This window comes from Zosterops lateralis (assembly GCF_965231275.1).
Source record: "Zosterops lateralis genome assembly, chromosome: 28".
Taxonomy (NCBI): Eukaryota; Metazoa; Chordata; class Aves; order Passeriformes; family Zosteropidae; genus Zosterops; species Zosterops lateralis.
In genome coordinates, this window is record NC_139788.1 from 3,257,744 (window position 1) to 3,395,757 (window position 138,014).

Genomic DNA, 138,014 nt, shown 5'->3' on the forward strand with positions numbered 1-138,014 from the left:
AGGAAAGCAGGTGTCTGAATCCCAGCTCTCTCTAGAATGCAGCGCTTGCACCCAGGGCAGGGCAGTGTGTCCTGCGGGAGGGGACAGCCCGGTGTGGAGAGAGGCCGAGCAGTGAGTGGCTCCAGGAGGCTCAGCAGGACTGGGACTGTAAAGCTGCGAATTCCTGCAGAGTTTTGTTAGCGGGATCGGCGCACAGCCTGGTGCCCTGCTCTGAATTAATTATCCGCTGACACGATTTTGCTTCTTTCCCTTTGTGTTATTTTAATTAACAGAGATCTCCTCCAAGCAAGCCAGCTGTCATGTAAATTGTAAAACTGTCAGCATGTACAGGAACTTAACAGGGACTGGAAGAAAGCCTTGCACTAAGGGATGTGCTACTTTCCCTTTTTGGTTTTCCTTCTCTGTTTTTTTAAATCTGGCACATTTGTAAAGTTAAAAAAAAAGTGTGAAGACTAGGGTGGGGCAACAGATGGAGAAAGCCTAGCTTTTACTTTAAATCCATTTCTTGAAGCAGAGGTGCAGAACAGAGGTATTCTTAAGTACTTTGGATCAGGATTGTTTCTTTGCACATTCTTGTAGCCTGGGCTTTCCTCCCAGTTCCCCTCCTCTCCATCCACACAGGCTGCAGGTGGAATGAAATCTATCATACAAAGGACTCAGCATTAAGCTGGGCCAAAGGAGACATCCACGACTTTGATATAATTAATCTGGTCTGCGTCCATCGTGGATTTCACCCACATTCATCCTGAGCTTGATGAACCCCTGTGTGCTGACAGCCAGCAGCAGGGCTGGCTCCAGCTCTACTCCTGCATCACCTAGGCTTGAGATTTTTAACTGTGAGCTGAAACCAGCCAGTTCTTCCCAAGATCAGACTCTGCAAACAAGCAAAACCGTGTTAATGGGCCCCATATGTCTTTGGTTAAAAGGCGCTCAGCGAGAGCAGCAGATGCAGAACGGAGCGCGCGGAGCCGGAGGTACAGCGGGAGTTCATGCGAGGATACTCCGTGGACATCCCATCTCCCCTGAACATGAGCAGAAGCCTGTGGTAACCCTGCAGCGATCAATTAATAAATGTTTAGGCAAGTCAATGAAGGTTAGCAAGGCCCCAGCTCAACGGGAAGCTCAGGGAGGACAGTGGGAAGTAGAGATGCTGTGGAGCAGTGGATGGCAGCAGGACACCAAGTGCGAGATGTGCCGGGGCAGACAGGGGTCTCTGCACTTGGTGGGACCTCACAAGGCTGTGAGGCTGGAGGGATGTTCACCAAACCTGCAGAGGCACTCCCATTTTTGTAAGAAATTATATGTTTTTCCCCCTGCCTCATTCTGGGAGAAGATCAGCAGCCTGGGAAGGGCCTGGATTTCCTACAGTGTGATTTTCAGTGCATGTCTCATCCTTACAATCTAGAGACCTGGACTATGTCTGGATGAAGACTGAGCTACTTAATTCCATTTCTTCCCTTCCTCACCACAAATGGTTTTTGTTGCCCTTTAAGAACAAAGCAAAAAAGATTCCAAACCACATTCTGGTAAAGAAGGATTGATTTTCTTTCCCAGCAGCAGCCAGGGATAAAAGCCTGGAGACAGCTGAGCAAGCTACAGCATCACAGCCCAAATGCTGAGCTTATACTACGAGCACAGCCGGGCTGTGAGGGCTCCAGCCTGATGCTGAGGGTTCCACAATGAGGCCAGGGGCTGGGATATGCCAGTCGCATATGGAGGTTCCCTCTCAGCCCCGATTGCATGCCAGGCGTGCTGCTTGTCCACTGAAACAAATGACCTTGAGCAGTGCTGCGGGTCAATAAAATAATTTGCTAACTGATCCATCTTCTGTGGCAAACAGATGAATCAACTGCAGCTCCCTGGGCTGTTTTATGTACGGATGGGAGAGCCGTGAAGTTAAAATAACGTGTGCGGCCACATCCATCTCCGTGCAATGAAAGGATGGCTCCGAGTGAATAAAGTTGTGTATTTCTAGATGGGGAAAAGCCATCTCTGTGTCTCCTGACACTTGACTTGGTGAGGGTGGCTGCTGTTCCTCAGGCCCAGGCCACAATTCTCCCTTATTGGATCATTGTGTCCCCTTGTTCCTGCTTTCCACACATCTCCTCCAGCAGCTCTGCTGCCCTGATGGCCCCTCCTGGGTTTCAGCTCCCAGAAAACCCATCCTGTCCTTGTTGCCACCTCATTTCTCCACAAGGAATGGACCAAAGGCTCCAGTTCCAACCACAAAGGAGACTCACAGCCGGGAGCTGGAGTACAGGGGAGGCACACTTGGTTTTTACCAGTCTCCAGTGCAGCAAAGCACTAAGAGCAATTAGGAAATGACCATTTCCATCCTGGCAACGCAACCTCCAGCAGCATTGGCAGAGGGTGGGCAGGAGCTGGAGCCACCAGGGCTGGTGCACACGGCTGGGCTGCATCTGTCGGAGAGTGCAGCAAACTGGGGCATTCACAGGGAGCAAAAAGGCCCTGAGGCAGGCTGTGCTCACTGAGCCCCTAATCACAGCGAGGTGATTAATGCCCTTCTGCTCCCGTGAGCTGCTGCTCTGTTCCGTGCTCCCCTTGCTCAGCCCGGCTGCCTTGGCAGGTCCCACACCGGTGGGCACCAGACACTCGGCCTCGCAGGAATGGGGCTCAGCTTTCCTGGTGCTGGAAGCAGGGATGGAGCTGGCAGTGGTGGGAAAGGACAGGGCAGACCAAAACCTGGACCAAAACAAGGATTTATCTTTGGCCATGATAATCTGCCTGTTCTTGGGAGAGGGTTTTTATGACCTTTTCTCCCAGAGTTTCCCAGTGCTGTGTCTGTCAAGGGCCAGCATATTTCAGGAATCCCAGGGCTGAGACTCAGACCTGGCTCCTGCCTCATGCAGCCTCAGATAGGCTGGAACTGCCTCATACCCACCTCTTTGTAGATCAATCTGATAAGTGTTTTGCTGTTGGTTTTAGGCTGGTGCAATGAAAGCAGGGTCTGGGAGCAGGAGACAGCCCAGATTTAAGCTCAGGGCCTCCCCAGGGAGTGGCATCCCAGGTTTCAGTGCTGAGGCAAAGGTTGCTGGGGTTAGAAATTCCTTGCGACCTGCTACTCCAGATGATTATTTTCCAAATTCTTTATTAAAATTGCTGGTACAAAAAAATTTTTGTAGGCGGTTCCTGCAGTCCTTGCAAGCAGGAGGAGTGTACTGGTGAGTTCCTCATGCCAGACACAAGCCTGGTGTCCAAACTCCTCCTCTGACAGCTGGAGCACAGAGCTAGGAGCAGAAAGGGGGAGTCCTGGAGCCCAGCACTTGCTGATCTCAACCCTGCATTCTGCTGCAGGATGGACACCTTCCTGGGGGATGCAGGTGGAATGTGTCCCTGTCTGTTCTCCCAGTGTGGAATGGGTTACCTGGCCATGCTCCTCTGGCTTCTCCCCACAGGTTAACAGAGTTAGGCAGAGCTCGGCCAGGTTAGGCACAGTTCAGCCAGGTTAGGCACAGCTCAGCAGCAAATGTCAGTGAGCAGGAACAAGCAGCCGTGCTCATTCCCAGGAGGAGAGAGGTCACGGTTTGCCTGTCCCAGAGGTTAACAAACCCTGCACAGCCACCCTAAGGGCACAGGAGCTGCTTTAGCTGAACACCAGAGATAAAAGAGCTGCTCAGAGGACTCAGAAAAATGGGGTCCCTTGCACAGGGCCACAGGAAACACCTTGTGCCCCAGCAGCGTCATACCAAGCTCCTCTTCCTTGGCCAGTGCCGGGCAAAGCTCGCTCTGTGCTGTGATTGCTTCAGGGCACTTCCTGCGAGCCATTAAAGCACGTTGGGTAATTAATACCTTCCATGCATGAGGAAAAATGAAAGGCAGGTGGGAGGAGGAGGGGAGCAGGGAGGAGGCAACTCCATTTTGAAGGCTGCTGGGGTGGTGCTCCCTTGGCGAGTTGTTATAATTTGGAGGCTCCTGCACGCTGCAGTGTTCACACCTCTCAGACATTGTTCACAGTCTGATTCCAGCCAGCGCCACGACGCTGTCAGCCTGTGCAGCATCCATGCTGCCTGCTGGAGCAGCTCTCCTCCTCCTCATGCCTTGGGACCACTGCAGGATGAGCTGAGGCTGCCCCACACTCCAAGCTCAGCACCCAGCCAGCTTCTCCAAACCCCCTCCATAGCTGACAGTTACAGGAAAATCCCCTCTGTGCTAAAGAAAGCTCCATTTCAGTGCCTTAAATACAGTTTCTTAACAAACAAAATGTTTATTTTCTGAATAATAATAATAATAATAAAAGAATTCCAGCCTTGGGGCATGTGGTGGGATGGCTGCAAGCTCATTGGAGCGTGTGTCCATTACCGTCCGCGCTCCAGACCCCGGCGCTTTATTCCAGGAGAGTGACTGACAGACCCTGATCGATGCTGATTTGGGTCTTAAATAAACACACTGGCCCTGGTTTGCTGGGAAGAGAGAGGTGTCAGCATCTGGCTGACAGGCAGAGAGAGGCAAACTTTGCCAAATGGGCATTTCTTAGCAATATTTTCCTTTTTTTGCAATTTATTTCCCTTCTCTCAGCACTATGCCAGGCAGAAGCTGGGATAGGGCAATCAGGAAGGTTTCAGAACAGAGTTATTTTGCATTTTACTCCTTTAACTTATGTCTTCTGTAGACAGAAAAATAGAGTTCAAATATTCAAACAGAATTGTGCTGCTAAGAGCCACCAGATCTCACTGGTGCCTGATCAGACCATCAAGCAGGGAAAGGTGCTTCACTGCCGACAGCTGCTGTCAAGAGAAAAGCCCTTTGATAATTTGCTGAGCTGTGGCAATTCACATCTGCAAGAGCTGTAGAGCTCCAAGGAACCCCGAGCTTCTCGGAAATGTTTTTCACCAGCACCATGTAGGTCTTAAAATTACTGGAAATGGCACTTGAGAGCTGAGTGACTCAGGCTGCTACAGTTTGGAAAATATCACTCGGGTCATTTTTTTCACCCTTTGAGCATGATTTTATCAAATCCAACACTTCCCCAATGCCCATTTCTCCTTTACTGCCATGTCAGGCATCAATACTGAAACAGCAGCAGATAAAGTTTGCTGCTGCAAGACCCCAAACAGTTCTGTGCACCCATGTTCTGGTGGCTCCCTGTGGGGTGATTCTGTTATCTCCTCATCTCTGACCCTTGCGTGCCAGCAGATTCCAGCCTGGGCAGAAATGAAGGTCACAAGTTACTGAGCCAATCTGGGAAAGAAATTCCAGGAGAGCAGATTGGGATTGTTTTAATTAAAGGAAAGAGGCAGGGGAAGGGGGGCAGAGCAACACTCAAGCAATCAAACAACATTTTTCCCCCATGAAGATGGATAGTTTGAGGTAGGATTAAGGCAGCTGAAATTTTCTTTTTAAAGGAATGTAAAACTGTGGATGTTGGATGATTGACAAATAAAGGGCACTTTCTTTTAATTTAAATATGCTCCTAGTTTGTGCAGAATATGTTAATTTATACATTGCCTAAATAGCCAGTAGCTATTGTCTGTAAAACCACATCAGATCAGGGCAGCAGGGCAGTTAATGTACTGGCTGGATGTTATGGCTGGTCAGTGAAGCGATCCGAGCTTCCTTCCACTGGCTCCCAACCCCTAAATGGAATAGCTGAGCTGTAAAAAACTGCCAGGGGCATAAACTGAAGTTCATTCTGTCAGCCTTCAATAGGACAAGGCTCTCCTTCCCACAAGGACCCGTCCATACCCTCAGCCCCAGCCCAGCTCCTGCTCCTCTGTGACCCCAGAGCTGTTCCCCTTCCACTGGAGAGCCCTCCCAAGCCCCTGTGCTCTCCACAGGGATGATTTCTTGGGGAACATAGAGCCCACCCCAGGAGATGCTCACAGCTTTTCAGCACCTTCCTCTGACCCTGTGCTCCCCCATGCCTCAGTTTCCCTGGCTGCAGGCTCTCCCAGACCCTCCAGCCCAGCTCTCCTGGGGCTCTGGTCACATCCCCAGTCTCCCAAGGTCCTACAGCAGCTCTTAGCCTCTCCAAAACGTCCTGCTCTGTTCCTGCCATGCCATGACCTGCCCTGGGATCCTCATCTGGGCCTCCTGAGCAGCCTTGAGACCCCAGCTGGATTTTTAACCCTGACATTTGGCAGCCTCTGCTCCAAACAGGTCCTGAGTGTGAGCCATCCATGCCTGACCTGCCTCTTCCTCTGCCTTCATGTGTAGCCACGACTTGGTCTGGTCTCTGGAGCAATTTTTAATGCAGAGAGGCTTCTAATTAACAGGATTTTGAAGTTAATTAAAACAATCTCGTTTAGATCTCTCCATGAATGCTCACAAGGGCAATGCTGATTCCCTGGGCTCCTTGGGAGCCTTTACTCACCTCACAAATCACACCCCAGGGGCTGTTGTGTCTTCAGGAAAGGGTCTGGTGTTGATACCCTAAAAAGGCTGCCAGGTCATGGACCACTTTTGTCCAAAAGACCAAATGACCAGCAGGGAAGTCCAGACTCCACAGACTCCAGGGCCATGCTTCAACCTTCCTGAGTCCTCCATTCCCTTCTGGGACAAAGCAGCTGTCTCCATTGGTGATTCCTAAGGAGAAACTCTTGTCTCCCATGTCAGCCCCAAACCAGCAACATTACAGACCCATCTTGTTCGAGAAAGGTCCATCCTCTGCATTCCCAATGCATTCCCAAAGATCAGACTGGATTAAGTTTAGAGTGATATGATAAGTAGTAATAATACTGCAGCCTTGCCCCTAATTATTTTCAATATAATTATGTACCCTCAAGAAACCTTTTAAATAGCACACTCTCCTCAGTGCTCCGGTCCAAGGGATTCATTTGTCTCAGGAAAGAAATATTCTTGGGGCTGAATCCTTCATTAGTCTTTCCTGGAGAGACTCGTGCTGAAGTCAGCGGGGTCTGTGTGTCCCACTGGAGGATGTGGGGCTGTGCCTGCCTGGGCAGTGCCACCACAGGAAGATTTTACAAGCCTCTTGGAATTTGGTTTCTTGGCAGCAAAAAGCCTTTGGCAAGGAAAAAAAGCCTGGAAGTCTACTGGAAAGTATCAGTGAAAGACTCAGTTTCACTGTCTTTTATCAGCTTCTTACTTCCTTCTCTTGTGTTTTAATCCCACACAAGTGCTGCAGCTTCAGTGTGTGAAGGAAAAAGAGGGAAGACACTCAGAGTCTGGGATCATACTGTGTGAGCAGGTGAAAATCAAAACCTGCACATCACTGTGGTGTTCTGCCCCACCTGGAGATCAAAACTGGAAAGGAACAGCAAGGCCGGTGTGTTTGGAAGGGAGGGATTAAATGCATACATCGAATTATCCATACAACGTATTTTCAGGTGGTCCATTGCTTTTCTGAGCAAATTGACTTTTCATTCATAGGGTGCTCAGGTGGGACCTTGTCTGTGGCACCACATGGAATTTCCTGTAAATAAAGATGCCCTTGACTGGAATCTCCACTGTCCCAGTTACCTGCTGCCCTCCTGTCCCATACAGGTCTGAGATTCCTGTGCCTGCCCACAGCTGTGGGCTGATCCCAGCCCAAATCTATTCTGATCCACTTTCCACATTCAAATCCACGGAATGCTCAAAGCAGGATTCAGTTTGTGGGTTGTCAGCAATTCACAATCTTATAAAGATGAAAAACCTATATAAATGGATGCTTTCCTACAATCTTGTTTTATTTACTTGCTGGCACAGTGTCTGTGAGTCCAATTCTCATCCTGCAGAGACTCTTTTGTGCCTTATAGGGTATTCCTGGTGGATGAAGCATCTGTGTAAATCAACACCTGCTTGACCCCTAGACCACAGAACAGGACCCATGGCATCCCCAGTCTGCATCCCTGAAATCCTTTAGGGAAAGGGAGGACTCTCGCTGGAAAGTGACAGCCCAGCCCATCCCTCTCTGTGCATTCCCACACACCTGCATTCCAGACTGTCCCCTCTATGCACCAGTGGCTGAAAACCAGAGATGGCTTTCCAAGGAAATTTCCTCGCTGAAATAGTTAATGAGGACTGATCCCATCCCCCAGCTCTCTCCCCCCAGCTCGCCACCCCTCTGAAAAAAAATCAGAATAATAATTAAAAGATGCCTAGAAACGCTCTTGGAAGAGCATAAATTCTGAAGATGAAAGTAAATGATTAAAATAATTAAATACTTCAAGTTGACAAGCAGAAGCAGAATCTTGCCAACGGACATTTGTTGGTAATTAGTTAATTAATCCTAACACAAATTATAAGCCATAACAAACCAGTCAGGCTGAACGCAGCCGGCTGTTCAGAATTAAACTTAGAAAAAGAGGGAGTGAGAGAAAGAAGAAAGAAAAGTTTGGAGATTCTTGCAGATCTGAGGGAAGATGCTGTGCAGGAGCTGGTGTCCCTCTGGGAAGGGCAGCCAGGACAGGGGCAGAAGTTGAGGCAGAACAGGGCTGTGTTCCCACCTGGCAGGAGCACAGTGGGGCAGGATGTGTGGAATAGGCAGTACAGAGCAGGATTTGGGATTTTTACCCTTTTTCTGTGAGTAAATGCAGCACAAAGGCTTTCCAGCTCTGTTGTCCACTCTGCCACTGGCACCAGTGTGCACTTGAGAACATCCTTGCCATGGGAATGAGTTGGTCTGGGCAGGTCCTTCAGGTCCACTGGTGACATTAATCCAGGGATTTCTGGAAGATGCACGGACCAGTATCTGTGAAGGGCTCAATTCTGGGGTGCTGGGAGGGCAGCTGCAAACCAGCTGCCCATTAACACCCTGGAAAGTGTTTCTAGGACAGGCTGGAAGAGCAGGGTCAGTGCTTGGGAGCTGGGTCCTGCCAGGGAAACTCGGTGCAAATGACACTAGGACACGTGTGTGGTCAGCAGGGACCCGGCATGAGCCTGATGCCATCCAACTCACTGGGAAGTTGGGGAAGACAGAGCCTTTGTGCAATGGGAAGAGGTTAATGAGCTGTGGGCTGGTTTCTCACCTCCGGTCACCTTGGCTCAGGTCCAATTTTCAGCCCTAGATTAAGTGAGGTTGGTGATCCACAGGCACAACACGGTGACTGACAGCTCATCTACGGCTGCACTGCTGTGTTCACACGTCCAGCCGGGGCTGGGGAGGTACTGAAGGGCCAGGCTTTGCCCTTCTTCCAGCACAAAAACCTCTGGAGCAGCCAGAATCGGTATTCTGACAAGAGAGGACCTGCACATCCCCAGCACAGGGACACTGCCGGGTGACGGACTGGGCCAAATGACAGCTGGCAATGCAGCTTAAGTGAGAAATGGGACATACAGGTTGCAAATGGGCTTTTAACAGCGCTGTAAAGAAGGCACGAAATGTTTTGAAAGAATAAACAGATACCAGGGAAGTGTGACTATCCCACAGATCCCACATTGTCGGAGGAGTTGCCAGTTATTGATGTGCCACGTCTGGGCACGGATCATGTGAGGGGAAGTACGAACATGTGAGTACACATGACCATCTCCTGATGTGATTTACATGCAGAGGAGAAAGAGATCACTTACAAGACAATGAGAATTTACACTGAAGCCATGCAAGGCCCATCTCTTTTGGCCCAAACTCCCTGAGTTACCCACACATGGATTCCTATTTTCCATCAAACCCATTCCAGAGCTCTGCTGAAGAGAAAGTTTCATCCGCATGTGCGTGAGCATGTGTATGCGCGTGTTCTAAGTGTTTTGCATTATGTGAGCTCTGACCTTCAGAGGGGAACAGAAGGAATATTTTCCCCCCCGAGGCTAGAGTTGTCAGTGAAATGTCTGTCTTCCTTAATAATTTCAATCCGGGTGACAGGGGACAGGGCATTTTGCTCTGAACGAACGTACTGTAAAAACTGTCAGATAGAATTTGTCTCAAGAAGCAGCATTTCTATCCATTCGGGGTCATAATTACAGGCATCTTATGACCTGTGGAGCAGCACATTTTTCTCAACTGAAAAAAAAAAAAAAAAAAGGAGTCCTAAAATAGGTGGTTTGGTCTTCTGCAGAGCTTTGAATTGAACCTAAATGGAATCTAACAAACAACGGTGATCTGCAGAATGCTTTCTTCGTGTTTGCTGGCTGCTTTTTTAAATCCAGAACAAACTGTGCACTGAAGTGACGTAGCAGAAAAGAGGGATAGAAATTGCCATTCACTGGGCTGGAGTAATGGCCTGTTTCTCCTATATCCTGTCTCCTAACTGCCTGCCTCTCCGAATTTCCTCCACACTGACACTAGCCAGCGTCTTGTTAATGAACTGAATAAGTAACTAAATGGGTGATTAACCAAATGAGCATGACGATAATTTGATTGCGCTTTCCTCACTTTTAAAGCACAGGAAATAGTGAGAAAAGAAATAATTCGGTGACCAGCAGGAATTCAAACAGTAGAGAGCTAGAGGAGCTGGGGGAAGCTTTGAATAGATGTGGCTGTCAATAAATCCCCCACAGCATTGCAGAAATCTCTGGCTAAATATTTAAATTTCTTGATTTGTCCCTCCACACAGAAGAAAAAAAAAAAAAACTATTCATTGATTGGAAGCAGCTTTTACTTCTATGGTTTGATTTTATAATTAACAACAATCATGAAATGGATTGTCCTGCTGTTATGTGCAGTTATGAGTCACACACAACTCAATGCTGGACATCATTTTGGGGTCAGCAGCCTGGGTTTGTGTAGCAGAGTCTGAAGTGCCTGCTGTTCCCTCACCTCACTGAGATCTGAGTGACAAATCAGACTGGGAGAGGGAACCCAAAGTTACCACAGTAACTTTGGTCTGCAAAAGAAGATGGTCTGCACTGCTGGGGAGGGAGAAATGCGAAAACTGAGAAACAACCCCCTGTCCTTGGCCATCCCAGCTGCTCACGGTGGATAATCCTCTTCCCCACCCCAAGCAGACAATGGTGACCAGGGCAGAAGCACAGGGAAGAGCATCCAGCTGAGGAGCAGGGCCCCAGCTGGAGTCTGGAACGCTCTCACTCGCAAGATCAATGCTGCCAGAGACACAAACGTTAATCAGCTGTTGGCAGGGCAGGTTACAATCCATTTTCACCTGCACACTCCAATGGATGCCCTGTTCTTGCCATCACAGGTGGAGGGGAAACACTCTGCAGTGGGCCTGGGGGTGAGGAGCAGAGCAGCACTGGGAGGCAGAGGGATGCCTGAAGGATTCACAGAACCAGGCACTGACATTCCCTGACACGTTGGCCAAGAATGAGGACCCTTGGAAGGAGTTTTGCTGGTGGTGGGCAAAGGGGACAGTCCCTCCACACTGATGTTAGCCAGGGAAATGTCCGGAGGGGAATGGAGCATCCCAAGATCAGAGCAATCCCTCTGTAATGCTGCTGTGCCCCTGAAAGCAAGCACTGAAGGGAGATGCTGACAGCCTGCTCTGCATGCCAGGAGAGCCAGGCTCAGGATTTAAATCCCACTGACAAACACCTCCATCCAGGTAGTGTCTAACACAGTCAAAACAAACATGTGAAAGAGATTCTGTAGCTTTGCTCACTAAAAATTCAGCAAGAGCTGCTCTCCAGGGACTTTGAGGCATTGTGGTGGAAAGGACAGAGGCAGACTTGGCACCAGGGTTGCCACAGCCTGGGCATGGGAGGAACAAGGCAAGGCTTGTCCCTGCCCACCCCTGAGGGGAATCTGTTAAAAGACACTATGTTTAGTCCTATAGAAAGTCAGTTCCAGGAGCTCTATGGAGCCCAGACAGGGAGATTAGGAGCAAAGCCCTGTGTAAGCCTTTCAGGGTTCATTTTGGGGTTGGTGATCTGAACTGCTTGCTCCAGCAGCTGGAGAGAAGCTCAGTCAATCAAGACATTTCTATTCCCATCCACTCTGTTACCCTGCCCTGTGATCTCCTAAATCACTTCTCCTCTCTGCACCTTCATTTCCTGCACCTGAAACAGCAAGAACATGTGGATTCTTTTCTTCTCTGGCAAGCAGGAGCTCCTGCAGGAAACTTTGTCCAGGCATTCCAGTAATTGTAACACTATCTTTACTAATATCATATTGAGAGAAAACGAAGGACAAAAACTGGTGCAAGCACTGCTCAAATGATCCCTGGATGACATCTCTCTCCCATCCCACCATCTTGGGTCACACCACAGCCCCACACTGGTCATATGAGATGGAGACTGAACAGAAAGCTGAGCACAGATCCCTCAGGACAGCGTTTCCCAGCCCAAGGCAGCAGCAGTGCACCCTGGAGGGCTCGGTGTAGCCTTTCTGGAAGGAGAACAGGATATTTGGATCACCAGATTGGGAGACAGAGGTAGAACAGGCAGAGTGTTTCTCCTCCTCTGCCACATTCAGGGTGCTGTGTTCCCTGTAAAAGGTGTTCTCCTGCTCTCACAAGTGGGAGAGAGAGGAATGCCAGTAGCCTGTGAGGCTACTCACAGCTTTTGCGTTTGGAATATCCCCCATGAAGGTCGTGGAGCAAACAACACATAAAAACACACAATTGCAGTGTTTGTCTTAAAAATAAAATAGGCAAAAGCACATTCAATTTTAAGACATGCTGCAGCCTGGACAAATTTCCGTTAATGTAGAAAACATTTCCTGATTTCTGCTGGCAGAGCTGTCTCGCCAGTGTCATGGACCTGTGTGAGGAGGACCTTCAACCCAGGAGTAAGTGTGCACTGGGTGCACATGTGTTCCAGGGAAATCCAATCTGTCAAGAAAATTCAGTAAGAACTTTCACACTTAACTGTACCCCAGGGTCCCCAAAAAAATCAACCAGGATGGCAAGTTGCAGATTTTTCATAAACTTTCCCTTAAAAAGGTCTCAAAAAATAACACTGAGTGAGAAGGGCTGATTGTACATGTGGAATATGTGTGGAGATCTTCAGGGGAAAAATGCAAAACTTCAAGCTGGATCCACACAGAAAATCCTTCAGCAGAAGAAATCACCCTCATTTGATTTACACAAGCAGCACTCGATTGAACAAGTGTAGCTACAGGCCATTGGAAAACAGTCAAAATGGTGAATTTGCTGCTTGCACACATTTATACTGTTTGCTGGAGACAATCTGCTGTTGCTTTTTGGCATGTTTAGTATTTTTTAAACCACACCAAGGTTAAGTCTGGTTCTCCCAATGACTGGGTGTTTGCCATATGCTGGAGCATCCTGAGTTTTCTCTCCTGGGGCTGCCTCAAACCCACAGATTTTGGATGTTTTGGTGGCTCTTCTCCTCAGTGTGGGCTGGATTTGTGGAGCTGCACTCAGAAAACGTGTTAATCATAGAATCATGGAATCTTTCAGATTTGAGGTCCCCCACGTCCTTTTCCATCCTTAACCACCCTGTGATTCCAAAGGGATGGAACTGGACCCCCTCAGATTCGAGGCACCGCCGTCCTTTTCCCCCTTTAACCAAACCGCGATGGAACTGGACCCCCTCAGATTCGAGGTCCCCCTGTCCTTTTCCACCTTTAACCACCCCGTGATTCCAAAGGAATGGAACTGGACCTCCTCAGATTCGAGACCTCCCCGTCCTTTTCCACCCTTAACCATCCCATGATGGAACTCGACCCCCTCAGATTCGAGGTGTCCCATGTCCCTTTCCCCCTTTAACCGCCCCCTCGATGGAACTCGACCCCCTCACATTCCCGCCCCCCCCGCTCCCCTCAGGGCTCCCCGGCCTCGCGCGGGCGGCGGCTCTCGCGAGCCGTGACGTCATCGGCGCGCGCGGGCGCGCAGGCGCGGCGGGGCGTGCCCGGGCCGCGCTGTGTCACGGCCATGGAGTACCTGATCGGCATCCAGGGCCCCGACTATGTCCTGGTGGCCGCGGACACCGTGGCGGCCACCAGCATCATCCAGATGAAGCACGGTGAGACCCTGAGGGGCGCCGGGGCTCCGTGCTGAGCCCTGGCCCGGTAGCGTGTCCCAGGGCCCGCGGTGTGCGCGGTTGGGGTGCTGCGGGCCCGCCGCTGGGGCTGAGGGGAGGCTGTTCACAGGTTCACAGGGGAGGAGGATTCTCGGTTTGAGCCCTGCTGGGCCTTTCAGGGGAGGTGTAGTCGCTATAGGAAGCGCTGGGCGGCCTCTGGAGCGCGGAGCTAAAGTGGGGCTTAAAGCGCCCCTTGCTCCGGGTAAAGTCCCCAATCCTGACAGAGTATGATCGCTCTGTGCTGGTTTATCAGCTTAATTTACCTGTTCAGGTGAGAGTTGGCTTGTGACCCCGAGCCTCGCTCTGTACAGCAATGTAGAAGTGTTGAAAAACCGCCCAGGGATAACGATGTGTGACAGGAGGTGCTCTTGTACCGAATTCGCTGGTAAAACTTAATTCATGGAAGAAAAGGGATTATGGGGACTAAAAATATCAGTGAAATTCACAGCACAGGGCGCAGGAGCCAGACTGAAACATGGCTTTGGTTTCTTTGTGTGGTAAAACATCTAGGGTGTCACCAAGTCTCTGGAAATCTCTAAAATCAATTTTTCTTTCAGCTGTTGCAGTGGCCAGACTGAAGCTTGTTCTGTTTTAAAGACTGTGCTTTAGTAGCCTTTCTAAAAAAAAAAAGTTGTAGAATAGGCCCATACAAATGAGGATAAAGAAATGTATAAAAATGTTATAGCACTGCTTTTTCCTCAAATGTTTCACTTCAACTCTTTGATAGCCAATTGGAGCAGTGTTAGGGGCTATGAAAGCTGGTGGTATGTACAAAATTAAAATTTAATCACTTTAAATAAGTTAATCTTGGTTCCAAATACGTTTGTTCACAAGCTTTAAGGAAAATGTACTTTGAACACAGGATTTAGTTCCTTTTGCTGGGAGGGGGAACCCATAAATTTCAGATCTATATTTAGAATATTTATTTGTTAATTGAGTTCAGCCTGGAAAAGCTTTGAGGTGACCTAATTGCCCCTTCTAGTACCTGAAGGAGGCCTGCAGGAAGGATGGAGAGAGACAGTTTACAATGGCCTGGAATGACAGGACAGAGGGAATGGCCTCCCACTGCCAGAGGACAGGGTTAGATGGGATATTGGGAATGAATTATTCCCTGTGAGGGTGGGGAGGCCCTGGAACAAGTTACCCAGAGAAGCTGTGGCTTCTCCATGGCCAGGTTGGACTTTGGGGCTTGGAGCAACGTGGGATAGTGGAAGATGTCTCTGCTCATGGAAGAGGATTGGCTTTAAGCTCCTTTCCAGCCCAAACCAGTCTGGGATTGCAAGGGCTGGGCAGTGTCAGTGGCTTTCCCTGAGCTCCAGTGCTGTGGTAAGTTTTGACATCATTTCAGAGGGTTGTGACACTTTGTGCCTGTCTTGCAGCACAGATTGTTCAGCACCATTTAAAGTGAGCTGGAGGGGAAGCTCAGAGGTGGAGTCTTGGTTTGTCCAAGCCCTCAGTGGAGAGAAGGGCTTTTCCCTTCATTCCAACAGCTGCTCAGTTTCTGTTTGGGATATCCCAAGTGCCAGATACCTGCTCTGGTGAGAGGAGACTCTGTGAGCACAGGATTGTCTTCAGCACTTTTCATTGCAACAACGTGGATCCCCTCAAACATGCACAAACTTAAAACCGTTTTAAATTGTAGTTACAACTAAATTGCAGTTTCAACTAAAAATATGAATTACTGTTCCTTAATTGCCTGTTTATAAGTGGGCTTCATTATGATTTATAATTGTTACTTTAATTTTCGTTCTCTTTGATTGTTTGGTTTGCTTTTTTCCCAGAAATAATGACAAGCAAAAGAAATGTTTCTGGAAAAGCTTCATTCACATAAGCTTCTAGTTTCTGGGACTGCTGGATATGAGGAAAAGGGCATCATTTGACATTGAATTTGTTTCTGGATTTCCTAAGATTGATTTTGCTCAATGTGTTGATATTTCAGCTTTATATTGAATTATTTGCTTCTGTTGCAGAATATTTGAATAAAGTTGAATAGTCACTAAGCAAAATTCTTATTCCTGATCCCAGGAAGCAAAACCTTATGCTTTGAACACAATATTTCGTATGAAGCTTTATTCTTTCCTACCTTGTTTCTAAGGTAGGAAATACTATATATTTCTGGAATGCCTCCCTTCCTGAAGGGTTTTGTTTCTCTTTAACAACTCTTGTGTTCTGTGTCACCAGCTGTGGGACACTAAATGTCAGTGTTTGCTCAGAAAGGCTTTTTACTGGTGCTCCAGGTCATGATACAGTTAACAAAATCTCTTTCTTGCTTCTGTAAAGTCCTGATGCATCAGGTTTTTAGCAAAATGATTTATTCTTCATCACAACCACGGCACTCAGTGTTATTTTTCTTTGCCTAGACCATGACAAAATGTTCAAGATGAGTGAAAAAATCTTACTGCTGTGTGTGGGGGAGCCTGGAGACACGGTGCAGTTTGCTGAATACATCCAGAAAAATGTTCAGCTCTACAAAATGAGAAATGGTGAGTGAAGCAGGACAGGCCCTGGGGGGTGGGAGCAGAGCTAAGGGTGGTTTCCAGGTGAATGTTGGTGGAAAATGCTGTTACCAGTTCTTCTGATACATTGGACAAATAGTCAAGCTACATGTCCTTAATATTTTAAGTTTTTGAAGCCATGTGTTTCTGTGGTCCATAGAGATGTGAACTACCCAAACTCTGAGGGCCCTTTTTATGCTTGTAGCTCTCAGAATAAACCAGAATTAGACAAAAGGCACTACAATTTGTCACTAAAGAACATTTTGTTATTTCAAAACAGGAATGGGAAGATGAGAGGTGAAACATGAATGATTTTGGGCTGTTACCAAATAAATATTACATTACATCCCAAATAAATAGTCCCATTTCTTCTGCAGGTTATGAATTGTCTCCCACTGCAGCTGCAAACTTCACCCGGCGAAACCTCGCAGACTATCTGCGGAGTCGGGTGAGTAACAGCTGAGAGGTTTTGGCAGAGGCTTCCAGGGAATGTTTCCATCCTCAAATAATGGAGTCTGAAAAAGGTGGAAGCTGCTGTCTTTAATGATGAATTTGGAACTGGCTGCTCAGGGATGTAGTGGGGTCAAGGAATGACTCAGTGCTCTGGTCTGGGTAACAAGGGGTTGATGGGTCACAGGTTGGACTAAATGATCTTAAAAGTCTTCTCCAACATCAATGATTCTGGGATCCTTGGAGTTCACATTGCTGAAATAATGTCTTGGTAAAACAGAACTTGATTTGCTTATTTTAAAAACTTATCACGTCACTTATCAATAACTGATACAACCATGGAGTTAAAATTCCAGCCTTGGGCCCAGTAAACAGTTTGTCACAGGCTGCAGACGTGAAGTGAATTAAACTTCTTGAACATCGAGATAAGGTTGTGAGTTTTCATGCAAATGCACCAAATCCGCTTAATCTTCTTGGAAAATGATTTCATAGAGCAAAAGCTGTTTGATGTACTTAGGAAAACAAGCGCTTTTTGTAAACAGCAGCATGAGGCTTTTGGTAAATACCACATCCAAGTTGGGGTTGTGTTTTCAAGTTACTGAACTGCAATTATTGATGTTTCCCAGGGTGATTTTTTTCAAAGTATGAAGAGCTGCTTTGAGGGGGCAAACAAACCTTTAATGATCCAAGGTTAGAAAGCATTTCATTGAGAAGAATGTTAATGTGCTATATGAAAGAAAACAGGATGAAAGAAGATGTTGAGATTGAAGTTGATCAGTTCTGTCAGAGATAAAGGATGGGTTAAATTGTGTTGCTGTTCTTACAGTGCACTGCTCTGGCCTGAAATCAGGTTTTACAGTAACAAATAAAGGCCAGTGTTAACCTCAGAGCTGTATTGTTGAGAGCTACACATGTGAAGTGAGAGTTTTTCCAGAACTCATCCACAGGAAAAGCCAGAGATTATTGTTCTCCTTTCTGACACAGAACACAGCTGCAGGTAGCAATTTTCCCTTATGGGCCCCTTCCAACTCAGGCTATTCTGTGATTCCACACTACTTTTCTGGTTTAAACAGCTTCATCCAACTGCATGGCTGGCAGGTGATGGTTGGCAGGGATGCTGTTTGCTTTAGCTTGTGTTGAGGTGTGATTTGGAAGGTCTGTGTATGTTCTGTGTGTTCCTGTGCAATTCTCAAGGCTGATGTGAAGCAGTGATGCTGTTTGGGCCTTGCCCTGGTGCTGATGGCTCATCTCAGGGACATCTGCCCTGCACAGATGAGACTGAATGTCCTGTCCTCTTTCAGCAGAGGCAGCTATTTCTTACATATGATTTAAAGTACCTTTAACAGCTTTTTTGGTAAACCTGCCCATCAGGAGGCGGCACTGATGTGGCACCTTTTTCTTCCTCTCTACCACATCCCTTGGGGCCTGATCCTCCCTTTGGCTGTGCTCCTTCCTGAGCCCACGCCTGTCTTCCAGCTCACCTGCTCCAGATGGGCAGCAGAGTGGGGAGGACACTGGCAGAGGCAGATGTGTTTATTTACCAGAGACAAAACACTGCTCTGGTGCAGATGGCAACGCCCCAGGGCGCGCGGCGCTCTCTGACACTGCTGTCACACTACACTGATCTCCACATTGCAGGCAGAACCTTCTTTCTTTAACTGTAGCACTTAATGTTTTGTTTGTGGCATTTAGAATTTGACAATACAAGCCTTGCCATCAGAATTGGGTTTTTTCCCTGTGAATTTTGTTACATTTTCATCAAATATGGGATACCAGAAGGGTTAACACTCGTGCTTGGTATCTATTGAAACTGTGTAAGGGATTCCTGGAGGCTACTAATGTAATCATGTGGATCATGAAAATAAAATTTAAAAGGTAAAACATGCCAGCACCTCCTGTTAGGAGTGGGAAAATAGTTGAGAAGTAAAAAGTTTGGTGGGGAAAAGGTAGTTTGTTGCTTTATTGGCACTCACTGTGTGAAGCTGTTGTAGGAGGCCAGAGGATGTATGAAAGGGAAGGTTAAACTGCAGCAGGACTTTCTCAGGTATTTAAACTCTTGTTCTGGCCAAGATTAAAATAGAGCTTGTTCAGCATTGTTCATCAGCATCTGGGTTCCTCCCTGTTATCCAGTTTGATTTCATTTAGGATTCCTATGAGTCCTGTAATCCAAGTTCTTGATATCTTGGGGATGGCTCATAAATGCCTTGAAATTGTTCTTCTGGTGAAGAGTATCAAGTATGAGGACACTGGGTTTGTATCTTAAGGCCATTACATCACTGTTGCCTTTGCTTCTCCTTGATAGTCACCATGTGGTTTTTCATGACATTTCTCTTTTTAAAACACGAGATTTCTGCTTCAAAGCAGGATCTGAAAAGAATCTTTGTGATTTCTGTTTATATATTGCAATTGAGGCAAACCTGGAAGGTGCTTTGGCTTTCTGGAGGTGAGTGGTGCTGTCGTGTGTAGTGACAGGACAAGGGTGAATGGCCTTGAGAGCAGGGTTAGATTGGATATTGGGAAAAAATTGTTCCCTGTGAGGGTGGGGAGGCTCTGGCACAGGGTGCCCAGAGAAGCTGTGGCTGCCTCTGGATCCCTGGAAGTGTCCAAGGCCAGGCTGGACAGGGCTTGGAACAACCTGGGATAATGGAAGGTGTCCCTGCCCATGGCAGGGGGTGGAATGGGCTGAGCTTTAAGGTCCCTTTCAACCCAAACCATTCCAGGATTCTGTTGTTACCTATTCTAACACTTCACCTGGTTCACCTGCTGAATCCAGCGCAGGGTTTAGTGCATCGAACTCACTGCTGAGCTTGTGTGTGTGACTAGGAAAAACAACCCCCTGCCCTCCAAAGGTGATGAAGTTCAGTCTCTGGTTGTGATGCTGTTTAATTATAGGTGAGAGGGTCTGGCTGCATTCCAAAGGCAGCTTTCAGCTCCTCTCCCCATGTCCACACTTGGCAGGAAGCTTCCTTGCTCCCACCTTTCCCCCCTCGCTGTGACTTTGGCTTCCGCCAGATGTCACAGGGCTGTGTCACCACCCAGCTGGGGCTGGGCTGTTTAGCACAACTGTGCTCTTCAGCTGTAAATTCTGAACAATTTCACACATCTCCTAATTGCTGTCGTTATTTTAAATCAAACAGCACCAAGTGCAAAACTACTTGGGATGAGAAATGGTGCTTCTGTAGGAAGGGAAGTTTGGGTTAAAAATAATGTCCTGGAGGGTCAGTCATCACTCATTTAATGGCCCTTTAACCATATCAGCCTTGTAAAGAGTTGAGAATTGTTGGCATGGACCGAGTTAGAGAAGTCAAGAAAGGCTGGCTTTGGAATGGACAAGAGAGTTGGGATGTACAAGAAATTCCAGTCCCAGCATCGAGGTGTTACGCTGCAAATTTCATTTATAATCATGGAAGTAGTAAATAGATTATGTATATTTGCTAATGTTTAAATCATGCCTTTCTAGGATAATAAGGCATGGGCGATAATTATTTACATTTGAGTTTTAGGAAGTCTCAGAGACCATTAGCAGGAGAACTTAAAACTGAAAATCAGTTTACAGATGGGTTTAAGTCTGTATAACACCATTTATTTATGGTTGAGTATCTCGCATATGCCAATGTTGGTAATTCCAAGTCACACAATAATTTGAGTGATCTTGTGTCATGGCTCTTAAATATCAACTTGTGTGATGTTTCAGAATAAATAAATGATGAAACACAGCCTAATTAAACCAATACAGCTGCATGGTAACTTCTTTCCAAATATCCTTGGATGCTTTGAAGATTAAATCACACAATTTAAAGTGATGTTTTATATATAACTGTAGCCTGCTTTATTCTTTCATACTGTCTGAAAGTAAAAATATAGTGGCGTGTGATTTTTTGTGTGTGTGTGTGAGTGGAAATTTACTGTATTGAGTATCAAAATGAACTTTTCCTATGATGCAGTTAATGTTTTGGCTTTAGGGTGAAATTTTGTTTGCTTTTTAAATCTGGTAGTTGCATCATCATATTTTTTTCTTATTTTGTTGCTTTTTTGATCCAGGCTTTCCAGCAGTTTGGAGATATCCTGTTAGTACAATTAATTTAATAAGAAACATTGTGTAGATATGGAAATACTGGAAGTATATAAAAGCTGCTTTTAAAAATACATACAATGCCCAAATTTTTTCTGATCCTACATTTAAAAATAACACAGTGCACGTGTGTTTCGTGGCCTTACAAAGCACAGATCTTGGAAGGAGATGTAGGAGAAGAAGAGATGTCTGATTTATTCATGATGGTGGAACACTAAACCCAGAACGTGGAGTAAACTGCCAAACATTAAAGATTAAACTTGGTACATGCAATAAAAACCAAATTGCCAGTGAACAGGACACTGTGTGTAAGTGCACTGTGTGAGAGCTTTCATACATGCTGAGACGGGCCGTGCTCACTGGGAGGGGGATTGGGAAGAGAGCAAAGAGCAGGTTAAATGAACAAAGACTTCTTAGAAACTGCAAAATGTTCACGTTGTGCTCACGTGGCAGCAGTAAAAATCCACAAGTTTTATATTGAGATGAAAGAACCTGGTGTGAAAACTGCTTTAAAGTTTGGGTGTGGTGTGAAAGCTGTAAGGAAAACCCCGAACACAGTGATCTTCAAGAGAATAAGAGTTCTATGTTTTTATTTGCTTGTGCACTCCATGTTACCAGAAGACCTGATCTGTTTTAGCTTGAGACCCACGATGTGCTGCAGACAGGACTGGTGTAACTATTTTATGATAAAGAATTGGGTAATCAGCTCTGCTGCTGTTCCCTGGTGCACGGGGAATCAGGATTCCAAGATTTGGTGTGAGCCCTCTAACAAAAACATCCTTTCTCTTGGCAGACCCCTTACCATGTGAACCTTCTCCTAGCTGGCTATGATGACCACGAGGGCCCTGCCCTGTACTACATGGATTACCTGGCAGCTCTGGCTAAGGCTCCTTTTGCAGCACATGGATATGGAGCATTCCTTACCCTCAGCATCCTTGACCGCTATTACAAGCCAGGTGAGTGGAGCCACTGGACAGGGAAATTCTCCTGCTTCAGTTTATTAACTAGTGAGACTGACATTTGCTGAATCAGGTGGCATTGCTGTGGTGCAGCAGATTGGAACTTGACTTTTTGTTAGGTAAGTAGAGCTCAAAAGGTTGCCTTTGGTTTCACTAGCATGGTAACGGAAAACTAGTCAACTCTTTAATTTTTTTCCTGTTTGCAGCATAACAGACTGGGACTAAAGGATGTTTCAGTTATTCTAAAACATGATTATACTTTTCTGGACCATTGGGAGCTGGTACTCTGCTTTTGTCAACAGTTTGACAGCTTTATCTTCTTGCTTGTCTCTTGGCTCTGACATGTACATTTTCCCAGAGTATCAATATTCAAAGGCCAGTCCCCGATCCTATTGCTCCATATCTTGGATTGGTTTTGTGTATGATAAATTAAAAACATTCAAGTGAAAAGATATTCCTAGCAAGATCATCTCCAGCACTGTGAAGTGTCAGTGATGAATCACAGAGTGTGGAATGGTTTGGTTTGGCAGGAACCTTAAAGCTCATCTCATTTCACTCCTGCCATGGGCAGGGACACCTTCCACTAACCTGGCCATGGACACTTTCAGGGATGGGGCAGCCACAGCTTCTCTGGACAACAAAGGTTTTAGACTGATTCACAGTTCTGTGCACTTGGCAGCTGCTCATCACAACTCTTGTACATGTTTGTACCTGTCTAAACTTTCAGTTTTAGAATCATAATCCACTGCCAAGGAATAAACATGGCCCCATCCCCACTGTGCAGATAAGGAAACGTGCAAAGCACAGAATATTGTTAATCTGACATCTTTGGCTTTAGCTACAAACTATTTGACTCCTGTGTGCAAAGCTGAGTTTGAGTTATTATCTCTGCTCTGAGATTAGAAATCCTTTCATCTACCTCCTTCAAGAAATGTAGCTGTAAACTGATCATTTTCATTTAACTTGCCTGAGCAGTGGATGCAGGTCTGGAACAAAGCCTAGAAAGAAGTTTTAGACCCACAGACCCCGTTTGTTTTCTAGTCATGTCCCTTAAACAATCTATTGTTCCATTTTCACCATTCCTTGTGGAACAGAGGAAAATAATGAACTTCATTGTCATGGCTTGTCACCCCTATAGAGTGCTGGATTTTATCCTGAAGTGTGAGAATAGCAGGAGCATCCCACACGTGCCTTGCCCTTTATTGAGCTCATACCCAGCAGGAACATCTCACTAAACCCATCTCCACCTCCTGCCCTGGACTTGCAGCCGGTCAGGGCAGCTGGAGCTGATTTAGAGCTGCAATAAACTGTAAGAGAAGGGAGGTGGCTGAGCTTCTCTGAGCCAGGCCCTGGCCATGGGAGGCAGAATTCCGTCATGCTTCCCATTCCCTGTAACAAATCGATTCTCAATGGCTTGTTGCGGCGTGAGCGCTGCGGTGCAGGGCGTCCTCGGGACATCTGGAAAGTGTTTTCTGTGAGCTGGGAAGGAGAGGTTTTGGTGCTCAGCTGAAAAGTTGTTTAAATTTAATAAAAGTTTCTGTGGAGAGAGATGGCCTCTAAATGAAATCAATCTGTGGATGTTTTCCCTTTCAGGTATCACACGTGAGGAAGCTGTGGAGCTCTTAAAAAAATGTCTAGAGGAGGTGAGTCACTGAACTCAGGCCCTGATGCTCCTGAGAAAGGAATGTTTGTTTGCATTCATTCCCTGATACTTTCCTGTTCCTCTTGTCGCATTTCTTGCTGCCTTTGCCAGAAGGGTAATAAAGGCACTGGCCAGATGTGGAATAGCTACTGAGGAAAAGGATTTACGGGCAGTTGCGTTGCCTTTGCACGGTTCACATCCTCCAGAACGTAAACTTGGAGCTTAATCACTTTGCTTTCCTTCTGCTTTTTGCGTGCTTAGCATAATATTGATCCAGACTTTTTCCTCTTATGTTTCTTCTGAACATACTGCAGCATCCTTGTCTCTTATGTTACACTTAAGAACTCTCAGAAGTTCTTAAATGATTCTTTTCCAGCTTGTGAAGTGAAACTGAGGTAAAGCATTGACTTTAAAGTTCATGACCGATTTTAAACAGTAGACTCCAGACATTTCAGACACCAAGGCTTTTATTGTAGGAAAGTAATCTTTATCCTTGTCTTTAAGAGATTGATTTGAATGTGACATCAAGAAGTGCTCTGAAAAGGTCCTGTTTGAAGTATCTTTGTGATATGTACACTCTGTGTCCAAAATTTTAGCCCACTCTAGTTTTCCTGCTTAAATGTCTTCCTTGTTAACAGGCCTGGCTGTTTTACATCTCTACCTGGGGCTTGTCTAATGTGCAACATCTTACAACTAATTCCCACTAATTCACTCCTGAGCAGTGAAAAAACCCAGTGTAGTTCATAATATTTCAGGCCACTAGAACCAAGATGGAAATTTAAAGTATGTTCTCCTCTTTTATTTAAACTTTGAGTCAACCTCATTTCTTCTGTCTTTTTGTCTTTGCTGAACAGCTTCAGAAACGTTTCATCCTCAACCTGACCTCCTTCAACGCCCGGTTCATTGACAAGGAGGGCATCCACGAGGTGGACAATATACCCCTTGCCAAAGTGGAGTCCTAACCCCTGAGATCTTTCTTCAGCAGTCTTCTGGTTTTGTTTTCTCTTCTTTTTTTGTTTTTTTCTATTCATTTGAAGCACACGAGTAATGTACTGCAGTGGGAAGTCGAATAAAGCCTGACATTTATATAGCCAGTTTTATCTTTTTATTCCACTGATCCTTCCTGAGAGGATTTGAGTAAATTGTTCCACAGCGAAGGTGAAACTTGATTTACAGTTCATGTGGGCACATTCAGGTTATTTATCTTTCCTCTTCTGGGATTTTACTGCTCTCCAAATTTCTTATTTGTGGTACAACTGTATTTTCTAGATGACATTGTGCTGTCATCCCTCTCATCACTAAACCTCAGCAAACCCCAGACAAGTGGTCCATGCCAAACATATACCATTTACTTTATTCTTTTCAAAGATGTTACCACTCTTTGCTGTATAAAATAATAATCAGGTTTTCAAAGACCTAATTTGCTTTTGATAGAGTTTTTTTTTTTTTTCACTTGAATTAGATTAATACAAAGGTTTTCAAGTAGAATGGATTTTAAAATGCACTTTTAACTCACCTGGCAATGGTTCTGTTACTGGGAAAGAGCATTCTGCTGGCGCAGTGGGCTCATAACTACATTAAATAGAATTTAAATAGTATTTTAAATAGAAACTGATATATCAGCTGTGTGATTTTTCTTAATTGACGTGTCTCTACATTTAGAAGTACATGAAAGCAGTTCAGTGAGAAATTAAACTGCAGCACTCCTCATAAATCTTTGAATTACTCTCAGCTAGCTAGAGCTTTGTTTCCTTGAGAATAATCCCTGATGATCCATCTAGGCTCAAGATGCTGCTTCCCTATAAAACCCCCATTCATGGAACAGCCTCAGATAATTATCATGTGGCTGATACTTGTTGTCTGCCCAGAAGTGATTCTTTTGAGAACAGTATTTGGTGTGACTCCTTCCCTACTTGAATTGGCATTAGAATTGCTCTGGGTGCTTATTTTATGTTTGAATAAGCTGAGAAAAAGAATCTTTGAAATAGGGTAAATGTGTACAGGATTGTGTGCAGGCTGATAGTTTTGTGTTGTGGCATAACACCCAAGTTCTCAGCTGGAAAAGGTGAGTGACAGACTTAACTGTTAATTTGTCTAAGCTTTTTGGTCTTATCTCAGTGGTGTGTTTGAGAAAGTTCGTTCCTTCCCCCAAAAAAAGTTATCAGTCTTAAAGTATTCCTGTCTTTTGGAAGAGATGAGAACTGGATGAGACTGAGACTTGCTTAATGACAGAGAAGAAATTTGCAGCTCCAGTGCCTTAACTCACTCTGCCTCTTACTTAAATCTAATTCTTCCCTGGAGTCCCGTCAGGCTTTTTAGTTTAATTCTTCCCAGAATGAGTTTAATTACAGCTGGTTTTGCTGTAATGGCTGCACTGGCTTTTATTTAAGGCCAGTGACACAGAACTCTGAAACATTTTGCTAAAACTCATTTTATCTCTTGAAAACATTTTAAACTTTTACACTCAGCAGTCCCCAGCCTGATGATTTCCTCTTGGCAGGTCACATTTGACACGAGCAGAGTCGGAGCGTTGTCGTTCCGCCGCTGAAATCTCACCCCTTCGTGTTGCATTAATGTACTTGTTTAGCTTAATGCAGCATCTCTAATTTATTTTACCACTGATGTTGAATGTTTTTGCAGGTTTCTTGTCTCATTTCAAACTCATCACTGCAGAGTGGCTGAGCTGATGTGATATTTTTGTCACTGCATATCAAAGCAGCGATGCCTCTTCATTGGAGGGATTCATTGTTCAGACACCGAGCTGGGCTGTGGAGCTCGTGGATGACGTGAGCCTGGCAGAGAATCTGCCTGGAGTTTTTATTGGCACCTATTTGCATGCAGGTGATTAATAAACATAAAACAATTATTCTCTGGTTGGATCCAGGTTGGAGTGGAACATATGTTTTGCCCAAGGGCAGGGCCCAGGATCTGAATCCCCCATGGAAAGGAAGATCCAAGGGGTTGCATCCGAAGCCAATGGAGCGGCAACCTCGAGGAATGAATAAATACAGCCCTTGATCCCAACCCAGGAACAAAAGAACTGGCCCATGATGAGATTGGATTGTAGCCTCTAACAAAGGAGATTTTTTGAGGACTTTCCAGGAATTCATACTTTTTAAGGAAAAGTGTGATCCGTCTGCTGCATAATTTATTTTTTAAAATGTCTACAGTGCAGATACTCAAATTCTGAAACCAATTTTTATTTTTGATGGTATTACATGGAATCTGTTTGAAAAATCAATATTTAAATTAATGAAAGAGTAGAAGGCTTCTTACCTGCTTCAAGTCTAGCCCTAAAGCATCTGAAAACCATGTTTTGCCTAGAATTCTGGAATCCCTTTTCGAAAGAATTCACCTTTCCATTTGTATTTGTCATGACAGGCCTCTCTTTCATAAGAAATCTCTGAAATAATTGAGCACTGCAAGAAAATACTTCTTTGTACTAATTTTTGTGGTTCATATTATGAGAAATGAATGTAGTAGTCAAGGTACTGTGTTCCTGGGGCACTGTGGCCACGGTGAGCTGCTCTGCCTTGCCTTGCCTGGTAATTCTGACCATATGTTTTACTCTCAAAGCCTCAGGGCCCAAAGAGTTAACAAGGCCCTTTTTCTCGTGTTAGGTTTCCTGTTTAAGGATGGTCTTTTCCTGGGGAGCAGATCATCACCAGCTCATCTCTCCAGAGCTTGGAGTGAGCTCCAAGATCAGTTTACAGATTCTCTGTTGCCTTAGGCCACATTGGGTTGGGAGTGCTTTGCTGGAAGAGGAATGTGAGCGTAGGTGCAGCGCTCACGGGGCTTTTTCTTGGTGTTAATTACACCTTTCCATGGAAGAAAATCTGTGTTTTGGGATAGACCTCCCTGTGACCAGAAGCATTGGCCCAGAGGAGCCGTCAGAGCTGAGCTGCCTTGTGGAATTGGTCTCACACAAATTTGTAACAGTGCCAGCACAGTTCTGCTGCCTAAAAGTGACTCCGTGACTCAAAAGTCATCCTGAGTGAAGTGACAGCCAAGCAGGGTCATCAATCAAAAACTGAAATGCCTGGAAGGTGAAACTGTCTCCCACCTTGCTGTATTCACTTTTATGGGGAGCTGCAGGTGAGGGGGAGCCTCCCAGGTTCCTTTCCCCAGGATTTCTTTAAGAAATCCACGGCCCTGTTCTGTTAAACCAAGAGATGCTCGAGTTCTGGGCAGGTGAACAGCCTCAAGCAGGGACTGGGTTTCAGTGCAAACCTGAGTGTCCTCCGCAGAAATTAGAGAGACTGCCTAAAAATCATCATCATCATCATCAAATAGAAATAAAGTGTGTATGATCAGTCCTAAAGCATATTCTTGGCACACCCTGAGTTCGACTTCTGTTTGTGCTGATCAGTCACTGGCAGAAACTTTGCCACCAAATGGAGCTGTCACTTCCCAGAGTCAAGATGTGAGAGCAGAGGGGAGAAATCAGGCTGAGCTCTCCCAAGGATGTGTTTTCGTTTGCTCTTGTCTCTGGTTTTGACAGTAGGCTTCTCCAAGAGGCATTAGCCCATGCCAGGGCTGACATGAGGGATTATGCTCATAGGATTTGGTTGAGTCCATTTTCCCATCTGAAGCAGGGACAGAATATTCCTTTTGTATTAAATAACTTGGCATTTAAGGAAGAAAAAGCCTCTATTTGCTACCTGTGAAGCACTGGATATATTTAAGGAAAAAAAAAAATTATCCTACTTGTAAAAAGTTTATCCTTCAAGCCATTTTTAATTCTTTCAGGGTTTAACCTTACATGGAGTTTCCATGTGTTGTTATCAGCCATCAACAGTAATTTAGTGCAGGAAATTTTTACTGATCAAGCTAAACAGACATCAGTTGTTTTAACAGATTAAAAAAAAAAAAAAAGGCAAAATGTAAATGGTGGAATTAAAATATACATCTTGTCTATTTTCCATGCCCTTGACTCTGGTTGGTTTAGATCTCTGACTGGCTGAGGACTATGTTAAAAAATAAGTTAGTTGTCTTGAAAATGTAAAGTGACAGTTTAAGTGTTTTGTTTCTGTGCTAATGTGCAATTAGGTCGTTATCCAATAAGCTGATTCATGTAGTTTAACTCAAGACAGCTGTGGAAGGCAGAGAAAACCCTTGGCTGTTGGGGCATGGGGAGAGGGTGTCTAAAAGGATCTGTTTCAGAACTGCCAGGATGGTATTTTTCCCTGTGTAATACAGTAAAGTTAGCAAGATTTATGAAAAACTAAATTCTACTGATCAAATTTATAGACAGAAAATCAAAATATGGGTCTAGCTGAATGCCAGCAAGAGTGGTATAATTTTTGATCTATAAATCAACTCCAAGACAGCCCCACCAAGGTGGGGCCAACCTAATCACTGAATCCTCTGAAGTGATTTCTTGGTTGGGTGTGTTTTGATTTGGTTAAATTATCTTTTGCTTACTAGAGGGTTCCTTGATGTTTTTAAATATTTCTCGTGTTTATGCACAAACATGAAAATCGTGGATCTCCTCGAGTTAATTTACAGCAGACAAAGGAAACTCCATCATTTTTTGTGTCAGTATTTTGGGGATTATTGACAATATCCTGCTACTGTACCACCAAAACACCTGTAGGCTTCAGTGGTGCTTGATCTCCTCTTGCCAAATGTTTCACTGGTGCCATTCCCTGCTCCTGAGTTTTTGGTTTGTAGGGAACACCTGTGTGTCTCCCCAGCTCTGGATTCAGCAGAGGGCAGTGATCTCGCACGCTGCTGCCTTCTCCCAAACTGGTTTGTCCTCTTCCTGCCTTGCACATCAGCTGCAAGGTGGTCACAGAACTCATGGAGGGAGGACCAGAGCCTTGTGCAGCAGTGGAAGGTGGGGTGTACAGGGTTGTTTCTTTCCTTGGAAGATGTTTATTTTCACAAATGTTGGGCAGTTGTGCTGTGAAACAGATAATTATCTATATTGTCAAAGGAAAATAGCCAGTGACTTGCCAAAAACCCAAAAAGAGCAGCTGGAATCCATTCTGTCCTAGTTCATCCAAGCACTGACAAGCAGGGATGTGAAATTAAGGTAAAACTTCTGGGTTTTTTGGGTATTGCAATTGTCCCTTGCAGAGCTGCTCTGGACATTCACTGCTGTGAGGATGCTCACAGGATTTTATCAGCACCTGTGCCAGGGAGGAAAAGCCCCGACACCACCACATGGTACTGTTTTCAAAAGACTTTCTGTGATCCCACAGCAAAATTTGCTGAAGAAAAAAATCGTGAAAAAGTCTGCAATGGCTGGTTTGGAATGTGGGATATCACAAGCCATTTATTTGCTCCCTCCCAACAAGCCTGCAGTGTGCCCGGGCTGTGGCTCAAGGGTGGCATTATGGGCCTGGCTGGAGCAGAAAATGCACTTGTCTGTGGAATTAAAATGTCCCCACTTGGATTATATGGGAATCAGAAACTTTCAAGTACATAGCCAGACTCTGACATGGGAATTAGGAAAACATTTCCAAAGCTGTCAGCTCGTTTGGTGGTTTTGCTTTTTTTTTTTTTTTTGGACAGCAGTTGCTGGTATCTTTGAAATTTTTGTTACTGGGCAAGGCTGAGTTTGGGATATGAAAAGACTTCCAAGGTTTATGTATTCCTTATTTTCTCTGATTTAAAATGATGCAGTTCAAACCTGTTTCTCTTTTCTTCCTTTTTTGTAATCATCCTTAAACTCACATAGTTCTTAGTGAGCACTTTCAAGAAGAAAATAATTAAAACAAGGTTTTTATTTAATTTGTCTTACAGCCTTCACTCAATGCACATGAGAAACCTGCCCAGAGCATCACGCCAGGGGTTTTGCTTGGGAACATCTGATAATTCCAAAGTTTCTGTGTTGGTTTTTGCCTCAGGATTGATGGCCTGTGCTGTGATGAACCAGGGGAAGGCTGATTGTGTGAGCTCCATGTTCACATAAACCAGGAAAGGATTTGTGGCTGACCCCTCCCAATGTGTTTAGGAGCTGTGAAGCCACACAGTTACAGTTTTGGTTTTGGTTTCCATGTTGGCTCCAAAATTTACAGGGTACTAAAGCAAAAGGTTCTTTATGTTCAAAAGCTGTGAAAAAGCTTATTAACACATGGAATTAATAGAAAACATTTTTGCCCCAAGCTGAGCTGAACGGAGCTATTTTTCCTCACAGGATTTGCTGAATTACTCCTTGGCTCAGCAGGTTCAAAGGCACTGACAGTTTTTTTAGGAATACTTTAAGACAAGAATGTTGCTTAATTTTTTTTAGCATTTCATCTAAGTTTTCTGATTTACCAGGTAAGACCTTTGTATTCTCTAAATGGTCCATGTACCAAATGTTCTGAAAGATGATCCATAGAGTTTTCCCATCACTTGGGCCTTCCTTGCTTTCCTGGGAAGGAAAAGTTTGTCTGAAACCTCCCCTTTGCCCAGTGCCCTGAAGAGGCAGGGATGGGCTGTGGATGCCCTGTGCCTGTTTTGCCTCTGGAGAACTTTGAAGAAGTTTTTTTGGAGAAGTTTTATGCCAAACCCCATCTTCCTCACAAAGAGAACCTGAACAGGGTCGAGTCAGGGCTGTCTGTGCTACAGGACTGATCTCATCTCTCATGGTGATTACTCTGTGCTCCTGGAGGATCCCTGTGATGACCAAATTAGCAGGAAACTCCAAAAGCCATAATCTGTAATAAATAATCATGTGCTGCTGCCATATGACAGGGCTGGGAGAGGAAATGAAATGAAAGTGTGTCAGGAGTGGGAGGCCTGGGCTGAAATAATTCCCTGTGGTGCCAGGGTCCATTTAAGAGGCAAAACAGGAGCACATTACCAAGAGGGTGTAAGAAAGGTTGTTTTCATGGTCCAAACTGAGCAAACTGGCCTTTCCACCAGCTTCCTCCTCCTCCTCAGCAGTGCCTGCATCCTCTGTGTCCTGCCTCCCTGCTGGAATGCTTTTGCAGGTAGTGAAGTTGAACAGAGATTCTTAAAGGAGAGAATTTTTTATAATTTGAAATAAAATTATAAGCATACAGATTATATCTTTGAAACAGACTGTTGAAATGAATTTTGGTGATTTTTTTTTTTTTTTTGTAATTATAGTGGTTGAGTTGATTTATCTATGTTTAAATCCCAACCGTTTCCTAAACTCCCCACATCCCTTCAGCTCTTTATGTCACATTTGTTTTCAGTGAGGTGCAGGTAACTGCTTCCTATGTTAACTTATCTACTAAAATAAAAATTTACAGATGAAGCATTTCAGCACAGGGTCTAATACAATGAGGATTTGATGTTTGATGGCACAACAAGGTACTGTGGGAATATAAATGTAACCCTCCTGAAACAGGGACAGATATTTGGATTACATAAAATGTTTTCATAGGAAATGCTCCTTTTTTTGAAAATATTTGCTGCAAGCTGAGAAAAAAAATGTCTCTGGAAAAGCAACATCCCTGGAAGATCCAATCTGCACAGGAATCTGGTCAGAATTCCATGTAGCTGCCAATGAGGTCTTCAACACATGGTGAAACTCTCATAACTCCCAAATAAAGGCACTTGGCATTTCAGCCACTGATGTTCTGAATCTCACCCAGTAAAAGAATCCATGGATCCACTTTGATCAGGTCTGTGACAGAGGAAAAGTTTGACTGGAATACCTTGAGTGTCCAGTGGGAAGAACGTGATTTAGTTATTGCACGTGTTTGAGGATAAAGAAATCCAAGATGCCATTGCAGAATTATCTGAAACTTCTCTGCTCTGTGAGATAATAATTAGAATCACAGAGAACATGTGGAATTTTGGGCCAGAGGAAGATGATAGACCAGTTGTGGTGCAAATCATTCAGTTATGCCAAGAAAATGGTGCCTCTTGGTAATTTTTTGGTGAATTTAAGGCTCTAAACAGTGGAAAAACTCAAGAATAATTTGAGGCACTTCTGCACACCAGAGCCATTGTCAGGTGAGAAGCTGCAGCATCCAGACACATCTCGAGGTGCTGCAGAACTTCTTGGCTTGGAACAATAAATTGATCTTTCTCTGAACTCATTTCACACCCCAGAAAGAGCTGAGTTGTCTCCATTTAACATTTTCTTTGGCTATAATCTTTGCTACTAAAAAAAAACCATCCTGATGAGAAATCCTCCTGGATCTCAGAGATTTTAGCCTTTTCTCTGCTGAAAATAATCAGATTAGAAGAATCTGAAGGTGTCAGGATAAAAAACATGCAAAGGAACCATCCAGAACTTCACTGCTATAATTTTTTCCTGCTTTGGAAAAGTTCTGGGATGCCTCAGCACCACAATCATGGGGACGAAGCTTGGGTGGATGTTCAATGTCTGGAATTATTATGGTATCCTATTGGAAATGCTCAGGTGGCCACAGTGGGAATTCTTTTCCATATGAAGGAGCTGAGGTGGGAAGACCAAAGTAATAACTTGTGGCTCAGCATGGCCACATTCTGGGTGATGGCTGGGTCAGACTCTCTCTGCCAGCTCTGTTTGGATAATGAAGGCTCCACGTCCTGCACCTGGACAGGGAGAGCAGGGTCTACACCAATAATCTCAGGAGCATCACGTTACCCTCACAAATAACCTTTATTTTACTGCCTGACTCGAAAACGTTTCCAGTGTTGGTGGTTTTGATTCAGTTGCACCACCAGGAAAAGCTTCCCTTGCTCACAGACCATGTGGCTCCTTGGATTCTGCATGTAAAGTTGGGAATTTAATGGACTCTCCTATAGGAAGGAATGCATTAACTACAGGTCAGCAAACTCTGGTTATTGGGTTGTTTCACACCGAGAGCTGTTATTACCCTGTTGCTTTTAAGGTGCCTGTTTAAAGGTAATTATTTAGTCTGTCCAAAGCTGTGTGGAATTCCAACACAGCCTCTGCTCCCTGGCGTTAATGATGCAGCACAGCCACAGCTCCATGTTCCCCTTGGTTTGCCCTTGGCACAGCTGACTCTTGAGGATTGAAGAGTTTCTCTCCTTTTCTTTTTCACTTGCCAAGGATTGGTATGTGGTTTCCCTGGATTTGTCATTCATTCAAAATTAATTTGAAAAAGTTTTCTTCTTTTTTTTTTTTTGTTTCATTCCCCTTTAGAATTGAAATTCCAGTGTGTTCTGTAACAAGCGTAGAAACCCTGAGCCTGGATCTATTTTTGCTCTTTGACACAATCCTGTGTATTTTCCCACGATGAGATTTGTAATCAGTGTGGGAATTTATATTGGGGTTGAGCCTAGAATTGTGTAAAATGTTTTTTTTCCTCTTAGGATGGGGAGGGAGAGGACATGTCAGGGGATGGCCTTGTTTGACAGGGAGCTGGGAGGGGACTCCAGTACAGACAAGAATTGGCCTTGCATGACCCCTGACTCTTCTGAAGTGTCTCTGTGGGCCTGCACGAATGAAGGTGTCCAAAATTTTGGGAAGCCTTGATGCTTTTACAAAGTTCCTCCTATGTGATGTGTCCATTACTCATCTTGAGCATCTGTAGTGGAATCAACAAGCGAATCCAAATCATGCAACTTGCTCCCACTCACAGGTCATTGGAGGTGTCCTGGCCTTTCAGGCACCAGACTGTTCCTCATAAAACATTCCAAAGACTTGCAGGTATCCAAAAAGGAAAATGAGGAGGGAAGTATTTTCCAGCCCATGGATGTGGTGTGTAATTACTGGAGGGATCCTGATTCCCTGTCTGAGTTGCTCATCCGTGCTGTGTCTAAGAATTCCTTGATATTCAAAGTGCCCCAGCCAAGCCAGGTTTGCATAATGTGATTAAATTAGGAAATGATATTTCATGCCTGGATATTACAGTGTGCACACACACACTTTCATCCTGTGTTGGAGCGTCGCTTGCTCTGCTCTGATACTGTGCACCAGAGGACGTCTGCAAATGGAATTATTTCAGGATAGTTATCCTAAATAACCCCATGCAGGGAAACCTGTATTGTAGCACAAAAGCACCTTACTCTCCTTTATCATAATCCATTTAAATGTGGATTATGCTGATGCAGAACAGGGCGCTCCTACTTTGGAATAATTTTAAATAGGAATAGTTTTTGTGCTTTTGGCTCACACCCTGCATTATCCAAACTGACTTTGAAGTGTAAACAAGCCTCTGATGCATCTGTAATATTTCCATTCTGCTCCCTGACTCCTCCTTGTTTCTTGGCTCTTCCTTTGGGAAGGTCCAGAGCAAAACCAGACCTGCAGAGCCCGTCATTTAGGTCTCTGCTTTCACAAACCTCATACCAAGAGACGTTTCCAATCCGATTCCCAATTTAAATGCCTCCCTAAGCTTTGAAGGGAATATTTAGATGCAAGTTTCTGACGCTGAGCCATCCCCACAGATTATATTAGGACATTAAATGTTTCCTTTCACACTTTCCTGAAACAGAGGTTTGTGTTTCAAACCTCCTGTGGTCTCTTCTGGGGCTGTTTGGGGTTTTCCCTGTATTACCATCAGCCTGTTCTGCACTTCCAGAGAAACCTGTGGGGTGCAGCTCTGAGAAGGCTCCAATGCAGGGAGTGCTGCCATAGCTCAGTCCCTCCAGCTGCTCCTCTGTCAGGAGCAATGATGTGTAGGGAAGACAGCAAGGAGGCTCCCTAAACTCACTCTCTTCCATTGTGTCAAAAGCCATTTTTACATCTTTTCCCTGAAAAGTCATGAAAAGTTGCAGCTTCTTGCCCAAGGCAGGTAAGACTTACTTAGACCTGCTTCCTGACCATTTCATGGGTGTCCTGTCTCTTGGTTTGGTATCATCTTTCCCTCTTTCTGCTCCTTTATCCCATAGTTTTCCACACCTCTGCCACATCCTGCTCCTGTTCTTCCTCCTGCAGCTCCAGCCCTTGGTCCTGCCTTGTGTGTGTTCCCCGTGGATTTACCAGCTGGATTCTACCAGATCTGTGAGTGCCATCCAGGACAGAGCAATACAGGGCAAGCACATGGATGTCATCCAACATAATCTGGGTTTTGCTTTGTTAATCCTTTTTCTGACCATTCCCATCATGTTTATTTCTAAGCTCTGGGAGTTCAAGGTGCTGGTCCTGCTCGTGGTGACGCCACGAGTGCAACTAATTTGGAGCTTCATTGCCTGGAGATCAGTGAGGCTGTTTTATCTTCTGTTTTATCATTGATACCATGAGGTCCTTCTGCAGCTCCTCACAGACAGGTTTAGATTTGACTACCCTGAGTAGTTCTGAAACATCAGCAAACTCATTCATCTCCACTGGCGCCAGCTGGCTCAGCACAAGGGCTGGGGACACCAGGCAGGAACACCAGCTCCTGTCACCCCCTGAGCTCTGTTTGTGGCAGCATTCAACCCCCAGCCATGAAACTGGATAAGTCTTTCTTAAATCTATGCAATTTCATATCATTTCCATATAATAAACTATATAATTGCTTTTAAGATACGAGCACAGAGGCGAAGGATCCTTCTCACAAAGACGATGGAGGTGCTTTCTTCAAATAAAAAGAGGTTTATTAAGAGAATGAGAATGACATTGTAGTGTGGGTGTTGTACATCTATTTCAGCATTAAGAGAAACAACAGCAAGTACAAAATCCTGCAGAACTTCTAGAGTCATCGTCATCACAGCCTAGCTTGTCCATGCCACAGTTTGGTGGATCCAAAACTTCATTCCCATTTCTAATGGCAGAAAATCTGAAGATTTTCATCTTTCAAAGGGAAAAAACCCAACCCAAAACAAACAAACAAACAAACGAAAAATAGGCAAAACAAAAAACCCAACTCAATTTGATATAAATAACTTGCACTGGACATTTTTAAACTTTCAGATTTTAATTACACATAAATAAATATATACAGATTTAGAACAGTTCAGTTTGGCCTGGTTCAAGTTCTGCTCCTTGTGCTTTATTTATTATTATTATTACTAATTTTAAAAACTTGTGTGCTGCTATCTGTAGGTTGTGGAGTTTTATTTAGTCCTGGGTTTAACTTCACCTGCAGCAGCCAAGGGGACTCCCCTCAATCCTTGCCCTGGGACCCATCAGTTGTGTGGTTGTTCCTCCCTCCTGCCGTGGCTTGGGGCTCCTCAGCCCACGGGAAAATCCACAGCGAGTCTCAGTTTGAAGCTGTAAACAAAGCCTGGACCTGCTTTAAATCCACAGCAGTTCTGCCAGCAATTTCCCTTGGCCTGGCGTCAGGGCTGGGCTGTGGGTGGGGAAATGGGGAAGGTTTCCTGGTGCCTCAAAACCAGCAGATAAATCCAGGTAGAGCCAGGGCTCTGTCCCCCTGCCCTCAGCTGCTCCTGCTCTGGGTCTTGCACTGATGAGGCTTTTGCTCTTTCCTCTCAGTTCTTCAGTTGGAACAAATTCCTGGAGCACGTCAGGATTTCACTATGGGTTTTTTTTTTTTTTTAAAAGCAAAATAAAATCAAATTGCACATGACTTGTCTTCCTGCATCCACGTTACAAAAACAAAAAAAAAGGCAAAACCCCAAAGCCATCAGCCTGGCTTCTCTCAATCTCACTACGTTCTTTAGCACTGTCTTCTTCTTAAATTCTTTAAGTCTTGTCTTTTCTTCGTTTGCTTTACGAGTTTCCTCACACGTTCAAACTCAGCAGTTCAGAAAACAGTGTACTGGGTCATCTTTCCCCCTGGAGCCATCGCTGGTACCCAGGGTGGGAGAAGCTCCCACCGTGGGGAGACAGCGCTGTTATTTCCGATGCTTCACCTCTTTGTCTGACGCTTTGGAGTCCCCGGTCGTGTGCCCGTTCCCTGTGCTGTTCATGAATATTTTATCCAGCCCCTTGAGGGACTCGACCAGGTAGTTCTGGAAGGCGGTGAGGGCGGCGCAGATGGCCGGGCCCCCGAAGCCGTGGGTTATCAGGCTGAAATGAGTCAAACAGCTCTGCACTCCGGGCTCCAGGATGAGCGAGGGGCGGCTGTTCCCCAGTGGAGAGCGGTCCTGGGCGATCAGGTCTGCAAACTCCTTGCAAATTTGCCTGAAAGAGAAAGTTTTGGTCACTAGAATGCACCTGGAGAGCTGCAGAACACAGTGATAGAAATCCTAAAAGATTATCTAGTTCCAACCCCTCTAGCATGGACACCAGGCTGCTCAGAATTTTGTCCAAGCTTTCAGGTGTGGGGCATCCACAGCTTTTCTGGGTGTATTTCGGTGTTCTTTTCCTGCTCCCTGCCTGAACAGTCACCTCCCCACTGGGAGTTTTTGGCTCCAACCTAGGGAAAGCCTCTAAGTGCAGAACTGGAGCCACTGCTGCTGCTGCAGCTCTGAAAGAGCACATGAGGCAGTACCAAAATGCTCCCTGGGGCTGGGTCACCCTCTCCCATGCAGGATCAAACCCTTCAATCCATGCAGGCCATTCTCCCTGCTGGACACCTTCCTGCAGCGTGAGCCCATCTCTTCCCCACAAAAGAGCAAAGTTTGGGGGCTAATGCTGCAGGTTAGCAGTAGATGCTGAATGCACCAGTGGCTGGTTGCCTTCTGCACTCACTTGGTAGCCAGCAGCATGTTTTTCCTGGTGTGCAGCTCGGTGGGGTCGGAGTGCTGCCGGCACAGGTACTCTGCCGCCGCCTTGGCCGGGAACTCCGTCTCGCAGACGTAGCCAAAATCCCGAGCCAGGTGAATGGCCTCACCTGTGAGCAGGACAGAGGAACATTGTAGGGACATCCGTGGATGGCAGGAACAAGGAACTCTGCAGACTGAGATATTCTAGAAACATGTGGTTTTATTGCAAGGGTTGTGGGTAAAAGGGCTTTGCTTTCAGCCACCAGCCTGGGCTGGAGGGAAGCCCCAAAAGAGAAAGGGAGAGAGAGAGGGTGTGAGGTGAGGGAGGTAAAAAAGCTAAGAGGGGTAAGAGAGAGGTAGAAGAGAGAGAGAGCAGTAAGAGCGAGGGAGGTAGAAGAGGAGCTAAGAGCGAGGGCAAGGGAAGGTAAGAGTAAAGTAGAAGAGCTAAGAGAGAGGACCTTGTTACAATCCATTATATCTCCTTTTGTGTTGAATATTCTAATTTACAGTGACCAACTGGCATGAGATACAAAACCTACAAACTTTGCATGCAGCCTGTGAGAACTACTATAATACCATATCATCCTATATTCTAAACTCTAAAGACTACTTTTCTTATGTACTTTTTCCCTGATGCTTTGGCAGGATGGAGAGGGTCTTGGGTCTTTTTGTTTTCTGTCCTTCAACCCATCCCCAGCTAATCTTCCTGCCTGCCATGATCACATCTCAAAGCTGCCCTTCATTTCTATTTCACTCACAGGTTTTACATCTCCAGTATTTCTTACCAGGCAATCACATCCATAAGCCCTTCCTGTCCCATCTTTCCCAACATCACATCAGCACTGTGCCAACACCAGTGTGACTGGGAACTGGGGACTTCTGTAGACCTTCAGCCATCTCACTGCTGGGGCTCAGTTCTGGTGGGACTTTTCACAGAAAGAATAATAAAGTACTGGAATGGTCTGCCCAGGGAGGTGGTGGAGTCACCATCCCTGGATGTGTTTAAAAAAAATACTGGATGTGGCATTTGGTGCCGTAGTTTAGTTGAGGTGTTAGGGCTGAGTTGGACTTGATCTTGGAGGTCTCCTCCAACCTAGTCATGCTGTGATTCTGTGGTTCCCTGTCTCAGTGGCCACCCAAGAGTGCTCCCCACCTTCATCTCTTGCTGCAGAAACACCACTGAGTTTCTTATTCTCATCTGTAAGGCAATTAGTCTGTGTGGGCCAAAACAGCCAGTGCCAGCTCTAAACAGCACCTGGGCCCTTCCTTTACTACCTTTTATAAGAGCACCAAGACAGTGCTGGCCTTGGAGTAGAGTGAGGTGTAACTCTGGGCATCTGCTGCAAAAGGAAGAATAGCAGAGGCATTTCTTACTTGGGAACATCCCCTGCTGCATCTTTCCCTACTTCTTCCCAAATTTCCTGCTTGGCCTCTCCAAACTGAGAAGAGATTGAAAGGGAGACTGGAGGGTCAAAGAGTGGCTGATGGACAAGGTAGGGCAGGAGGAAGGGCAGGAGGAAGGGCAGGAGGAAGGGGCAGGAGAAGGGGCAGGAGGAAGGGGCAGGAGGAAGGGGGCTACATCCCCCACAGGGCCGGGGGCCCTCGGGCTGGACGTGCAGGCAGCGTATCCATCACCCTGTGGAAATGCCCACCCATTGATGGAATTGATCCATCTCCAGGCGTCCCCGTGGAAATAATCAGAGCTGATGGCAATTGATCATGCCCAACACCCGAAATCCCGGTCGGGCAGGCAGAGCTAATTTGCCTTGCCCCCCTGCTGCTCACACGTATTAGGCCATCCATTCTAATAGCATTAACCCAGATCCCATCCCAGCCTGCCCGGCTCCCGGAGCTCAGACAGTGGAGCCCTGTTACAGGGAAGTGTCTCTGCTTCCCACATAATGACAGTAGTTTCCACTTCATCTCCTCCTCCAGAGAAAGAGCAAATAAGGTAAACCTAAAGAATCAGAATTGCAGTTGTTTGTGTGTTAAAAAAAAACAGTCAGAAAGGATCAACTGCTGAAAAACTGATACTGGGACAATAAAAAAGAACTGAGTGACCTCATGGTCAGAGCCAGGGCTAGAGCCAGGATTTCTTCCATGAGTGTGTGAGTGGATGCACATTTTAATGTTTCTTAAAGGCAATTTGGATGCTGGAATAGAGAGGTGTCAGGGGGACAGGGCACTCTGGCTTTAGTGTTGAGCCAGATCTTGAGGAGGAGAGGCTGCAAGAGAGTGCAGAGGGCCATGGTGGGCAAGGGGACAGCAAAAGCCTGGCTGGAAGGAGGGCAAACCTCCTTCCAAAGGCTTAGGGATGTTTCTGGAGTGGAAATACATCCCTGCTGCTCCCCTGGGTCCAGGCTGGAGGTGCTGTCATGGAGCACTTGCCCAAGAGAGGGTGAGCTCTTGGTGTACGTGGTGAGGATTCCCAAGGGAGCTGTTTCTACCTGGTGCTCCCTGGGCTCTCCAGGAACATCCTCCCCATCTGTATGAGTAGCTGTTGGTTGGTGTGAGAAAAAATATTTCACTAGCACTCAAAACCCCATCCATTGTCTCTTTTAAATAATTAGACTTCCGGAAGACAGAGGGGAGAAAACAAATTAAACCAAGACAGAAAATGTTCAGGAAAGAGTGTGTTTGGGGCAGAGGGGCACAAGCCAGTCTGTGTGTGCTGGGTGATGGCAGTGCAGCAAAGGAACATCCCCTGGTTCCATCATGCTTACAAACAGGAGGAAATTATATCCACCAAACACATATGGCACCACTGCCATTTGCTATGAGCCGGGAAGCAGGAATCAAAACATCAGCAGCCACTTGAAATCAAACGGTACATTTCTTCCTTCCTTTCTTCCCTTCATTCTTTTCTTCCTTTTCTTTTCATGGAAATCAGCCTTTCATTCAGCACAAACCAACTGCCCTGGGTAACAACCTCCGCCTAATGAAGCGGGTCATTTAATTTGCTGGCGACAATGGAGATGATTTTCTATTCAGGATCCGAAGGCAGCTGCCTGCACCGTGCCGGGCACGGACACAATGGATTCCTGAGCTCAGAGGGAGGCAGAGCTGTCATTCCATTTGTTTGCATCCCCGTGTGCTTTTCTCCCAGGACGCAGAGGCAACATCATCATTTCCATGGTGGAGAGAAGTAGGAGGGGAGGAAGTAACCAGAGTTAGGCAGGGGCACCTCACATGTCTGGGCAGGGCTCTGCCTGCCAGGGCAGCACCTTCTCCAGAGCTCTGAGGGCGGCTGCTGCACACCTGAGCTCCACCTGTGAAACCTCAGAGCAGTTTGACATCTCCTTGGTGTCTCACTCATTTCCTGGAGGAGGGAAGGACTTGGATATGGGGCATTTCCTTCTTACAGGCAACATGACACGGACCTGAGCTTGGGATTCTGCCCAAAGATTGTGTGGTCAGAAGCACCTGAACTGTGCAGTGGGTGGGCACAAGGGGCTGCAGAGTAGCTGGGAAATTCTTGGCTGCTTTATTCAGGCTTTTTTTTTGTGTGTTTGGTCTCTGTGACACAACTATTAAAATCAGCTCAAAGAAATGAGGGATACCCTGAGCTCTACCCAGAAGGATGCTCACAGTCCTGCTTGGCATCCATGAGGAGGCCTTTTCCATCTGATCCAACAAAACTGGCTGAGTTTTGGAAAACAGACATGGTAGCATAAAGTTCTAGTATGGTTTGGGTTGGAAAAGACCTTAAAGGTCATGCAGTTCCAGCCTCCTACCACAGCCAGGGCAACCATGCTTGGACATTTGCTGTCTTGGTTTAATTTGTGCTCTTCCCACTGCCTTCCCAAGAGTCTGTTCATTTAAAAGGACACATCCTTGAATCAGTGTGGAGACTTACACAGGGACATTGCTCATTCAGTGGTGACCTCTCCATATTTTAAGCGTTCTGGTTTGTGGAAAGCTGGAAATTAAGGGGATGGGAGTTTCAGCACTCCACCCTCTACAGGAGCAGGGAGAGACTTTTACCTTCCACAAGGGATGTGAGCAGGGTGACGTTGGCAGCTTTGCGCCTTCCTGCAGGTAGATTTAGTCCAATTTTCTCTAACCTTTCCCTTAAACACCGACCCCCATTTTTTGATTTGGCTCTGAAAAGAGAAAAAAGAGAGGGAAAATAAATTTCCATGTAATTCATGTTAAAATAACCATAATCTCAGCTTAAGCTTTGAGGTTTGAAAGGAAAGAAGAGAAAACAATAAAAATACTATTCCTTGATGGACCACACATCAGAATTCCTCATCTCTTTATCTGAGGTTGAGAGCTGGTGCTGAACAGATTTTGGGGCTCTTGGGGCAGCTTACCTGCGGAGGACACCTCCGAGGAGAGAGGCATTGAGACACTCAGGGGGTGAGAGCCTCCTCTGCACCTCCCCGACTGTCACCTTGTACTTGGAGGTGGAGCTGAGCAGAGAGAGGCGCCCGGGCACGGAGCAGAAAACCTCGTTGGGATTCGTGACCCCTCCAATCAGACCGTCCTTGTTCATGGACAGGGTGGAGATGGTGGTGCCGTTGGCCTTCGAGGGGATGGGCACTGGAGACAAGGAAGAGGGAGAGAAGAGGAGACCATGGCTGAGAGACCCAGACTCTCCAGGCAGCTCTCCAGCCCCTCCCGGACAGCAGCACACCTGCTGGGATGTCTCATTAGTTCTTTATTTTCCTCAATGAGAGAAGCGAGGTGGGGTGATGAAACTAAACTAAATAAAGGTTAAAGGAAAGGAAGAAGCCTGGACGCTGCCCTTGCCTGCATTCCCACACCTCCCAGCCCAGCTGTAATTAAAGCCAAGGCTTGGGCTGGTCTTTTGGAAGACTGAGGATTGTCCTCAGTGTTGCTGGCTGGACCTGTGACCAGCTGCCCTCCCTGTCCCCTCTGGGTGCTCTGTGGAGGTGGGTGGCCAGGCAAAACGTGGCTGGTCCCGCTGGCCAGGACGCCAATCCTCTCCAGAGATTGCAGCTGCAGCCCAGCTCTGTGCCAGCACACATTGCATCCCACCAGGCAGGATCAACCACCTGAGCCAACCTCCATTCCCTGCCCCAAACCCCAGAGCTGCTGGGCTGGCCAAGAGCTGTGCCCCCATTATGTGCCCAAGGGAACCAGGGGAAAGAGTTTCTTTGCCTTCAGCTCTGGGATTAGCCCCACAAATAGCCGCAGCCCTAAACTTTCATCATCCCTGGCTTAAAGGAAGCTTGAGAAGATCAAACCAAATTAATCCAGCACAAACTTCCCTTTGCTTAATGGGTGAAAGTTAATTAACACAAGGCTAGGCAGGCACTGGTAACTGCAGCATCTTGTTGGTCCTGTGGCCTCACACCAGGGCAAAGGGGCTTGGCTTTCCCATTTGTCATCCCATAAGAAACATTCTTAGACGCAGTAAAGTTTATAAGTTAATACTGTGGCTGAGACTTGTGCCAAATCTCTTTGGCTTTTATGCTTTGAAATTAATAATCAATTTAACTCAGGGGGGAAAAAAGGCAGGTTTTGAAAGAATCCAAAGATAATTTCAGCCCTGGCATTCTTTGTCCTTCCTCAGGAACGACTGTTCCGCAGTCAGATGGTTCCTGCAAGCAACACAGCAGTGAATGCCATGGTTTATAAAGGAAATATATATGCCCAAAATGAAACAGAAGCCCCAGGATTAACCAGGGAGGGTCCATGGACTGGATCTACGAGGGGGCGCTTACAATTGGCATATTGTAAATCCAGTTCAACGCCTTTCCTGGCATGGCAATAAAAATCAGCACATGCTACATAAAAATGACTCATATTTTAAGGCTAAGGGATGAATGGAAAGGAGCTGAAGGACATAGAGTTTCCTCCCAGCACAAAACTTGCAGAAAGGGAGCAGAGGGCGGGATGCACCAGTGCCCTGCTGGAGCAGCAGCTGCGGTCAGTGTTTGCCATGACTGAGGTTGGTTCAGGGCACAATAAACACAGGAACATCCCCCTGAGATGTAGGAAAGCAGAACTATTTCCAGGAAGGAGCGACTTCAAAGCTTTCTTCCACAGTCCCAGAACAGGTTAGGTTGGTCTGTAGGGGATCCCTTAAAAAAATCAGAAGTCAGAGCTTGGTTTGCAAATATCCGTGCAGCGCTGCTGAGGTGTGAGGCCCTGCAGGGTGCCAGCCATGGGGTTCTGCTGCAGAGGGGGCCACCCCCAAACCAGACCCCCCTGGGGAGCAGGTGTTGCTTGTAGAAGAGCTGTTTGTAATTGATACACTCTGTAAGCTGGATTATATTTGGATACATCTGTGCATGCCTGCGATCATGCCGTGGCTGCGCTCAAGCCGCATGCGTGGCACACCCGGGGGACAGCAGAGCCATGCAGGGAGAGGGATCGTGCCTCACCACACATCCATGGGACACGGTGTCTGGGGAGGAGGCAAACCCAGCTGCTACCAGTGTGACTTAACACTGGAGCTTATGGAAAACTGGGCTGGAGAAGGGTTGGGTACAGCTCTGTGTTTGCCAGTCGCCCCACAGGCAGTGATAGGGAGGCATGGATAATGGTGATGTGCAGCATGGAGACACAACACTTGGGAAACACGTACTGGAGGTTTTAGGAATGATGCTACCGTCAGAAACAAAGCCCTGGAAAGCTGTGCCCTGGAGCCGACTGCTGTGAAGGGTAAAGCCCAGCACAGCTGGGTCAACCCAGCTCTGTGCCACAAGCAAACCAGGCAGGCACCAGCACTGAGCGTGGATTTTGGCATTGCTCTTCTGCCTCGAAGCCTCAGCCAAGGCCACAGCCCCGTCACTTTGGGCACGTGCAGGTGTGGGACAGGGCACCTGTGTCACGTAGAGCTTGTGCCCTCACAGGGCACACGGGATGTGAGGGAGGGACAGAGCAGGCAGCAGCACTGGGAGCTGAGCCAGGCCCCGGAGTCCTGCAGCAGTGCTTCATCCATTAGACAGCGTTGCCTCAATACAACAAGAATAAACAAAGCCACATTCGCCATTAATCACGAATTATTGTTATTGAGCCTCACCTGCTGCTGTTTGCCTGGTCTGATCTGCAGCTTGTTTGCCCATAAACATGCTGCAGGAGGGAGACAAGCTACCATTAAAGCCTGACAGCTTTGTTTCCTTGGCTTTTGGGGAACCAAAATTGTCTCTTGTCATCTGAGTAAACCAAAAGTCCCCCTCGATCTTCAGCTGCTGCTTTCCTGTTCCCGCAAGCAGCAGGTGATCGGAGCACCTGAGCCAGCCTGCAGACAAGAAGGAAGCATGAGAGCGGTGTGGGCGCCCGGCCGACAGCCCAACGCCCCGGCGCCGACCCCCTGCGCCCCGTGCTGCTCCCACAGCCTCGTGCCGAGGGCTCAGCCCAGCTTCAGTGCACAGGAAAGACCCTTTGGAGCAGGGATGGGGTGTGCACGGTGAGGTTTGAGGCGCTGAACAGCCCCAGTGTGAGTGGGGGGCCTGCAGTGTTGCTGTGCCCGAGAGAAGGAGCAGCCAAGCACAATAAGGACCCGAGAGCCACGTGGTGCTTTGCAGCTGGGGATAGAAACCTCTGAGATTGTCAAGTCCAACACGACTCTGACCTCAACTAAACCATGGCACTGAGTGCCACATCCATTCTTTTCTTAAACACATCCAGAGATGGTGAATCCACCACTTCTGTGCAATGTCACATCACGTCACTGCACTCGTCATCCCTTCCGAGGTCCTGCGGGATCAGCCATGGGAAACACCTGTTTTTGGCAGAGTAGGACATCACCTTTCCTGCAGTGACACAGCTCTCCCCCCACTCATCCCCCTGGCAGGAGCTTGGGCAGGCTCAGGTCCCACTCCTGACCGTGGAGGACAGGCTTCTCAGCAGAAACACACCCCGGAGATGCTCGTACTCACAGTGACAGACCAACACGCTACAAAGGCTGATGAGGAAGGGTTGGATGCTGGTGCCCAAACAAGTGTCCTTCCAGCCCTGCCTGGTGATGGGATGGGGTACCCCTGGGTCACACCAGCCCACCCCAGGGAGCTATAAATGGGAGGACACAAGTGGGAGTTTGGGTTGATTCAGGCAAAGAAAGGGAAAGAAGGACATCTCAGACCTTTAACAACTGCTCAGAACACTCCTGGGGAGTGCAACGTCCTCTTTGTCATCTGTTCTTATTATTTATCTATTATTTATTGATGCTTGATTGCTTCACTCTGTCCTCCTAATTATTTTTTTTCTCTTTTCTTAAACTGCCTGGCATTCCTTAGAGAGTTTTTCCCATGGAAGTGTTATGTATCCAGACTAATCCTGCTACTTCTAATTCAGCAAATCCAGGTGAGCTTGGCTGCAGATTTCAAAAATTAAAGCCCCCGTGAAGCATTTTGACCTGCCCTGGGGATGCTGCAAGTGGGCTGGACACAGGTAAGCAGGGGTCAGAGGGGTCGGATCTGAAAGGGAAAACAGATTTTGGAATAAGGTTATGCTGGCAGACCTCAAAGGGCTTCATGCCTTGCTGATCCTCAGCCCAGTGCTGGTACAGCACCAGCCACCAAAGCCATTAACTCACTCCTGACTCAAGCCAGCTCCTTAGTGCAGCTGGGGAAAATTGAGGCACAGAGCAAGGTAAATGATTTACCACATCTCAGGTACATGGGCATGATCTGTGTGTGTGCAACTCCAGTCTGTGGGAATGCCTTTCTAAGCAATCCAGGCTTCAGCCATTGCCCAAGTGTTGGGAAGTGCTGTGCTGCAGGCTGATTATGTACAGCCTCTCTTCTCATAGCTCTGGATTTTCTGTAGGAAGCTGTGAAATCGAGCTGTTTGTCACCACAGCACCTTGGCTCCTGGTGCTGTGGTGATTTGGAGAAGGGCAGCATGGCAGTAGCAGGCATACAACAGAATCTTCCTGAGTGCTGGAAGGGAAATGATCCTCATTTCTTCTGTACACCTCACAGGAGGTGTTTCCATCAGACTCAGCCTCTCACTGCAGCCTTGAACCTCACAGGGCAGGTCCCACTTGCAATCTGTCTCATTCCAGGTGTGTGTGAGCAGCACTGGGGAGACCCAAACTCCCCTGTGAGTTGCTTGTCCCCATGCTTGGAGCAGGTACACACAACTTCATTTTCCCTGTGAACCCCAAGGTTTGTGATCTCCCATCAGAGGAGCCTTTTGTGTTGACTCATCTCTGGTTTCTCTTTTAAACATACCCTGGTGCAACTGTCAGATGATAACACCCCACAACTGCGTTTGCTGTGGCTTAAAAAAAACCCAGTGCAGAGAGAGAGTGATTTCAAACAAGTCCTGGCGTCCAAAAACACCAAGGGCTTCATTTCTTGACTTCCCTGAGCTGGAGAATTCCCTGCCTGCCTGGGGTTATCTCCTTGTGTCTGGCACAGCCAGAGTGGAATTGTGTTATGACACAGGACAAGTTACTATCCCGGTTTGGGCTTGACTGTCTCCAGCAACAAATTGCAGATAATAATATAATAACATCTACCTGGGAGGGATGCTATGATACCCAATTAAAACTTGCCAACTAATCTCTGGTGAGAGATTTCTCTGGGTGAGAAGGCCTTGGGTGTTGAATGCAGCCAGGAGGAGTTGGTCCAGTGCCTGAGCACAGGATGTGATGGTGCCCCTTGGAGGAGACAGGCAATGGAAAGGCAATTCCCATGAACAGCAGGAGTCCCCACAGGTGGGATGGGATGTCAGGCTTGTCTCCCTGCGGGTTTTTTCAGGAGACAGCCAGGAGAAAGATATAAACACGGCTGAAAGGATTGCTCAGCTGTGAATCCAGTGAATGGAATAAGGAGTTTCATTGCCTTCAAAGTGTCCCAAAAGAAAGAACAAAATTTCTGCCACTTCTGTTCTGGCTTGCAGAGGTAGATCCTTCAGCTTTTAAGTTGGAGGTAAAAAGAAGGAGCAAAACAAACCCATTCTTCAATGGCTTTTACCTAGAAAACCCTTGGAGAATTTCCTGGTTTTGCCCAGTGAAATCCAGCACGAACCGATCCACAGCCTTGCGCCTCTGCTTCCTCATCCTCCCTCTCCCGCATGGTCTGGGCTGAGGATGCTCCATCCCTGAGCTCCTGCATTCCTTCTCCTTCCTCATATTTTTGTTCACCAAAATTTGTGGGTGAAATTACCATTTTGATTCCTGGAAACGGACACTTTGATATGTAAATATTCCGTGAAAAAGGTGCAGCTGCTGCCCGGTTCAGTCTTCAGTGCCGGGAGCTCCGGGGCTGGCAGCAAACCATCGACTTTTGGGTCTAAGAGAAAAGAAAATTAGCCTAAAAAAAGAGAAAAATACCAAGGAGAAATAGGAGAAATCGTTTCCATAGGAGAAATCTGCTGCCTGCTTGCAAAATGATTTGTAAGCAGGAAAAATTTGTGGTGCTTGAGAACTGGGTTGCTTATCCTGGTGTTATTTGTTCTGTTCCATTTCCAGCTGGAGCTCGGGGTGCTGTGAGGGGAAAAACAAGTCCAGGGGGAACATGCAAATCGCTGCCCGTCTTACAAGTCTGTTTTCTTCTCTTCCCCAGATGCACTACAGGTAAATTCTCTTCCTCGCTAAGGCGGAATCCCTGGATATCGGAGCTTTTATTGCGACATCCCTTTAAAAGTGGGAGTGTGCTACAGTTGAGGTTGCATTTTAAAGAGGTATCAGTGAATCGCCTTAGGAGACAACCTGGTACAAAGCAATCGCTCCTCTTTAGGCACAACAGCGCTGTCTCCAGCCCCCCACAAAAGCCTTTTACCCCCCGTCCCTCTCCAGGGCCGCCTCGGGCATGGCTCTGGGGCAGAGACCTGAGCCGGGCAAGGGGACACCTGCACCCTCCAGACCTGCAGGTGCCGAGGGTTTGGTTCTGTGACTCTGCAGGTGCAGCGGTGGCAGCCCCAAAGCCCCCGGTGTGTTCCCCCAGCTCGGGCTGAGGGATGTTTGTGTGCAGCCCCCGATGGAAGCGCTGCAGAGATGAGCTGTCAGTGAGCTCATCTAACCTTCCTTTGAATGTCTCTGATGTAAATTATAAGATGGAGATACATATATAAAAAAATATCGGGATGTGGGTGTGAGCCAGGGGCAGCTGCTCCCGCCATCCTTTAAAAGCCCTTTTTTTCAGGGAGAAGGTGCTGCAGAGTTCAGCTGCTCCAATTTCCTGGTGTTTCAGCGGAGAGGTATTTATTGATGGTCCAGGGAAGGAGGTCAGAGCCATCAGCTGGATTTCAAACGCGCACTCTGTAATTATCCTCTCTCCCCAGAGGGGATTATACAGGTATTCTCTTTATCTCAAATGCACAACCTGAACCAAGTCCCCGTGTCAAAGAGCCTCTCTAGGAACAACCATCATCGGCCTTTTCAAATGGAAGGATGGAAAGAATCTCGGTTTTATCTGTGGGTTTTCGAGATCGCTGAGTCCTGATAGGGAAATGAATCTCGGACCCTCAGAGGAGAGCAGGGATACAACTCCAAACTATTCCCATGAGAAAGCTAATCAGGAGAGGTCCCATGCCTATGCAAAACTCCCATATTTAACATTTTGTTTCCCATGCAAATCCATTCATCAGGTTGGGAAAGAAATATGAAGTTGCCATGTGATATTAATCCCATTTTTCATTCTGTATCTCTGTTTGACCCAGTGAGGTCCCAGCCGTGCATCACTGCAGGTGTCTCCTGGGGAGCTTTGGGATGGATTGACTGAGCAGGAAGGTTCAGATTCCTCCAAATCCTTGGGTACAATGGCTTGGTTTAGGCTGGTCCCTGCTTTGATAGGAATGGCCAGCTAACATAATATTAAAATTTACTCAGCCTCCTGTGCTCCTGCAGGACACGGGAAAGGGATTAGAAAGTGCTTTGCAGTTGATAATTTCAGCTGATGCATTTTCCTGCTTCACCATTTAGGAATGACTCGACCTCAAATATGCTGCTGTTCAGAAGAGTTTGTCCGTTTTTTGGGAAACTGCTCACAATTAATTTGTGGTGAGTTCCCACATGTTTCCTTTCCATGCTTCATTTCATGGAGTGGATTCTGCTGTCTGGAGAATCCTGATGTCACAGCCTGAGCCAAAACACTTCACTGGAAGGCACCAGACATCAGTGATTAAAATGTCCTCCTAAATAGCAAAACTCAGGTGTCTGAACCTTAGAAGGGAATGAATGAAAATTATTTGGGTTCTGCTTTTGCGTGACAAAGTGTTCGGAGTTATTTCCTGCACTGCTGGTTGGAAGCCGCCCCGATGCAGCGAATTCATTGGAGAAGTCAGTTTAGTCTGGTAATTCACATTATTTCCCTCCCCCTTGATTCTAAATTACTTTTTCTAAATCTGCAGCTATGCCCTTCCATATCTACATTAGAAAATTAACTATTTCAATTTCGGTTCAACTACTGAGTAATTATTTAAAATTCAGTTCAAATTCTGCCCGTATAGAATTCATGTTTCACAGCACAAACCAGGCAGGTTTAGAAACGGGAGGCTGGAGAGACGGAGGATTTAAGCCAGAGGAATTGGGAACCCACAGTGCTCCATGCTGACACCAAGAGAAGTTCCCCATCCAATGTCACCCCTGGCTGTGCTGCAGTGAGTGCTCTCAGCCCCACACACTCCACAACTCTGCTTGTAGCATCAACCACCCCAAGTTTACTCCTTTAGCAGCACAAACACTTTGGCACCCAGTCTGTGTGATCTTTACGTGTTTAATCCATTTTACAATGACATGCACGAGGGATTTTCCCTGTATTCCCTACAGATGCACCTGAATTTGTGTGGCTGGGATCTCCACAAGCTAAAAGGGGAGAACAAAGCTGTGATGTTGCAGTGAGCGGTGTCCGATCCCGTGGAAGCCTCTGTGATGCTCCTGTCAATTTGTTAAATCTATTCAGGTTGTTGAAGGGCAAAAGACCATTCAGCAAAGGTTAGACATGAATAATAATAGAAAAAATTCTTCCCTTCATACTGAGAGAAGAATTTCACTGCCAGCCCACTGAGCTGACGGGGTTTCAGTCTGGGTCTGACCACAGCAACGTGAATCTCTCGGTTCAGCGGCTCCTCCGGAGCTGCCAGCTTGTCCAGGGCTCGCTCTGGGGACAGGCACTGCTCACCACTGTCACAGCAAAAATGGCTTTTCCTTTTCCTTGCTCGGATGCCCTGGGTTGCTGACACCAGTGTATTGGTGAGACAAACCCTCTGATGATGGTTTTTCAACGGCTGCCCCGTCTCTTGCTAACTGGCATCTTGTGCTGGAAACCTCCCTAAGCACCCTTGGTCACATCCTCTGCTCGCACATCTCCAGTCCTGGGATGGTGGCTCTGCTCTCTCCCATGCATGTGGCCATTTGGGGCTCCCAGGGAGCCCTGGGGACACCACTTGCTCCTTGGGACCTGTCTGACCAGTCCAGAGGGAACAGGGCCTGACCCAGTCCCTCTCTCCCTGGCGCCTCGGCACTCTGGTGACTGATGCCAGATAAATGCCTGAGATAGAGGGTGGGGAGACTCAGCCCAGCTGGAATCCCAAGCACGCACCGCAGACACTGTGGATGGATTTTTAAGCCACAAAGGTGAAGCTGCTCCCAGCTCCTCTCATTCTCTTCTCAGCTCCCCTCATTTAGCTCCCAGCTCCTCTTGTCTTCCTCCAAGCCCCAAGCTCCTGCCATGCTGTGTTTTGGGGTTGTTTAATTGCTTGAGCTCGTCTCTAGCAATTCCCTCTCACTCCCAAGTGCTTCTCTGCCCTTTCCCCCCAAACCACAACACTTCTCACCTGAGGGAAGGCAATACCTGGGCATGGCAGAGCTGGGCTGGGGACAGGCCAGGGAGATGAGAGCTGAGCGTGCAGCAGCTCCAAGCATCACATCCAGATCTGCTAATTAGTTCCTCCATTAAGAATTAAAATAAACAAACAAATGGAAGGACAGCAAGAGTGAGTAATTCCCTGGATCACACAGGAAAGGGTGGGATGGTTTTGTGGTTAGAGTGCTAGTCTAGGACTTCAGAGAACCTCATTTAGTCTCTTCAAATAATTAAGAGAGATTGCAAACATTTTTTTTCCTGAGATCATGTATCTTGGAATATTATTAAATTGAGAGGAATAGTCTTTGCCTCTGCTCTGCTGCAGGTTTAGTGTGACCCTGGGCTGGACTGACATCAGTGGGTTCCTGTGGGTCTTACCTGTGTCTGTGCTGCCATGGGTGTGTGTCCTGATGGACCCCAGTGAGGCAGATACCTGTGCTGTCACACAAATTAAGATCTTGACAGCACTTCCTTTGCAGGGACAAGCCCCAAAAGTGTCACCTGGCCAAGGCTGTCCTGCTGCCAGTCCACCTGTGGATGAGGTAGCCCCTGTGGGAGCCAGGGTAGTGATGTGACAGTGGCCACGGAACTGCAAAAATACCTACAGCTCCCAAAATGAAGGGAAAGGTGCTCCAGAGCAAACCAAACATCTGTGCTGCTTGCTTGGTGCTGTCCATGGAGAAGCCTCACCTGGGGTCCTCCTCCTGGAGCAGAGGTGCTGCTGCTTTGGCTCCAGCCACATGCCAAAAAAACAACCCGAGCTGGCTTTCCTGAACCTACCCTTTAAGAGTTGCTCTTTATTTCTAACAAAGAAAAAAAAAAATCATTTAAAAACATCTAATTAAACAGTAAGTCATGACAAGGTACATGAAACTTGGAGATAACACATGCCTGGGAGGCACTGGGGAGGTTGAGACAAAGCCCAGCGCCTTCACCAGTACCCGCGTGTGTTATCTCACATGAACACACACCTGGGCTTATCCTGGCGCAATTATAGGACATTAAAAATATAATTTTAATGGAGGAATGGTGATCTGGATGCAGTTCAGAGTAAAAACTTTCTTTTAAGTTCCTCTGTTTGATTAGTAGGTGTTCCTGCCGCGCACCGTGTGCGCGCGAGGGGGAAGCGCCGGGATCGGGAGGTGTGACTGTGTTTTGAGGAACGTTGCTCTATCTCCCCGGTGTGTGCGAGGGCTTGTCAAAACTTTAAAGCATTCGTGAGCAGCACTAAGGCAGCAAAACTTCCAGTCAAGACCTGGCTTGTCCCGGGTGAGCCCCTTTTCCTACTCAGGCAAACTACCGCCGCAGATGAAGCTGCAGAGAGTTGGGAGGGCTCCCCAGCCACTGGAAGCCAAGTACCTCCACCCACGGCCCTGGACAGTCCTATAAAAGCTGTGTCTTCACAGCCCCAGGTGTTTTACAGGATGACCTCATTTATTACCTTGCTCTTCACAGGAAATGATGTTTATCTAATCTACCATTTTTTCAGGATTTTTTTTTTCCCCCTGCTACATCTGGCTTCTTATATTTCTTACAGCTCAACTCCTCCTTGCACCAAAACAAAGGAGAATTGGCACTGCTGCTGTCATGCCAGTGCCCCAGTCCCACCAGTCCCATCAGCCTGAGAAGAAACCAAGAAGCTTCAAAACCCAGAGCTTGCGTGCGGTGACGAGTGGATCTAAGGATCTTGGTCTTAATCTCCCTCCTCTGCCGCATTCCTTAGTAGTGACAGCTACTTCTTGCAATATTCCTGACTGTGGGCTCTGAGGCACAGCTTTCCATCTGTCTGTCCAGTATCCAGCCAAACAGGTCCACATTCCTGAGCAGAAACGCTAGCACTGCCCCTCGGAGCGGCTCGAAAGCCTCGGATGGAAATTGGAACAAGTCACAAACAGGAGGGAGGGCGGCAGCAGCCGGATCCGCAAACACGAGGGACAGTGGCAGGACCAGATCCACAAAAACGAGGGACAGTGGCAAAAGCCAGGACCACAAACACAAGGCACAGTGGCAGGACCAGGTCCCACTGCCCCAGCACGGAGCCCGGGGACGTGCGCTGTGCACAACTGAGTGCCAATGTGAGCCCACACTGGTCACACCCTGCTCTGTCTCTACTCCAGGTTGTAAAATACCACAGCCAAAACTTGTGCCCGGGAGCGGGTGCAGCAGCCCCTGTGGCTCACCCTGCTCCTGCTGCCACAGGGCCCCAGCTCACTCCAGCCCACTGCCAGCAGGACCTTGGGCTGCTCCCGCACCCCGGCGTATCCCCAGGTGCCAGGGAAAGACATTTCTATTTCTCTTTGTAATAAAAAGGCTCTCTCAGAAGCTTTCTGCTGATCCCAAAAGGATGTGAAAGCAATAAAACCCCTCCTTATTTTACAACCAAGCTGCGGGATTTTTTGCTACTGAGCGCAACGACCTAATGCTTGATTTCATAACCACAAAGTCGCACCCTGCACCAGGAGCTCGGGGCTTGCTGAATTCCCAATTTTATGTCTAGGGGGGTCTCATAGCCAGACCTGGGTACCTGACCTGGGCATCTAAACAGCAGGGCAGCAGGTGAGTGGAGCAGAAAATCCCTGAGCTCCTGTAGACTAAAGCAGCCGGAGCCCCGACTAAACTTTTTCAGAGCTAATTTTAATGTTTTCCTGTCTAATTATCTTCCTGGTCTTGTATAAATGCTTGGAAGGAAGAGCAATAATAATAATAATAATAATAATAATAATAATAATACCAACCACAAACAAAACAACAACAAAAGAAAAAAAACACAGAAAATAATTTCTGGAGTAGTTCTGTAAATAAAAAGGGGAGAATGAACAAAAGGGGGTAAAAGGTATTCGTAAGTATTCTATTGCCCTATTCAAAATTTTATCTATTTAATTCCCGAACAAAATCTATCGCTCATTTTGTCACAGCAGCACGGGGGGAAAAACTCATCCTCCATTTTTCAGCGCTCTCACATCTCTCCCTGCTCCAAGAACCAAACTGGACCCCCCTCTCTGGGGGTTTCCAGGTACCCCAGCCCTGGGATCACCAGGGCGATAACGAACCGGAGCCAGTCCCGAGGGCAAGGCTGGAAATGGGGATTTGAGCGCCTGTTTCCAGCCGGGATCTGCCTCCCTGGGCTCCCCCCGCCGCGGTGCGGGCACAGCCGGGGATGCACAAACGGGATGGGGGTCCCGGAGCGGTTCCCCCTTTTTCCTCTCCACTCGCTTAATTCGGGGTTATTTGCAGCCAAGGGGCCGCAGCGCTGCGGGTTCAGCAAAACACTCGGAGGGGAGAAGGTGGCGATGCACCGAGATATCCACAAAAATTATATTAACAGCTGGAAGCGTGGAAGTTTATTTAAGAAAGAAAAAGAGGGAAAACAGACAGGCAGTCGGGGATGCTCCTCGAGGTTACGGGCAGCATCTTCCCCTCGCTGGACATCAACAGTGACCCCCCAGCCCTGGGGATGGTCCCCAAATCCCGGGATACAGGAGGGGAAAGGCTGTGAAAACAGCACCGGATTGCGGGTTCTTCCCTCTCATTCCGGGCTGGTTCTGAGCAGGATTAATGCAACTCCAAGGACGGGAGTTAAAAAGGGAGATTTGGGGTTTTGGGGCAGGTGATTAATATTTTGTTGAAGCAGGACAACGGTATCTCGGTAATTAATTAAGCGAGATAAATCTGTTTTCACAAGAATAGATTTCTATCAGGTTTTTTTGTCCGACGGCCATTCCGGCAGGAATTCCAGGATTAATCGGTATTTGGGATCTCGGTGCGATTTAGGACAAAACTGCGCTTTTTAGGGTTTTTAGGGTTTATCCTCTCTCATTTCAGAGAGGGGATGCTCGAGCCCAGCCGCCCCCTCGGGCACTTTCTGCCCGGGACCCGCCGGGAGCTGCCTCAGATGGTTTTAATTGAATTTTATTTTATTTTTCCCGGGGTGTCATTTCACCCGCGGGGAGCCGGGCTCGGCTCTGGCCCCGCTGGGGCTCCGGGACACAGCTCAGAGCTGACAGAGCCGGCGGAGTGAAAACACCACATTTTATACATTCTAAAAAACGAAATAAAGCCGAATGTAAAGGAATTTATTTCCCCGGCGTTTGATCCGAGATTCCCGCCTGCAGTTTCTATAATTCCTCTGATTTTTAAATTTATTTATTTATTATTATTTTTGAGTTGAACGCGCCTGTTTGGGAGTTTCCAGGGGCAGGAGAAGGGGAATGTGGCCAGCTCCCAGCCGCCCAATTCCCCCCCACAAACAATAATAAATGGATTTATCGATTTCTTCAGCAAACTCGCAGCTCCGCGCTCCAAAGACGGGGATAATAATATGAAAAAATTTAAAATTATAAAAAAAAGAATGCAAAAAAAAAAAAAACAAAAACAAAAACAAAAAAAAAAAAAAAACAAAAAAAAAAAAAAAAAAAAAAAAAAACAAAAAAACAAAAACCAAAACCAAACCAAACCAAACAAAACAAAAAAAAAAAAAAAAAAAAAAAAAAAAAAAAAAAAGGGATGGAAAAGATATTATTTTAAAAAAATTTAAAATGCCCAAACGAGAATAGGCGTTGAAGAACAAGTGTACGTGAGCACAGGGGTTGTGGTCGAGCTCTTTGCTCCATTCCCGCCTTCAGCCAGAGATATTTTAATTTTATTTTTCCTTTCTTTTTCTTTCTTTTTTTTTTTTTTTTTAATTTAATCTTTCCGAGACTAGAGAACTAGAGACTCTCCAAAGGCAAAACCCAGGCAAACTAAAAAAACCCAAACTAAAAAACCCAGGCACTAAACAACGACAAATCCTTCCTAAAGGAGCCAAAAAAATTCTAAGTAACGGCGCTTTTGGAAAAATGACGGGGAAAAAAACCCCAAACTCCAACCGAACTTCCAGACAAAACATTCCCACTGCGGGGATTTCCCGAGGGTTCCTACCCGGCCCACAAACCCCTCAGCTTTTTGCCACCATTCCTCACCCCGAGTGTTTAATGGAACGCCTCTCCAGCGTTCTGATTGCAGCCCAATTAATGCGGGTCATTAATGTCCCGCTGGCGGCCGCGTGTTCCCAGAGCAGCCTTTTCCAGGGAAAGGGGTTTTGGCGCACCGGGAGCGCCCATCGGGAGGGTTTTGGTGCAATTCCCGGGGCTCGGTTACAGCCGGGACCAGCCCTGGGATTGCGGTTCTGTTCGTGAGGGGGTTGGGGGTTAAACGCGTCCATATATTGCTGAAAAAAATAATTTCGTGGAGAAGCCAAGAGCGGTGCTGGGATATTCCACAGGAGCGACAGCCCCGAGCACCGCGCTGGGCGCTCCCGGGGCCGCCCCTCGCTCTGGCAATGCCCCGCAGGAAGGTTTAGTATATTTGAGAAATGTTTTAGAGAGTTGAGCGGCTCTACCCGCCGGCTCGTTGGGATGGGGGGACCGGCAGAACCAGAGCGGGGACACCCCGGGGGTCGGGCAGACCCTCTGGCCCAGCCCCGTTCCCCGCACGGGCCGCGGGGGGGAAGCTGTTCCTCCGCTCTGCTCCCCGGACCGGCCCCGAGGGTTTCCTCAGACCCGGGTTTTACCGGGATCGGGGGCTGCGGGACGCTCCCGACTACAAGGACGGGGCAGCACCGGCCCCAAAGCCGCGCTGCCGTTAAACGCGTCCTTCCCCTCGGTACCGGCCCCGCCGAACGGTCCCGGCGGTGTGAAGCGGTTCGCGGCCCGCGCTGCCTCCCCCGGGGCTCCCACCGGGGACCGGGAGCACCGGGAGCCGCCGCCGGGACATCCCCGGGCTTTCCGCACAAACCGTTCCCCGACAGCAGAGCCCGCCCGGCCGGGCCCTCCGGTACCGGGAAGGGGCAGCGGGCGCGGTGCCGCCCGAGGGAGAGCAGCGGGCCGGGCCGGGCCGGGCCGGGCTGGGGGCGCTGCCCCGCCGGGACCCGCCGCTTTCGTTTTAGTCCCGCCGAGGACACGACCAGCCCTTCCCGACGGCGGAGCCGACGCTGGGGAGCCCCGAGGGCAGGAGCGGGGCCGGGCCGGGGCCGCTCTCGGCGGAGCCGCCGCGCTCTTACCTTTCTTGATCACGGACTGATCGAGCAGGTTCATCCCGCCGTCGTCCACGGCCTGAAAGCAGCGAGGAAAAGCCGTCAGGGCTCCGGGGACAGCGCGGCCTCGGCCCCATCCGCCCGCTGCCCGCGGCCAGGAGCAATTCTGAGGGCCCGAGGAATGGCAATCCCCGGCCCGGAGGGTGCGGACACCCCGGGCCCGGCTCGTCCCGGTGAGGCAGAGGGATCCGGCCCCGTCCCCTCACAACAAACCCACCCGCCCCGGGCTCCCTCCCGGTGCTCCCCCGTACCTGGATGTCCTCGAGGCCGTGGTGGCCGAGGCCGTGGAGGCCCAGCGGGCCGTCGGCGAGGCCGTGGCCGCCGTCGGGCAGCCCGTGGAGCAGGCGGGGCACGGCGGGGTACTCGCGGCGGGGGTCGAGCCCCAGGGCTCGGTGGGTCTGCGAGAGCAGCCCCGTCTCGTCCTGCCGGCCGCGCTGCGGGGGCCAGGCCGGCTGCTGGTGCTGGTGCAGGGGGCTGAGAGCCGCGTACGGGTCCGCCAGGTGAGGGTAAGCGGGCTCCTGGCCCTGCGGGTAGGGCAGCGGCGGCTGCGGGTACGGCGGGGGGAAGTAGGGCGGCTGGAAGTCGGCGGCGGGCGTGTGGCACAGCGGCGGCGCCGAGCCGTAGGGCGCCTGGTTGAGCGAGGGCAGCTGCGGCAGGCGGGCCCCGGCCGGCGCCCCGGGCAGCCCCTCGGCGCGGTCCTGCGGCGGCGAAAACAGCGGGGGTGAGGTGGGCACGGAGCCCCGGCTCCCCGACCCCCCATCCCGTCCCGTCCCGTCCCGTCCCGCCCGAGCCGCGCTCGCCCCGCGCTCACCATGCCCGGGTAGCTGTGCACAAGCATCGGTGCGGGCCCGCGGCGAGCCCCGGGCGGGCCGGGCCCCGGGGGTGCCCCCGTCTCCGCCCCTCTATCCCGCCGGAGCGGCGTCTCCCATCTCCCGCCCGCTCCTCTGCGCCGGCCCCGACTCCATGCGCGCCAGTTATAGCGGCGGGGGCGCGCCCGCCGCCCCGGGAGCGCGCGTCAGAGCGCGGGGACGGGGACGCGCCGCCCGCTCCCGCGGGGCCCCGACGGCTCCCGACAGCGGGACGAGACCCGGGCGGGGGGCGAGGGGCACCCGCCGCCCCCTGGGAGTGTGGCTGGTGTTATCCCCGCTCCGTCGGGTGGCCCCGGTTCCCTGCTCGGTACAGAACACCCTCCCCGCGGTGCCGCCCCGGGTCTCCTGCCGCCCGAGAGCCCTGTCGAGGAGCACCTCGGGCCGCACCGGGGAGTGAACCCCGAGGGCCGGGAGAGCCCCGAGGGCCGGGAGAGCCCCGAGGGCCGGGAGAAGCCCACGCGAGTGCGGGCGGGCTGCGGGGCCGCGGGGATGCTCTACGGTTTGACTTTATTAGCCCAAGCTGAGTGCGGGCCCCTCCGGGAGCGCTGCGAGGGCCCCGGCGGCGGCTGCGACCCCCCGGGATTGCGGAGGGAGCGGGGCCCGAGGCCGGCGCTGCCGGGAGAGCTCAGGGCTCCTCCCGGGGCGCTTCACCCTCCTCCCCGACGGGGAGCGGGGAGCTGCATCCAGGACTGGTGACAGCGACAGGGATCTGGGGGTGCTCCGGGCCTGCCCGAAGAGATGGACGGGAGGATGGGCGCCGGGTGCAACAGAGCCGGGGGAGAACGGGGAGCACCGACGGGCAGCACGCCCGCCTCTCCGCCCTCCTCCATCCCTCCCTCCCTCTCTCCGCCTCTCCATCCTCCCTCGCTCTCTGTTTGAGCCCACCCTCCGGGGCAGGACGAGGCGGGCCCACAAGAGCGGCTCCCTGAGCGCGACAGCAGCAGCGTGAGCCGGGCACAGGGGACGGCACTGAGTGACCGCAGTGACATCCCACGGGCACGCAGGACCCAGGGCGGAGCGGCCACGTCCATCCGCACACGCTCGGCCCCGGCACAGCTCACCACGGTCACAGCTCACCACGGTCACAGCACACCACGGTCACAGCTCACCACGGTCACAGCCGTGGCCGGGTTTGTCACCGCAGGTCCCCACGGTGTCACCGTGCCACCCGCAGGGTCCCGGCCGCCCATCGCTGGGCGGGAGGTTCCATCAGCAGAGCACAAACCCTTCACCCCCAGCTGTTACACGCCGTGCTGTGTGATCGACATCAACAAACACAACCCCACACTGCAGTTAATTTAATTCCACTCTTCCAGCCCCGAGCTACAGCTCCCTTCATTTTCATTTTTCCTGTGAATTCCCACAACTCAGACCTCTTTGATTTCCAGGTTTAATTAACAATGCTCATTAAACGAATTTTTATTCATTTCTTTTAATATTACCCTGCCACCTGTCTTTAGGAGGCAAGGGCTGATCGTTTATTCTAATTTATTTCTGTTAAAGATGGCATTTAAGGGTGGGAGGAGGGATATGCAGAGGTATAGAGGGTTGATCCATTCAAATCTCTTCATCCCCCTCAAATGCTCTTCAAGGACGCTGCTCCTGGAAGTTCTGTATTTATTTTCCACCAGATCCATTTCATTTGCTAGGAAAAATTGGATTGGACATGCTGTATTTTGCAGTTATGTTCCAGTTCATTCTTAATGTCCCTTGCTCGTCTAGTCCGTATAATGTCGAGTCTTTATTCATCTGAAAGAGGTGAAACTGCAAAATCCAGGCAGGAAGGGTTGTGAGTCGGCCTGCGCAGGACTGCAGGCGAGCAGAAGGATGGTCCCCTGCAGCAGTTTGGAGGGAAGCTGTGTTTCCTCCCAAAAATGAGACAGAGGAAACCTGCAACACTGACAGACAAAGGGAAGGAAAAACAAAAGGCAGAGCTGTCCTGCTGCCTCTCATGGAACATGCTGGGCAAACTGGGGTCGTGGGAACACACTGGGCTGGGGCAGTGGGCCAGGGCAGCCTGGAGCTGTGGGGCTGTGAGGCTGGAGGGGAGTGTCACCCACCCCAGCACAGCACAACAGTGCTCAGGAAGGAGAAAAGGGACCTTGCAATAGATTCTGGGCTTTGGGAAACTCCCAGGAGTTACCCTGCCCTGGCACCTTCTCTGGGAGCACAATCAGCACCTTCCAGCACTGAGGTCCTGCCCAGCAGCACCCTCAGAGCCCTACAAGAAGCAGAATTGTCCTTGCAAGATGTCCAAGACCCACCTGAGTCCTTCACTGCCCCAGACCCTCTGTACAATGCCTGATGATGAGGGCAAACCAAACCCCTGGGCCTCTCATGGACAGGAGGCACCCATTAAACCACCAGTGCTGATGATGAACAATTATTCACTTTTACCTGTTGTCCTGAGGTCCCAGGCAGGGCCCAGGACTGTCACACAGGGGGGGCTGCCACCACACTCTCCCAGCAGCTGCCTGGTTTTGTTTCTGGTTCAACCTGGCCAGGTCAATTGCTGGGGTCACCTGAACATAGGAGGCTCAAACACAGCTCCCCACTACCTGTTCTTTAGCATCATTGTTTAAGAACCATAAGTCCAGCTGTGCTTGTGTTTTGCTCTGGCAAACATCCTTTGTGTTTCCTAACAGTGATGTGGTCCTGCTGAGGACCTCAACACAAGAGCTGCCTCGTCACCCCCCCAGCTACAGGGAGCATTAGCTGTGAGTCCAGGCGAGGTCTCCACCCCAGGGACCACTTCTTGCACATGGACACAAGCCAGAAATCTCTGAAAAAATGGTTTTGTAACAAAGGTCCCAGAGCTCCTTCCCAGGAGATCCCCAGCACTGCCAGGAGGGGCTTGAGGCAGCAACTTCTGCTCCTGGGGGTCAGCAAAAAATGGACTGGTGGAACAGGGTGATGAGAGCACTGAGACTAAAGTAAGTGAGCAGAGCTCTCCCCTAGTCAAAGACAAACCAGTTCTTCTCCAGAAGCTCAGCTCCCATCAACACCTCAGGGAAATACAGGCTGCTCCTATTAATTTCCACATCCCCTTCTCAGAAGGAATCTTCTTGTTATGGGTCTGGAGAGCCAGGCAGGGACCCTGCTGAGGGGTGAGCAGGGAGTGTGGCAGCCCCCTTGCTCCTGTGCTCTCACCACCCCTGCTACATCTCATGGCAGGAGGGAGGGTGCTGTGCTGGGTTCTGGCAGCACAGCAGCCAAATAGCAGCCTCATGAAACATTTAATTTTATTGCCAGTGCTTTTGTGGTGAGATGAATAAATTCAGTAAGATAAACTATATCATGGTCAGGTTTGCAGTGGCATTATGACATTTAAGTTGTCAAAGAGAAACAGAATGTGGATCTGCTCCTCTGGGACCTTGCCCATCTTGTTGGAGAACAGTGAACAATTATCTTGCTCCTGGAGACCTTGTCCTGGTGTTGGAAAAGCACTTGGGAGATGAAGCACAGTTTGCTTTGGGTGTTGCTGGCTGCAATCCCAGTCCGTGCTGGGATCTCAAACACTGGCAGAGAGGTGACTTTAGATGATGCCACATCCACCTCTCTGGCACCAGATCATCAGTGCCTGTGGATGTCAACTGCCAGGGGCAGAACCTGTGGTTGGGTTTGCAAAGCTCAGGATGGCTGAGGACACCCTGCAGCCTTTGAAGTCTTGGCCAGGCTGCCAGGGCACCATCTCCCTCGCGTGGGCTGAGCCAGCCGGGCGTGCTGGGGCCTGTGGGCTGGCACACATGGAGCCAACGGAGATGCCCACGTGGCAGGAGGCTTCCAACACCTCCAGTGCCCTCCCCTCCTAAAAGCACAGTGCTCACTGTTGTTAGTGCTCAGTCTCAGGGAGATAAAATAGTCTTTTTGGGGGTGCTTTGTCTGAGAATGTTTGGAGAGTGCCCCAGGACAAGAGAGCAGTGATATTCCTCAAGGAGCTCTCCCATCTCCACTGGCATTCAGCCTGGTAATGTCCCAGAGCAAGGTGGGTGTCTCACCTCTTCCACTGTCGGCTCAGGAGCTGTGAGGGGCTCACAAGGAGTGTGTTTTGTGTCATGCAAAGAAAAAAATACATCATGGTCACAGGGAGGGTCCAGTTCTTGCAGGGCATGGACGGTCCTGCTCATCCTTAAGGGGACTTTACACTGAAGAGTGAGGGAATGAGGTGCAGATGCTCCTCTCCAGGCACCTGCTGGTGGCCAAACCCTACTCCCTAAGATGGGGAAGGATAAAACTGGAGGACCTCCTGGGCTCTTGGTTTGCTCCCAGGGAGCATCTCAGGGAATTACAGACCAGCAACCAAAGGCCTCTGGGTTAGGACTGTGCTAGTGCTGGAACTGCAGGCCCAGGCTGATCTCTGGTCAGGTGTTGTGGGAGCTCCAACCACTGCCCATGGGAATGAACCAAACCAGATCAGCTGCCCACAGCAAGCCCAGCACCGCACTGGGGATAGCAGAACATCCTCTCGGTGATACAGGTCATATCTCTCATTAGCACTAATTAGTGGCTGTCATAAATGGGAAGCCTGCACCCCTGACCAGAGGCAAGAGAGTGTACAGGACTGGAAACACTTGAAGGTAAAGGCTTTGAGGGTTTGGGTGTTTTTACTGACTCTGCATTGCATTCCTTACTTTTCCTGCTGGTGTTTCCCTGTGGTGCAGGGATGTGCTCCTGGCAGGCTGAAGAGCTTCTCTCAGCTCAGCTCCACAAAGTTCTGCTCTTTTCCAAGGCCAGGAGGCTCATTTGCCTGTTTGGCTCGCACTGCTCTGCTGGGAGCATCTGCCTTTGTTCCAACTTGCACTGGCTGCTCAGGGCTGAGCTGAAAAGATCTAAAGATACTTACCCTGAGCAACAGCCTCCTCTCCAGCAGCGAGCCAAAAACAGTGTAAAGCAGGGATACACCCAGAGCCAGTCCTCCTTTTGAGGCAGCTTAGTGCTTGATTTTTCTCTTGATCAGACGATTCCACAGCCCTCTCCAATGAGTTCTGATCGACGCCTTGGGCTGGCGGCAGAGCCGGTCCCGGCGAGGCAGCAGCTCCCAGAGAACTCCTCGGCTGACACCTGGTGGAGATACGGGACCAGGGAGCGCCGCTCGGATGAGCCTCAGTGTCAGCAGCCACCCTGTGAGCTGCCCCTGCTGGGAAATATCCTTGGGATAACGCGGTACTGGAGAACTGGGAGGCCAGGCTGTGCAGCGGGTGCTACAAATTTACTCCATGGTACATGTAGCCTATCTATTCTGTAAAGCAAGATGTTCGTTGGTCTGCAGGGTATCAGCCATGAAGAATTCACTCATTTTGGCCTTCACACCATAAAAAGAGCAAAGGAAGACTGAATCCTTCACCTTGCAAGAGTGGAAAACTCTCCCTGTACATCCCATCCTGCAGGCAAGAGGGAGCAAATAGAAAATCCCATGGATGTACTTTGTGCAGGTGTTCCATGGGGCAAAACAGGCAAAGCAAGTGGTGCTGGGAAGGTTTTCTAAATGTGAACTTGGGATGATGGCACCAGTGGTGGGTATGAACTGGGAGATCATCTGGCAGCATGACATCATCAAGTCACAAGGAGTTATTCCCAATGCTATCAATCAATAATAAAACTTTTCCCATTCCTGTCTTTTTCAGGGTTCTATGTGTTGTGCAAATGCTGGGACAGAACTGTGACAATATTAATGGGAAAAAGCAAGCATCCTGTGAGGGCCCCGGCAGAAAGAAATCCCATCACTGAGGAGTCTGAAAAACAAACTGACAAAATGTCTTTAATAACAAAACAGGCTGTTTTTACAGAGAAATCCTCACAACACATCGAGCAAGGGCATGGTGAAGTGTTCTGAGGCAGCAGCAGTTCTGCACACTAATGTGGACAGTGCTGATCATGCTGGGTGCTGCAGCACCACTCCAGTTTGGTAAAGTTTGGTCATTTAAATTGTTTTCTTTGTGTCCATCTGGCAGCAAAGAACATGGCAGAAGTGCTGAATAGACCATGTGCAGGCGTCTGGCTTCATTTCCCACCTACAGTGCTGCTGGCTCCTCCTTGCTCGGCCAGACACTGTTCCAGAGCTGCCATTCCATACAGATTGGCCCATTCCGTGCCCTGGTGGGACAGGATCACATCCCTGCAGTGCTCACTGGCTCTGGCCAGCTCCACCAGCACAGCCTGGAAAGCAGTGACGAGCTCCAAATCCACGGAGGCTGGAGAGACACGGGACAGCAGCTGTGAGAGTCCCTCGAGCCAGCCTGCCTGGAGAGCAGCGTGTGGCAGCCACGGGAAAAGAGGGATGCAGCCAGCCAGGGCCTGCATTCCCAGGAACCAGAGCTCAGAGATGTCATCCCAGGCACTTACGTAGGCAGGAGACACGGCCAGGGCCAGGCCATCGCTGCTGGGATCTGCCTGGGCTGTGTGGGCCTGCGAGAGGAAGCGAATGGCAGCTCCAAAAAACTCCTTGGCAGATCGTGTTCCCTGAAGGGCTGGAAGAAAAAGGAAATTAATGTCACAATGCAGAGTTTGTTCACTCAAAGAAGAGCCCTGTGGTGGGGCTGTGGGGAGCCCCAGCACTTTCCTGCCCTAGAAATCTCTTCATGCCAGCACATCAGCCTGCTGAATGTTTCATGTACTCCTTGCTCCTGAACATTTTTGTTTTATCACTTTTCCCATGACAAACTGGACCAGCTTCCCTCCTATTTGCTTTCTCCAGCCCAAATTCCCAGCTCCTGGTCTCTGCCCAGGCCGCACAATGTGTGCTCTGCCAATGGGAACTTCCTTTACCTGCCGACCCTGAGAGGATCCTGGCCATCATCAGGCCCAGAGTGGCAACGTTTGCTGCCAGAACCAGGTGATGCTTCTGGGGCAGCAGAAGTGGAAGAGACTTCAGCAACACATCCATCAAGGAGGAAAAGGTTTTGTCCCGCCTAGAGAGAAAATAAACCCTTTTTGACACATTTCCTGAGCAGAGCCAGAAGCACCTGAGAAATGTCAAGGTTAAACCCAGCAACAAAAACGTAATGAAATTTGGGTTGAAAAAGGAAAATCTCTTTTCAGCATAGTGTGTTAACAGAGCCTCAAGCTCGATGTACAAGGCACCCTTTCCTCCCACTCAGAGCCAGCTCCCACACTCTGTTACCTGACCAGGTCTGGAGCAGTCACAACCAGGTTAAGGAAAACCCCACACGTGGTCTGGAGACTCATTTCAGTGCTTGTCAGGGGCTCTGGGGCCGTGGACTCAGAGGTCAGAACCTCCCACTGCTGCAGGAAGTACTCACACAGCAGTGCTAGTGCCCCTGCAGAGATGAGAATGTCCCGGGGCCTGTCCTCTGCTGTCAAATGGCAAAAGCCAGGGAGCAGAAATCTGGAAGGGGAAAGAAACTGGGAGCATGAGGTAGAATGGCTCAAAGCCCTGCATTTACATCCATCTCAAGGGAAACAGCCCCATGGAACTGACACTGCAGGGAGTGTACATATAGAAAATATTTGAGGAGGTTTGCACTAAAATGCAACAAATGTGCTTAAAATGCTCACCTCAGGGCATCCTGGGGTAAGGCAGAGCCCTCGGTGCTGTCCAGCTCTGCCTGGGGAGGACTCACAGCTGGGCTGCCCTCCTTGAAAAGCTTCCTGGCATAATCAACAAGGAAAGGCAAGAGCTCACAGATTTCCTGCTTGAGGGAGGACGTCTCCTCTGCCATCCAAGCTCCAAGGACTCGGACAGAGGCAAAGATGAAAGGATCTTGCAGCTCCTCCTGTTTAACCTGCATGAAGAAAGCAAAGGGACACATTATTGTACATCAACTACCACAGGTCTGGAAACCACAGTGGGCTAAGAGGCAGAGTTTGCTCTACACAGAGACAGCCCCACAAGCTGCTCTTGGTTCAAAGCCCTGCATTACCTGTTTCAAGTAGAATATCACAGCTCCAAATGCCTCCTCCATAATCCTCATGAGCTGCATTTTCTGCACATTTTCTAGCAGAGGGTTCTCCTCCTTCAGGCACTCCTGGATCCCCATCTCCATAAGGACATAGCAGGCTGTCACCACCTCTTTCTTCCCCTCCACCTCCAGGGGATCTGGCTCCTCCAGGGTCAGGCGGACCTCCACACAAGCCAAGTTCACCAGCAGGGCCAGGAACTTGCTGCCAGCACTCCCTGCTGGGATCCACTCAGCCCCACAGGCCTGCACGAGGCTGCCTGCGAGCTTCAGAGCGGGGTCTCGCTGTGACTGGCTGAGTTTGCTGCCCAAAACCTCAGCCAGCCCTTTGTAAAGTCTGCTGAGGCACACACAGCCCTGCGAGCTCTCCGTGAGAGGAGGTGACAGGGGGATGAAGTGAGGCAGGACCTCGCACAGCTCAAATTTGGTCATGTCTTCAGCCTTGAGGAAGTCACTGGAGAGTTTGCTGAGCACAGCCAGGAGCTGTTGGGCATCTCTGTGCCAGCACTTGGCCTCTGCTATGCCCAACAGCCCCACAAGCAGTGTGAGGGCACGGTCAGAGCTGTGACCACCGTTCAGATAGGCCTGGCACAGGGCAGACACTGTCCCTTTGGTCACCAACGCCCTGGCGCCCCTGGCTGTGGCCAGGATAGCACTGAGGCACTGATACACATCATCGACCATGGATGTGCTGTCCGGGTCGCAGGGGGAAAGCAGGACGTCATTGAAGGTGGGGATTTTGTTGAGGATCTGGGAGTGCCCAGCTAGCTCCGGGTCGGTGCAGAAACAGGCCAGCAGGGTGAGGCCGAGGGCACGGAAGGTGTGCGGGGGGCAGCCGGCTGGCGGCTGCCGGGAGAGCAGCAGCCGGGTCGGGAACGTGAATCCGATCGCGTCGAAGATCTGCCGGCGGGTCTTGGCGTCCACCTCTCCCGCTCTGACTGCTTTGGTCACCTACGAGGCAAAACAGGAGCGAGCGTGAGCACAGCAAAAGGATTTGGTACATGTACAGGATGGAACTGTTGGAAATCAGAAGCCAAAACAACTTTAATTAGTGCAGGGAAGTACCCAGTGAGCTGGCACTTGGCCCAAGTGCTAATCCAGAGGTTTACCACGGTGTTCCAAAAGTCTGGCAGCACCGACTGACCTCCGCACACCCCAGTCAAGGCCAGGCTCCCTTGCTTTGCTGAAGGGAACCCCAAAGCTCTGAAGCAGCTTGCTCCAAGTTCCTAATCCCCACCTCCCCGCGTCCCAGCATCTCCAGCAGGATGTTCGGCCCCCTCTTTGCCCGCTCCTGAGGCGATTCCGCGGTTCCTTACCAGCAGCAGCGCTGCGAACTGCTCGCTGTCGTTCTTCGCGTCTCTGAGCACACCGAGGCACCGCTTCAGCGTGGCGTGCCCGTCCCCGGAGTCCGAGGCCATGGCCGGGAAGCGGGGCTGAAGGACCAGAGGGGAACCCGGGCAGCCTTTCCTCGGCCCCGTCCCTCACGGCTCCGGCCCGTTCCCTCACGGTGCCCCGCCTGCGGGCGGGCGCGCGCCCCCTGCCCCTCCAGCCAATCCGCGCGCCGCCTCCGCGCCGCCGGCCAACCGCGTGCCGCCTTGTTGGGCGGTGCCCGAAGCCGCCGCCTCCGCGCGGAACTGTGGGCAAATCACCTGTGGCTGCGCGGCCTCCGCGCCCGCCCCGCCCGGTGCGACCGGGACCGGCGGGGGGAGCGAGCGGCGGGGACCCGCGGCTCCGCAGCCCCGGCACTGCCCGCACGGCCAGACCCAGCCCTGGTGCCGGCAGGCGGCCGTTCAGCTTCCGGGTGAGCGTGCGCGGGCACCGCCATGGCCGCGGGGCAGGAGGCCGCGGTGCCCCCGGGCCCGCCGCGCTGGAGCCCCGGCCGTGCCCGGCGCCCGATGCCCGCCTGAGCTCGCCGAGGAGCCGCCGAGGAGCCGCCGAGCCTCGCGATGAGCCCTTGGTACGTACCGGCCGGCGGCTCGGGGCGCTGCCGCCTCCCGCGGGGCCCGGGCCCGGCCCCGGGGGCTCCGTGCTGGGGGCTCCGGCCGGGCGGGTGCGGGGACCGGGGGTCTGGGAAAGTTTCCCCAAGGACCTGTTGGCTGAGGGGGGCGGGTTTATATCTTCCCCCCGTGAAGTTTTCCTCCCGCGTCTGTTCCTGCTCTGCTGCGGACGGTTGAGTGCAATTCCTCGAGGTGTAACAAGCTCTGAGTGCTGGAGGAGCGCCGGTGGCTCTGGCTGTAACAACATTCCCTTTGGATTCTTCAGGACTGGCAGATTTAATGCCCTTTAGTGCCTAATGACGCTTTCATTGCGCCCTTAAAATAGATACTATTTATTACCTGTGAAATAATTAATGTTCTCCTATCGCATCACCTACAGATAATTTACATTTAATTAGCATATGAGGCTATTAAATACCCTTTGGCATTAGAAAGGCAGAGAAGTTTGGTGATCCCTGCCCTGTGGAGCAAAGTAAGAAGCAAACCAGGGCGTTAGCTCCCGGTTTCCCAGCGTTGCTGTGCTTTCGTTTCCCTTTTTCTAGCTGGCACCAGCCGGCACGGATGTGCCTGGGATGACATCGCCGGGCAGATGTGCAGGGCTTGGCAGTGCCTGTGTTCTCCTCCTGCTGCTCCCTGGCTGTCCAGTCCTCAGGCTCATTTGAAACTGAAATTTCCCAAATGCCTCTTTGGGATCCAGTGGGCAGCCTCTGTGATATCAGGTGAAAAACAGGGTCTGGAGGAGAAAACCACAAGGGAAATGCCCCCTGCACTCAGCACTGGGAGCTGTGCCACTGCAAATTTCATTTTGGTATCAGACATTGATAGTTCCTTAGCAACAGCTGGGCTAATCACAGCTGATAAGACATTCCTTTTCCTGCACAAATGCTCTGTTCACTTTGCACTCTGGCTGGATCTGTGCAGGAGCATTTCAATTGCCACGGGATGTTCTGTGTTTCATACCCTGTGTGTTTTTAGAACCCTGCTGCTGCCCACAAAGGCCATGGAGAAGAGGTTGGAAGCCAAGCCCAGCATCAGCTCCTGGTTCCTGTCACGATACTGCCTGGGAAAAGCTGTGAGGGAGCTGGGAATTCTGCAGCTGTTCTACCTGTGCACTTGCCTGTGTGCCTTGTGCTCCTCTGCAGGTGACTCTTCTGTTCTCTCTGGGACTGTGTGTATGGTTTTTTTATGGTCTTTATCCCTCTTACTCATTTAAAATACTCAGAGATAAAAGTGAAATTATTTGCTGGTAGACATCGTAGGGTTGTTTTTTTTATTGGTTTCCTTTTTAATTGATTTTTTTAGAACTAACAAACCAAAGCTGTTGGTTTTTTTAACCAAACAAAACTCCACCCTTGGAAGTTATTAACTGAGCTCTCAAAAGTGTAGCTTGTATCTCAGAGAGAGCTTTTTCTGACCTTAATTTTTGACAAAAGGAACAAGCGATAATCTGGAAAATGATTTAATTTAAGGAAAGCAACGTGGAAAGGCAGGAATGTTTTTTAGCCCTAAGATGTTGAACGCTTTTCCCAAGAACAGCGTGTCAGAAGTCTTTATTTGCCTACAGGCCATGGGTATGTTTGTTTTTGTTATTTCCTGTTCAAACTTGAGCAACCAACCTCCTGCTCAAGTAAATAACCAAGTTAGTGGCTTGGATGGAAGTTTTCCTCTAATGGATTGTGTGATGTTTGGTTTGGGAAGGGGTTGGTTTTCTTTGTTTCCCAGTTATGTGGACGTGTTCTCCAGACAGCTGCAGCATCTCTGTTGTGTTACTGGACCTTCCTGGACAGTTCCCAGTGGCAGATTTAATTAAGCTAATGATCTCTGTGATCTTAATCAGCTAATTTAGAGTCTGGAAAGACATATTTGTATTCCTGGTTCTAGCAAAGGGCTGTGTGTTTGAATGGTGTTTCCTTGTCAACTGAGCTTCCTGCATACATTTCCTGGCCTTAGTAATTTCTTGGAAGTTTAGAGTTAGAGCTCCTATGAGACTCCTGAGGGTGTTGTAGACAGTGTTGGTGTGTTTAAGGGCTGCTCTGTTTGGAAGAGTTAAAGCCAACTCATAGATTTGTTAGGGTTGGAACAGTGCAGGTCTTGAAATCATCAAGTCCAACGGTTAAATGAGTGAAGAGTCCGTTAAATTACGTTTTTTGCGTGTGCAGAAATAAATATAATTATATGGACATAGTTACCCTGATGTGGACATTTTTTCCATTGCAGAGTTTTTGTTATTTTGGGCTTGTTTGTGTCCCTCAGGCAGCGGAGTTTGTGAGGCTGAGGAGGAGTTATGGCTGCCTAGAAATGAGCGTGGTCATGTGGAGTTACGCAAGGGGGATTGTGTTGACATAACTGACTGACTTGTGGCAGGCTTAAAAAGTCCCCAGAGTTAAGTGTTTAATCATTAATCTGGTATCAAGGCAGGATTGACTGCCTGGGCAAGTCTGCAAACCTGAAGTTATTAATAGAAGCTGTGCCTGTGTGTTCCATTCCCCTGCTGCTCAGCAAAGCTGTGAGCTGCATCCCTGGGACAGGAACTCCTGAGTTCCTGGGAAGAGCAGTTTTTCTCCACTGATGTGACAAAAACAATATGGAAAAGTGACTAAGCACACCCACTGTGCAGCTGTCTTGTGACTTGTGTGGTGCTGAGCTTGAGAGGGAACTCATCCTCAGGAATGTTCCTGCTTTCCACAGATGAAATGCAAGTGTAGACTCTTTTCTCCCAGGGCATGCAGAGTTGTCTGAATGTTTGATGCCCACCAGAGGCCATGGAACTTGAAAATAAAATGTGAAAATCAGTGTGTCTCTGTAGAAAACTCACATCTGGAATGCTGGGCTGTGGTGCTGGGAGTTGCCTGTTCACTTCTGTCATTCCTAAGAGTTATCTGAGTTTTAAGCTGTCCATGTACAGCAGTTCAAAAGAACATACTGGCTCATTTCAAATAAACATGTCCCAAGTCGCCATTAGCAGAGTTCTGGAAAGGAAATGTGGCCAAAATATTATTCAAATCTTGTTTTAGCAATGTGTTAAATGAGAAGCAGAGTGCTCTCAGCATGGTAGTGTTGTGTTATCCAAGCTAAGTCATGGCTCTGACATGGTGAGGAGATGTTTCTGGGGATCCAGGCTTTACATTTGAGATGAATAAATATAATACCTGTGATACATAGTGATTTGTCACCAGGGATATCTTCCCTGGGAACATTTTTTCTCTGAAATGTGCCCCATTCTGTGTGTGCCCCAGTTCTAAGCCTGGTACTAGAAACTGCTGCTGAATTTCACTGCTTCCATATCAAGCCTTAATTTGAGTGGTATGTGTGAGCCAGGCCTGACATATGAGGAGAGATGGATGAGCAGTGGTGGTGGAGGAGGAAGGATTTTAGGAACGTGGGAAGCAGCACATTTCTCTCATGCACAGGATATTTTAGGGGCGGTGATTCACCTTTAACAGAAAGGCAATTTTACGGGCAAAACGTAAATCTGAGTGGATGAGATCCTGTTGAAAATCACAGGAATTGTGTAATTCTTCAATTTGTTATTGTTGCTCCAGGCCTGGAGAGAGTGTGTGTGCATACACGTGGGTTTGGTGTGTACACACATTCCATATTCTGTTCTAATTCCATCCCCATCAGGTTGTGCCAGGAGCTTGTCCCTGCCTGTGACTGTGACAGTGCTGCCAGGGCCTGGCTCCAGGTGTTCCAGGTGTGATGAGGTTGGCTGTTACCCTGAGCACACAGATTCTCTGTCTGCTCTCTCTCCAAGGAGTTGATGAGGTGTGATGAGGGTGTTGAGGTTTTTAAAGGTGCTGATTTCAACTTCTCTTGCTGAACATTTGCAGAGTTTCTTTTACACATTACATTGCTTGAGTGGAGCTTCTCCACCTTCTGCACAGTGGTGGGTTCAGACACCCACAGGGAACTCTGTCCCCCATGACTTGGTCACTAAACTCGAGTTCATTCTCGATCAGGATATTGTAACTTAAATCCAGACTTTATTTTAATGGAGAAAAAACTTTCCCATTTGTGTTGTGTTCAAGAACTCCATTCTTGATAGGGAGGGAGCCAGATCTGGAGCATATTCTCCAGCTGCACAACTCCCAGTCCAGCAACACTGTTTGTAAAGTAATCTTCCAATGACCTATTATCGCTTGGATGCTGAACACAGCACAGTGTAACAGTCCCATAGGTCATCAGGCTATTTTTAGGGAGTCCTTAATCTGCAGAGCTCTAAATTTTGGAAGCCTTTAATCCATTGATCCCTGCAAGCACTCAAAATTTTCATGCTAAGAAAAAAAGAATCCGTATGCAAAGCAGTTGTTGCTTTACTGCAGAGCTGAGACCTGAAGTGACTTGACTCTTAACAGAAATTACGTCAAGGGTTTTTAATGACATAACAGAAATTATATTTGAGGGTTTTTAATGAAAAACACTATGGCAGGGTGGGTGGCAAGGCTTTGTCTTGCAGAGCCCTTTTCTAGAAGCTGATGACGACTTCCCAAGTGAAGGAAATTCAGTCAGAATAAGCAACTGATGTCAAATATCAGCATGGAGGAGTTAAAAATGCCTCTGTCCTGTGCACTAAGCCAGTGCCACTGTTTGCAGTGTTTTCCTTTTAGGCAGACTATGGGCAGAGAGGCAAGGCCATAACTGGTTAAAGAACTGCGCTTGGTATTTTGGGGTTCAGTTTCTGACTCTGAACTTGCTGTGTGACCTTGGTCCAGCTGCTCAGTGTGGGCATTATGGGCTCCTCTGAAACAGGAGCATTTCTGTCTTCACTTCTGCTTCTCCATTCCTGTTGGAGAGGGTGGTGGTGGCTTAGGTAGGAGGAGCAGATTGTTCCTTAAAATCTTGTGGAAGTACTGGATAGTGAGGCCAGGCAGAGATTCTGAGAAGTCAGATTTAGTTTCTTATATCCACTCTCCTGCGTTATTCCTGTGCCTCAAATTCATCTTGACAATAGTGATGAGATCTGTTATCCACTGCTATAAAGGACTGAGAATTCTCTGTTTGTCTTCCCTCCTCTTTCCCAGATGGAAACTGGAACGGATCTAAATGTGAGCTGGGGAAGGTCCTGCTTGGCGGCCGTTTGACATCGTGGCCAGGTCACCATTTGCAGCTTCTGGAAGGGTTCCACACTCTGAGCTCCTGTCAGACCACCTGCTGCCAGCACCCCACCTGTGATGCCTTTTGGTTCTTGGAAAACATGTGCATCCAGGTGAACTGCACCGTGCCTGGCACTTGTCAGGCCAACAAGACTGGCTTTTCAGATTCTGTTTTGGTGTTTTTAAAGAAATCAAAAACCACAGAGCACTTGTTAAACTTCCATATGGAAGGTGACGTGAAGACTTGGAGTCACAAATGGTTGGACTGGGACATCCCTGTCCAGAGGAAGAAAAGACTGCGAAGATCATTCCAGAAGTGGAGGTTGGCAGGTGACAGGGTGCAGCTCCTGAGAAGGGATCTGGCAGAGAACTCCAGAAGCAGCCAAAGTGAAGCAGAGCACTTGAAGGATCAAGTCCTGAGGCACTTAGTGGCAGACAGAGCTGCTCCTGAGAAACAAAATCAAAAGCAAAACTTGCTGAAAAATGGACAGAATCTAAGAGAACACTACCCCAGAAGCTTACTCCCTCCTCAGAGCAATAATATGAACAGGTCACAGGATGCTGACAGTCACTCTCCCCAGGTAGGTGGTTGCTGGGGCTGGAGTGGGTCTGTCTGGAACAGCTGTCCTCCTCCTCCTCCTCAGTCTGGCTTTAGGTAGATTTCAGCCTTTTTTTTTTTTGCCAGTTTTCAACCTCCTGTCAACAAGGCACAGCCAGTGGTTTGAGGTTTAGTTTGGGTTTTGGGGTAGGTTTTTCCCCCCTTCCCTTCCTTAGCTGGGATAAACTGCTGAGGTGGGAAGGTGAGGCAGGATGGGTCTGTGGTAAAGCTTATCCTCTGTATAATCACACAGTGTGCTTGCCAGATGAGAAGGAAAGGTGACAGTCAGTGGGAATTGTCTGAGAGCTGAAAACTGTTACCTATAAAAGTACCTGTTCAGATCCACACAATAAAGTAAGCTGTTTTCATTTAAATGCTGAATCGAGGCAGTTAAGTACATGATTTTATAGAGTCATGCATACAGCTCACAGTGTATTTTGATGTCAGTCTGCTTGCTTGAGTTTGGCATCTTAATGCCAAATGTTCTCTTTTTTGAAGAGTGTTCCTCTTTCTCAAATCCACCAAGGCTTACCTTGGCACTGGGTGAATGAAATCAGTTTAGTCTCTACTCCAAATACATACAGTGTTAAGCCAGTACATCTTGATGTTACACAGAATTTGGCACATTTGAATTGTTAAGTGATTGTATTTTTACATCTGCAAATAATTTTTTGTGCCTTATCTCAAAAAGGCTTGTGCACTCCTGATGCTGAAATATAATTCTACTTTGTTAAACCGTTCCTGAAATAGCTTTTGCTGTGTTTCAGGGATTTGGCATTGTACAAATCCGCTGCCTCTGGTTCTGGAAATGACTGAATTTTTCAAATCCTGGTTGCAGGTAGGGCTGTGACTGCCTGAGCCACCACCCTGGAGCAGGATGTGGCAGGCAGCCAAGGGACGCTGCCGAGAGCTCCCGGGATGACACGTGTGAAACCAGGCACTAAAGCTTGACAAATGTTTGATTTTCCAGAACCCCCCCAGCATTTGGGGCTGACTCGAGCTCAGCTTTCTTTCTCCCCTGCAATGCTGCAGCATTCCCACCCTCCCTGTTCTTTCCTCCTCCTAGCAGTTGAGCTGAGCACAGTGACCCCATTCTCTCAGCTGTCGCACATTTGAGATGTCTTTGCAGCCACTCTTAAATGTCTTCTCTTGCTCTTGGGGAGCAGCTTTTACATCTCCCTGCTTGTTCTGTTTGCAGTTTTGCTTTCCAGGTTATCCTGCTATTGCTGTCCAATGTGTCTAGTAAACTGGTTGCAAATATTAAATTACACTGATTAATCAGGTTCTGAATGTTGCTGAACATACAGGATTTCCCATCTTTAGGAAGTGCTCCCATTGTCCCAATGTGTACTGTTGGATGTGTGCTAGGGGAAGGTTTTTACTCTCCTTGATGATTTTTTCTAATAAGAAAGTCCATGTCTCTTAACAAAATGCAAGTTCATAAAAATAAAAACTTTCTACTAAAATATAGTGGCATGATGGAATTCCTAGCACTTGCATTTTTGAGGTTTAGATGGAGTTTTGAGGAGAAGGGAGAATTAAAATATCCACCTGGGCTAATTCCAGGATTATTGAACCATCCAACTTTACCTGCAAAATGCAAAGCCAGCTCTGCAGCTGTCCTTGCACTTCAAATCCAAGAGCAGTTTAATGTGAGCCAAGGATACAACATTGGAGGCTGTGTTCTTGAGACATAGCCAGACTTTCCAGGAGGAAGGTATTCCAAGCTGGGTTGGTTATGGACCAAAATTAAGTTACACCCGTGCTGAAATCAGTAGATTTGTCCTGGGCTACATTTGGCCCAGTCCCTGGAGCACATGGAACATGGCTGGGTGTTTAATGCTGTTCTTTAGGAAGGGTTGAAAGATGGGGACAGTGCTAGTTTGTACTGGCTGTTCATACCTGAAAACATCAAACGCCTGAAGTAGGAAAGGACATTTGAAATCAAAGTGCTTTTTCTCCTCTGCTGCTGCTGAGCATTAAATGTGATGCAAGACAAATGTTTTCATTTCTTCCTCAGAGAGAAGGAAAATGACAGTTTTGGGAAAACATTACCTCTATGGGTTTTCATTTTCCTCTTGCAGTTCTGATGGCTCCACAGCCATCTGCAATGGCATTTGCTGATGTGCAGTAAACATTAATTTCTGGGTTTACTGTATCCATGCTATGAAACCAGGATAAACCACAGTGCATCCTGTTCATCAGCCCTTAACCAAGGGAGACTGGTACTTTTTCATTAAAGTGAGTGACATTTTCCAGGCACCAGGCTTTTTTCTGTCTCTTTGTAGACTTCCTTGTCAATTTTAAAATACAGCAACACATTTAATAGCCAGTCAGGAGAAGCATTTAGGTGCAGCACTGCTGATGAGCAAGGCTGCTGCAGCACTGCAGCAGCTCTGCAGGCAGACTGGGAAAGGCTGGAGCAGGAGCATTGCAACAGACCCAGAGAACACATTCCTGCCCTCACATCAAGCCCACTGTTTGGCTCTTGCTGTCACACTTCCTGCAGGTGCTGGGTGCTTTTCATCCACAAGGAACAAGGAAATGTCTCTCTTTACCACTGCTACTAACTCTGTAATGGTTTGTGACATTACCTACATTTTAGTGTCTTAAGAGTTTTCCCAGATGTGGCACTTACTGCAGACAGCAAGGACACCATCTAAGCTGAAAAGAGTCCGTTTAAACTCAAAGCAGGCCTATTTAAATTTAAAAATAAAAGAAAATTCTAGAACAGAGGTATTTTTCTCTCAAGTAACTTGGACTTGGTGTGGATTCTGACACACAGGGCTGCACTAGTCCCTCTAAAAGACATGGGACTCTCAGACAAGGACACTGGGTTATTTGTCTCAGGCCAAAGGCATTTAGGGGTTGGAATCAAAATTGTCTGAGGCTCCTGTGTTGACTCAGGCCAATGTGTCACTTCTCTCTATTTTCTAAGCTAATAAGATAGGACAGCTGGCAAACTTATAGTCTCCTTGTCATTTATCCCCAAGAATGAAGTAATCTGTTCTTTGCTTTAAAGAATTCAGAGTTATGGAGCAAAGATAAGAAATGTCTTAGCTTGCAAGCATTAGAGGCATTTTGACTGTTATGTTGCCCCAGGCAAAGCTTATCTAATTCGAGCTCTCTACAGACATTTGGCTGTCAATTCATCCTGAAGACTTTTGGAAGGAAGAAGATCTCTCTTAACTGTAAAGTGGTGTTTTTTTGGGAATTAAAAGTGAGTCAAGAAAGCGTTCAGCTCACTGAAAACATTGCCAAGCAAAGTGGGAACTCTGGTGTGGCCAGCAGGGGAATGTGGATCTCCTGTGTGTTGTTTGTGACTCTTGCTCTTGTGACCCTTCTGGGTTGATTCGTGAGAAGCAAAAAGTGGTTTCCTGTAGTGGTAGGGAGTCATGGAAACATTCTGCTCCTGTGCCTTTCCTAAAGAGTCTGTCTCACTTGAGTTCCTGCCTGGCTGTTCCCCTCTTTCTCCTGCCAACATTTCAAACTTTATCTTGAGGAAAGGGAGTCAGTACCCTTTGCAGTTGTCAGTGGGTGGAAGATGATACAGCTTGGGCCATCCAGCTGTCCTCAGGCCACTGAGGAAGAGCAGCATGCCAGATTTTTCCTGCATGGATTCCAAAGAATCCATACTTTTGTTTAAGTAAGCACATTAGCAAGTAACCAAATAAAGGAAGACAGCTTATGTCTGTACCATTAACAAATAGTGTCTGATTCTTTGGTCCATAAAGCTCAGATGTTAACCAAACAATTTTTTTTACATTCTGTGAGCAAAGTGATCTATTTGCCCAAGGCTGAAACATAAACCTTGCAGAGAAGCCCTCAGTGCCTTCACTGCTGCTCCTGGCTTTGCTGGTTGTTCAGTGTGGGCAGCACAGCTTTATTTTTACAACCAACATTTAGTGTTTTCTGAAGCCCAGCCCATTTACTGACAAGGATGTTGCCCACCGTGGTCTGAAGTGTTTTCCCTGTTCCTGTTTCCTGGACTGAATGCCAACAGCATGGTCTAAAAGCTTGAGTATATTTCCTCCAATATGAGCTTTTAATCACTCCTCTAATGGGGAGCAGTGGTGAGAAATTCAGCTCCAAAGCACTATCTGAGTCAAAGATGGTAAATTGCTCCATTTAAAATATTTAGCAGATGTTCTCAAAATAGAGTTAGCTAAAAAAAAAAACCAAACGTGCTACACACATGGACTTCATTGTGGAGGGTAAATTGTCATGAGTATGGCCTGACAGACTGGTATCTGGAATGGGGCTAGGCAAAAGGAATTTTCTGATGAAAGAAAGGAAATTGTTCCTGCCACTCTGATTATTTTCAATCAAGTGGCTCATCCTGTGTGGATGTGAGCAAACTTTGTGCCCTTCAGCTCCTCTCCCTGCCCAGCAGCATCTCCAGGGGCAGGCACGCAGGGAGCTCTGTGTGTCAGCTCACCTTGCTTTGAAGAGTGATTCCAAAATAAATTTCCTCTTGCTGCAACAATTCAGTTATTACATAAAAATGCTACTGCAATCCTCCTGCTTTGTGTTGGCTGACTGCATGGCTTCAGGAAAAGGAAATCACAGTTCAAAGTAAATGAACCCCAGTTTGTGGTCCCTGTCTTTAGGGTCTGTCTTATCCCACCTTTCTGTTCCTTTAGCTCCACTCACTGCAGTGTTGAACCTGGATCTTCTCTTATATTTGCCATATCAGCAGCATTGGTACTTAAATGCTGTAGCTAAATCTGGTGTTAACTGGTGTTTAGTTGGGAGTAGATTTCTACTTGTCTGCTATGGAGGAAGAATATGGAGAAACACTTCAGAAGAGAGAAGAGGAAGCTGTAAAAACAAACCAGGGATTTTTCAGCCTCCCTAATCGTGGAGGAGGAGAAGCATAACTAAAAACTGACATTCAGTGTTCAGGTCAAACTCAGACAACTTTTTCCTTTACAGATCCACACAGGAACATCTACACCAGAATCATCAGTGCTGGCTACATTCTCCAGCCCTGTGGCCCTGGACTTGACAGCTCCAGGGAAGACAGAGAAGCCTGGGCAGTCTGATGATGCCCATCCTCACTCTGAGGTGTTTCCTACAGCCAGCCCTATGCCAGTGAAAAGCACAGCAAAGGCACAGGCAGCGACTTCTGTTCCCAGTGGAGTCCCCACAAATGGCAGTGTTCCTACAGCCCAGAGCAGCACTGCTGCAGCCCCAAGCACTGCTGCCACCACGCCAGGTGAGGACTTGCAGGACTCCAGCAAATGTCACCTGCTCAGGCTTTTTCAAGCCATGGCAGTGTGGAAAAATAGGAGATAATTATGGTACCTTGGAGAAAATACTGAGGCACCTGTGCCAGCACATGTTAGATCCCAGTAACTCCTGAGGTCTGGAATGGGACTTGAGCATCATAAATCTGTGTGTGACTATTGCATGTGAGGACAGCTGGGAACTAATGGGGATATCTTAATTCCCAAAGTGAAGGCTGAGATGTGGTGTGAGGCAGAGTCCTGGGAAGCACTTTTCCAGTAGCCTTGGCACGCTGCTATCCATCAAATCAAGCAGAAATCCTAATGTGTGCTCAAAAAAGGGTGTAACTGATTATTTTCTGTCCCTGAGGTGTCACTGCACCGTTCAGGCGTGGAGAACAGTGTACTTGGCTGTTAGCCTGTGCTTTGCTTTGCAGCATGATGATGTTTCTGTTCACACTGGTATTTCCTAAAACAGGCTGTTGAAAATGCAGAAAGGCCAAAATGCCCTTTGGCAGCTCTGTTCCCTCAGCCAGGCTGTCAGCTCTCCCTGTAGGGGTGGCTATGCACAGGGAATGGCGTGTACTGCCCGTGTGGTGTCTCAGGATTCACTTAATCCAGTGTGCTGAAGCATTCACAGCTGAATTTCTTTTGAATGTAGGGTTCCTTTCCCTTACAAGGGAACAAATGGAAAGTGTAAAGGAAGCACTGCATCCAAAGATGTTTTTTTGGCAGGAAGCTCATTGGCTGCTTGTGCTGACAAGTTAATGGTTTGTTTTGGGTTTTTTTTAAGGGCTTACCCCAGCTAAAACTGGAAAATATGCTTTAAACATCTACATTAGTTTGTCTGGGAAGACTAATATAGCCAGGGCCTCCTGGTTTTGCTAACCAATGTAAAGATGATGTAAAGAGTAGTTTTTCCAAGCTACGAAGTTTTCCAAGGTTTTTTATCTGTTTGTCTGGGTTTGTTTTTTTTTTTATTATTATTTCCTAATAAGATCTGATTGATTGCTTTTTGCCTTTCACCTTTGCTGGTAAAAGACTGGAGTATTTGAGAGGGAAAAAAAAAGGTGGTTAATTCCACTAGCTATTAAAATTGGAAGATAGATAAATAATAGATAATAGAAGTGGGAAAATAGGTGAATATTTAAGGTCCTTTTCCCCCATTCTTTTACCTTGGATTTTTTGTGCATACCTCTGAAACATTGTCTTTGACAGGGTCAAACTAAAGAAAGCATATTTTCTACACATAATTCCAAGATCCAATAATAAAAAGACAAATATAAAGTAAATGGGAAGGGAAGAGGGAGATGAGGAGGCCAGGAGGTTTTTTAAGAAATGTGTTCGACTTTCTGGTTATCTTAATGCTAATAAAAAGCAGAAAAAATTATGTCCCTGGCCATAGTTTTCAAGGTTACCCTGTAGTCTTTAAAAGCAACCTGTCAGTTTATTTGAAATGGAATGGCAAGAAAACTCCGGAGCGGGGGTGGAAAAGAAAATATAAATGAAAGGACCGAGTTTGTATCTTGAGCTTCCATACCCAGTGTGGCAGCCATGCAAGTTTAAAAAAATTCTCTTAGCCCTCAAGCAGTTTTTCAAAAAAGAAATTCTCTGGATTCTTTATATATTTGTGAAGCTCTGGAATTGCAGTTTGGAAGTAGCAGTGTTTGTCTTGCTGTGCCATGAGCCTGCAGCTGAGTTCTCTGCCAAAAAGCTGTCAAGTAAAACCTTTCCCATCCTACTGGACCTGGGTGAAGAGACTCCCCTGTGCAGGGCCCAAGGGCCACATTTCAGCACAGTATCTGCAAAGGAAGAGGTGACTGAGTGATTCTGGGCTTGTCTAAAAATTTTAAACCCTCCTTAGTGTTTTTGCATTGACCAGGAGAGCAGAACCTGAAATGGGAGGTCTGTTGAGGAACAGGATGGTTGCAAAATACATCATCATTTGTAGCTGAGGTTTATTCCACAAACTGAAACCAAGGTGGATTTATTTTGTAAATTTTGATTTATTTTATTTTGTAAAACCCTGTTCCTCTTCTGTTTTTGTCCCTTTCAGCTATGAAGGAGCTGGTGGTTTCTGCTGGAGACAGTGTCAAAGTGACCCTGCCAAAGAATGAAGTTCAGCTGAATGCGTTTGTGCTTCCTGAACCACCACCTGGTAAGGCTTCCCTGGGAATTCTGCTAAGGGCTTGGGGTGTGAAAAGGCAAACAGTCATTATGTATGGCATGTAAGAAGGGCAGTCTTGAAAATGTCTTTTGTCAGAGAGCACTTTCCTGTGGAAATTTTTCATACTCAGCCGTTACCTCGTGCTGCCTCTTAGAGAAAATAGTGAGACACAAAAAAACATGGAAAGTGGTACAAAGCCAGTGGATTTGGGAGATTGTGGGAAGAGATGGGAGAAGAGATGGCACAGTCTCAGGGTGGTATGTGAGGAAGAATTGGATTTTTAGCATCTATTCTTGATATTTGCTGATAGGAACTGAGCTGTATTAGCAAGTGATCGAAATCTGAATTAGGGTATTTTCCTGCTGAGGAACACATTCTATACACTCCTCATTTCCTCATGCAAATTGTTAGCAAGTATTCTTGAAGTTACTATCTTAATTCTGTCCACTGTGGCAGTGGGAACTGTAGAGGCAGGTGTATTCTGTGTTGTGTGACAGCAAGGATTGATTCATTCCTGTTCAAGAATTGGCATTCCTTTGTCTGCAGGATTTGAGGATGTGATAAGGCTTTTCTCTCTTATTATCCTGGAGCTGTGATTGTTCCAAAGCTCTTTATTGCCTTGGAGGCTGGAAGATGGGTTTTGATTCCAGAGTAAATGAATTTAGAAGCACAGATTGTCTCTTTTCCTGGGTATATTCCCAAAAAGCCACAGCCCAAGCTGTCTCATTTCTCCACAGTGCAGCAGAATGTGCCTTGTAAATGTTTAATACCTTTGCAGTTCTTTAGCATGGCAGAAAGACATGCTTTGAAAACAAACATCTGGACCTTTTCCTTTTTTCTTAAGGAACCACATATTCCTATGAGTGGGAGTTGATTACTCATCCAAAAGACTACAGTGGAGAAATGGCAGGGAAGCACTCCAAGACCCTGACGTTGTCTAAGGTAAAGCTTTGGCTGCTTCGTATCCTGTTGTGTTAAATGCCAAGTGGAGAAGATGGGGACCCCAGCAGTCAGGAAAAGACTTGTATGAGATTTCAGGATGAATAGGAAATTGCATGATGGGCAAGCAGCCAACATTTGACTGCAAGCCCTCTTCTGAGGCTCTTAGAAAAAGGAGATTGATCTGACACGAGGGAAAGAAGAAATTGATTTCAGGAGTTACAAGCTGCCTACAAGCAGTGTGACAAGGCACACAAATGGCACAATTTAACACTAACAAGGGGTGGGAATGTTCCTGGAGCAGTGTGGTAGTCTAGTTAGGTCTGAGCCTTGTACTGCCCGCTGGAAGAGGGACTTGCTGCTTCCATCAGTGAGAGTTCTGCAATACCTCGTGGCGTGTCCCTGGCTGCTGCTCTTAGACAAGCTCTAACAGGGAAAGGGTTGCCAGTTCCTGCACGTGGGGATTCTTAACAAGGAAATGACTCTAAGTATTGTGAATATACAGTTCTGTACTTGAGACATTCCTTTGAGCAGTCTGGATTCTATTGCACTCAGAAAAAAATCTACAGGCTTTAGTAAGGGTATCATGCAGAGCCAAACATTTTGAAAAGAGTGTTCAGGTCTCTGTCAGGGCTTCAGCCTTTTGGGTATCAAGATTGTTATCCAAGCACCTGGTCCCTCATCCTCTCATTTTGGCTCAACAGTGAATGGTGAAGAGGTGACTGCCTGGCTCATGTCACCTGGAAGGAAGATGCATTTATAAAAACACACAAGAAGAGATTTTCTTCTTACATGTAGCCTTTCTCACCTCAAATGCAATCTGCTGGTACAGATTCCTGTGGCCAGACAACCTGAACTAATCTCTGTTATCTCTCTTCTGTTTGCCTTTTGTTGCTGGAAAATAAAGCTTGACTGACAGTCCTGTGGCAGAGAGAAATACGAGTCTTTGGTTTCTGCATAGCCACTGTAAACTTAAATATGTTTAATACCATTTTGGCCTGGAAACCATCCTTTGCTGTGTATGCAGAGGCTGAAGCACAATTGCTTGGGTGCTCCTGTGCTTTGGCACAGGAACTTGACCTTCCAATAGGTCCTGACACGGTGCCACCAACCTGTAGCTAAATAATCCTTTGTGTTTGTTTCCAGCTTACTGTTGGCCTGTACGAGTTCAAAGTTGTCGTCGATGGGGAAAACGCGCATGGAGAGGGATACGTGAATGTAACAGTGAATCCAAGTGAGTGATGGGATGGGGTTTTCCTTGGCTTCACCCTTCTCTGACAAGCCAAGGCAACTGTACCATGGGGTTAGATTATTTGGTTTAGTGTGGTGATAACTCATTGTGCTGTGAACTTGCAGCATGTGTGTGTGTGTATACACATATATATACATATATACACATAAACACACATATATATGTATGTATTAAATAATTTCTTGAGATGGGAAGCTATTGCTAATACACAGCTATTTTTGCTGTACTGCATCAAGCCAACCACTTGATAAAAGAGCCGTAATCCTGATAGGGAAGTGCTCAGCAAACACCTCACTCTGAAAGTCCACTGCTTCCATAAAAACTAGCTGCAGTCTGACAAAAAGCAGCAAGAACAAAAACTGAAGAGAAGCCAGAGCTTTCAGGCTCTTTTGGTGGTTCCTTACTTCTCTGTTCAGTAAGGAGTATCATTCCCAACCATAGGCAGGTTAAGTCAAATCTCATTCCTTACTATAAGATGTGGTTTGCAGATGAGCTGGTGGAGATACAGTATCTTGTGCTGACTGCCTCACTTTTTAGGTGGCCTGTGTAAAGAGACAACCACAGGTTTCAATAAAACCCTTTCATTTTGCAGTCTTCAGCAAGACTTCTTGTACAAGCTTTGTGGGCAAAGAAGGGCTCTTGCACTCCCTAAATTAGCAAAAGTGTGTGGCTGGTCTTCTGGGTGCTGTGGCTGATCATTTCCTTATAAGCAGTGACTTTGCAGCTGGCAGCTGGCAGCATGCACCAAAATCCTTCACTTTTTAGAGCAGCAGCCACACTGTGGCAAGAAGCTGTAGGTGCTTGACCCAGTAGAAGAAAACTAATGCAGTGCAGCCTTCCCAGAGCACTGGCTGCTCACCTCCATGCTGTTTGAACCTCCTTTTGCTAGCACTGATTCCCCCCCAAGCTGGTGTAGAATGTGCTGGAAGCACAAATCACCGTTGCTGATAGTTTTGCAGTTCCTTGGCCAGGGCTTTCTGCCTGTATTGTCATGGTAACAGCTGGATTGTTGTTGCAGAGCTCCGGGTGAATCAGCCTCCTGTTGCCATCGTGTCCCCACCGTTCCAGGAAATCTCCCTGCCAACCATTTCCACTCTTATCGACGGCAGCAGTGAGTACCTGCAGGTTTAAGTGCAGCATCCAGCAGGGCTGGTTTGTGTTTGGTGCTGGGCTGGCCTTTTGCATAAAGTTTAAGAGAAACAGGGACATTGTCAAACACAATTCAGTGAAAAGAATTAGCCTCTCTGGCCAGGAGAGCAGAACATACACAATAGCACCTCTCCATGTTCCCTTTTGAAGGGCACTGGCCAGAGCCAATCTCCTAAAAAAGGAAAAGCTCTGGAGGTTGCTGCTTAGAATCAAAAAATAATTAATGTCAGTCAAAATTACTGGGCTCTTGGCTAAGCTTCAAGCATGTAAATTACTGACACGCCACCTTCAGTGATCTTGACCTGCACTAGAGTTTTTCAAGAGTTCCTTTAAACAAATTCAGGTTGTCTTAGCCCCAGGTAGCACTGATTTGTTATAGTTTGGGTGTCTGAGCATAACAGGGACTCAGGGCTTGGACCAAAAATACCTTTGCCCACTAAGCCCAGGGCAGAAGTAGGGACTGACCATCTGGAATCTTTGAAGCAGCATTTCCCAACTCCTTGTGTGTGTGTTTTCCTCCATTACTGAAACAGAAAGCACTGATGATGATAAAATTATTAGCTACCACTGGGAAGAGCTGAAGGGTCCCCTGCGGGAGGAGAAGGTTTCCAGTGATGCTGACATCCTGACACTGACCAACCTGGTACCTGGGAATTACACCTTCAGGTAGGTCACACCTGGGAGAGTCCATCAGTTCTCATCCCTTAAGAGTGAAATGTATGAGACCCCTGAAGTGTTAATCTGGTTAAAAAAAAACCAACAAAAAACCCCAAAACAACAACAACAACAACAACCAACCAACCAACCAAAAAAAAAAAAACAAACAAACAAACAAAAAAAAACCAACAACGACAAAAAAAACCCACTACACAAAAAATGGAGAAAACCCCATTTTGTGATGTTCTCTCTCCACTCCTAAGCTTTCAAGTAGTTTTGTAGCTTTGCATTTCAGGAGAGATAAGCTGTCCAGCTACTTCTTATTCTTGTCTTGTGGCCCTGGTTAAGATGATGGCTGGTCTGTCAGTGCTACAAAATGTCTCTTGAAATGTCAAATCTAAACTCTTTGGGTAAAGGCTTAGGAAGAAATGCAGTCTTCAAATCCGGTTTTTAAATGCAATATGTTTGTCTCAGATAAGTGAATGAAACCTAATGGTTCGATGCACAACCTGGGCAATAGGTGATAGCTGATTTTACTTTTGTATTCACCCTGTGTTTTTCCTTTGGCCTGTCTTTTGGTGTGGTGTCCATCACTGCATCAGCAGATCTGTTTAAAGTAAAATAAGCTGGAGTACATCTTACTGAATGCTGCTTTCTTGTTAAGCAGTTGGCATATGAACTAATCAGATCCATGTTCAGATCTATATTTAGCAAAAAGCAGCTGTATTTTGTGGTACCAGCCTACCTGAGATGATGTGCTGTGTCCAGGCCACTTGTGGGTTAGTAATGCACTTCTGTGTTTCACCTTGGAACTGGTTATTAGATTTCAAGTGAGAGATGGATGTGACTGTTGAATTCCTTGCATTGCTTTAAGGCTGATAATTGGACATTGGGGGGAAGTTTCTATTCAAAAAAGGCTGTATTCATCTCTGATCACCATCACTCTTCAGTGCTTTCACTTCTTTTTTCCCTCTTCAGTCTAACAGTCGTGGACTCAGATGGTGCCAGCAACTCCACCACTGCCAACCTGACTGTGAAGAAGGCAGTGGATTATCCTCCAGTGGCCAATGCTGGCCCAAACCAGGTGATCACCCTGCCCCAGAACTCCATCACTCTCTACGGCAACCAGAGCACGGATGACCACAGCATCGTCAGCTACGAGTGGCTGCTCAGCCCCAACAGCAAAGGGAAGGTGATGGAGATGCAGGTCAGTGCAGGCCTCCAGTGTTCCACCTGGATTGCTCACTAGCTGGGTTTTTTATCTATAATCAAACCAGTTTTAATGGACTGTTAGCAAATGTCTTTTTCAGAATCCTACAGAGCAAATGTGTGATGATTAAGTATGTGGTTAAAGTTAACTCTGTGTGAGCCTGGTGTTGGTTTAGTAGCTGAGCTGGTGCACCAGCCTTACCACTGGTATCCTGTTCCTTTCTTGAGCAATGCAGTTTTAAATCCTGCTGAAGAAGGGGAAATGAGAGATGTGAGAACTTTTGAGCTGAATCTTGTAGTCTAAATTTTGCTGATACTGGCCAGACTCTCCTCAGTGCTAAACAGTAAATGTTGGAACTTGTTTCTGTGTCATCATGTTTCTTTTAAAGGTTATTACTACTGTCAAATTTATAGAATAAGAAAGTCCATGAATCAGGTTCACAATGTGTGAGATTTGCACAGGGCTCCCCAGAGATTTTACTAGAGTTGGAAACTACTGAATCCCAAAAGGTCTGCATGTATGGCATTACTCTTGTTATGTCCCACAACAATGTCATTGTAGTCTGCATAAATTTAGCTGCAAGAGCTTTGAATGCTGGAGTGGCACAGACTCCTGCTCCCATAGCAGGAGTTGATAATAAACCCCTAGAATGTGCTGGTAATAGTTACTTCAGAATCAGAGTCTTCTGGTCCATCATCATCTGTGTGAAGATTGTTTTTAATCCATGAATATCTTTTCTCTCAGGGCGTGAGGACACCAGTCTTGCAGCTCTCTGCAATGCAGGAAGGTGATTACACCTACCAGCTCATAGTGACTGATTCTGCTGGGCACCAGTCCACTGCAGAGGTCACTGTGATAGTCCAGCCAGGTAAGGTGCCTTTACCTGCTGTTGCTGCTTCCCTTCCAGGGGTTGGAGGTGAGCAGCAATCTGTCAGCAATCTCTAGATCTTAATGGTGACTTTCAGAAAAGCTGCTCTGATTTAGGACCATTCTGGGCTAGTACAAAAGAAAGCCTGTAGGAATATTTCCTTTGTAGGCAATATTTACACAATGTAACCTAATTGATATTTTCCTACAATAAAGGCAGGATTGTCTTTCCAAGCATCTGTGTCTGCCCACGGTGCTGTGTCCTGGGATGGGGGCAGGAAAAATGGAGCAGTACTTAGAGAATGAGAAGAAAAATCAGAACTCCTAGTTTTCAGTCTCATTTTATTGTAGATGTGTGAATGAAGTGCTCATTGGAATTAACTGCTTTTAACCTCACTTTATCTGAGTACAAGGTAGTGGGCAAGGGGTGTTCTGGGGATCATGGAGAAAATCTTAATGGTGATGTTTTAAGCTTCACCTTTATGGTGTGTGTATGAGAAATCCTGCATTCTTTTCCAGAGAACAACAAGCCCCCAAAGGCAGATGCTGGTCCAGATAAAGAATTGACTCTTCCTGTGGACAGCACCACTCTAGATGGCAGCAAGAGCTCAGATGACCAGAAGATAGTCTTCTTTCTTTGGGAAAAAACACGGTATGAATCACCTTCCATGTTTTTGTGTATTCAAATCTTTCATTTAAATTAAGTCACACCCCCCACACCTCCCTTGTGTTCAGTCATGATCACATTGGGCCTGACAAGCTTTACCAGTGACCTGAATAAGACAAGGATTTATGTTGGATTGCAACAAAGTGGAGTTTTCATTCTGCATGAGAAATAGCTTTGCTGTCATCTCTAGGCCTGACTACCACTCTGAGTGTAGTGCTTGCATTCACAGCAGTGGAGCTTGGTCTTGGTCTCATGGAAAGACTGACCCTGGTGATGTGATCAAGCAACAGCAGGGCCTCCTAACTCGATGCTTTTGCAGTTTGTTTAAATGAGGCAGAGTTCTCTTCCAACTCTAAATTCCCTGAAATGCTTTAAGGAGTTCAGGAAAAAGCCTATGAGCAACCTGCAGTAGCTTTTTCTGTTTGCTAATGCAAAGTCTGTGTGAAGCCCTAGAAATTAAGGACTATTTTTGCTTTGCACCTTTTTTTTTACAAAATTGGCTCGTTGTGCAGTTCACAAGCCAATTTGTTGAAAGTACCACTATTTGTAAACACCACTTAAATGCTATTACCAATGTTCCTCTGGTTTAAAATTAACCAAAACATTAAATTATGCTTTTTGTTCTGGATCCTGCACTTACTCTTTAGATTATCTTGCTGTAACTGGAGAACATAATTTTGTTCTTTATCATGGACTCTTATTTCCAGTCTCTTGTTTGGAGTGAGGCTGCTTTCAGTGCTCTGTGCAAAGTTTAAACTGATCAAAACCTCTGAAAAAGGTCAAAAACTAACCAAACCCTTTGTGTCTTGGTTAGGGGTCCAGATGGTGTGAAGTTGGAGAATGCCAACAGCAGCATTGCCACTGTCACAGGCCTCCAGGTCGGGACATACGAGTTCACTCTGACAGTGAAAGATGAGAGGAACCTGCAGAGCCAAAGCTCCGTCAATGTCATTGTCAAAGAAGGTATGTCCAGCCACGAGCAGAGCTGCTCAGTCACAGCTTGTCTCTGAGCAGTTCAGCAAAAACTGTGTTCAGAGACACAATAAAAGTAAGGAATGGAGGGAGACAATGTGGAGAACACTGAAGTGGCCTTGAGGTTTGCCCTTTTCTGAAGAAGGGTATCTTCAGTTTAATCCTGCAGTATTTCTCTTCTCCTCCCTAGGTTTAAACAGGGATTTCTGGAGCACACTGGAGATCTAATGCAGTAATTTTTGTTTGGGCATTACAAGATCTTTCTCCAAGTGCTTTCTCTCTGTTTATTTAGAGATAAACAAGCCGCCCATTGCAAAGATTGCTGGTAACGTTGTCATCACCTTGCCCACAAACACAGCGGAGTTGGACGGATCAAAGTCCTCTGATGATAAGGGGATTGTCAGCTACTTGTGGACCCGGGACGAGGGGAGCCCTGCAGCTGGGGTGAGCTTTCTTTTGTAAAGGATCACAAAAATCAGTGCAAGGTAGTGTTGACAGCTCCTGAGGAAATACAAAGCTCAGTGTTGGGGTGTTACTCTGTCATATCCTGAAATATCATGATACATGGTGCTACTTTGATCCTTTTTTTTCCTCATACTTTGTTCTGCCTTCCAGGAAGTCTTAAATAATTCAGACCATCATCCTGTCCTCCTCCTTTCCAATCTGGTAGAAGGGACTTACACATTTCACCTCAGAGTAACAGATGCCAAAGGAGAGAGTGATGTGGAGAGGACCACAGTGGAGGTCAAACCTGGTGAGTCTGGGGTTTGTACTGTACCACATTTGCCCGCAGCTCTCTGGATACAGTATACTGGGATTAAAATGTGTGATCTAGTCCAATTTAGAACTGTAAACATCAAAAGTTTTGAGGGATGTGGTTGTGTTTTCATGTGGTTTTTGAGGGCTGACTCTCACTGCTTCTGTTACCTGTGAAAGTCATATTTGTGTCCTTTCCCACTGTGCTGCTCTGTAGTTCTGTGTTCAAATCAGAAACATCCTGGAAGGATAGCTAAAAACCTGCCTTGTGCCCAGGCTGCTAAATAGCAGCTCTAAAGATCTGTACTATCTACATTCTCTATAGATCCTAGGAAGAATAACCTGGTGGAGATAATTCTGGATGTGAACGTGAGCCAGCTGACGGAGCGGCAGAAGGGGATGTTCATCCGGCAGATTGGGGTGCTGCTGGGGGTCCTCGACTCAGACATCACCGTGCAAAAGATCCAGCCATACACTGAGCAAAGGTGGGATTCATCTGGGAGGGTACACGGTGAGGAATGGCATGAAGGTTTGGAAAATCAAGGTCTCTTGGAAAGCAGATTGGATCATCGGAACGTGTGGAGTTGTTGCTTAACGTTGATATTCCTGCTCGGATCAGAGTTGCCAAGCAGGTCTTGAGTATCTTTCCCCTCTGGAGATGGTGCATTGCCCTTGAAAACTGCTGCTGTGAATGTCTTTTCACCTCAAACCTGTAAAATAAGAACAAATCTGATTTGTTTTTTGAAAATTGTGGAGACTGTATGGAAGGGATGTTCTGCAGCTGTGATTTGTAACTGGAGAAGTAACGGGGCTTGGTGCAGGAGTTTGCTGAAACACTTACAACACACCAGAGTGTGTAACAATCCTCCTCACCTTCCTGCCAAATGGGTAGTTCATACAATCACAGACTGGTTTGGTAGGAAGGGACTTTAAGGATCATCTAGCTCCAGCCACAGGCAGGGGCACTTTCCACTGATTCTGCAGCAGCTTTATTGCCTGCACAACTTCTTCAAAGTAGTGCATGAAAAAATGTTGAAAGCCAATGTAATTTCTCTTTGAAGAGGTAGAAAACCTTAATTTTAATTACTAGTTTGCTTGCAGAAATCTGCATTTCTTCACATGTGGAAGTTGGCTGCTGAGCAGGGCTGCAGGTCAGGATGGTGTTGCCTGCCTGGAGAGTGGCAACAAGCCACGAGTGGAAATCTGTTGAAATAAGTGCAATATTGCACTTAATTTTTATTAAAAGGGGAGTAGTTTTAAAATACCTAAAGCACTGAAAAAGATTTAAGGGACATGCCTAAGGTCCTGCAGCAAGTCAGCAATAAATCTGGTGTTACTTTACACTTGCCTGAGTGCTGTGATATATCGATTCCTGCATGTCCAAGTGGCCTGCTGTAGCAGGAAAATCAGAATTCATTGTCCATGCAAACCTAGAGAACTGAGAACAGAGGAGCCAGCACTTTTGGTTGTAACATTAGCTCTCTGTCTCTGCCTTGAGCAAGCCAGTCGCCCCTGAGTAAGGCAAGTAGGGGATTCTTGTCATTAATGCTTCATCTGTTTATATGTTCAAGCAGACAAAAGAGTGGGAAGTGTTATAAAGGAGCAGAGATTGTTTCCTGACAGATGGCTTTAAGATCCCATTTTTGCTTCCACCATCAAAGTAACTTGTGCTGTTTAAAAAAGAGCTTTTTCCTCTGACTGCTGGATTGTTCTTTTTCACATACTCTGAGGGTTTCACTGATATCCCATTGACTCATAAGCTCAATAGTGATAATACATTCCAAACGTTCATGCATCCTTTTGTGAGTCTAAAAGATCCACAGGGCTCTGCAAGGTGAGTAAGCCATGAGGAACAAGTTCTTCTATCATAAAGTTAATGCAGTAAAAGCTGCAGAATACAGAATCCTTCACACCTGGGTTGTTTTTGGGCTGTAGCACTTGGTGCATTCAAACTCAACTCTGCAAAAGACTGTAAATTCCACTGTCTGGTGCTGGAGCTCTGTGCTGAGCAGGTAAATGGACCCTCAAGTTCCAGGTGTAGTAAAGTCTAAGGGATCCCACAGGGAGGAAGGGATGAGAATATGAAAGCATATTCTCATTAAAGTTTGGGGATTTGGTGCTTAGCATGAACAGGTAAAGTTCTGCTTGATGTGCAAATTCAAGAACAGGGTAGCCCTAGCTTGGAAAACATTAATGGATCAGATACCCTGAAGGGTTTTCTACTATAGGACCAGGTCGGCCATTAATGCTTTCAAACAGAGCCAGAAGTCTGGTCTTCAAATAAATCTGGGATTCTGTGTAAGTGCCTCTAATGACAGACTGGAGAGTGTGGCTCTCCACCTGGTGTTTGGAGAAGCAGCAGATAATAATTCTTGGCTTTCTTCCAGCACGAAGATGGTGTTCTTTGTGCAGAACCAGCCTCCCCATCAGATATTCAAAGGACGAGAGGTGGCTTGGACGCTGAAGAACGAACTGCGGAAACAACAGTCAGACTTCCTCATCTTCCGGGCACTGGAGATTAACACAGTCAGTAAGTGAGAGTCTCTTGGGACAGACTGAACATCTTTTACCTTCTTTTCAGCTGCCTGACAGAATAAGGGTGCTAAAAACACCCACGTGCCCACACACTGACACTCACTGCAGGAGCTTTCATGTTAATAAATGGGAAACAGAAAATTAAGTCTATTAGACTATTCACTAATCACTTATTTACCAATTAATTCTGTCTATTCACCATTCAACTTGTTATAAATAATTACTGGCAGTGTTGCTGTGAAGATAAGAGTTCACAAAACGAAAAGCAGATTGATACTTATGAAACTAAAATACAGTGTTAATGGACTACAGCCACTGAAATGAGTGTCATCCTAAAAACAATAAACTGCTCATCTTGATAGCTATGAACCCACTTATTTTCTTGTGCAGCAGAAACATCAGTCTGCAGGAGATGTTCCATTTCTATCATTATTTTACATCTTTACATTAGCACTATTTTTCTTTTATGAGATCCATCCTGTGGGCATCATTTGCTGATCAGTTAGAGATTTGAAACTAGAATTGTGTAAAGTAATTATTTTCATTACTTCCTTATCTTACCATTTAGTGGCCTTCAGAAGCCATTTTTCAGTTAGTTCTATTTGGTCCCTCCAAAGGATCTGTCTGTTTCTTGTCTGTCTCACAGGCAGAGTTTGAATTGGAAAATCAAAACCTCGTTTAAAAGCATTTTTTTGACAAATATACAAATTCCACAACTTGTGTATCAAAATGAGGATTTATTAGGTAAAATGTATGTTGCTGGTGAAGCGAGATGTTTCAGTTTGGCATGAGGCCCAGGTGCTTACATTAGCACTTCTCACCTCGTGTGAATACAGCTGAGCTATGAATGAGCTACAGAGGGGCCACATCCAGGTCAGAGCCTGCAGGAGGGGTTGGCTGTATTGAACTATTTTGTCCCATTTTTGCCTCACCTGTGAGTCATTTAGTTCACCTTGCTGGTTTTGGCCCCCAGCCTGTCAGCTGAACTGCTCCGAGCACGGGCGCTGTGACTCCTTCACCAAGCGCTGCGTGTGTGACCCGTTCTGGATGGAGAATTTCCTCAGGGTGCAGATGGGGGACGGCGAAAGCAACTGCGGTACGTGAACCCGCCCCCCCCGGGGTGGAAACCTTGGCAGAGAAACCCCACCACAAACAGCTGGTGTTTGAAACCCAGGGCGGGCACAGTGCCAGGCACCTGCTGTCCCTCAGTTGCTCTGATGAGATGTTGACAGCAGGACACAGTCCCTTGTCTCGCCTTCTGGGCAGATGATGTTTGATAGGGGAGTGAGTCCCCTTCAGACCCTCCCAGTGAACACTCACTAAGAGTTGAGTCCATTCTGGGTGTGTAAATCACAGCTCTCTTCTGTCATGTCTGTACAGAGGCTTTCCTGTCACAGGAAAGCAAGTTTTATAAACCAACACAAGATGAAAACTTTCCAGTGAGTCCACACACCAGATCTCAAGCTTCCCAAGGGGATCTGGTGGTGCTGCCAGTGGGGAATGCCAGCCTCTAATTCTGCAAAGGGCCAGGCCTTGACTTTTCTTCCCCAAGAATAGTCCCCTAAAAGGTGCACTAAAATTGTATGAGGTGCTAAAACGTGTTTATCTCTGGGGTTTTGCTTGCAGAGTGGAGTGTGCTGTATGTGATCATTGCATCTTTCGTCATCGTGGTTGCCTTCGGAATCTTGTCGTGGATGGTGATCTGCTGCTGCAAGAGGTGGGGCTGAGAAAAAAACCCTGCTGTATCCAGGTTTTACAGCCAAGTGTTTGCAGTAGGAGGTTAAAGATTCAAACCCGTTGTCCCAGCAGGTCATCTGCTGAGCCTTGGGATGTTGGATTTTCTCACTTGAATGTTTCAAGTTAATTGTTGAAGTCTCAGAACTCTGTGTTATGTACAGAAGCAAAATTTGGATTAACCTATAAATGTGCAACTTAGCAACATTTTAATTTTTCACTTTGTAATATGAACATAATCCTAAATAGCAAGTGCTTTAGCTTTGAGGATCAGAGTTGTTTTTCTTCTGGCTCTTTTGGAAATGGACTGTCTCTTAATTCCTTTTCCTCCCCTTCAGACGGAAAGGAAAATCCAAAAGAAAAAGCAAATACAAGATTTTGGATGCAACAGATCAAGAAAGCCTGGAGTTAAAACCAAATCCCAAAGCAGGTAAAACATGAGAAGGAAGAGCTCAGCACTTCCAGAGTGCTGACTGAGGACTCTTCCTCAGTGGACTGAAAATCACAGTGAAACAAATCTGATGTAGGGACTGACAGAGGGGTCTCAGATCTGTATATGGGGTATTTAGTAAAGTCATCTAACTCTCAGGTTTGGAGCTGAAACTGGCCTGGTCCTGATGTCTCCACTTGGTACCTCAGAAGCAGGAATTGGATGCATTAAGCTGTGCAGAACAGGCTGACTCAGGAAGCCCAAAATTTGGTTTTGACTGTAACTTCTTCTTTTCTGAAGTTTCCCACGGAGTTCTGGTAGTTCCCTTCTTGCTAATATGCAATTCTTTGGTCATTCTCTACAGCAAAGCAGGAATTCAGGGACACTAAACATTGCACTAAACTGATCAACACCTGAAAATACTTGTGTACTGGAGAGATTGAGGTTTATTTCTGCTCTGCTACTTTTCCACCACAAACAACTGGTTCAGCTTACTTATTCTTGGTCTTATGTGCATCGGGATGTGAAAATTTCACATTTTAGCTCATCCTCTAGTTTTCCAGTAAGCAGATACATTTCAGAGGGAGATCCATAAATTCTTCAGTGCTCCATGTGGCTACAGGTCTGTTGGCCCATTCCAGAAAGGCAGGGTTTGTCTTCTGTGTTCTTAGCCAGCATTTTCCTGCCTGCATTGCTGTCCTGAGAGTGCTTGTCAGGTGCTTTGCAAAGATCAGGGAGTTATTTCAGGCTGGAGTGTTTTTACCTGATATCTGAACCAAGCCATGGTTACCTGCTGACTTACCAGGAGAAGTGGGAAATGTTGGAAAGGATGTGCCAAGTACAACCCTGCTGAATGCCAGGAAGCTCTGCAGCTGCTGAGTGTGTGTTTCATATCAGAGTGTGTCCTGGTTTTGTTTAGAGAAGGGGATGTGTTAACCGTGCATGGAAAAGAGTCCCTGATCCTTGTTTGCTAGGCGAAAAGAAGAGCTCATCCTGGTATTATCCCATTTAATGGTGTTCCAGCAAAGTGAGCAGTGCCCAAGAGCAGCATGGAGGGCATTGCAGTGACAGACTGATCAGCTGGTCCTCCAGGGACCAGGCTGTCCCAACTGCTCAAACATGGATACCCTTGCAGGAAACCCGGGTGTGTTTCCCTCCCTCAGCACCCAACTCTGCTTTAATCTGACCATCTGTCACCTCGGAGCCCACTGTGCAATAAATGTACTAAATGTGCCTCACCATTTGCTCTCTGGTAACTAAACTCATCTTGCTGCTTTTGAGGCTGGCTGCTGACTAAAGTCTTTTTTCCTGCTAGATATGTCCAGGGAGCTTTCTGCTAACAGAGGAAATGTTGCATTTCTCCATTAAGGAAAAGCTAAATTTAAATATTTCCTCTGCTGACAATATCAGTAAATGTCTCTCTCTTGTCCTTGTGCATTAATCTAAATTCATCCTGCTAATTGATCTCTCTTCCCTTGCAGGCAGGAGTAGCAGAGAGGAGAGTAGGGAGAGGGTAGTGAGGTAGCAGAGATCTTCCCTCACACACCTGCAGATTCTCTTCCTCCAGTCTTGAGCCCTCCGAGCGTTTTCTAGGCAATGCCCCGAGCAAGGTCAGGGAGACGGAGCTCCCACGTGTACTCACAGCCCCTTCTGGTCACATCATTGCCTTCCTGTCTGCTTGTTGTGCTTTGTGCTGTCTTGGTTGTTGTGACCTCTGACATGCCAGAGTGTCTGAGACAGGATCACTTTGGCTTCAGCATCAGAGGGAATAAGAGACACACAGAGGAAAGTCAGATTCTGCTGCCTCTTAGACATGATTGGAAAAGGAGACTTAGAGGGGATGGAGCAAGGTGAGGTGGTTCACTGGTGTTAAAAGCATTTCTAACCTGGGAATGTTTCTCCTTCAAGGTGGCAGACAGAAAGCCCAAGTCCTCAACACGAGCCTGATGCACTCAGAGTCTGAGCTGGACAGTGATGAAGCCATCTTCACATGGCCTGACCGGGAAAAAGGGAAACTGCTCCGCAGCCAGAACGGCTCCTTGCGCAATGGACAGCTGACACTCAAACCCAAGAACCAGAGGGAGGAAATCCTATAGCTCCCCTTGGGCAGCCTTGGCTGGAGCTCAGCAGGGAAGGCCAATCCCGTCCCTGTCCTACCAGGGCCTTTGGAGGCCGCTTTGACTAGGACAACGCTGCTAACTCGTTTCACAGAAAATAACTTCGGTTTTGTGGGTTTCTTTTCATTCAGTTAAAACTGGTTGTACTTGAATTTGAACTTCAAGGGAAATCAAAGGGAGGAGAAGGCAACTGTGAAGCCCAGAAGAGTCAGAAAAGGACAGAGCTGGCATCTGGAGAGGGCAGGACAGAACCACTTGGAACAACTGTGAATGTGCAGGAGCCTCCTAAGCCACCTCAGACTGCAGTGGAGGGAGCACCTGTGGACTTCCAGCTCACTTGCCTTGGAGCTCCTCAGAGAAGGAAGGTCAAGTCCTTGAGCTGTGCTCTGAGCTCCCTTCAGGCTCCCATAGCCTACCACTGGCCATTTGTGCTGTCCAACAACTTTCTTCTCCTTTACTCCCACCTTCCCTAACGGTTTAAGCACTATTTTAATGTAGACTTGTCCTTTCACATGCACTCGGCTGCTGTTGGAGTGTAGAGGAGGGGGAATGTAAACACTCTGGTCACACTCTGGCAGTTTTGCAGGTATGAGAGGGGTTTGTGGCTGTTCTAAATTGCTGTCAGACCGCTCTCATGGGGAGTGTTGGGGGCTTGGTGCCTGTTCATGTGTGAAAAGCTGACCTGTGGCTACTGCCCAGGCTGGGAGACCCCCTCCTACAACAAAATCCTGCTGGGTACCAGAGCTGGGGGTACACACACCCACCTTTGGTACCTGTGTCCAACGTCTGGCTTCATTCCAAAGCTGTGACATGTTCTGTGGCCCCAGCACCTTCTGTTGGTCACCAGGCCGTCCGTGAGGCTGGACGTTAACCATATCTCAGTTATGGAACACTGTGTACTGTGGTTTTTTTTGGTTTGGGTTTTTTTTTTTCCCCTTAAAATTTGCACATCCCAGGTGATGGGGATTGCTCTCTGCAGTCCCCAGCTGGCTGCTCCCTCAGGCTGGCAGCTCACTGGCCTTGTGCTGTTGTGGCTGCAGAGCCCTGTGTGCTCCTATCGTGGTGTGAAGAGCACACGTGGTGTCCTTTCGTGGTGGAAAAGGGAACTCTGGGTACCCCAGGGCAGTGGGCAGTGCCAGCAGCACGTGGCACAGCGTGTCACTGTGTCCCTGCTGCCTGAGCCCAAGGGCAGGCACAGGGGTCCTTTCCCATTCTCACTCCCTTATCTCACTGTGCTGCTGTTGTGAGTTGCACCCTGTCCTTGGGCAGAACTCAGCCTCGTGCTGGCATGAAGGATGCCACTGCTTCTCTGGGGATGGGTGGGCAGTTCATTGCCTTTCTTTGTGTTTAATTTAAAAACTGGAAACTGGTTTCATTGGCTTTTTTTTTTTTTTTTTTCTTCTAATTGAGCTATGAAAGCCAAAAGGCTTTAAGTTCCTCAGTTGTATTTATATTGCTGCACTACTGATTTGTGTTGAGCTAGATGAAGATTAAACACTATTGAACGTGAGAGGACGTTCCCTCACTGAATGTAGTCATGGCTGCTGCTGAGTTTATTTTTTGAGCAATCAGCTGTTCCTCAGGCCCAGCACTGGAGCCTGCAACTCTCCCAGTGCTGAGGATTTGCTGGCGTCACAGCACAGGCCACCCTCTGCCTGGGCTGTCTGGCACACAGCTGGGGCTTGGCTCAAACTTCCCCTTCCTGGAGGCTCCTGCCCCCCTCTCTCCCCAGGGCTCCTTCCCTCCAAACCCACCCAGGACCACACACGGGGAGGGCTGACCCTGGGATGCTCCTCAGAGGGCACAGCCCAGTGCTGCTGTCCCATGGCCACACACTGAACTCTTGGGTGACACCACCCTCTGTGTGTCCCTTCGTTTGGATGTAAGTGAACAAACTGTGGGAACAGGAGGGTTTGGAGCTGCAGGGATTGACCAGGTGTGATCCTGAGGCTGCACCTCGTGCTGGGAGAGGGGAGCTCTTGGGCTCTGTGTGGTTCTGGTCCTTGGGGCTTGTGCTTTTTGAGCCCCTCACTCCTGCCTATCCCAGGGAGGGATCCCAGCAGCAGATGAGGGCTCAGCCATTGGGCATGGCTTGCTGCAGGGCTCAATGCCCTTCTCAACAGACCCAGGGTGGGCTTTCCAGTGAGCCTGGCTCCTTGTTACGGGAGTGGGAATTACAGTCGGTGCAGCTGTCACCTCCAACACCTTTGTGCAGCTGTGGTTGTTTCCTTGACCCTTGTGTTTCACTGTGGGGTCACAGCCTTTCAGCTGGGGGTGCTGTACTGGGGGGCTGCACCCCAACCCAAGTTGGGCTTTGGGGAGGGCTTTGGCCTTCCCTCCATGTCCAACAGCTCATAGTCACTTGCCATCTCAGAGTGCAGGTTTGTGACAGCACAGCACAAGCTCACAGTACATTCCTAGCTCCCATTAGTATTCCGTGGCTGTGCAGCCTCTTCCCCCTCCACATGTTAACCCTCAGTGCCTCCAAGCCTTCAGCAATGGGGACAGGCTGTGCACCACAGCTTTGGGGGACACAAGGACATGTGGGGCTGACAGAGGCGGGGAGACCCCCCAGGCTGAAGGTGGAAACTTCTGGCCCAAGGTAGGAGCAGGGTGGGCTGCCTGCTGTAGTGCCCCAGGAGCACAGCCCTCCCCAGGTGTGTGCCCAGAGCCTCCCTGGGGTTTTGGAATCCCTTTCCCCACTCTCCCCCAGCATCACTAATTTTGCTGCCGGCTTGTTACCCGAGTGCCGTGAGCGTGACCTTGCTCAGGAAGGTTTCTGCATTGCTATGCTTTATGATTTCACAATTAGACACTGGCTACAAGTTGCCCACGTGTGGAAGTTAAAGGCTGAGACATCTGTCAGATGAACCAGCACTTTCACTCAGTTTTGTTTCCCTTAATATATTCAAGTGCTGGTGAAGATGTTTGAGGCAAATTCTAGTTTTGAAATAGTTTGCTCTTAAATCTTTCCCTCATCCTGCTGCATAGCTGGGGGTGCCTAACCTGCCTGCACTTTGGTTCATGTTTGGTGATTCCAGTGTTATCTGGGTCAAGACTAAAAGTCTTTTTAAAAAAAACCCCAAAATGTTCCTTGCAAATGAGAAGATGTTCCTTGCAAACGGGAAAATGTTTTGCTTCTTTCTCCAGTTTTAGCTATGGGACAGTTTTCACCAAAGACTTGATTTCACAGGAAAAAGCAAAATAACAGCTGCCCCACACCTGAATAGCAGCACCTCCTCATGCAGCAGAGGAACGTTTATTAATTACTGGAGTCCTTGATGGAGATGACTGTGACCACCCAGCTCTCTCTCGGGCTGGCTGTGTAGGGAACACACTTTAGCCAGGAGGGACCCGGTGGCACTCAGGGATTTTTCAGAGAGGGGAGGAGATTCACTTTCAGAGTTTCCCTTCCGTCCATGCACAGTTCACCTGGTCCATGGGGTGGGTTGGAGTCCTCGGAGTTCGCTTCCCTCAATGTCACCTAAGGACAGAGGAAGCCAAACCTGATGAGCTCCCCACTGCGGGCTCGGCTTGGTGCGTGGGGAGAACTTGCAGCAGCCCCAGAAGAGGAGAATGGGGTTTGTCACTGCCCTGAGGGCAAAGAGCTGCTCCTGCCTCCAGCAGTTTTTGGTCTCTGTCACATCCTCATGGGGGGGATCAGGGCCCGGGCTGGAGCCTCAGAGCAGCCCCAGGCTCCGCAGTCTGTGAAATGGGTTTTATTGCTGGAATTTCGCAGCTCAGGAAACTGAGGCAGCTGTCCCGGTGTTGGGGTGGTTCAGCAGCCCGGGGAAGCCCCGCAGTCCCCGGGGACGCTGTGCAGGGATTGATTTGGCCGCAGGCCCCGCGGCCGAGCCAAGCCCGGGCCCCTGTGGGACCCTGACGGAGCCGGGGAGATTTGGGTTGTAGTCACAGCTACACCACTTGTGCCTCTCTGAGCAGCACCCAGGGCTACGAAGAGTTAAAAAAAAAAACAAACCCAAAAGTCTCTTTCTGGAGCCAGAAAAGCACGGTTTTTCCGCTCTTTGTACTCCTGCTGCATGTGCTGTCCTTGCTCCGACCGTGTGGATTTGGCGCTGCTCCCCAGCGCTTTCCTGTCATTAGGATTCCCTGGATTGCTGCTGCTTTCCCTCCTCCAGCCGGGCTCTCCCTGCCCGCGGCACCGACAGGAGCTCCCGCACCTCGCCCGGGCCTCCCGCAGCCACGGGGGGGACGCGGTTACAGTAAAGGCTCCTGTGCCGAGGGGGTGGGCTCACTGCAGGGCTGCTGCGGGGGCTGGGGACACACTGTCCCCAGGGACACCCTGCAGCGCCCCCGGCTGCGGGATTTGCCCCCGGGGCTGTTCCAGAGCCGGGCAGGAGCGCTGGTCACGGCCCCGAGGGAAGGCGGGATCTGCAGGGGGCTCAGCTGGAGAACCGACCTGCTCCGGCCGTGTCCCACCACAGCCACCAGCACCCCCCATGTCCCTCCTGGCCGGGCACAGACCCAGCGTCACTCCCCGGGTCGCTGCTGGCCCAGTGGGGGTTGTTACAGGCATTTTGGAGTTTGCGGAGCATCCCTGCTCCTGCTTCCCTTCTCCCGCTGGGGCAGAGCCCCGAGGGCCTGCGGGGGCTGCAGTGGGGGCACCATCACCCTCTGTCCATCCCTCTGTCCGCCCGTCGGTCCGCCCGGGGCCCCGTGCGCCGGGTGAGTCCGTCTTTCCATTGTTCAAACAATCTCTTTTCCACACGCGGTGCCAAAGGCTCCCCGCTCGCTCCCGCACGCGCCAGTATATTTAGCTGCCTCTAAGCCTCTACCTTTCCTTATATAGGAGAGGCCGAACGAATTTCTCACTCTCATTATTAATAGCCTGAGAGGAGCTCTTAGGAGGCTGCCAAAAATAGCAGGCAAACAGAGCGCACCCGGGGTGGGGAGGGTGTCGTGGCAGGCAGGGAGCCGCCGGGACCGCCGCGGGAGGAATGGCACGCCGCTGCTCCTGGCTTTTCCCTTGGGGAACCACATTAAGGTGTCTCCCAGCATCCTGTCCCCCTGGCCCCGGCAGCTCTCCGCAGGTAGGACCGCCGGGGCTCCGGGTGGGCAGAGCAGCCCTGTAGCCCCGGGTTTGGCGGCTGGGGATGCTGGAACAACCGCCCCGTGGGTGCTGGGGACACCCCAGATGAGTGGCCTGGAGCAACCCAGGGATCCCCATCCCCACGGGCTCCCCCTGGACATGGGAATCTCCTGTGGCTGAAGTGGTGATGAGTTTTACCCTTCTGTGCGCTCCACGAGTTCCGTTTTGCCCTCGAGCTGCCCTGGGTTGCTGCTGGGCCCAGTGGTGTGTGCCCAGCTCCCCCCACGACACGGCCTTGGGGCACCGGGGGACACGGGGCAGAGCTGGCCGGCTGTCCCTGTGCTGGCTGCCTCGGCCGGGAGGGAGAGGGAGAAGGAGAGGGAAAGGGCTTCTCAGCAGAGATCACTCACACAGCATCCCCAGAACCGGGCACATGTGCCGGGACACCAGGACCAGGATGGGGCGAGCGAGGAGGGAGCTTTGAGCTGCCCAGCGAGCGAGGGGTCTTCAGCTGCAGCCGTAGATGTTGCATCCCAGGCAGGGTCTGCCTTAAATCCCTCCCTCCTCCCTCCCTCCCTGGCGAGGAACTTCTCCCGCTGAACTGGAGGATGCTGCAAGCTCCTGCGGACGAGCCGGAGGAGTCCTGTGGCAAAGTCAAGGCGAGCGGGGAAGCGCCGTGCCCGTGCCGGGTGTCACCGCAGCTCGCCCCGCCGGCCCAGCCTGCCGCGGCCGCTGTCCCCTCCAGCACCGTGAGTGGCCTTGCGGGCGGGAGTGCGGGCTCTGCGGAGGGCAGCGGGGCTTTCCCCGCCGCCGAGGTTTAACCTTCAGCGAGCCCGGCCGGTGCTGAGCCCGCCGGCGCCGGGGATGCTCCTGCTGGGAGGAGACACCCTGGGGAGGGGGTCACCGCAGCCCCCCCGGCTTGGGGCCAGCCCGGCTGGAGGCGGAGGAGTGGGGGGTAGCAGCGAGTCTCTGTGTGGCTGGGGGACAATGGGGCAGGGTCCTGGGTGCTCTGCGGGCAGCCCCCGGCCCTTCTGCCTGCGGGTGTCCCCCTGCACGGGCAGGTCACCCCCACGCAAAGGGGGGACACCCCACCGCTGCGGGATAGGCTGGGAAGGGAAACCAAACTTCTGGGCACCTCGGCATCGCATCTGGGACTCGCGCGGAGGGAAGCGCTGAGCACCAGGGCCGGGTGCAGCAGGGTCCTGCATCCACCGCCCCGACACGGGCAATGCCGCGGGCCAAGGGACGGCGGGACGGGACCGGGGTGAGCCAGCGCTCCCCGGGCACCCACCTCCCTCCTCCTTGCTGGGCCTCTTGCTATTTTATAAGTCACTCAGCAGCTGCTGCAATGGGTTTGCCGGGGATGGATGAACCGGGGGAAGCAGGCTGGGGGGGCAGCGCTGAATGGGAAAACTTGGAAAGGGCCCTGCGGGGCAGCGGCTGCAGAGCTCGGCCAGGGACGCGGCGCTGACGGAGCAGGGAAAAAAAAAAAAAAAAAAAAAAAAAAGACTCTTCCTTTTATAGCCAAGCTGGGGTTGTTGGGTGCCTGCGGGCGCCTGGGTGCCCCCCGGCTCCTCCACCTCCCACACGAAGCCGTCTGGTCCCCGCAAACCACCCTGCCCGGGCAGGGAGCTGCTCTCAGGTCAGGTGGAGAATACGGGGGGCTGCCCTGGCCGGGGACTCACAGCCGGTCTGGGGGCATGGAGAATTCGTGGAAGAGGGGCTGCCCCAGGCCACAGCTCCCTGGTGGGTTTCGGCTCGGGGTCTACAGCTGCCAAAGGCAGGGCTGGGGCTGGGGAGGGCTTAGGGATGCCCTCGGGGGTGGGGGCACGCCCAGGGCTGCAGAGGGGTTGGTGGTGATAACTGGGAGTGTCTGGGCAGAGGGGGCAGTGGGGTAGAGCCGGTCAGTGGAGCAGGGCAGGGGCAAGGACGAGTCGTGGGAACAGGCAGGGGTGGCCTGAGCTGGAGCTGGGGGACACGAGGTGCTCCAGATGCAACGAGCATCCCGTGGAGCTGGTGCAGCCCTCCAAGGTCACTGGGAGAGCCCGGCTCAGGGCTGTGGGAACCGTGTGAGGGGATGGGGCCGTGTGGGCCACTCGGGCTGGGGTATCCCTAATACTCAGTCCTGGGAGGGCGCCCAAGGTCAGCCGAGGTGACTGGGGATGAACTCGGCTGCGATGGGAGAGCCCAGACGCTGTGCCCTGGCTTTGCAGTTTCAGGGTGGGTGCAGCCACAAGCCTTTGGCTCCCACTGAGCCCTGACAGCCCTGGCAGTCCCTGGCACCCCGGCAGTGCTACAGCAAATCCTCAGGGCAGCAGGGCACTGCACTGCAGGGCCGGCAGAGCCCCAGGGCTGAAGTGGGTGCATCTGTGCAGCCTCGGGCTCAGGACACCCACCCACATTGACCTGGGCTGGGACAGGGCTGCTGCTGCTGCCAGACACGCTCTGCCCCACTGCTCCTGCACGGCTGGGGACTTGTCTTGGGGCCTGGGAGCCGTGTCTGGGCTCCTCAGGGTGGGGTCACTGGGGATGAGCCATGCAGGAGCTCCTGGGGAGGAGCTGGAGGAACATCCTGGGGGGAGCATGGCTGTGTCATGCTGTGCCCCACAGCAATGCTTGGTGTCTTGGGGATCCACTGAGCACTGACTGCTGCCTGTGGGTGCTGTGAACTGGGCTGGTGACATGAGGCTGTATTTGGCCCCCGGGGGCTCCTTGCAGGGAGCTGTGGTGTGTGTGGCCACGGCTCCCGGTGCTGAGTCACGGCCACACCGTGTCCAGCCAGCCCCTCCTGCCCACAGCCAGGCCCCACACAGCCCTGGCTGCCCTGTCCTGAGAGGGGGCAGCCCTGGGAACCCAAGAACACTCCCTGTACCTGCCATTGTCCCGTTCCAGCTACAGATTTCAGGCTGGGAAGGTGACTGCAGTCAAGGTGCGTCCCCTCTGTCACCCTGCTGTGGCCAAGCTGTGCTGGGAATGAGAAGCCCTCCACAGCCCTGAAGCCTCTGAGCTCTCAGCTGAATCCCTCCTGCCATGGGTAAAGGCATCTCCAGCCTTCCCTGTGCAGAGCTGCTGTGTGGGGAGGGGGTGGGAATGTCACAGAGTCCCGTGTCCTTCTCCTGGTCCTGTAAAGGAGGTGGGCAGGGCCGTGGGGCTGTGGGAGGTGGGTGCCCCTCTACACTGGCACCGTGTGCCCCAGGCTGAACCAACTGCTCTGGCACAGGGACAGATGTGGGGTTTGGGGGTCCTGAGGGGTGGAGAGGGTCAGGGGTAATTAATTGATGCAATCTGACCCAGTGCAGCAGCAGTGGGGAACCCTGCCAAGCCAAGAGCCAGGGCCAAGGGGGATTCCTCTTGTGGAAGTGGCTCCAAGCACAGACACCCACCCCTGCCATCCATCTGTGCTGGCCCCTGTGGGCTCACAGGACATGGCCCTTGGCTGTGCCCCCAGCTCCTCACAGGTGCAGCTCCCCAGGTGCCCCCACAGCCCAAACCACTGAGCCTCAGCTGCATCCCAGAGCATCCCCTCACCCACAAAGGGCAGCCAAAACCCCCCAAAACACCAACCTGAGCACTCTCCAGGTGCCAAGGGGCTCTGGGCCCGAGGCACACATGGGTTGGCCACAGCCCAAAACACAAGGAGCTCGGGGGTGTCTGCAGGCACAGGGGCCATACGGGCAGTGCCTGCGCCTGGGCTGCACCGGGCAGAGGCTGATGACGGGACTGGGGGTGGGCAGGAGGTGCTCCCCACAGTCCCTGTACAACCTCTGCCTTCACCACGGCCACTGGCTCCCATCCAGGATCTCACTGGAGCTGGAGGACACGGCCAGGAGTGGGACAGCCCCGTGCCCTGCGCCCCCAGCCCCGCGGCGCCCGCCTCTCCCTCCCAACCCGACATACTTCTTCATATGCCCATATGCAGCCGGCCGGCCTTATGGAATGTTAAGAAGTATGTATTTTTGGGCTGGGACCCCCACGCCGGGAGCCAGCATCACCAGCACCGTCCAGACAGCGCCTTCTGAAGAGATTATGTGTCCCTGGGGCTGGTAAAAAGGAACCAGATCAACTTGCAACTGGATTTGGTCCCCTTCAACCAGCTGCAGAGGCGCATGAGCCACGGCACCCGCTGCCCCTCGTCGCTGCCGCAGCGCTGCCCTGAGTGGGCTTGATGTGAGGAGTGGCTGCAGGGAGCAGGAGAAAGGGCGGTGCAGAGTGGGGCTTTGGCTAGGTTTTGGGGCTGATGGACAGGAGGCAGGTGGAGCAGCTGCAGCTCTGCTCTCAGACTGCTGTGGTTGCTCATTTGAGCTGGGGAGTTTCAGTGGCGTCAAACCTGGTTGGGAAAAGCCCCGTGAAGGCCCAGGAGCCCTGGCACAGGCCTGAGGAGCCCCGGCCCTGCTCCTCTTTCCCCATCAGCTCCCACACCTCCCGTCCGGGGCAAAAGGGCTCCCTGGGGGACACCCCCAGAGTTCAAGGACAGGAAAACAGCAGTCATTTATTACTAGAGACAACACCGTCGAGAGGAAAAGTGAAATTAAAAATCAGTTCTAGAACTTCTCGAAAATCAGCTGATCTCCCGGACACACCCCAGCTGGATTTTAGCGGCAGCCCTCGGCTCTGCAGAGCACAGTAGAAACAGCCCAGGTTGGTGGCCTGGAGTGCCGCGGTCCCGAGGTGGGTGTTTGGGGACAGCACCTTTCCCTGAGAGGGGACAATAACGGGGGCTGATCACCTCGCTGCACCGGCAGAGCAGCCACCGAGCCCTGGGCTGGGCAGGAGTCTGGACTGGAACTGAGGGGTCTCTTGTGAGGGGAGGGGGAGTCCTGCTGGGTGGGAGAGGGGCGGCTGGGGGTGATCTTACAGGGCAGCAGAGCCTTTCGTGCCCCTCCTGCTGCCGACGACAAAAAACTATTTCTTCCTTTCCAAAGTACCAGGCTTAGAGCCGACTCATCACAGCTCTCGCTTCTGCCCAGCTGACCATGGGTAAGTTGGGGGACTCATGGGGTCAGGGGGGCGCGACCTGTTGTGGGACTGCGAGGAGGGCACAGAGACCGTGGGGTTTGTCCCTTCTCCCCTCTCCTCCCGGGTGTCTGAAGGAGGCTGGGGCTGGGTGAGCTGCTGCTGCCCCAAGGCCCCTGCCCTGCCCAGCACAGGGCACTGGGCTCCAGCTGGAAGGAGCTTTAGTGCCCACACTCCTGCCCACCTGTCATTTTCCTTCTTATTTGCAGTTTCCCAACTTGCAATCGGAGTTGCCATCCTAATTTTGCTCTATTATGGATATAAATATAGAGGTAAGAGTTTGGCATGGGAGGAGCAGCGTTTAAGTTCACTTGGGGAGCTGCTGAGAAGGAAGGGGCAGCACTGGCCCCTGCCTGGAATTCTGCCTGTCCCCACTGCTGCAGCCCTGCACACTGTTCCTCTCCTGCCGCCCATGGGGTGTCCCCGTCCCTGCACCCCCAGCCCTCCCTCCCTGCTCTGGTCCCTGGGGGCTTTTGGGGAGGCTGGTTCTGGTGTTGGGGGCAGGGGGAGATGTGGGTCTCATGCACATTTCCATGTTAATGAGTGGGGAGGGCAGGGAGCTGGGCTGTGCTGGGTGGGAACACGGGGCTGTACCCTGGACTTACTCTGCAGCCAAAGCAGCCTTTGAACACCTCACTGGTGTGAATGTGCCCAGACTGTGGGATTGGGATCAATCCCAATGTGGTGGGAAGGTCCAGGACCTGCTGGGGTCGAGGTCAGGGCTGAGGGCATCAGGGGCTGTGCAGGCAGGTGTCTGCTCTGTGGCAACAACTCCACTGGTCCAGTGGCAGCAGTGGCCAGAGGGAGAAAGGGAGAGCAGAAAGGGGTTGGATGTGCTCAGGGAGCAGAGCTCACTGCAGGCCAACTCTCTGGCACAGACTGAGGAGACCCTTGCTGGAGAGACATTGCTGGCTGTCCCTGCCTCGTGCTTGTCCATCAGCAGGCAGCCTCGATGCTTCTGGGACATGACACTCCTCTCTTTATAGGTGGGAAACCTGACTACCACTACCAGTGATCAGAAGCAGATTGGATTCCTTCCAAGCAGCCTGATTCATGTCTTCCCAATGCTGGAAATGGAAATGCCCTGTTGACCCCCAGCACCCCCTTTAACAGATTTGGATTGCCTTGAGCCATCAATGCTTTGAAAGCTTAATAAAAGTGCATTACTGGTGTGGATGTGTGTGGTGATGCTCGGTGTGTGTGTGTTTGGTCACTGGTGCCAAGCCAAGCTGGAGCTCCTGGGGTGCTGGAGGAACATTCTGGGGGCACCATGGCTGAGGTGGCAGCCACAGTAATCTCTTACAGCAATGACTGGCATCTTGAGGCTGACATTGAGCACTGACTCTGCTGCCTGTGTGTGCAGTGAGCAGGGCCAGTGATGTGGGGCTGTGCTTGGCACCCGGGGGTCCTGGCAGGGAGATGTGGGTCCTGTGCCAGGGCTCCCGGTGCTGTCACGGCAAAGGAGGTGGGCAGGGCCGTGGGGCTGTGGGAGGTGGGTGCCCCCCTGTGCTGGCCCAGCTGCACCAACCCTCAACCACTGCTCTGGCACAGGGACAGATGTGGGGATGTGGAGTTTGGGGGTCCTGGGGGTGAAGGGGTGCAGAGGAACGAGATGTGTGGGTGCAGGGGGCAGGAGAAAGGGCGGTGCAGGGTGGGGCTGTGGCTGGGTTTTGGGGCTGATGGACAGGAGGCAGGTGGAGCAGCTGCAGCTCTGCTCTCAGACTGCCCGGGGCACTCGCCAGAACCTCGGGGTTTCACTGGTCAGGAACAGCCCCGTGAAGGCCCAGGAGCCCTGGCACAGGCCTGAGGAGCCCCGGCCGGCGCCTCCTTCCCCATCAGCTCCCACACCTCCCGTCCGGGGCGAAAGGGCTCCCTGGGGGACACCCCCAGGCTCCGACCCCCGAGGACTGGAGATCTCTAGTCCTGCTCTAACAGAGGCAGCAACATCAAGAGTTAAGGAGAAAGTGAAACTGAGCGAGCAGTTTGAAATTCTCGGAAATCATCTGAGCCACCCAAGCCACCCCTTTGCTTACTGGTGGGACCTTTCTGGCAGCCCTTGGCCCCTCAGAGCACAACAGACACACAAGAGGTTGGTGGCCTGGGAGCTGCGGTCCCACGGTGGGTGTTTGGGGACAGCACCTTTCTCTGAGAGGGGACAATAACGGGGGCTGCTCACCTCACTGAACCAGCAGAGCTGCCACCGAGCCCTGGGCTGGGCAGGAGCCTGGGCTGGAAAAAGTGGAGTCTCTTTTGAGGGGACGGGGAGTCCTGCTGGGTGGGAGAGGGTGGCTGGGGGCGATGGTGCAGGGCAGCAGAGCCCCTCAGGCCCCTCTTGCTGCCCAAGATATAAATCGTGTTCTTGCTTCCCAAAGGACCAGGCTCAGAGCCGACTCCTCGCAGCTCTCACTGCCTCCCCAGGCCACCATGGGTAAGTTGGGGGCTCGTGGGTCAGGGTCGGGGGACCCAGAGTGGGACTGTGAGTAGCGGGGGGCACAGAGACCGTGGGGTTTGTCCCTTCTCCCCTCTCCTCCCCGGTGTCTGCAGGGCTGAAGGAGGGATGGGCTGGGAGAGCTGATGCTGCCACAGGGTCCTGCCCTGCCCGGCACAGGGCACTGGGCTCCAGCCAGGAGGAGCTTCAGTGCCCAAACTCCTGCCCTCCTGTCATTTTCCTCCTTAGCCATCCCTCCAGTTGTCATTGCATTCCTTCTGGGAGCCGGCTTAGGAGCTGTAATTGTAGGTGAGAGTTTGGCACGGGTTGAGCGCTGTTTGGGGTTCACTTGTCGTGCTGCTGAGAGGGAAGGGGCAGCCCTGGCCCCTGCCTGGAATTCTGCCTGTCCCCGCTGCTGCAGCCCTGCACACTGTTCCTCTCCTGCCGCCCATGGGGTGTCCCCGTCCCTGCACTCCCAGCCCTCCCTCCCTGCTCTGGTCCCTGGGGGCTTTTGGGGAGGCCGGTTCTGGTGCTGGTGTCAGGGGGAGATGTGGGTCACAGAGAGCACCCTAACACTGCTCTGTCCTCCCTGCAGAAATAGTGCGTCGCACCCGGAATGCTCAAGGTGGGTATTTCAGTATTGGTGAGTGGGCAGGGCAGGGAGCTGAGCTGTGCTGGGTGGGAACACGGGGCTGTACCCTGGACTTACTCTGAAGCCAAAGCAGCCCTTCAACTCCTCACTGCTCTGAATGTGCCCAGACTGTGGAATAGGGATCAATCCCAATGTGGTGGGAAGAGCCAGGACCTGCTGGGGTTGGGGTCAGGGCTGAGGGCATCAGGGGCTGTGCAGGCAGGTGTCTGTTCTGTGGCAACAACTCCACTGGTCCAGTGGCAGCAGTGGCCAGAGGCAGAAAGGAAGAGCAGAAAGGGGTTGGATGTGCTCAGGGAGCAGAGCTCACTGCAGGCCAACTCTCTGGCACAGACTGAGGAGACCCTTGCTGGAGAGACATTGCTGGCTGTCCCTGCCTTGTGCTTGTCCATCAGCAGGAGGCCTCGATGCTTCTGGGACATGACACTCCTTTCTTTATAGCGGAAAAAGAAACAGACCATGCTTCAAGCAGCAGCCAAATCCAAAACTGTGCTGTCCAGAGAAGAACTCCTCATTACCACTACCAGTGATCAGAAGCACATTTCCTTCTTTCCAAGCAGCCTGAGTTGTGTCTTTCCACTGCTGGAAATGGGAATGCCCCGCTGACCCCAAGCTTCCCCTTTAGCAGACTTGGATTGCCTTGAGCCATCAATGCTTTGGAAGCTTAATAAAAGTGCATTGCTGGTGTGGGGTGTGTGTGGTGATCCTTGGTGTGTGTCATGGCTCAGGTACCTGCCCCACACCTGGGCATTTGCTGCGCTCCAGCAAGGGCTTGCAGCAGGCAGCGTTTGCAGCCTTGCTCCCTGTCCCCCTGCACAGCCAGGGGCTGCTGAGCCCTGAGCCCTGAGAGCCCTGGCAGTCCCTGACACCCCGGCAGTGCTACAGCAAATCCTCAGGGCAGCAGGGCACTGCACTGCAGGGCCGGCAGAGCCCCAGGGCTGAAGTGGGTGCATCTGTGCAGCCTCGGGCTCAGGACACCCACTCACATTGACCTGGGCTGGGACAGGGCTGCTGCTGCTGCCAGACACGCTCTGCCCCACTGCTCCTGCAGGGCTGGGGACTTGTCTTGGGTCCTGGGAGCCGTGTCTGGGCTCCTCAGGGTGGGCTCACTGGGGATGAGCCATGCAGGAGCTCCTGGGGAGGAGCTGGAGGAACATCCTGCGGGGAGCATGGCTGTGCTGGCAGCCACACTGGTGGCTCACAGAGGTGGTTGGGGTCTCAGGGGGGGAGATTGAGTTGTGAGTCTGTTGCCTGTGGGTGCAGGGCCAGTGATGTGGGGCTGTGTTTGGCACCCGGGGGCTCCTGGCAGGGAGCTGTGGGTCCTGTGCCAGGGCTCCCGGTGCTGTCACGGCAAAGGAGGTGGGCAGGGCCGTGGGGCTGTGGGAGGTGGATGCCCCCCTGTGCTGGCCCAGCTGCACCAACCTTCAACCACTGCTCTGGCACAGGGACAGATGTGGGGAGGTGGAGTTTGTGGGTCCTGGGGGGTGAAGGGGGGCAGGGGAACGAGTTGTGTGGGTGCAGGGAGCAGGAGAAAGGGCAGTGCAGGGTGGGGCTGTGGCTGGTTTTGGGGCTGATGGACAGGAGGCAGGTGGAGCGGCTCCAGCTCTGCTCTCAGACTGCCCGGGGCCCTCACCAGATCCATGGGGTTTCACGGGTCGGGAAAAGCCCCGTGAAGGCCCAGGAGCCCTGGCACAGGCCTGAGGAGCCCCGGCCCTGCTCCTCCTTCCCCATCAGCTCCCACACCTCCCATCCGGGGCGAAAGGGCTCCCTGGGGGACAGCCCCAGGCTCCGACTCCGAGGACGGGAGAGCTCCAGCCCCGCTCTAACAGAGGCAGGAACATCAAGAGTTACGGAGAAAGTGAAACAGAGCGAGCGATTTCAAATTCTCGGTAATCACCTGAGGCACCTCTGTCCTCTCTTGCCAGACCTTTCCGGCAGACTTTGGCCCCTCAGAGATAACGGACAAAAAAGAGTTTGGTGGTGTGGGGTGCTGCACGCCCGCGGTGGGTGTTTGGGGACAGCACCTTTCTCTGAGGAGGGGACAGTACCAGGGGGGTCTCATCTCGCTGCACTGGCAGAGCAGCCTCCGAGCCCTGGGCTGGGCAGGAGCCTGGACTAGGATAAGAGGGTTCTCTTTAGAGGAGACCGGGAGTCCTGCTGGGTGGGAGAGGGTGGCTGGGGGCGATCGTGCAGGGCAGCAGAGCCCCTCAGGCCCCTCTTGCTGCCCAAGATATAAATTGTGTTCTTGCTTCCCAAAGGACCAGGCTTCGAGCCGACTCCTCGCAGCTCTCGCTGCCTCCCCAGGCCACCATGGGTAAGTTGGGAGCTCGTGGGTCAGGGTCGCGGGACCCATAGTGGGACTGCGAGTAGCGGGGGGCACAGAGACCGTGAGGTTTGTCCCTTCTCCCCTCTCCTCCCCGGTGTCTGCAGGGCTGAAGGTGGGATGGGCTGGGAGAGCTGATGCTGCCACAGGGTCCTGCCCTGCCCGGCACAGGGCACTGGGCTCCAGCCGGGAGGAGCTTCAGTGCCCAAACTCCTGCCCTCCTGTCATTTTCCTCCTTAGCCTTCCCTTCAGTTGTCATTGCATTCCTTCTGGGAGCCACCATAGGAGCTGCAATTGTAGGTGAGAGTTTGGCACGGGTTGAGTGCTGTTTGGGGTTCACTTGTGTTGCTGAGAGGAAAGGGGCAGCACTGGCCCCTGCCTGGAATTCTGCCTGTCCCCGCTGCTGCAGCCCTGCACACTGTTCCTCTCCTGCCGCCCATGGGGTGTCCCCATCCCTGCACCCCCAGCCCTCCCTCCCTGCTCTGGTCCCTGGGGGCTTTTGGGGAGGCTGGTTCTGGTGTCAGGGGGAGATGTGGGTCACAGAGAGCACCCTAACACTGCTCTGTCCTCCCTGCAGCAGCAGCAAAGGATCAGACGTTTGAACTGAATCTGGATGCCAATGGTTTACATTTCCATATTGGTGAGTGGGCAGGGCAGGGAGCTGGGCTGTGCTGGGTGGGAATACGGGGCTGTACCCTGGGCTTACTCTGAAGCCAAAAGCAGCCCTTCAACTCCTCACTGCTCTGATTGTGCCCAAACTGTGGGATAGGGATCAATCCCAATGTGGTGGGAAGAGCCAGGACCTGCTGGGGTCAGGGCTGAGGGCATCGGGGGCTGTGCTGGCAGGTGTCTGTGGCAACAACTCCACTGGTCCACTGGCAGCGGTGGCCAGAGGCAGAAAGGGAGGGCAGAAAGGGCCTGGGTGTGCTCCTGGAGCAGAGCTCACTGCAGGCCAACTCTCTGGCACAGACTGAGGAATCTCTTGCTGGAGAGTCATCGCTGGCTGTCCCTGCCTCGTGCTTGTCCATCAGCAGGCAGCCTCGATGCTTCTGGGACATGACACTCCTCTCTTTATAGGTGGGAAACCTGACTACCACTACCAGTGATCAGAAGCAGATTGGATTCCTTCCAAGCAGCCTGATTCATGTCTTCCCAATGCTGGAAATGGAAATGCCCTGCTGACCCCCAGATGCCTCTTTAACAGATTTGGATTGCCTTGAGCCATCAATGCTTTGAAAGCTTAATAAAAGTGCATTGCAGATGTGGATGTGTGTGGTGATGCTCGGTGTGTGTGTTTGGTCACTGGTGCCAAGCCAAGCAGGAGCTCCTGGGGTACGGGAGGAACATTCTGGGGGCACCATGGCTGAGGTGGCAGCCACAGTAATCTCTTACAGCAATGACTGGCATCTTGGGGCTGACATTGAGCACTGACTCTGCTGCCTGTGTGTGCAGTGAGCAGGGCCAGCGATGTGGGGCTGTGCTTGGCACCCGGGGGTCCTGGCAGGGAGATGTGGGTCCTGTGCCAGGGCTCCCGGTGCTGTCACGGCAAAGGAGGTGGGCAGGGCCGTGGGGCTGTGGGAGGTGGGTGCCCCCCTGTGCTGGCCCAGCTGCACCAACCTTCAACCACTGCTCTGGCACAGGGACAGATGTGGGGAGGTGGAGTTTGGGGGTCCTGGGGGCTGCAGGGGGGCAGGGGAATGAGTTGTGTGGGTGCAGGGAGCAGGAGAAAGGGCGGTGCAAGTTGGGGCTGTGGCTGGTTTTTGGGGCTGCCCGGTGGACAGGAGGCAGGTGGAGCGGCTCCAGCTCTGCTCTCAGACTGCCCGGGGCCCTCACCAGATCCACGGGGTTTCACTCTTCGAGAAAAGCCCCGTGAAGGCCCAGGAGCCCTGGCACAGGCCTGAGGAGCCCCGGCCCTGCTCCTCCTTCCCCATCAGCTCCCACACCTCCCGTCCGGGGCGAAAGGGCTCCCTGGGGGACACCAGAGGAAAAGAGAAACTAAAAATCAGTTCTAGAACTTCTCGAAAATCACCTGACCTCCCGGACACACCCCAGCTGGATTTTAGCGGCAGCCCTCGGCTCTGCAGAGCACAGTGGAAACAGCCGAGGTTGGTGGCCTGCAGTGCCGCGGTCCCGAGGTGGGTGTTTGATGACAGGACCTTTCTCTGAGATCGGGACAATAACGGGGGCTGCTCATCTCACTGCACCAGCAGAGCAGCCACCGAGCCCTGGGCTGGGCAGGAGCCGGGGCTGGAGCTGAGGGGTCTCTTGTGAGGGGAGGGGGCAGCCTGTGGGGTGGGAAAGGAGTCGCTGGGGGTGATCTTGCAGGGCAGCAGAGCCTTTCGTGCCCCTCCTGCTGCCCAAGATAAAAATCTGCTTCTTCCTTTCCAAAGTACCAGGCTTAGAGCAGTCTCATCGCAGCTCTCGCTTCTGCCCAGCCGACCATGAGTAAGTTTGGGGGGATCGCGGTGTCGGAGGTGCGGGACCAACAGAGGGACTGAGGGAGCGGGGCACGGGGACTCTGGGGTTTGTCCCTTCTCCCCTCTCCTCCCGGGTGTCTGCAGGGCTGATGAGGGGTGGCGCTGGGAGAGCTGCTGCTCCAGGGCCCCTGCCCTGCCCGGCACAGGGCACTGGGCTCCAGCCGGGAGGAGCTTCAGTGCCCAAATTCCTGTCCTTCTGCAATTTGCCTTCTCATCCTTATATACAGTTCCGGTCATAATCCTTTTGGGCGTTACCGTGGGAGCTGCAGCTTACGGTAAGAGTTTGGCAGGGGATGAGCAGCGTTTGGGTTCATTTGTGGAGCTGCTGAGAGGGAAGGGGCAGCACTGGCCCCTGCCTGGAATTCTGCCTGTCCCTGCTGCTGCAGCCCTGCACACTGTTCCTCTCCTGCCGCCCATGGGGTGTCCCCGTCCCTGCACCCCCAGCCCTCCCTCCCTGCTCTGGTCCCTGGGGGCTTTTGGGGAGGCTGGTTCTGGTGCTGGTGGCAGGGGAGATGTGGGTCACAGAGAGCACCCTAACACTGCTCTGTCCTTCCTGCAGCAGCAGCAATATATTTGATCAAGAATGGCAAAGGTGGGTATTTCAGTATTGGTGAGTGGGCAGGGCAGGGAGCTGGGCTGTGCTGGGTGGGAACACGGGGCTGTACCCTGGGCTTACTCTGCAGCCAAAGCAGCCCTTCAACTCCTCACTGGTCTGAATGTGCCCAGACTGTGGGATAGGGATCAATCCCAATGTGGTGGGAAGAGCCAGGACCTGCTGGGGTCGGGGTCAGGGCTGAGGGCATCAGGGGCTGTGCAGGCAGGTGTCTGCTCTGTGGCAACAACTCCACTGGTCCAGTGGCAGCAGTGGCCAGAGGTGGAAAAGAAGAGCAGAAAAGAGCCGGATGTGCTCAGGGAGCAGAGCTCACTGCAGGCCAACTCTCTGGCACAGACTGAGGAGACCCTTGCTGGAGAGACATTGCTGGCTGTCCCTGCCTCGTGCTTGTTCATCAGCAGGAGGCCTCGATGCTTCTGGGACTTGACACTCCTCTCTTTATAGGTGGGAACCAAAGCCATACTGGCCAGAGAAGAAATCCTGACTACCACTACCAGTGATCAGAAGCAGATTGGATTCCTTCCAAGCAGCCTGATTCATGTCTTCCCAATGCTGGAAATGGAAATGCCCTGTTGACCCCCAGCACCCCCTTTAACAGATTTGGATTGCCTTGAGCCATCAATGCTTTGAAAGCTTAATAAAAGTGCATTGCTGGTGTGGATGTGTGTGGTGATGCTCGGTGTGTGTGTGTTTGGTCACTGGTGCCAAGCCAAGCAGGAGCTCCTGGGGTGCTGGAGGAACATTCTGGGGGCACCATGGCTGAGGTGGCAGCCAGAGTAGTCTCTTACAGCAATGACTGGCATCTTGGGGCTGACATTGAGCACTGACTCTGCTGCCTGTGTGTGCAGTGAGCAGGGCCAGTGATGTGGGGCTGTGCTTGGCACCCGGGGGTCCTGGCAGGGAGCTGTGGGTCCTGTGCCAGGGCTCCCGGTGCTGTCACGGCAAAGGAGGTGGGCAGGGCCGTGGGGCTGTGGGAGGTGGGTGCCCTCCTGTGCTGGCCCAGCTGCACCAACCTTCAACCACTGCTCTGGCACAGGGACAGATGTGGGGATGTGGAGTTTGGGGGTCCTGGGGGCTGCAGGGGGGCAGGGGAATATGTTGTGTGGGTGCAGGGAGCAGGAGAAAGGGCGGTGCAAGTTGGGGCTGTGGCTGGTTTTGGGGCTGCCCGGTGGACAGGAGGCAGGTGGAGCGGCTCCAGTTCTGCTCTCAGACTGCCCGGGGCCCTCACCAGATCCACGGGGTTTCACTCTTCGAGAAAAGCCCCGTGAAGGCCCAGGAGCCCTGGCACAGGCCTGAGGAGCCCCGGCCCTGCTCCTCCTTCCCCATCAGCTCCCACACCTCCCGTCCGGGGCAAAAGGGCTCCCAGGGGGACACCCCCAGGGTCCAACTTCAAGGACAGGAAAGCAGCAGCCCTTTATTAGTAGAGACAACATCCTCCAGAGGAAAAGTGAAACTAAAAATCAGTTCTAGAACTTCTCGAAATCACCTGACCTCCCGGACACACCCCAGCTGGATTTTAGCGGCAGCCCTCGGCTCTGCAGAGCACAGTAGAAACAGCCGAGGTTGGTGGCCTGCAGTGCCGCGGTCCCGAGGTGGGTGTTTGGGGACAGCACCTTTCTCTGAGATCGGGACAATAACGGGGGCTGCTCATCTCACTGCACCGGCAGAGCAGCCACCGAGCCCTGGGCTGGGCAGGAGCCGGGGCTGGAGCTGAGGGGTCTCTTGTGAGGGGAGGGGGCAGCCTGTGGGGTGGGAAAGGAGTCGCTGGGGGTGATCTTGCAGGGCAGCAGAGCCTTTCGTGCCCCTCCTGCTGCCCAAGATAAAAATCTGCTTCTTCCTTTCCAAAGTACCAGGCTTAGAGCAGTCTCATCGCAGCTCTCGCTTCTGCCCAGCCGACCATGAGTAAGCTGGGGGGATCGCGGGGTCGGAGGTGTGGGACCAACAGAGGGACTGAGGGAGCGGGGCACGGGGACTCTGGGGTTTGTCCCTTCTCCCCTCTCCTCCCGGGTGTCTGCAGGGCTGATGAGGGGTGGACCTGGGGGAGCTGCTGCTCCAGGGCCCCTGCCCTGCCCGGCACAGGGCACTGGGCTCCAGCCGGGAGGAGCTTCAGTGCCCAAACTCCTGTCCTTCTGCCCTTTGCCTTCTCATCCTTATATACAGTTCCGGTCATAATCCTTTTGGGCGTCACCGTAGGAGCTGCAGCTTACGGTAAGAGTTTGGCACGGGATGAGCAGCGTTTGGGTTCATTTGTGGAGCTGCTGAGAGGGAAGGGGCAGCACTGGCCCCTGCCTGGAATTCTGCCTGTCCCCGCTGCTGCAGCCCTGCACACTGTTCCTCTCCTGCCGCCCATGGGGTGTCCCCGTCCCTGCACCCCCAGCCCTCCCTCCCTGCTCTGGTCCCTGGGGGCTTTTGGGGAGGCTGGTTCTGGTGCTGGTGGCAGGGGAGATGTGGGTCATGGAGAGCACCCTAACACTGCTCTGTCCTCCCTGCAGCAGAAATACTGCGTCGCACCTGGAATGCTCAAGGTGGGTATTTCCGTATTGGTGAGTGGGGAGGGCAGGGAGCTGGGCTGTGCTGGGTGGGAACACGGGGCTGTACCCTGGAGTTACTCTGAAGCCAAAGCAGCCCTTCAACTCCTCACTGGTCTGAATGTGCCCAGACTGTGGAATAGGGATCAATCCCAATGTGGTGGGAAGAGCCAGGACCTGCTGGGGTCGGGGTCAGGGCTGAGGGCATCAGGGGCTGTGCAGGCAGGTGTCTGCTCTGTGGCAACAACTCCACTGGTCCAGTGGCAGCAGTGGCCAGAGGGAGAAAGGGAGAGCAGAAAGGGGTTGGATGTGCTCAGGGAGCAGAGCTCACTGCAGGCCAACTCTCTGGCACAGACTGAGGAGACCCTTGCTGGAGAGACATTGCTGGCTGTCCCTGCCTCGTGCTTGTCCATCAGCAGGAGGCCTCGATGCTTCTGGGACATGACACTCCTCTCTTTATAGGGGAAAAAGAAACAGACCAACCTTCAAGCAGCAGCCAAAGCCAAAGCCGTGCTGTCCAGAGAAGAACTCCTGAATACCACTACCAGTGATCAGAAGCAGATTTGCTTCCTTCCAAGCAGCCTGACTTGTGTCTTCCCACTGCTGGAAATGGGAAGCCCCTGCTGTCCCCCAGCTTCCCCTTTAGCAGACTTGGATTGCCTTGAGCCATCAATGCTTTGAAAGCTTAATAAAAGTGCATTGCTGGTGTGGGTGTATGTTTGATGCTTGGTGTGTGTCATGGCTCAGGTACCTGCCCCACACCTGGGCATTTGCTGTGCTCCAGCAAGGGCTTGCAGCAGGCAGCGTTTGCAGCCTTGCTCCCTGTCCCCCTGCACAGCCAGGGGCTGCTGAGCCCTGAGCCCTGAGAGCCCTGGCAGTCCCTGACACCCCGGCAGTGCTACAGCAAATCCTCAGGGCAGCAGGGCACTGCACTGCAGGGCCGGCAGAGCCCCAGGGCTGAAGTGGGTGCATCTGTGCAGCCTCGGGCTCAGGACACCCACTCACATTGACCTGGGCTGGGACAGGGCTGCTGCTGCTGCCAGACACGCTCTGCCCCACTGCTCCTGCACGGCTGGGGACTTGTCTTGGGTCCTGGGAGCCGTGTCTGGGCTCCTCAGGGTGGGGTCACTGGGGATGAGCCATGCAGGAGCTCCTGGGGAGGAGCTGGAGGAACATCCTGGGGGGAGCATGGCTGTGTCAAGCTCTCGGGGCTTTAGGGAACTGCTTTTTAGTCGTAGGTGGTTTTTTTTGGTTGTTTGTTTGTTTGGGTTTTTTTGTTTGTTTGTTTTGGTTTTTCTCCTTGTTGTTGTTTATTTGTTTGTTTGTCGTTTTTTGTGTTTTTTTTTTTTAAATTTGTTTATTTTTTGACTGAGGGTCTTTTTTGTGCTGTTGCTTTTGGGCCTTGGTGACTCTCCTGCTTTTGGTGTCTGTGGTCCTGTGACTCTTGCATTTTTGCTTTTTCTTAGGCCCGCCGAGTTTCTGTCCTTTTTGCCCTGGCTCCAGCTTGTCTTTTGCCTCTTCTGCCCTCGTGGGCTCTTGCTCGCCCTCGCCTCTGTCCCACCCCACTCTGTCCGGACCACCGCCCTGCGGCTTCGTCCCTGTGCTCCTGCCTGAGCCGCCTGCGTCCAACCCTGCCCGCCTTCCATCCAGCCCACCCTGCTGCCCCATCCCCCCGTGAGCCTGTCCAGGCCCCCACCCCTCCTGCCCGAGCACCCACTCCCTCACCGCGTGTCCGGTGCCCGTCGCCGCGGGAGCCGTCCAGAGGCAGCCGCGAGCACATCCCGCATCGTGCGGGCATGGACGGCACCCCCTGGGCTGCTGCTGGTGGTAACTCCCGCTGTTTGCCTCTGGCTTCCCCTCTCTGGCTCTCTCACCATTCATTTTCCATTTTCCTTTCTAATTCTCTGTCTTTTCCAGCACCTTTTAGTAGAGTAAATTCTTTCTTTGTTTGTTTTTCATTATCAATAAATGGTTTTCAGATACGCTGTTGTCTCGGTTGCCTTAATTCCATTCCAGACCATCTACTTTTAAAAGAATTCCTCACAGTTCCCCACTGTGGAAAGCCACAAGCTTCCTGCAGGGAAAACCCCAGGGTCCAATGTCCTGGAGACTGGGGAGCCCCAGCCCCGCTCCAGCAGGCTCAGCAACATCAAGAGTTGGTGAGAATGAAAGTGAAACACAGCAATTAAGCAATTTCTCCTAAATTAACTGTTCCTACATTCCCTATTGGGATGTTTCCTGCAGCACTTTGACCCTCAGAGCACAGTACACCCAGGAGAGGGTGGTGGGGTGGGGTGCTGTGCTCCTGCAGTGGGTGTTTGGGGACAGCACCTTCCTCTGAGGGGGGACAACAATGGGGGCTGCTCACCTGGGTGCACTGGTGTAGAGAGAGAGATAAGATAAAATTGAGTTACTGGCTGTGTGATGCACCTACAGAATGCCATGGGAGCACAGAGCAGCTTATCTCTGCTGACGTTGGGAAGAAATGCCGTGTGGTGGATGCTCTAGGGAGAGGAACCTGCTGGAACCCTCCACATGCCCCAGCACATGAGCATATCTTAGAAGGACATTAAGAAAGTGTGTTCCTGATGTGGCAATCTCTGATAGGCCACTTAGTGATAAAAACCATACAAGGAAATACCGAGTCTTGGAGAAGGGTATAAAACAAGCTCCTTTCTCTCAATTGTCCCCCTGTGGGTCTGAGTCTGCACCACATTCGTTTGCACACCAGCAAAACTGCCAGGTAGCCCTGGGAAGGGGAAGAGCCTGGGATGAGGCTGAGGGGTCACTTCTTTATGGGGTGGCCAGGGTCTCCTGGATGGGAGAGGGATGGCTGGGTGTGATTGTGCAAGGTGGCAAAGCCCCACTGACCCCACCTGGTGCCTCGAGAAAAAATCTTGTTCTTTCTTCCCAAAGGACCTGGCTTTGAGCAGACTCATCAGAGCTCTCGCTCCCACCCAGCCGACCATGGGTAAGTTGGGGGGCTCATTGGGCCCAGGGGCATGGAGCCTGCAGTGGGACCGCGTGGATGAGGCACGGAGACCGTGGGGTTTGTCCCTTCTCCCCTCTCCTCCCGGCTGTCTGCAGGGCTGAAGGAGGGTGGGGCTGGGAGAGCTGCTGCTGCCACCGGGCCCCTGCCCTGCCCAGCACAGGGCACTGGGCTCCAGCTGGAAGGAGCTTTAGTGCCCACACTCCTGCCCACCTGTCATTTTCCTTCTTATTTGCAGTTCCCCAACTTGCAATCGGAGCTGCCATCCTAATTATACTCTATTATGGATATAAATATAGAGGTAAGAGTTTGGCATGGGAGGAGCAGCGTTTAAGTTCACTTGGGAAGCTGCTGAGAAGGAAGGGGCAGCACTGGCCCCTGCCTGGAATTCTGTGTCCCCACTGCTGCAGCCCTGCACACTGTTCCTCTCCTGCCGCCCATGGGGTGTCCCCGTCCCTGCACCCCCAGCCCTCCCTCCCTGCTCTGGTCCCTGGGGGCTTTTGGGGAGGCTGGTTCTGGTGTTGGGGGCAGGGGGAGATGTGGGTCTCATGCACATTTCCATGTTAATGAGTGGGGAGGGCAGGGAGCTGGGCTGTGCTGGGTGGGAACACGGGGCTGTACCCTGGACTTACTCTGCAGCCAAAGCAGCCTTTGAACACCTCACTGGTGTGAATGTGCCCAGACTGTGGGATTGGGATCAATCCCAATGTGGTGGGAAGGTCCAGGACCTGCTGGGGTCGAGGTCAGGGCTGAGGGCATCAGGGGCTGTGCAGGCAGGTGTCTGCTCTGTGGCAACAACTCCACTGGTCCAGTGGCAGCAGTGGCCAGAGGGAGAAAGGGAGAGCAGAAAGGGGTTGGATGTGCTCAGGGAGCAGAGCTCACTGCAGGCCAACTCTCTGGCACAGACTGAGGAGACCCTTGCTGGAGAGACATTGCTGGCTGTCCCTGCCTCGTGCTTGTCCATCAGCAGGCAGCCTCGATGCTTCTGGGACATGACACTCCTGTCTTTATAGGTGGGAATTCTGACTACCACTACCAGTGATCAGAAGCAGATTGGATTCCTTCCAAGCAGCCTGATTCATGTCTTCCCAATGCTGGAAATGGAAATGCCCTGCTGACCCCCAGATGCCTCTTTAACAGATTTGGATTGCCTTGAGCCATCAATGCTTTGAAAGCTTAATAAAAGTGCATTGCAGATGTGGATGTGTGTGGTGATGCTCGGTGTGTGTGTTTGGTCACTGGTGCCAAGCCAAGCAGGAGCTCCTGGGGTGCTGGAGGAACATTCTGGGGGCACCATGGCTGAAGTGGCAGCCACAGTAATCTCTTACAGCAATGGCTGGCATCTTGGGGCTGACATTGAGCACTGACTCTGCTGCCTGTGTGTGCAGTGAGCAGGGCCAGTGATGTGGGGCTGTGCTTGGCACCCGGGGGTCCTGGCAGGGAGCTGTGGGTCCTGTGCCAGGGCTCCCGGTGCTGTCACGGCAAAGGAGGGGGGCAGGGCCGTGGGGCTGTGGGAGGTGGGTGCCCCCCTGTGCTGGCCCAGCTGCACCAACCTTCAACCACTGCTCTGGCACAGGGACAGATGTGGGGATGTGGAGTTTGGGGGTCCTGGGGGCTGCAGGGGGGCAGGGGAATATGTTGTGTGGGTGCAGGGAGCAGGAGAAAGGGCGGTGCAAGTTGGGGCTGTGGCTGGTTTTTGGGGCTGCCCGGTGGACAGGAGGCAGGTGGAGCAGCTCCAGTTCTGCTCTCAGACTGCCCGGGGCCCTCACCAGATCCACGGGGTTTCACTCTTCGAGAAAAGCCCCGTGAAGGCCCAGGAGCCCTGGCACAGGCCTGAGGAGCCCCGGCCCTGCTCCTCCTTCCCCATCAGCTCCCACACCTCCCGTCCGGGGCGAAAGGGCTCCCTGGGGGACACCCCCAGGGTCCAACTTCAAGGACAGGAAAGCAGCAGCCCTTTATTAGTAGAGACAACATCCTCCAGAGGAAAAGATAAACTAAAAATCAGTTCTAGAACTTCTCGAAAATCACCTGACCTCCCGGACACACCCCAGCTGGATTTTAGCGGCAGCCCTCGGCTCTGCAGAGCACAGTAGAAACAGCCGAGGTTGGTGGCCTGCAGTGCCGCGGTCCCGAGGTGGGTGTTTGATGACAGGACCTTTCTCTGAGATCGGGACAATAACGGGGGCTGCTCATCTCACTGCACCGGCAGAGCAGCCACCGAGCCCTGGGCTGGGCAGGAGCCGGGGCTGGAGCTGAGGGGTCTCTTGTGAGGGGAGGGGGCAGCCTGTGGGGTGGGAAAGGAGTCGCTGGGGGTGATCTTGCAGGGCAGCAGAGCCTTTCGTGCCCCTCCTGCTGCCCAAGATAAAAATCTGCTTCTTCCTTTCCAAAGTACCAGGCTTAGAGCAGTCTCATCGCAGCTCTCGCTTCTGCCCAGCCGACCATGAGTAAGCTGGGGGGATCGCGGTGTCGGAGGTGCGGGACCAACAGAGGGACTGAGGGAGCGGGGCACGGGGACTCTGGGGTTTGTCCCTTCTCCCCTCTCCTCCCGGGTGTCTGCAGGGCTGATGAGGGGTGGACCTGGGGGAGCTGCTGCTCCAGGGCCCCTGCCCTGCCCGGCACAGGGCACTGGGCTCCAGCCGGGAGGAGCTTCAGTGCCCAAACTCCTGTCCTTCTGCCCTTTGCCTTCTCATCCTTATATACAGTTCCGGTCATAATCCTTTTGGGCGTCACCGTAGGAGCTGCAGCTGTCGGTAAGAGTTTGGCACGGGATGAGCAGCGTTTGGGTTCATTTGTGGTGCTGCTGAGAGGGAAGGGGCAGCACTGGCCCCTGCCTGGAATTCTGCCTGTCCCCGCTGCTGCAGCCCTGCACACTGTTCCTCTCCTGCCGCCCATGGGGTGTCCCCGTCCCTGCACCCCCAGCCCTCCCTCCCTCCTCTGGTCCCTGGGGGCTTTTGGGGAGGCTGGTTCTGGTGCTGGTGTCAGGGGGAGATGTGGGTCACAGAGAGCACCCTAACACTGCTCTGTCCTCCCTGCAGCAACAGCAGCAGCAGCAGCAAAGATGCAAATGAGGGATGTTACTGTGATTCCCAAAGGTGTGTATTTCTGTATTGGTGAATTTGGTGAATAGGGAGGGCAGGGAGCTGGGCTGTGCTGGGTGGGAACACGGGGCTGTACCCTGGGCTTACTCTGCAGCCAAAGCAGCCCTTCAACTCCTCACTGCTCTGAGTGTGCCCAGACTGTGGAATAGGGATCAATCCCAATGTGGTGGGAAGAGCCAGGACCTGCTGGGGTCGGGGTCAGGGCTGAGGGCATCAGGGGCTGTGCAGGCAGGTGTCTGCTCTGTGGCAACAACTCCACTGGTCCAGTGGCAGCAGTGGCCAGAGGTGGAAAGGAAGAACAGAAAGGGGCTGGATGTGCTCAGGGAGCAGAGCTCACTGCAGGCCAACTCTCTGGCACAGACTGAGGAGACCCTTGCTGGAGAGACATTGCTGGCTGGCCCTGCCTCGTGCTTGTCCATCAGCAGGCAGCCTCGATGCTTCTGGGACATGACACTCCTCTCTTTATAGGGGAAAAAGAAACAGACCAACCTTCAATCAGCAGCCAAAGCCAAAGCCGTGCTGTCCAGAGAAGAACTCCTGAACACCACTACCAGTGATCAGAAGCAGATTTGCTTCCTTCCAAGCAGCCTGACTTGTGTCTTCCCACTGCTGGAAATGGGAAGCCCCTGCTGACCCCCAGCTTCCCCTTTAGCAGACTTGGATTGCCTTGAGCCATCAATGCTTTGAAAGCCTAATAAAAGTGCATTGCTGGTGTGGGGTGTGTTTGATGCTTGGTGTGTGTCATGGCTCAGGTACCTGCCCCACACCGGGGCATTTGCTGTGCTCCAGCAAGGGCTTGCAGCAGGCAGCGTTTGCAGCCTTGCTCCCTGTCCCCCTGCACAGCCAGGGGCTGCCTCCCCCTGAGCCCTGAGAGCCCTGGCAGTCCCTGACACCCCGGCAGTGCTACAGCAAATCCTCAGGGCAGCAGGGCACTGCACTGCAGGGCCGGCAGAGCCCCAGGGCTGAAGTGGGTGCATCTGTGCAGCCTCGGGCTCAGGACACCCACTCACATTGACCTGGGCTGGGACAGGGCTGCTGCTGCTGCCAGACATGCTCTGCCCCACTGCTCCTGCACGGCTGGGCACTTGTCTTGGGTCCTGGGAGCCGTGTCTGGGCTCCTCAGGGTGGGGTCACTGGGGATGAGCCATGCAGGAGCTCCTGGGGAGGAGCTGGAGGAACATCCTGGGGACAGCATGGCTGTGCTGGCAGACACAGTGGTGGCTCACAGAGGTGGTTGGGGTCTCAGAGGGGGAGATTGAGCTGTGAGTCTGTTGCCTGTGTGTGCAGGGCCAGTGATGTGGGGCTGTGCTTGGCACCCGGGGGTCCTGGCAGGGAGCTGTGGGTCCTGTGCCAGGGCTCCCGGTGCTGTCACGGCAAAGGAGGTGGGCAGGGCCGTGGGGCTGTGGGAGGTGGGTGCCCCCCTGTGCTGGCCCAGCTGCACCAACCTTCAACCACTGCTCTGGCACAGGGACAGATGTGGGGATGTGGAGTTTGGGGGTCCTGGGGGGTGAAGGGGGGCAGAGGAATGCGTTGTGTGGGTGCAGGGAGCAGGAGAAAGGGCGGTGCAGGGTGGGGCTGTGGCTGGGTTTTGGGGCTGCCCGGGGGACAGGAGGCAGGTGGAGCGGCTGCAGCTCTGCTCTCAGACTGCCCGGGGCCCTCACCAGATCCACGGGATTTCACTGTTTGAGAAAACCCCGTGAAGGCCCAGGAGCCCTGGCACAGGCCTGAGGAGCCCCTGGCCCTGCCCCTCCTTCCCCATCAGCTCCCACAGCTCCCGTCCGGGGCGAAAGGGCTCCCTGGGGGACAGCCCCAGTCTCCGACCCCTGAGGACTGGAGATCTCTAGTCCTGCTTTAGCAGAGGCATGGACGTCAAGAGTTAAGGACAAAGTGAAACAGAGCGAGAGGTTTGAAATTCTCGGAAATCATCTGAGCCACCCAAGCCACGCCTTTCCTTCCTGGCAAGACCTTTGCCAGCAGCCCTTGGCCCCTCAGAGCACAACAGACACACAAGAGGTTGGTGGCCTGGGTGCTGCGGTCCCACGGTGGGTGTTTGGGGACAGCACCTTTCTCTGAGAGGGACAATAACGGGGGCTGATCACCTCACTGAACCAGCAGAGCTGCCACCGAGCCCTGGGCTGGGCAGGAGCCTGGGCTGGAAAAAGTGGAGTCTCTTTTGAGGGGACGGGGAGTCCTGCTGGATGGGAGAGGGTGGCTGGGGGCGATCGTGCAGGGCAGCAGAGCCCCTCAGGCCCCTCTTGCTGCCCGAGATATAAATCGTGTTCTTGCTTCCCAAAGGACCAGGCTTAGAGCCGACTCCTCGCAGCTCTCACTGCCTCCCCAGGTGACCATGGGTAAGTTGGGAGCTCGTGGGTCAGGGTCGCGGGACCCATAGTGGGACTGCGAGTAGCGGGGGGCACAGAGACCGTGGGGTTTGTCCCTTCTCCCCTCTCCTCCCCGGTGTCTGCAGGGCTGAAGGAGGGATGGGCTGGGAGAGCTGATGCTGCCACAGGGTCCTGCCCTGCCCGGCACAGGGCACTGGGCTCCAGCCGGGAGGAGCTTCAGTGCCCACACTCCTGCCCTCCTGTCATTTTCCTCCTTAGCCTTCCCTCCAGTTGTCATTGCATTCCTTCTGGGAGCCACCATAGGAGCTGCAATTGTAGGTGAGAGTTTGGCACGGGTTGAGTGCTGTTTGGGGTTCACTTGTGTTGCTGAGAGGAAAGGGGCAGCCCTGGCCCCTGCCTGGAATTCTGCCTGTCCCCGCTGCTGCAGCCCTGCACACTGTTCCTCTCCTGCCGCCCATGGGGTGTCCCCGTCCCTGCACCCCCAGCCCTCCCTCCCTGCTCTGGTCCCTGGGGGCTTTTGGGGAGGCTGGTGCTGGTGTCAGGGGCAGGGGGAGATGTGGGTCACAGAGAGCACCCTAACACTGCTCTGTCCTCCCTGCAGCAGCAGCAAAGGATCAGACGATTGAACTGAATCTGGATGCCAATGGTTTACATTTCCATATTGGTGAGTGGGCAGGGCAGGGAGCTGGGCTGTGCTGGGTGGGAACACGGGGCTGTACCCTGGGCTTACTCTGAAGCCAAAGCAGCCCTTCAACTCCTCACTGCTCTGATTGTGCCCAAACTGTGGGATAGGGATCAATCCCAATGTGGTGGGAAGAGCCAGGACCTGCTGGGGTCAGGGCTGAGGGCATCGGGGGCTGTGCTGGCAGGTGTCTGTGGCAACAACTCCACTGGTCCACTGGCAGCGGTGGCCAGAGGCAGAAAGGGAGGGCAGAAAGGGCCTGGGTGTGCTCCTGGAGCAGAGCTCACTGCAGGCCAACTCTCTGGCACAGACTGAGGAATCCCTTGCTGGAGAGTCATCGCTGGCTGTCCCTGCCTCGTGCTTGTCCATCAGCAGGCAGCCTCGATGCTTCTGGGACATGACACTCCTCTCTTTATAGGGCAGAAAAAAGAAAAAAAGAAGGATGGCTCTGGAATCAGCAGCCAATGCTTTGATGTTGAGAAGACCTGTTGATTACTACTTACACGGAACAGAAACAGATTTGCTTCCTTCCTGGTTTGCGTCTATCAACTGCCGCACTGAAGACCTGCAGTTGTGCCTTTAACAGATTTGGATTGCCTTGAGCCATCAATGCTTTGAAAGCTCAATAAAAGTGCATTGCTGGTGTGGGTGTGTGTGGTGATGCTTGGTGTGTGTCATGGCTCAGGTACCTGCCCCACACCGGGGCATGTGCTGTGCTCCAGCAAGGGCTTGCAGCAGGCAGCGTTTGCAGCCTTGCTCCCTGTCCCCCTGCACAGCCAGGGGCTGCCTCCCCCTGAGCCCTGAGAGCCCTGGCAGTCCCTGACACCCCGGCAGTGCTACAGCAAATCCTCAGGGCAGCAGGGCACTGCACTGCAGGGCCGGCAGAGCCCCAGGGCTGAAGTGGGTGCATCTGTGCAGCCTCGGGCTCAGGACACCCACTCACACTGACCTGGGCTGGGACAGGGCTGCTGCTGCTGCCAGACATGCTCTGCCCCACTGCTCCTGCACGGCTGGGCACTTGTCTTGGGTCCTGGGAGCCGTGTCTGGGCTCCTCAGGGTGGGGTCACTGGGGATGAGCCATGCAGGAGCTCCTGGGGAGGAGCTGGAGGAACATCCTGGGGACAGCATGGCTGTGCTGGCAGCTCCAGTGGTGGCTCACAGAGGTGGTTGGGTTCTCAGGGGGGGAGATTGAGTTGTGAGTCTGTTGTGGTCTCAGGGGGGGAGATTGAGCTGTGAGTCTGTTGCCTGTGTGTGCAGGGCCAGTGATGTGGGGCTGTGTTTGGCACCCGGGGGTCCTGGCAGGGAGCTGTGGGTCCTGTGCCAGGGCTCCCGGTGCTGTCATGGCAAAGGAGGTGGGCAGGGCCGTGGGGCTGTGGGAGGTGGGTGCCCCCCTGTGCTGGCCCAGCTGCACCAACCTTCAACCACTGCTCTGGCACAGGGACAGATGTGGGGAGGTGGAGTTTGGGGGTCCTGGAGAGTGAAGGGGGGCAGAAGAAAGGGCGGTGCAAGTTGGGACTTTGACTGGTTTTTGGGGCTGCCCGGTGGACAGGAGGCAGGTGGAGCGGCTGCAGCTCTGCTCTCAGACTGCCTGGGGCCCTCACCAGATCCGCGGGGTTTCACTGGTCAGGAAAACCCCATGAAGGCCCAGGAGCCCTGGCACAGGCCTGAGGAGCCCCTGGCCCTGCCCCTCCTTCCCCATCAGCTCCCACAGCTCCCGTCCGGGGCGAAAGGGCTCCCTGGGGGACACCCACAGAGTTCAACTTCAAGGACAGGAAAACAGCAGTCATTTATTAGTAGAGACAACACCGTCAAGAGGAAAAGTGAAACTAAAAATCAGTTCTAGAACTTTTCGAAAATCAACTGATCTCCCGGACACACCCCAGCTGGATTTTAGCGGCAGCCCTTGGCTCTCCAGAGCACAGTAGAAAGATCCGACGTTGGTGGCCTGGAGTGCCGCGGTCCCACGGTGCGTGTTTGATGACAGGACCTTTCCCTGAGAGGGGACAATAATGGGGGCTGCTCATCTCACTGCACCAGCAGAGCAGCCACCGAGCCCTGGGCTGGGCAGGAGCCTGGACTGGAACTGAGGGGTCTCTTGTGAGGGGAGGGGGAGTCCTGCTGGGTGGGAGAGGGGTGGCTGGGGGTGATCTTACAGGGCAGCAGAGCCTTTTGTGCCCCTCCTGCTGCCGACGACAAAAAACTATTTCTTGCTTTCCAAAGTACCAGGCTTAGAGCCGACTTATCACAGCTCTCGCTTCTGCCCAGCCGACCATGGGTAAGTTGGGTGACTCGTGGGGTCAGGGGGGCGCGACCTGTTGTGGGACTGCGAGGAGGGCACAGAGACCGTGGGGTTTGTCCCTTCTCCCCTCTCCTCCCGGCTGTCTGAAGGAGGCTGGGGCTGGGTGAGCTGCTGCTGCCCCAAGGCCCCTGCCCTGTCTGGCACAGGACGCTGGGAGAAGCTGTAGTGCCCAAACTCCTCACACCTTCTACCATTTTCCTTCTTCGGTGCAGCTGTAATCACTGCAGCTGCAATCGTCACCGCTGTAAAAACTGCAGGAGCTGTAGCCGCCGTAGGAGCTGCAATTGTAGGTGAGAGTTTGGCACGGGATGAGCAGTGTTCGGCCTGACCCGGGAAGCTGCTGAGAGGGAAGGGGCAGCCCTGGTGCCTGTCTGAATTCTGCCTGCCCCCACTGCTGCAGCCCTGCACACTGTTCCTCTCCTGCCGCCCATGGGGTGTCCCCGTCCCTGCACTCCCAGCCCTCCCTCCCTGCTCTGCTCCCTGGGGGCTTTTGGGGAGGCTGTTTCTGGTGCTGGTGGCGGGGGAGATGTGGGTCACAGAGAGCACCCTAACACTGCTCTGTCCTCCCTGCAGCAGCAGCAATGTTTTGGATCAGGAATGGCAAAGGTGGGTATTTCTGTATTGGTGAGTGGGCAGGGCAGGGAGCTGGACTCTGATGGGTGGGAACATGGGGCTGTACCCCGGACTTACTCTGAACCCAAAGCAGCCCTTCAACTCCTCACTGGTCTGAATGTGCCCAGACTGTGGAATAGGGATCAATCCCAATGTGGAGGGAAGATCCAGGACCTGCTGGCGTCGGGGTCAGGGCTGAGGGCATCAGGGGCTGTGCAGGCAGGTGTCTGCTCTGTGGCAACAACTCCACTGGTCCAGTGGCAGCAGTGGCCAGAGGCAGAAAGGGAGAGCAGAAAGGGGTTGGATGTGCTCAGGGAGCAGAGCTCACTGCAGGCCAACTCTCTGGCACAGACTGAGGAGACCCTTGCTGGAGAGACATTGCTGGCTGTCCCTGCCTCGTGCTTGTCCATCAGCAGGCAGCCTCGATGCTTCTGGGACATGACACTCCTCTCTTTATAGAAGAAAAAGAAACAGACCAACCTTCAATCAGCAGCCAAAGCCAAAGCCGTGCTGTCCAGAGAACTCTTCATTACCACCGCCCGTGATCAGAAGCAGATTTGCTTCCTTCCAAGCAGCCTGACTTGTGTCTTCCCACTGCTGGAAATGGGAAGCCCCTGCTGACCCCCAGTTGCCCCTTTAGCAGACTTGGATTGCCTTGAGCCATCAATGCTTTGAAAGCCTAATAAAAGTGCATTGCTGGTGTGGGTGTGTGTGTTTGATGCTTGGTGTGTGTCATGGCTCAGGTACCTGCCTGTATGTTTATTACGACGCCGGGCAGCGTGCGGGATAGCTCCCAGAAACACACGCGCAATTTACAGATCATCACAGGGCCTTTTATCTACAGGAGTATTGAATACACAAACTACAAATGCATATTCATAGCTCTGATACCTCCCATTCCCCGCTTCGTATGGTAATTAGCCCAAAAAGCCACCAAGCATGCGTAGTTTGTTCTTTGAAATGGGTCGGTGGTCTTTTTAATGGGGTGGGGTCCCAAAATGATGACGTAAGATTGTCTTCCTCAGCTCTGACTTTTTAACCTTTAGGGTTCGTGACAGCTAAATCCTTATCAGTTCCTTCAGTCTGGCTTCTGTTAGCAAAAGGGAAGTCCTAGCTACATTATCTCAGCACTATCTATTTTGACTACAGTCTTCAATGCCTCACCCTATCTCGATCTTTCCGGCAGCCATTGACATCAGAGAACAACAGACACACAAAAGGTTGGTGGTGTGGGGCGCTGCGGTTCTGTGAGGGTGTTTGGGGACAGCAACCTTTCTCTGAGGGGGGACAATAACGGGGGACTGCTCACCTTGGTGCACTGGTTTAGAGAGGGAGGTAAGATAAAATTGAATTGCAGGCTGTGGGATGCCATGGTAGTCCAGAGAAGCTTATCTCCCCTGACCCTGGGAAGAAAAGCCACATGGCAGATGCCTTAGGAAGAGTAAACTGCTGGAAGCTTCCACACACCCCAACACATGATCACCCTTTAGAAGATCAAGAAAGTGTGTCACTGATGTGGCAATGTCTGATAGGTCATGTAATGAAAATAACCATATAAGGAAACCATACTGGGTCAGAAGAATGATTTAAAAACCAGCTCCTTCCTCTTGATACATGTTGCAATTTCCGTGTGGGTCTGAGTCTGCACCTCCTTTAGTTACACACCGACGGAGCAGCCAGGTAGCCCTGGGCAGAGCAGGAGCCTGGGGTGGGGCTGAGAGGTCTCTTCTTTCTGGGGTGGCTGGAGTCTCCTGGGTGGGAGAGGGGTGGCTCGGTGTGACCATGCAAGGTGGCAAAGCCCCGCTTATCCCACCCAGTGCCTCGGATAAAAATCTTGTTCTTGCTTCCCAAAGGACCAGGCTTAGAACAGACTCATCGCAGCTGTCACTGTCCCATCTCCCCAGCCGACAATGTGTAAGTTGGGGGGCTTATGGGGCCAGGGGCACAGGACCCACAGTGGGACTGTGTGGACAATGCACGGAGAACCTGGGGTTTGTCCCTTCTCCCCTTTCCTCCCGGGTGTCTGCAGGGCTGAAGGAGGGTGGACCTGGGGGAGCTGCTGCTGCCACCGGGCCCCTGCTCTGCCCGGCACAGGGTGCTGGGTTCGAGCTGGGAGGAGCTTTAGTGCCTCACTCCTGTCCCTCTGTCATTTTCCTCCTCATCCTTATATACAGTTCCGGTCATAATCCTTTTGGGAATCGCTGTAGGAGCTGCCGTCGGTAAGAGTTTGGCACGGGATGAGCAGTGTTTGGGTTCATTTGTGGTGCTGCTGAGAGGGAAGGGGCAGCACTGGCCCCTGCCTGGAATTCTGCCTGTCCCCGCTGCTGCAGCCCTGCACACTGTTCCTCTCCTGCCGCCCATGGGGTGTCCCCGTCCCTGCAGCCCCAGCCCTCCCTCCCTGCTCTGGTCCCTGGGGGCTTTTGGGGGGAGGCCGTTTCTGGTGTTAGGGGCAGGGGGAGGTGTGGGTCACAGAGAGCACCCTAACACTGCTCTGTCCTCCCTGCAGAAATAGTGCGTCGCACCCAGAATGCTCAAGGTGGGTATTTAAGTATTGGTGAGTGGGGAGGGCAGGGAGCTGGGCTGTGCTGGATGGGAACACGGGGCTGTACCCTGGGCTTACTCTGCAGCCAAAGCAGCCCTTCAACTCCTCACTGCTCTGAGTGTGCCCAGACTGTGGAATAGGGATCAATCCCAATGTGGTGGGAAGAGCCAGGACCTGCTGGGGTCGGGGTCGGGGTCAGGGCTGAGGGCATCAGGGGCTGTGCAGGCAGGTGTCTGTTCTGTGGCAACAACTCCACTGGTCCAGTGGCAGCAGTGGCCAGAGGCAGAAAGGGAGAGAAGAAAGGGGTTGGATGTGCTCCTGGAGCAGAGCTCACTGCAGGCCAACTCTCTGGCACAGACTGAGGAGACCCTTGCTGGAGAGACATTGCTGGCTGGCCCTGCCTCGTGCTTGTCCATCAGCAGGCAGCCTCGATGCTTCTGGGACATGACACTCCTGTCTTTATAGGGGAAAAAGAAACAGACCAACCTTCAAGCAGCAGCCAAAGCCAAAGCCGTGCTGTCCAGAGAAGAACTCCTGACTACCACTACCAGTGATCAGAAGCACATTTTCTTCCTTCCAAGCAGCCTGACTTGTGTCTTCCCACTGCTGGAAATGGGAAGCCCCCGCTGACCCCAAGCTTCCCCTTTAGCAGACTTGGATTGCCTTGAGCCATCAATGCTTTGAAAGCCTAATAAAAGTGCATTGCTGGTGTGGGGTGTGTTTGATGCTTGGTGTGTGTCATGGCTCAGGTACCTGCCCCACACCTGGGCATTTGCTGCGCTCCAGCAAGGGCTTGCAGCAGGCAGCGTTTGCAGCCTTGCTCCCTGTCCCCCTGCACAGCCAGGGGCTGCCTCCCCCTGAGCCCTGAGAGCCCTGGCAGTCCCGGACACCCCGGCAGTGCTACAGCAAATCCTCAGGGCAGCAGGGCACTGCACTGCAGGGCCGGCAGAGCCCCAGGGCTGAAGTGGGTGCATCTGTGCAGCCTCGGGCTCAGGACACCCACTCACATTGACCTGGGCTGGGACAGGGCTGCTGCTGCTGCCAGACACGCTCTGCCCCACTGCTCCTGCAGGGCTGGGCACTTGTCTTGGGTCCTGGGAGCCGTGTCTGGGCTCCTCAGGGTGGGGTCACTGGGGATGAGCCATGCAGGAGCTCCTGGGGAGGAGCTGGAGGAACATCCTGGGGACAGCATGGCTGTGCTGGCAGACACAGTGGTGGCTCACAGAGGTGGTTGGGGTCTCAGGGGGGGAGATTGAGCTGTGAGTCTGTTGCCTGTGTGTGCAGGGCCAGTGATGTGGGGCTGTGCTTGGCACCCGGGGGTCCTGGCAGGGAGCTGTGGGTCCTGTGCCAGGGCTCCCGGTGCTGTCACGGCAAAGGAGGTGGGCAGGGCCGTGGGGCTGTGGGAGGTGGGTGCCCCCTTGTGCTGGCCCAGCTGCACCAACCTTCAACCACTGCTCTGGCACAGGGACAGATGTGGGGATGTGGAGTTTGGGGGTCCTGGGGGGTGAAGGGGGGCAGAGGAATGTGTTGTGTGGGTGCAGGGAGCAGGAGAAAGGGCGGTGCAGGGTGGGGCTGTGGCTGGGTTTTGGGGCTGCCCGGGGGACAGGAGGCAGGTGGAGCGGCTGCAGCTCTGCTCTCAGACTGCCCGGGGCCCTCACCAGATCCACGGGATTTCACTGTTTGAGAAAACCCCGTGAAGGCCCAGGAGCCCTGGCACAGGCCTGAGGAGCCCCGGCCCTGCTCCTCCTTCCACATCAGCTCCCACACCTCCCGTCCGGGGCGAAAGGGCTCCCTGGGGGACAGCCCCAGTCTCCGACCCCTGAGGACTGGAGATCTCTAGTCCTGCTTTAGCAGAGGCATGGACGTCAAGAGTTAAGGACAAAGTGAAACAGAGCGAGAGGTTTGAAATTCTCGGAAATCATCTGAGCCACCCAAGCCACGCCTTTCCTTCCTGGCAAGACCTTTGCCAGCAGCCCTTGGCCCCTCAGAGCACAACAGACACACAAGAGGTTGGTGGCCTGGGTGCTGCGGTCCCACGGTGGGTGTTTGGGGACAGCACCTTTCTCTGAGAGGGGACAATAACGGGGGCTGCTCACCTCACTGAACCAGCAGAGCTGCCACCGAGCCCTGGGCTGGGCAGGAGCCTGGGCTGGAAAAAGTGGAGTCTCTTTTGAGGGGACGGGGAGTCCTGCTGGATGGGAGAGGGTGGCTGGGGGCGATCGTGCAGGGCAGCAGAGCCCCTCAGGCCCCTCTTGCTGCCCGAGATATAAATCGTGTTCTTGCTTCCCAAAGGACCAGGCTTAGAGCCGACTCCTCGCAGCTCTCGCTGCCTCCCCAGGTGACCATGGGTAAGTTGGGAGCTCGTGGGTCAGGGTCGCGGGACCCATAGTGGGACTGCGAGTAGCGGGGGGCACAGAGACCGTGGGGTTTGTCCCTTCTCCCCTCTCCTCCCCGGTGTCTGCAGGGCTGAAGGAGGGATGGGCTGGGAGAGCTGATGCTGCCACAGGGTCCTGCCCTGCCCGGCACAGGGCACTGGGCTCCAGCCGGGAGGAGCTTCAGTGCCCACACTCCTGCCCTCCTGTCATTTTCCTCCTTAGCCTTCCCTTCAGTTGTCATTGCATTCCTTCTGGGAGCCACCATAGGAGCTGCAATTGTAGGTGAGAGTTTGGCACGGGTTGAGCGCTGTTTGGGGTTCACTTGTGTTGCTGAGAGGAAAGGGGCAGCCCTGGCCCCTGCCTGGAATTCTGCCTGTCCCCGCTGCTGCAGCCCTGCACACTGTTCCTCTCCTGCCGCCCATGGGGTGTCCCCATCCCTGCACCCCCAGCCCTCCCTCCCTGCTCTGGTCCCTGGGGGCTTTTGGGGAGGCTGGTGCTGGTGTCAGGGGCAGGGGGAGATGTGGGTCACAGAGAGCACCCTAACACTGCTCTGTCCTCCCTGCAGCAGCAGCAAAGGATCAGACGATTGAACTGAATCTGGATGCCAATGGTTTACATTTCCATATTGGTGAGTGGGCAGGGCAGGGAGCTGGGCTGTGCTGGGTGGGAACACGGGGCTGTACCCTGGGCTTACTCTGAAGCCAAAGCAGCCCTTCAACTCCTCACTGCTCTGATTGTGCCCAAACTGTGGGATAGGGATCAATCCCAATGTGGTGGGAAGAGCCAGGACCTGCTGGGGTCAGGGCTGAGGGCATCGGGGGCTGTGCTGGCAGGTGTCTGTGGCAACAACTCCACTGGTCCACTGGCAGCGGTGGCCAGAGGCAGAAAGGGAGGGCAGAAAGGGCCTGGGTGTGCTCCTGGAGCAGAGCTCACTGCAGGCCAACTCTCTGGCACAGACTGAGGAATCCCTTGCTGGAGAGTCATCGCTGGCTGTCCCTGCCTCGTGCTTGTCCATCAGCAGGCAGCCTCGATGCTTCTGGGACATGACACTCCTCTCTTTATAGGGCAGAAAAAAGAAAAAAAGAAGGATGGCTCTGGAATCAGCAGCCAATGCTTTGATGTTGAGAAGACCTGTTGATTACTACTTACACGGAACAGAAACAGATTTGCTTCCTTCCTGGTTTGCGTCTATCAACTGCCGCACTGAAGACCTGCAGTTGTGCCTTTAACAGATTTGGATTGCCTTGAGCCATCAATGCTTTGAAAGCTCAATAAAAGTGCATTGCTGGTGTGGGTGTGTGTGGTGATGCTTGGTGTGTGTCATGGCTCAGGTACCTGCCCCACACCGGGGCATGTGCTGTGCTCCAGCAAGGGCTTGCAGCAGGCAGCGTTTGCAGCCTTGCTCCCTGTCCCCCTGCACAGCCAGGGGCTGCCTCCCCCTGAGCCCTGAGAGCCCTGGCAGTCCCTGACACCCCGGCAGTGCTACAGCAAATCCTCAGGGCAGCAGGGCACTGCACTGCAGGGCCGGCAGAGCCCCAGGGCTGAAGTGGGTGCATCTGTGCAGCCTCGGGCTCAGGACACCCACTCACACTGACCTGGGCTGGGACAGGGCTGCTGCTGCTGCCAGACATGCTCTGCCCCACTGCTCCTGCACGGCTGGGCACTTGTCTTGGGTCCTGGGAGCCGTGTCTGGGCTCCTCAGGGTGGGGTCACTGGGGATGAGCCATGCAGGAGCTCCTGGGGAGGAGCTGGAGGAACATCCTGGGGACAGCATGGCTGTGCTGGCAGCTCCAGTGGTGGCTCACAGAGGTGGTTGGGTTCTCAGGGGGGGAGATTGAGTTGTGAGTCTGTTGTGGTCTCAGGGGGGGAGATTGAGCTGTGAGTCTGTTGCCTGTGTGTGCAGGGCCAGTGATGTGGGGCTGTGTTTGGCACCCGGGGGTCCTGGCAGGGAGCTGTGGGTCCTGTGCCAGGGCTCCCGGTGCTGTCATGGCAAAGGAGGTGGGCAGGGCCGTGGGGCTGTGGGAGGTGGGTGCCCCCCTGTGCTGGCCCAGCTGCACCAACCTTCAACCACTGCTCTGGCACAGGGACAGATGTGGGGAGGTGGAGTTTGGGGGTCCTGGAGAGTGAAGGGGGGCAGAAGAAAGGGCAGTGCAAGTTGGGACTTTGACTGGTTTTTGGGGCTGCCCGGTGGACAGGAGGCAGGTGGAGCGGCTGCAGCTCTGCTCTCAGACTGCCTGGGGCCCTCACCAGATCCGCGGGGTTTCACTGGTCAGGAAAACCCCATGAAGGCCCAGGAGCCCTGGCACAGGCCTGAGGAGCCCCTGGCCCTGCCCCTCCTTCCCCATCAGCTCCCACAGCTCCCGTCCGGGGCGAAAGGGCTCCCTGGGGGACACCCACAGAGTTCAACTTCAAGGACAGGAAAACAGCAGTCATTTATTAGTAGAGACAACACCGTCAAGAGGAAAAGTGAAACTAAAAATCAGTTCTAGAACTTTTCGAAAATCAACTGATCTCCCGGACACACCCCAGCTGGATTTTAGCGGCAGCCCTTGGCTCTCCAGAGCACAGTAGAAAGATCCGACGTTGGTGGCCTGGAGTGCCGCGGTCCCACGGTGCGTGTTTGATGACAGGACCTTTCCCTGAGAGGGGACAATAATGGGGGCTGCTCATCTCACTGCACCAGCAGAGCAGCCACCGAGCCCTGGGCTGGGCAGGAGCCTGGACTGGAACTGAGGGGTCTCTTGTGAGGGGAGGGGGAGTCCTGCTGGGTGGGAGAGGGGTGGCTGGGGGTGATCTTACAGGGCAGCAGAGCCTTTTGTGCCCCTCCTGCTGCCGACGACAAAAAACTATTTCTTGCTTTCCAAAGTACCAGGCTTAGAGCCGACTTATCACAGCTCTCGCTTCTGCCCAGCCGACCATGGGTAAGTTGGGTGACTCGTGGGGTCAGGGGGGCGCGACCTGTTGTGGGACTGCGAGGAGGGCACAGAGACCGTGGGGTTTGTCCCTTCTCCCCTCTCCTCCCGGGTGTCTGAAGGAGGCTGGGGCTGGGTGAGCTGCTGCTGCCCCAAGGCCCCTGCCCTGTCTGGCACAGGACGCTGGGAGAAGCTGTAGTGCCCAAACTCCTCACACCTTCTACCAT

The 138,014-nt window shown here is 51.2% G+C and overlaps 4 protein-coding genes and 5 long non-coding RNA genes across 11 annotated transcripts; 7 read left to right on the forward strand and 2 right to left on the reverse strand.

Annotated features, from left to right (window-relative positions):
* The first annotated feature begins 13,651 nt into the window (after positions 1–13,651).
* On the forward strand, positions 13,652–25,062 carry PSMB2 (proteasome 20S subunit beta 2). Its single transcript, XM_083879596.1, has 6 exons — positions 13,652–13,776; positions 16,194–16,316; positions 16,706–16,776; positions 21,644–21,806; positions 23,403–23,452; positions 24,306–25,062. The coding sequence occupies exons 1-6, from the start codon at positions 13,686–13,688 to the stop codon at positions 24,411–24,413; spliced, it is 606 nt and encodes a 201-aa protein (XP_083735722.1). The 5' UTR covers positions 13,652–13,685; the 3' UTR covers positions 24,414–25,062.
* Positions 25,063–35,873: 10,811 nt separating this feature from the next.
* On the reverse strand, positions 35,874–58,540 carry TFAP2E (transcription factor AP-2 epsilon; the record flags this gene model as incomplete). Its single annotated transcript, XM_083879351.1, has 8 exons — positions 35,874–37,378; positions 37,889–38,030; positions 41,887–42,005; positions 42,219–42,447; positions 44,900–45,118; positions 57,670–57,721; positions 57,954–58,400; positions 58,514–58,540. The coding sequence occupies 8 exons, from the start codon at positions 58,538–58,540 to the stop codon at positions 37,090–37,092; spliced, it is 1,524 nt and encodes a 507-aa protein (XP_083735477.1). The 3' UTR covers positions 35,874–37,089.
* Positions 58,541–64,331: 5,791 nt separating this feature from the next.
* On the reverse strand, positions 64,332–67,976 carry NCDN (neurochondrin). The gene is made up of 6 exons (XM_083879345.1): positions 67,804–67,976; positions 66,452–67,438; positions 66,087–66,313; positions 65,692–65,916; positions 65,337–65,479; positions 64,332–65,038 (listed from the first exon to the last, which is right to left on the reverse strand). The coding sequence occupies exons 1-6, from the start codon at positions 67,903–67,905 to the stop codon at positions 64,572–64,574; spliced, it is 2,151 nt and encodes a 716-aa protein (XP_083735471.1). The 5' UTR covers positions 67,906–67,976; the 3' UTR covers positions 64,332–64,571.
* A 408-nt stretch (positions 67,977–68,384) lies between these two features.
* KIAA0319L (KIAA0319 like) lies at positions 68,385–98,389 on the forward strand. The gene is made up of 21 exons (XM_083879614.1): positions 68,385–68,444; positions 69,460–69,626; positions 73,506–74,158; positions 79,111–79,393; positions 81,460–81,561; positions 82,415–82,512; positions 83,656–83,743; positions 84,780–84,872; positions 85,444–85,576; positions 86,546–86,774; positions 87,522–87,645; positions 88,164–88,296; positions 89,126–89,274; positions 89,576–89,727; positions 89,899–90,037; positions 90,365–90,524; positions 92,427–92,569; positions 93,548–93,670; positions 94,201–94,291; positions 94,647–94,738; positions 96,647–98,389. Exons 2-21 carry the CDS (start codon positions 69,485–69,487, stop codon positions 96,832–96,834), a joined length of 3,315 nt encoding a protein of 1,104 aa, XP_083735740.1. The 5' UTR covers positions 68,385–68,444; positions 69,460–69,484; the 3' UTR covers positions 96,835–98,389.
* An 8,030-nt stretch (positions 98,390–106,419) lies between these two features.
* On the forward strand, positions 106,420–110,508 carry LOC310920023. Its single transcript, XR_014591899.1, has 5 exons — positions 106,420–106,573; positions 109,291–109,346; positions 109,596–109,655; positions 109,942–109,971; positions 110,437–110,508. It is a non-coding gene; the product is annotated as an uncharacterized lncRNA (long non-coding RNA).
* Positions 110,509–112,260: 1,752 nt separating this feature from the next.
* LOC310920024 lies at positions 112,261–112,959 on the forward strand. The gene is made up of 3 exons (XR_014591900.1): positions 112,261–112,309; positions 112,559–112,618; positions 112,896–112,959. It is a non-coding gene; the product is annotated as an uncharacterized lncRNA (long non-coding RNA).
* Positions 112,960–125,985: 13,026 nt separating this feature from the next.
* LOC310920019 lies at positions 125,986–127,684 on the forward strand. 2 transcript variants are annotated; one of them, XR_014591895.1, is made up of 5 exons: positions 125,986–126,065; positions 126,319–126,374; positions 126,624–126,683; positions 126,967–127,029; positions 127,466–127,684. It is a non-coding gene; the product is annotated as an uncharacterized lncRNA (long non-coding RNA). The 2 variants fall into 2 exon arrangements; XR_014591896.1 differs by having other exon boundaries at positions 126,010–126,036.
* A 3,871-nt stretch (positions 127,685–131,555) lies between these two features.
* LOC310920020 lies at positions 131,556–133,211 on the forward strand. Its single transcript, XR_014591897.1, has 5 exons — positions 131,556–131,638; positions 131,812–131,872; positions 132,133–132,177; positions 132,465–132,494; positions 132,966–133,211. It is a non-coding gene; the product is annotated as an uncharacterized lncRNA (long non-coding RNA).
* A 1,244-nt stretch (positions 133,212–134,455) lies between these two features.
* Positions 134,456–136,165, forward strand: LOC310920017. 2 transcript variants are annotated; one of them, XR_014591892.1, is made up of 5 exons: positions 134,456–134,538; positions 134,793–134,848; positions 135,098–135,157; positions 135,441–135,503; positions 135,940–136,165. It is a non-coding gene; the product is annotated as an uncharacterized lncRNA (long non-coding RNA). The 2 variants fall into 2 exon arrangements; XR_014591893.1 differs by having other exon boundaries at positions 134,471–134,509.
* The last annotated feature ends 1,849 nt before the right edge of the window (positions 136,166–138,014 follow it).

Coding starts and splice junctions, on each gene's coding strand:
- PSMB2 (XM_083879596.1), top strand. CDS start 13,686: ATGGAGTACCTGATCGGCATCCAGGGCCCCGACTATGTCCTGGTGGCC. Junction 13,777..16,193: donor CATCATCCAGATGAAGCACG/GTGAGACCCTGA, acceptor TTCTTTGCCTAG/ACCATGACAAAATGTTCAAG. Junction 16,317..16,705: donor GCTCTACAAAATGAGAAATG/GTGAGTGAAGCA, acceptor TTTCTTCTGCAG/GTTATGAATTGTCTCCCACT.
- NCDN (XM_083879345.1), bottom strand. CDS start 67,905: ATGGCCTCGGACTCCGGGGACGGGCACGCCACGCTGAAGCGGTGCCTC. Junction 67,439..67,803: donor AGTTCGCAGCGCTGCTGCTG/GTAAGGAACCGC, acceptor TTTGCCTCGTAG/GTGACCAAAGCAGTCAGAGC. Junction 66,314..66,451: donor TGATATTCTACTTGAAACAG/GTAATGCAGGGC, acceptor TTCTTCATGCAG/GTTAAACAGGAGGAGCTGCA.
- KIAA0319L (XM_083879614.1), top strand. CDS start 69,485: ATGGAGAAGAGGTTGGAAGCCAAGCCCAGCATCAGCTCCTGGTTCCTG. Junction 88,297..89,125: donor TTTCTTTGGGAAAAAACACG/GTATGAATCACC, acceptor TGTCTTGGTTAG/GGGTCCAGATGGTGTGAAGT. Junction 89,275..89,575: donor CAATGTCATTGTCAAAGAAG/GTATGTCCAGCC, acceptor CTGTTTATTTAG/AGATAAACAAGCCGCCCATT.